General features: G+C 40.5%; 3 protein-coding genes across 4 annotated transcripts in view; 1 reads left to right on the top strand and 2 right to left on the bottom strand.

Annotated features, from left to right (window-relative positions):
• LOC128704411 (mucin-22) overlaps positions 1 to 11458 on the bottom strand; it is a 22383-nt gene extending 10925 nt beyond the window's left edge. Inside the window, exons 1-2 of the mRNA XM_053799562.2 lie at positions 11179 to 11458; positions 1 to 84 (exon numbers count right to left, since the gene is read on the bottom strand). The exon at positions 1 to 84 is cut by the window's left edge and continues 800 nt beyond it. Of these exons, the coding sequence (XP_053655537.2) occupies positions 1 to 54 (54 nt within the window). The 5' untranslated portion in view covers positions 55 to 84; positions 11179 to 11458. The remainder of the gene's footprint in view (positions 85 to 11178) is intronic.
• Positions 11459 to 22061: 10603 nt separating this feature from the next.
• GlnRS (Glutaminyl-tRNA synthetase) lies at positions 22062 to 64781 on the bottom strand. Its single transcript, XM_070103049.1, has 13 exons — positions 64541 to 64781; positions 62947 to 63114; positions 62580 to 62716; positions 59799 to 60007; positions 54402 to 54544; positions 51412 to 51598; positions 50623 to 50810; positions 49455 to 49678; positions 45271 to 45410; positions 39577 to 39748; positions 32446 to 32608; positions 31322 to 31542; positions 22062 to 22692 (listed from the first exon to the last, which is right to left on the bottom strand). Exons 1-13 carry the CDS (start codon positions 64673 to 64675, stop codon positions 22452 to 22454), a joined length of 2328 nt encoding a protein of 775 aa, XP_069959150.1. The 5' UTR covers positions 64676 to 64781; the 3' UTR covers positions 22062 to 22451.
• An 8208-nt stretch (positions 64782 to 72989) lies between these two features.
• Positions 72990 to 89147, top strand: LOC128704414 (histone-lysine N-methyltransferase, H3 lysine-79 specific). 2 transcript variants are annotated; one of them, XM_070103048.1, is made up of 4 exons: positions 73018 to 73089; positions 78018 to 78127; positions 78372 to 78456; positions 81797 to 89147. In XM_070103048.1, the coding sequence occupies exon 4, from the start codon at positions 82458 to 82460 to the stop codon at positions 88449 to 88451; it is 5994 nt and encodes a 1997-aa protein (XP_069959149.1). In that variant the 5' UTR covers positions 73018 to 73089; positions 78018 to 78127; positions 78372 to 78456; positions 81797 to 82457; the 3' UTR covers positions 88452 to 89147. The 2 variants fall into 2 exon arrangements, with proteins under 2 accessions (XP_053655539.2, XP_069959149.1); XM_053799564.2 differs by lacking the exon at positions 78018 to 78127 and having other exon boundaries at positions 72990 to 73089.
• The last annotated feature ends 30853 nt before the right edge of the window (positions 89148 to 120000 follow it).

Below are 120000 nucleotides of genomic sequence, written 5' to 3'. Positions count from 1 at the left end.
ACGTTGAACTTCGAGATCAGGGTCAGGGCCCTCTAGAGTAGAGGAGAACCCCATTTTGGCTCCACTGCAGCCTATCTTCCAGATCTGGTAAAAAAAAAAATTATGTATAAACAGCTATGATACATATTTTAGCTGAAACGTTCATGTATGTGAAGTATCACTGTATGACCATTGCAAGTGTAGTTTTAAATACTACTACTACTACTACTACTACTACACTACTACTACACTACTACTACTACTACTACTACTAACAACAACATACTGGAAACATGATGTACTAAGAGCTTCTGAACAAATGCTTTACATTGTATTGCAAATTATTAGTATAAATGACGAAAATATACTAATAAAAATATTCTGAAAATTTATATATATCTATATATATATATATATATATATATATATATATATATATATATATATATATATTTATATACATATAGAGGTTGGGTACCACCTCTGGAACTGTGCTGGGGACCTAATCTTCAGAGAAAATAATAAACTTACTACAGGGAAAAATCAAGGTTCTCCCAGGAGCTGTTTGAATATTGTCTTCTATCATCCCTTATATTCTATATTCTATGTAGACTTTATTTAAATACAAAATACATCGACAAAAATACAATAGGGAGTAGAACAACATAGATAACATCTCAGAGCTATATCTCTAATACTTCGTCCAGCTCCTCGGCAGTGGGCCGCGTGACCAGAATGCTGCAGGCATTTCCCCTCTGGATCGCAACACCGAGTCTTTGAAAGAGGAAGCTGGCCGCCTGTGATTCTTGGTTTCTATGACGAGTTTTTCACCCAACTCTTTGAGGAACTTTAGAGCACACTTGCCCCATGATCCAAGGGTCTGCGACCCTACTGGGATGAAGTTATAGCAAGGGGGAAGGCCTTCATATTTGCGGGTCTTCTGGGTTTTCCTGTAGCTGGCAACTCCATCCACTTCAGCTTCAGAGTATGGCGAGTAGGTGTGTGCCAATGTGGCAGCACAGGTGTAGTCCCAGGCAATCGGCAATCTGCTTACCATCCTTCCAGGGTAGCATAGTGGCTCCATCAGGACGCTTTTGACTTCCGTCAGACCTCTGTACTTGGGGTTCCCGTTCAGCTGGGCAACAGGCTGTGGCGAGGCTTCTCTTTATGATGTCATTGACCTCCTCATATCTAGCATACTTCCCTTCTGATGTGTGACACACGAGACCATGAAGTCCGAATTGATCAGTCGTCGCCCTGCATCAAATACACCTGTGTTCGGTAAGTACCGGGGCGGCTAGGCGAAGAGCAACACCAATCGTGAATTTTCGTACACCATGAGGAGGGCTAAAACAACACGGGTTCGATCCCCGGTTAGTCGTAGTATTGTTATTGCTTTAAAACCACTTGTTTCATGGATTTAATATATATATATATATATATATATATATATATATATATATATATATATATATATATATATATATATATATATATATATATATATATATATATATATATGCAAAACAACCAATGTGAAAGAGTAGTGAAATTCCAAGCGCTTTCGTGACTACTCACATTGTCAAGGAACTATGAAAGTAATACATCAAAGGAAGGCAATAAAATGGAATTTTTTGAAACAAGATTGCTTAACACAATCCTCCCTAATAGAGCAAAATGGTTCAGATATGTCGATATTGTATGTCTTATGCCCAAGAATGTAGATATACACCATTTCCTTGGCAAATTAAATAGCTTAGCCCATTCTATAAACTTTACTGTTGATTTTGAGGAAAATAACTCATTGCCTTTTCTAGATGTTTTAATTATTAAGGGTAATAATGAATTCAAATTTAAAATTTACAGAAAACTTACAAATAACTGTTCCTATGTCCACTATTATTCTTCCCAACAAGATAAAGTTAAACTCTGTTTTCTCATCAATGTTTTTGAGCTTTACGTATTTGTAGTCCTGAGTTCATAGATGAAGAAATATCCAAAATTTATGAAATAGCCAATGATCTGAAATACCCGAGGAATGTAATTGATGAATCATTTAAAATTGCTAGAAATACTTTTTACAACCCAAAAAGGGACAACCAGCCTTATTCAACTAAAAATATGTTGGTTCTCCCTTACCATGAAAACTTGGTTGATATGCCTTCTCTTCTTAAGACTTTTAATATTAAAGTTGTATTTAAAAATCTTGATACAGTAAAAAAAACTTTTGATAAAGAATTCCCCCCAAAATGCTGACGGATGTGTCTATAAGATTCCTTGTAAAATTTGCGATAAAGTTTATTACGGTCAAACTGGTAAAAGTCTCGAACTTAGATTAAAACAACATAAATATGGCATTAGAACTGGACAAGATTCCAATGCTCTATTTATTCATCACATCTATTTATTCATGTGAGAGACTTTAACCATCCAACTGATTTTCAAAAAGTTGAGAAAGTAGTATCAAGCAAGTCCATGGTCGACAGGAATATAATTGAATCTTGTTTCATAAAAAGCAGTTTTGACAATAATATGAATATTTCCTTAGGTTTGTATAAATTAGATTGTTAAAATAGACACATGTGCAACTCTTGGGTATCTTTATTGAGGAAACATTTCGCCACACAGTGGCTTCATCAGTCCATACAAAGGATAAACTTGAAGAACAGGAGGAGAACGAGGTAATCAGTCCCTCAGCCTTGAGTCGATGTGGTCAGTCCATCAATCTTGAATAGAATCAAGATTGATGGACTGACCACATCGACTTGGTGGGTTGTCTTTGTATGGTGAGATACCCAAGAGTTGCACATGTGTCTATTTTAACAACGTGTCGGTTCTTTGAACCATTCATCTACAATAAATTAGATTCATTTATAATTAACAAAATTTGGTTAGAGTTTAATAATACATTGGACAAATAATAAACCTTATTTCTTGGGTTGAATGATTTGTTGGTGGGTTGTCGTGAGGACCTGTCTAGTTGGACCAACGGACCTACTGCAGTGTTCCTCTTTTCTTATGAGTCCGGTATTATCTCGCGTCAGGTGTTTCTTTGTTGTGGGAGTTGACTGTGAGGTGTGTTCTAAGCCATTTTATTGCCTTCCTTTGATGTATTACTTTCATAGTTCCTTGACAATGTGAGTAGTCAAGAAAGTGCTTGGAATTTCACTACTCTTTCACAGTGGTTGTTTTGCATAATTTAAAATCACCTGTTTACTGTGATCTTATTGCATATATATATGCATATATATATATATATATATATATATATATATATATATATATATATATATATATATATATATATATATATATATATCAATAGTACATTAAAAAATGAACTACAAATGGTTATAACTATAACCATAATTTTTAAAGGGGTGGACCGGTAAGCCAGAGGAAGGCATCGGTCAGATGACCATAAGTTCCAACAGCGGATCATCATCTGATTAAAACCTGTTCCCTGATGAACCTTACCGAACCCTAACCTAGTAAAAATTGTTCGCAGCTAGTTTCTTTATACGCCTCTTAATCTTGCCTTTTCTCAAATTTGCTTTTAGGATCATCAGAAGCACTTCAATACTTCTAGCAGACACCTCTTGCACGCGACAATCATGACAAATGATGGTGCAGCAATGTGGCAGCACCCTAGCACACATGATCAGCACTCCTCTATTGATCATTTCCTGCCGGCACACTTCAAATGATAATTGCAACTGTCATGTGGGCGTGGCAGACACTGGGAAGCAGCAGGGACGCGAGTCCAACATTGCACAGCACAATACTGGTGATGACAAACACTGTTCCAGGAGGAAGCTGCTTAGAAAATGGTGAAGGGCTCGTGACCTAAGTATAGAAAATGGTGAAGGGCTCGTGACCTAAGTATAGAAAATGGTGAAGAGCTCGTGACCTAAGTAACTGTAAATCACTTTCCTTCTTCGAATCAAACCTGATTGCCTCCCCTTCCCCAGATGCTATGAATTTTACTGGTTTAAGAGCTTACCTATGAATACTACTACTTTCTATTAATAATAATAATTATAAAAAAATACAAGACTAGAGCGTATATTATATGTACTGTATGTTATGTGGGTGAAATATGAAATTAACCGCTACTCAAAATACTTGACAATGGGCACAAACCTTATTCAGATAAAAGGTGAAGATTAAGAGTCAGGACATGATTGCAATATTAATTTGTTTTACACATCAGTTTTACAAGGTAAGAGATGTTATCCATCCTACCTCAGCTCATTTCCAAGCCCAGCCATAGGATGCCACCTACAACAACCGACTAACACCCAGGTACCTACTTACTGCTAGGTGAAGAGGCAACAACTGTAGGGAAACATACCCAACTAACATTACCACCCGTGATGGATACAAGCGCTTTCTTGTAGTGTGTGTGTGTGTGTATTCACCTAGCTGTGGTTGCTAGGGTCGTGTCACAGCTCCTGGAGGTTACCTGGCCCCACCTCTTCACTGGCAGCCACTACGTCACTCTTCCTGCTCCATGAGCTTTATCATACCTCTTCTTAAAGCTATGTATGGATCCTGCCTCCACTACATCACCTCCCAGTTTGTGTGTCTAACTTGCATCTATCAAAAGCACTGCCTAGCAGCGTAAATGGCCGTGGAAAGAGGCAAATGTAGTCCCTGTTCACAAAAAGAGCAGAACAGAAATCAGCAACTACCATACCAATGTCACCCCTGTCAATCACTATAATCTCACGGGAAATGATAACATTTTACGACTACCAGTCGCTGCTTGTAACCGTCAATATGGCTCCAGCAAAGATCACTCTGCTGATGATCCCCTCAAGGAAGGTTCCTTGATGCTGGTGAGGGGCTCTTGATCTAGGGAATTGGATCTGTGCTCCGGTTCCCCGAATTAAGCCTGAAAACCTTCCACATTCCCTCCCCCACAGGCGCTGTATAAACTTACGGGTTTAGCGCTTCCCCTTGATTATAATCTGCTGATGATCTAAACCTCTCCGTAACGTTGCAATGGTCACTGGATGAATCCAAGATCAGCCGGACATTGCTGGCGCTTTCGATAGCAAAATTGAAGCACTATGCGTCTCTGGTTCTACACTATGCCTCCTTAATGATAACGTTTAAATTAGATCTCTAAATGTAGAAATCAATGGGACAACAAGGCATTCAATCTGTGCCAGCGTTCCACAGGAAAATGTGCTTGGGCCATTGTTATGGAATGTTTATTTCAACACCTTCAACTCTTCCCAGAATCTAATGCCTAAGCAGATGACTACTCTATCATTTATTTATACAAGGTAGGAAATGTCAGTTGCTCTGTTACATCATTCACGAGCTTACGACTATATCAAATGCCTGGAAACAACGATGGCAGATTACAATTGTTTCTGTGAAAACACAAATGATGATCTTCTTTAGGCACCACGATGGTAATGCTGGAGCTTTGGTAAGAATAAATAGGCGAATGTTGGAACCACAGGCCCCTCAAGGAAGGTTCCTTGATGTTGGTGAGGGGCTCTTGATTTAGGGAATTGGATCTGTGCTCCAGTTCCCCGAATTAAGCCTGAATGCCTTCCACATCCCCCCCCCCAGGCGCTGTATAATCCTCCGGGTTTAGCGCTTCCCCCTTGATTATAATAATATAATAATAATAATGGAACCACAGGATGAGGTGGATATCGTAGGGGTGAAATTTGATTTCAAACTGACGGCCAAGAGTTAACGGCATTAAGCGTAACTTGTACCTGCTAGACAGTAGAGGCTGCAAGACTTAACAAGGCAGTAGTACACTCACACCTTGAGTACGCTCCACTTTCTTGGACTTCCTGCCCCCCGTCTCGTCTGCGGCTTCTTAATAGAATAGAGAACAGAGCTAGACGACTCATCTCTCGCCTGGACGCGGCCTGGATACTTCTGTATTTTCAGTAGAGCCTCTAACACCGGAGATATGCGTGGTCTTACTGTTATGTACAAAGCCAATGTTGTGAAGGTACCACACTCGAGCCCCACTTCGCTAGTAGAGTTTCTACACAACGAGAGAGAGTGAGATTGCATACCTAGGGTGAATGCCATGACACTTGGCCAGCACATGAACAGGACAACATACACACACGAGGCTGGCCACCAGCAGCTACCACACCCACACGTGAGGCAGCACAACACATGCATAACATAACCCACCTCTAGTCTACTTCCGCCTCCAAAATTAAAAAAAAAATGCTAATTTAGAAAATATATACAAGCCACTTTGTAGTTAGAATATATATATATATATATATATATATATATATATATATATATATATATATATATATATATATATATATATATATATATATATATATATATATATATATATATATATATATATATATATATATATATATATATATATATATATATATATATATATATATATATATATATATATAATATATATATATATATATAGGGGATCACACAATGCCTAGTGAATAGGAGAAAAATGGGTTTGATCTAAGAGCAGCTCCAATTGCTTGGATTATGAGCCCTTCACGAGTACGAAGGGGCTCCCCCTTGAAGGGTGTAATCAGAGTGAATTACTCAAGTATAAAGTGTTGACGATCACAGAGTATCGATTCTGGCGAGGCACCCGTCACGTGACTTGCAACGTCATATATTTGCAAGTCTGGACCTTATGGTGACTCACACTTTTTTATTTATTTTATTCGCAGGGAAGCGCTAAAACCGTATAGGGCCATACAATGCCTAGAGAGTGGAAGGTACTAAGGTTTGATTTAAAAATGGGTGAATAGCTGCAGTTCCCAGGATCAAGAATCCTTCACGTGCATCAAATGCAGCCAGTCATGGTAATGTCGGTCAATAATAACTCATTTTTTATGGCATTTTTACAAGCAAAATTATGAGGTAAACAGTGAAAAACAAGTGAACCACTTCAAGCAAACTAGATGTGTTCCAGTCGCTGCGCGATCCTAGAAAGGTTCCGTCTACCTTAGTGATCCGAGAAAGGTTCCGTCTACCTAAGTGATCCTAGAAAGGTTCCGTCTACCTTAGTGAACCTAGAAAGGTTCCGTCTACCTAAGTGATCCTAGAAAGGTTCCGTCTACCTTAGTGATCCGAGAAAGGTTCCCTCTATCTTAGTGATCCGAGAAAGGTTCCCTCTATCTTAGTGATCCGAGAAAGGTTCCCTCTACCTCTGTGATCCGAGAAAGGTTCCCTCTATCTTAGTGATCCGAGAAAGGTTCCCTCTACCTCGGTGATCCAAGAAAGGTATCCCAGTACCACATAAGCCCAACCCTCTCAACATCAGTGATCCGAGAATGGTATCCCTGTATCTCATATGCCCAGCCCCCTCTACTTCAGTGTAGGCAACAGGAACAGTGCAGAGTGCGTCATGTTTCGAGTGCAATTAAATATCAATGTTGAAAATTTGAAGCCACTCAAAAAAAGGCACTGAAAAGTAATCACATGGAAACCCGTATCCCAATTTCTTCATTAAATGGAGAAGTGACAATTATTCAACCCAAGAGTAATTCGAACCTTTTATTACGAAAACGAGACTTTAAGTATAAAAGCCACTCAGAAGAGACAATCTCTAGTTATCTCACAGATAATAATATTACAAAATATGATAAATTAGACACATGTGCAACACTTGGGTATCTTCATCGTGGACACGTTTCGCCACACAGTGGCTTTATCAGTCCATATAGGAGAATGGTATATCAGAAAGATATTGCACCATTCTTCTCTGTATTGGACTGATGAAGCCACTGTGTGGTGAAACGTTTCCTCAATAAAGATACCCAAGTGTTGCACATGTGTTTAATTTATCAACTTGTCGGTTCTCTGAACTATTCATCTACATTCTAAAATATATTAGCACATGAAGACTCTCAGTTGATTGTCAGGTTATCGGAACTCAGAAATTATCGCACGAACACCAGTATTTTAACTTCACCAATTTCTCCAATAAAAATAGTAAAGTGGCGAGCACAAAGCCCAGTTGCAAATACTCGTAAACAGGCGATCTTAATGTAGTACAAGCCAAATTAGGTTGGAAATCTTTAGCTCTAGATCTTTCGTACTCTCGTGCGTCGCCAGCAGCTATGCAATGTTGCAAGACAGCAACAGATAAGGGGAAATTCTCTGAGGCAAGGCAGAATGTATCAGTGGCAGCCCATGTCACAGAATGACTCCGTGTCATGGCCTGCCATTGATACCTTTTATCTGTTCTGTCTTGCAACATTGCACAGCTCCTGATGACGCACGAGTGCGAAAGATCTAGAGCTAAAGAGTTCCATCCCAATGTGGGTTGTTCTACAAAACCCAAAATAAATTCAAACCTATGTCAAAGATACACCAGTATTCAAGGTTTGAGTCGACCCGAAGAGGCAAGTGTAGAGTCTTCAAGAGGAAATTGGACAAGTATCTTCACCAGGTGCCAGATTAACCAGGCTGTGATGGATATGTGGGTCAGTGGGCCACCAGCAGCAACAGCTTGGTTGACCAGGCAAACACCATACGAGCCCGGCCCATGGCTGGACTCCGGGAGTAGAAAAACTCGAAACTCATCAAAAGTATATCAAAGGTAAATATTCCTCAGTTTTTGCATGAAAACCAGTTTAATAAACTGAGCAAATTAAAATTTACACAAATCAAAATCTTGGCAACACTTTAAGAAAAGCACAACACTGAAAGTTTTAAGTCAATCACACTCGAACAACTTCACTTTTCTTCTTAACTGTTTACCTGGAGAAAGTGTTTGTGTAAGACAATGACAAATTTGAGGCTACACAGTCTAAAACCAAAAGAAAAAATATCTTTTTCATAAGATGCATCAACCATTAAATATAGATGCTCTTTAAAAGATACTCTAGTTATTTCTTGGAATAATAATAATAGTGAAAAAACCTATACCATTTTAAAAATAAAACTGGCATCTACATATTCCTATAACAACCCAAGTTTTCTTCTAAGCAGGATACACCAGTGTTGAAAGTTTGAAGGCGAGCAGAAGAGGCTTACTCAGGATATCGCACGGAAGACAAACCGGGAATAATTATATAAAACTGAGCAGAGAGCTCCTGCACATGCCAACAGGCACAGGAACCTTTCTCTACTCATAGTATACCAGAGTGCAAAATTTCAAGACTATCGGATAAGGCGTTCTTAAGTTATAAACGAAAACCCTAGAATTTGATTATTATTATTATTATTATTATTATTATTAAGAAACAAACAGGAAACACTTAGGGTATCCCTTCAGGTATACCTAAACAAACAGGAAACACTTAGGGTATCCCTTCAGGTATACCTAAACAAACAGGAAACACAGGGTATCCTTTCAGGTATACCTAAACAAACAGGTAACACTTAGGGTATCTCTTCAGGTATACCTAATTATATAACAGAGCTAAAGGAGGAAGATATAATGGGAGAGCTCTAACCCAGTAGGGATCATATAGTATATGGGAAATGAAAGGCAATCAGATCTGATCAGAGGAAGAGGGTAGATGAAATTCCTTGGATCAAGAGCACTTCAGTAGCATCAAGGTACACCTTTAAATGAAAATGCATGAACGTAAGAGTACGCAGAACAAATCCTAAAGAAATAGGTACAACATTCTCTTATCTTAAGGTTAATTAATGGTTGTAATCGTAATCATAATTTTTCAAGGGGTGGAGGGGTAAGCCAGTGGAAGGTCTCGGTCAGATGATCAAAACCTCCATCTGTGGATCAAATGACTAAAACCCGAGTCAGGAAAAATTTGTCCCGTTTCCTGACAAAACCCAAGCCTTACCTAACCTCTTATTTTGACCCTCGAATGTCACATTAGTGCTCTGCAAGCTAATAGCTGAGCTGCTCTCCTGCCTCAGCTCACTTCAAGCAAAACTCGCTCTATTCCTTTTTATTAGACATTATCCTAGCACACTATTGTAAGCTTAAATTATCACATTTCCTGCCCCATCTTGTTTCCCTTACTTTATACTACAAGTTCCAACATCCTCATGTAAGACTTCAGTTTTCCTCCGTTATTCTATAGTGCTAAACCCGTAGGGGTTATACAGCCCCTGGTAAATAGGAGATAATCAGGGTTGATCTATGAAGAGGGTAATTCTAATTACTCGGATCAAGAGCCCTTCACCAGTATCTATAATTGTGGCATACCTGTGACCTGTTTTGAGAGGTCGTTCAAGGAAAGGGACAACAGTTCCAATTCCTTGAATCAAGAGCACTAGCCTCAAGGCACCTTAGTAAGTTTATTTAGGTACAGGTACACATAAGTACAATATCATAGTGTAAATTACCTAGGATAACTCAAAGAAGTCTAAGTGACATAGTATTTCCCTTGGAGTTCTTAGAGAAAGAAACTGATGACAACACATACATATACAGTTTTATGCAATATACATATAATACTCTCACTCCCGGACCATTATTAATATTCATTGTGAAGCGCTAAACCAGCAAGGGTGATATAGGCGGGGCCAGGAGGCCCATCCTAGACCCCCACAAACAGACCAGTGACCACCATGGGAGGCATCCCTCTGTGTCGTCACAGTAAGTAGCGTTTTTCTAATTCCTTGGATCAAGACGTCTTTCACAATAATGTTGTCTGAATGAATTACACAGCATGCCAGTGGCTTTTGTTTGTTTTTTTGGTCCTAGGAATATTTTATTATATGCAAATATTACCTGTATATTGCTGAAAGGAAATAAATGTATTATCAAAGTCCTCCCTCGAAGCGACTCATCCCAGGAAAAAATGTACATAGTTCAGCATATACCATAAAAACTATTTCAATGTATGTTGTAAAAATTAAGATAGTGTAAATGAGAGCTTCTGGCACAATACAAGACCAAATATTCTCATGAGGTGAAGAAAATGATATTGCAAGGTAAACTAGACATATATACCGTTATGCAAGCTTTGATATATTACATTCCTGGATTCTTTTATCCTTCTTGGAGTCCATGAATTATATTTAGAGTTGTCATATACATAATAACGTACATGTGGAGATATATCATTGAACATTATGATTCACTAACTACGCATTCTATATTTTAAAATATTCATTGTTTAGCGCCATACATAGTGACATTCCAATAATTTACTCAAATCTTACTAGATCTGATCTGTGTATATAATGGAGTAATGCATATAATGTAATTAGGAAAGTTTGTATAGAACTTACCACATTGTGGAGTCGATGCTACGCTGCCATGCATAAAATATGCGTCTTACTGCGGCTATTTTTCGCCATGGTGGTTATTATGGTGGCGTTGGTGAGGGTACGAGAAGACTGACGTTGCTAACACATTCACAAGGTGTTTATAACACCGTAACACTGTGTTGTAACACCAGTGGGAGGTGGTGGAGGTGTTAAGAAGTGGGAGAGAGCGGGTGTGGCGGTGATGGTGGCTGGCAGACTGTGAGAGCAGCAGCAGCAGCAGCGGTGACATAGCTAACCTTCCTGCACCTCTGACGTACAGTGGTGCAATGCTTCATGTACTTACCCTACACCCTCTCTTTCTCTCTCTCTCATTCTAGGAAACTTAAACTACTTAGTGTCTGACCTACTATGATGCAATGGTCCATGTATATTATTTTTTATCCTCTCTACATCCAGGGTACTCAAACTCCACGTCTGACTTACAGTGGAACAATGGTACCTCTCTTACTTCCTCGCTCTACCTTCATCCAAGGCACTCAACCTAATCCATATCTGACGTACCGTGGTGTAATGGACCATGTACCTCACCTACACGTCTTTCCCATCATCCAAGGCACTGAACCTAATCCATATCTGACGTACCATGGTGTAATGATCTATGTACCTCACCTACACCTTTTCTATCTCCCCTCACGAGAAGTTCCTTGACGGTGGTGAGGGGCTCTTGATCAAGGGAATTGATTCTGTGCTCCGGTTCCCTGAACTGAGCCTAAATAATCTTCCATCCCCCCCACATGCGCTCTATAATCCCTATGAGGTTAGCTCTCTCCCATTATAATAATAATAATAATAATCTTACTTACGCAAGGCACTAAAACTCCTCTGGCCCGGGGTGACGCAGTTGCATATGTACCTACCTACTTTCCCTACTTCCTCTCAGAATATAACGTACTGATATTGATCTTCACAAAGCAGAACTGTGACAAAAATATTTACTGACCTTTTACTACTTACAACACAATTATAAACGTTTTTCAACATGTATTGAGACGCTAAATTACTAATTTTATGGAAATGTCTACAATGATAGTTTAGCTCAACACTTGTGTATCTACCATGATGACTGATAACAGTTATCTTGGTTATTACTGCAGTATCATATGTACAAACCCGCCAAACCCATAGGGGTCATACAGTGCCTGGACAATGGGAGCACCAGTTCCTAGGATCAAGAGCCCTTCAGTATCGACATACTTGTGAAGGGTAATTGGACTTGATCCAAGGAAAGCGAGTGCTGCTCGAATTCTTATACCTTGTACGTATATTGTAGTAATAAAGATTATTATTATCAAGAGCCCTTCACCAGTATCAAGGGAATAGACAATAAAAAAGTCTTTTGGGAAAAAATATTTGTATATACTCCAGGTATTTCTTCCTGAGGCTGCTTGAATGTTCCACTTGTCCTACCATCCCCGACTTTTATAAATGCACAAAATGTTATATTCACAAGAAATCATTAACCTCAAATGGGCCATAATCTTAATAGCATCTACATCATCGTTAAATACCTTGAACTCCTTGAGGCACGTTTGTAATTTTGTTTGAGGCCAGGCATATGTGTATTATTATATTCATAAGGAAACTCTAAGCCCATAGGATTATTATTATAATCAAAACCAAGCACTAAACCCACCAGGGTCATATAGCTCTGGCTAAGCTCATAGGAGCCATGGTTGACAATGGCAAGAAGTCCAGCCTAATTAGGCAAAACATATACAGTACTAAAATTATTTTCTGCTACCAGTATCTTAATTTCTATAGGGGCCATACAGTGCCTGGGGAATGAGAGGTGCATAATCAAGTTTGATCTAAGGAAGGAGAGGGTGGCTCATATTCCTTGGGTCAATAGCCCCTCAATGGCATCAAGGCACCTTCCTACCTTCATTAATAAAGAAGAGAGAAATTTTTTTCCTTTCTACTAACAATTTTCCCACCTCTTACACTCATTCTTATCCATATTATTATATTCCTGCTAAACCAGCAGGAGTCATCCAATTCCTGGGGTAATGAAAGGCATTCAGGTCCGATTCAGTGAGATGGAACATAAATCCAGTTCCTTAAATTAAGAGCCCTTGTCAGCATCAAGGACCTCTCTTGAAGAGAGGGATAATATAGCATCTGGGAATGAGATATGTGGTGGGTAATCAGGTTTAATTTGGGAAAGGAGAGCTCCAGGTTACTGAATCAAGATCCCTTCATCAATACCAAGGCACTCTTCAGGAGATAGGGAACTTTGAGATGACCAACTTCTTTTGGCAACTTCAGGAACAAGAGGACCTAAGCTACTAATCACACTTATTTACAACATTATGCTAAACACAAGACTATGAAATATACAAGGAGAGTAACAGCAGTAGCACAAATACTGGAAGCAACAACACAAAGCAAAGAAAAACGACTAATTATGGATTAATTGAACCACAACCACAATTATAATCAAAACTAACTGCTAAACCCAGAAGGGTGAAATGGCAATAAACTGATGGAGGTATTAATGTGAAGTTTCCTGAGTCAACATGTGAATGAAACCACATGGATGAGAGGGCAGGAACCAGCAAGATTAGATTGGGTCTTCAACCACAATGAAACAGATCTAGCTATCAAGTATCACATGGTCCCATGTTTCAGTTACCTAGTGGAGGCTGAGAATAGGAAGAAGAGGGTAGAGAAAAGCATAAAAATTAAAATACATAAGAGTAATTACACAAGAATAGCTTTCTGGATATGGCATTGTGGGAGGAATAGTAGTACAGCATATGAACTAAATGAGGAATTGCTCAAGATATACAGGAAAACCATAAATTTATAACAGAGAGGAAATTTTTTTTTTTTTTTTCAACAAGTTGGTCGTCTCCCACCGAGGCAGGGTGACCCAAAAAAGAAAGAAAATCCCCAAAAAGAAAATACTTTCATCATCATTCAACACTTTCACCACACTCACACATTATCACTGCTTTTGCAGAGGTGTTCAGAATACAACAGTTTAGAAGCATATACGTATAAAGATACACAACATATCCCTCCAAACTGCCAAATTATTATTATTATTATTACTTTATTTTCTCAATGAACCAGCTGTATTCCACCAAGGCAGGGTGACCTAAAAAGAAAAACTAAAGTTACTAGCCCCTTGCTCCCAATTATTATTATTAGGAGTGAATGGAAACAAGTGGTTTCTGGGACCTGACAAGATGTTGGAGTGTGAACAGGGTAATGTTTTGTGAAGGGATTCAGGGAAACTGGTTACCCGGACTCGAGTCCTGGAAATGGGAAGTACATTGCCTGCACTTTAAAAGAGGGGTTTGGGATATTGGCAGTTTGGAGAGACTATCCAAACTGTCGTACCTGGGCACCTCTACAAAGATAGTGATTATGTATGAGTGATGGTGAAAGTGTTGAATGATAATGAAAGTTTTTTTCTTTTTGAATTTTTCTTTCTTTAGGGTCACCCTGCCTCGGTGGGAAACAGCCAACGTGTTAAAAAAAATGTTTATATTCACAAAAAGCGCTAAAGCCTGTATAGGTCATTTTCAGTACTGAGTAAAGAGAAGAGAGAATACCAAACAGAGAGGGAACCATTGGTTCACAAGGGGTGTAGAGGGACAAAGGCTATTCATAAAATGGCATGAAAACCAGAATAAGGATAATGGAATAGAAAACTAAGGCAGAAGAGCTAAAGCAAGGGTCAATACCAGTTCTGCATAACACAGCCACTAAGACAAATCAAAGCAGCATACTGGAAGCTAATATTAATTTTTTTTTACCACAAAACTTTAAAATTACTACATGAAAAATATAACCCCTTTGCACAGTACATGTACCTCATGCTAGGTGCATAAATCAGTACATTAAAAAATTAACCACCCATCAGTCTTTTATAGGACAAACAAGTAGTAACCATTGCATCACTTTAATAAATGAGCATAAGAGGTTTGTTAGAAATGCGCAGCAAAGTCCTGCAGTTTTTCATTATATTAAGAATCATAGCCATAGTATTAAGTTCAAAGTTGTTTCCATTATGTCAAGAAGGTATCATAAATTGTGACATCACCACACTTCTGGTAAGACAATAATAGTGATCTTTAGCACATCCTACCCACCAGTGCTGTATCACCCTTGTGAGTTTAGTGCACAGTTTTTATTGTAGTAATAATAATAATAATAATTCAGTGAATGATGGTGAATTTTTTTTGTGTAATCTTACCTTGGGGGATAATAGCTGACAAGGTTAAAAAACATTAGGTATAAAATCACCTAATTTTGCTACAATTAATGTAGTAAAACTTGAGGCCAGTATTCTAACTCCACCTGTACCATGGTTTGTGCACAAGTGTGTTATTATGATTTTGAGAGTCATTAATGTAATATAATTTAAATTACTGCAGTCCCACTAAACCTATTTTACTTCAGCCTAATATTCAGACTGATTTTCTCAGTTATTTTAACAATTACCATAATTTACATTTTTATCAAAATGATCACTGTTTTATTAGCATGCAGAATCTGCCACATAAAAAGTGCTTTTTATGTGTAAACCCACAGGAAAAGTGTATTTCATTGGCCATGATATATTATTATAATCAAAACTAAGCACTAAAGCACCAGGGTCATACTACGCTGCTGGCCATGACATAAACCTGCGGAAAGATAAACTGATGAAATGATTAGCTTGATTGTATTGTTGCATGAATAAAGTTATCTAATCCATAATGCATTCCTAGGTGTGTGTGACTTTCTCTTCCTCTAATATAATTATTTTGAAACAGTTTCTGCTTATTATATTATAAAACCCACTATCTCAATATCTGAAATTACAGTATATTAGGTTCTTATATATGAAAAAAATGTGCTGAACTGTAAGCATAGAGCACTTACAGTAAATTAGGTACATATTAATTTTTCTAACATGTTACTCAAGAGGAAATCCTCACCATAAGAATCACCACAATTTAATTTCTGTATATTATTTTTAAGTTCAAAAAAAATTGTGAATTTAACCAAAAATTAATTTGATATTTCTTGCAAATTGTACAACGTCTGTTGCAAAAATATTTCTGCACCAAATGGCAAAAAGTTTTGTCCTGATGATGAGGTTCTCACAGGTTCAAATCAAAGACTGTGTTCATGCAGAAATAATTTAATGGATAATTGAAATACAAATGCAATAATTGTGACTGCTATCCTTGAAACGTGTTTGCACCTTGGAAAATACCACTATGTACAGCACAATACTAAAACATTCAAGTACTGGACGGCACCAACACAACCTGCTTCATCTCAACCAGTTTCTCCCAAAAGCCTACTAGTCAATCTATTTACCGAAATATATGCCAGTAATTTAATATAAAACCAATGAATAAGCTAGGAAAGTGTAATGAATACTTGTCAGTGCTCAATAACAACCCACATGGGTTGTGTGTAAGGAGCCTGGACATGCAGCAGGCATGTGTGAATGTGTTAGATAGGAGTGAATGAAGACAAATGGTTTTTTGGGACCTGATGAGCTCATGGAGTGTGAGCAGGGTAATATTTTGTGAAGGGATTCAGGAAAATCGGTTAGTTTGATTTGAGTCCTGGAGGGGTGAAGGAGGGTTTTGGGATATTGACTGTTTGGAGTGATATCTAAACTGTCATATCTGGGCACCTTTACAAAGACAGTAATTATGTGTGAATGATGGTAAAAAGTGTTGAATGATGGTAAAAGTTTTTCTTTATTTTTTGTGTCACCCTGCCTCAGTGGGAGACGGCCGACGTGTTAAAAAAAAAAATTTAGATCCTCTACTGGGATCCTCTTCTGCTACAGAGGGCAAAATATACAGATCAATTAATTTTCCGAGTTTCTGTCTCCATTTGGGTTATTATTGAGTATAAATTTAATGTTTAGAACTTAGGTTATTCCATTACCAATTAATTCAAAGAATATACATATGTATATATTGCACTTATTACTGATACTGTAGGAACAACGGTAATGTTTTTCATAATATAAACCCAGGGTATGACTGGCTAAGAGCAGCCCCTTACCCCAGAATTTGTTTTAAATACTAAATACTTGGAGAATGAACTAGAGAACATTTTTAAAAGTGAATTACCATGTTTGTTAAATTTTCTCTGTGGAGAAGCAAAACAAGCATTCAACAGAATATTGAAAAAAAAAAAGCTCATAGATCATGAAATTTAACACAGTTCATTAGCTCTGACTACAGTATATAATATGGTATACTTTTTTTTTTTAGCTCGGCAGATGCAGTACACAAATAGCCCACACATAGGAGAGAGGAGCTCACGACGACATTGCGGTCCAACTTGGACCACAATGTCGTCGTAAGCTCCTCTCTTCTATGTGGGTGTTATTTGTATAGAGTTCCAATCACGGTATTGTGCCTTTTTGTTCTATCAACAAGTGCAGTAATACTGTATATTATATACGGTGGGAAGTGCTAAACCCAATGAGGGTCATGCAGCTGCGATAATATAGCATTCTTAAATAATACAGATATAGATAAACCATCTAAAAATAAAGATTTATAGCATAGAATGCTCTGTAACATACACCCAAATTTGTCTTACTTTATCTTTTGTATTGATCAAATTATATTATACAATTTATGTGGAATATGAAAAAATTCTCTTTGGGCATCCTAAAATATTACACACAAAAAAAACACACCCATGATAAACTTACTATCAATGTGTAATTATGTGTTGCTAATACACTGATAAGGTCAGAATCAGACACCCTGTGATAAAGATCAATGTTAACACACTATGGGTCTTCAACTTGCCCTACGTAAGACACATATGCGACAGTTAGGTATCTTTATTTCGAAACGTTTCACCTACACAGTAGGCTTCTTCAGTTGAGTACAGAAAAGTACTTTTCTGTACTCGACTGAAGAAGCCTACTGTGTAGGCGAAACGTTTCGAAATAAAGATACCTAACTGTTGCATATGTGTCTTACCTAACAACCTGTCGGTATTTTATACCATTTTAATGTTCAACTTGCCCTACCACAAAAAAAAAATTATTACATATATATATATATATATATATATATATATATATATATATTTTTTTTTTTTTTTATTATCACACTGGCCGATTCCCACCAAGGCAGGGTGGCCCGAAAAAGAAAAACTTTCACCATCATTCACTCCATCACTGTCTTGCCAGAAGGGTGCTTTACACTACAGTTTTTAAACTGCAACATTAACACCCCTCCTTCAGAGTGCAGGCACTGTACTTCCCATCTCCAGGACTCAAGTCCGGCCTGCCGGTTTCCCTGAATCCCTTCATAAATGTTACTTTGCTCACACTCCAACAGCACGTCAAGTATTAAAAACCATTTGTCTCCATTCACTCCTATCAAACACGCTCACGCATGCCTGCTGGAAGTCCAAGCCCCTCGCACACAAAACCTCCTTTACCCCCTCCCTCCAACCCTTCCTAGGCCGACCCCTACCCCGCCTTCCTTCCACTACAGACTGATACACTCTTGAAGTCATTCTGTTTCGCTCCATTCTCTCTACATGTCCGAACCACCTCAACAACCCTTCCTCAGCCCTCTGGACAACAGTTTTGGTAATCCCGCACCTCCTCCTAACTTCCAAACTACGAATTCTCTGCATTATATTCACACCACACATTGCCCTCAGACATGACATCTCCACTGCCTCCAGCTTTAAAGGAGGGGTTTGGGATATTGGCAGTTTGGAAGAATATGTTGTGTATCTTTATATGTGTATGCTTCTAGACTGTTGTATTCTGAGCACCTCTGCAAAAACAGTGATAATGTGCGAGTGTGGTGAAAGTGTTGAATGATGATGAAAGTATTTTCTTTTTGGGGATTTTCTTTCTTTTTTGGGTCACCCTGCCTCGGTGGGAGACGGCCGACTTGTTTAAAAAAAAAAAAAAAAAAAAATATATATATATAATGAACTAGACATAAGGGACTGAAAAGTATTGTATAAACATGTTTACATACAGTGGACCCCCGGTTAACGATATTTTTTCACTCCAGAAGTATGATCAGGTGCCAGTACTGACCGAATTTGTTCCCATAAGAAATATTGTGAAGTAGATTAGTCCATTTCAGACCCCCAAACATACACGTACAAACGCACTTACATAAATACACTTACATAATTGGTCACATTTGGAGGTAATCGTTATGCGGGGGTCCACTGTATTTTCATTTTGTTCAGCTGCACAGGTATTTTAAAGTTGTTTACAATATTTTGTTATTTTTAACACTAGCCTTACCCCATCAAAGAGGGGGGACCAAGTAAGTAAAAAAAGAAAAAACATTGATTCACTTGCTGTCTTGCTAAGTATGTGCCAACATTACAGGTATATGTTATCAACTTTGTTAATATTTATTTTTTTTAAGTTATTGGGATGTGGGGTAAATCCTAAGACTGTTGGGCTGGGGAATGGAAGGCAATCAGGTCTGATTCAGAAAGGGTTGGGTAGCTCCAATTCCTTGCCTCAAGAGCCCTTCACCAGTATTAAGACACTTCCCTTGAAGTGGATATGGTTAAAGACTGCTTAATTTTACATTTTGTCAGTAATGATGACACTGTTTGGTTGATCACCCTTTGAAGTCAGTAATTTTTTAACATAGCAGCTCTCTCCAAGGGAAGCAGTGACAAGAAAATACCACAAAGATGAAACATTCACCATCACTCAGTCATAAACTGTCTTGCCAGGAGTGTGCAGACATCACAGTTCTGAACTGCAAAATCTGCACCTCTCCTTCAGAGTGCAGGCACTTTACTTCTCACCTACAGGAATCAGGTCCAGCTAACTGTTTTCCCTGAAGTCTTTCATGTAACCTTGTTGTACAGAGTATAGAGGTCTTGCTGCATTTACACTTAAATCTTTGTATAGATTTGCTTTACTACAATGCCAGCCACATTAATGCCTGGTGGGATGTGTAAATGCAAATTACACATTTTCCAAGCAGTCAAATGCTGCTTCACAATTAATTTTTGCTTTATGTACCACAGACTGAGAACCTAGCTTTTTTTTTTTTGTAATAGACAATATTCATTAAAAACCTTCAACATGATACCATTAGTCTTCTTCATTGATGCTACTGCTGTTGCATTTATTACAGTGTGGGAATGCTTGTGAATTTCTTGAGACGATTATTATTATTTTAACACACTGGCTGTTTCCCACCAAGACAGGGTGACTCGAAAAAGAGGAATCAAAAGTGTTTCTTCTTTTTACATTTAGTAATTCATGCAGGAGTAGGGGTTACTAGCTACTTGCTCCCAACATTTTAGTTGCCTCTTATGACAAGCATGACTTATGGAGGAAGAATTCTTCTCCACTTCCCCGTGGAGACATTATTATTATTATTATTATTATTATTATTATTATTATTTGCAATGAACTGGCCATATCCCACCAAGGCAGGGTGACCTAAAAAAGAAAAACGAAAGTTTTTCTTTTTAAATTTTGTAATTTATGCAGAAGAGGGTTACTAGCTCCTTGCTCCCGCCATGTTAGTTACCTCTTATGACATGCAAGGCTTACAGAGGAAGAATTCTTTTCCATGGAGATATTATTATAAGATTATGTGTACCAAGAAAAAACTCAACATAGGTGGGATAGACAATATATGCAATCATGCTCTTATGTCTTTAGTACAGTACTATTAGTCATGGGAAGCACTAAACCTGTAGGGGGCACAGTAACTAGGAAACAGAAGGTAATAAGGTTTAATACAAGGCAGGAGAGCTTAGTTTCAACTTAATAAAGTTTAGTCTATAAACCATTACATGCTATTTATAACACACTGGCCATTTACCGAGGTAGGGTGAGCCCCCCCACAAAAAGAGAGTAAACACATTCACCATCATTCATTCAGTCACTGTTTTGCCAATAATGGGCTGACAACACAGCTCAGACGGCCCTCCAAACTAGAACAGCCCCGTCCCTCCTTCAGAGTGAAGGCACTGTGCTTCACACCTCCAGGATTCAAGTCCAGCTCCTGGTTTCCCTGAATCCCTTCATAAATATTACCTTTCTCATTGCAGTCTGTGTGAAAGTTGCCTTTTTTTTTTTTTTTAGGGGAAAGGGCAGGGGGGTACCACTTTGAGGAAATACTAGAACCCACGAGTTAAAATTACATGTATTGTTTTAAAGATCAGAAATAGTTTGGATATTCTGTAAATAAAAATATATACAGCTTTAACCTGAAAAAAATTGCAAATGAAACCCATAAGTTAACCATGCAGGAACCCAAAAATAACATACCATATCAGTTTTATATAATAGTTTAATTTAATTTATATTGGTATAAATAGCTTATTTAACAAGTTTTCTAGTTCATCTGAATATCAATAAATATTTCCTGACAATATTGTAACTTATTTTAATATCTTATTAAAAATAATGTGTTGGCCTTGTTAACTGCATAAAGTACTGTATGTGCTGAAATAAAACTTTGATTTTCACTGGGCTGCTCTAACTTGGTAGGAAACTAAATACTGTTGCTCCAGATAACTGATGAACATTAGTGACAAAATTCTTAATAAAGGAGGGCCCTCCGTACACAGCACCTTTTTGTCGGTGTTCCATGTTTTCCTTGGCCTCAAAGTGAGCCATTGTTCATTATGTTTCACCCGCTGGCAAAATCACCAGCAGGTAGAACAATGGTTCAGTTGATAGCCAACGAAAATGTGGAACACTGAAAAAAGGTGCTCATATGAAGAAAAAAAAAAAAAAAAAAAATAGATATATGTATATATCTTTCTGCAGCTCCCCTAAATTATTATTTAGCCAATGGCATTCATATATAGTAGCTTGTATGTGAATGTCACTGAGGAGCATATCTTGTACATTCTCAATTTATTATTACAGCTCTCTATGTCAAAATATTTAATTTTATCCATAAAATTATCAATAACAATATGGTATCTAATAAAAGGTAAAAGATTCATTATCAACATCTTTAAGTGTATTAAGTAGTGTCATATTAAACACTAGATTGTTTACACAACTTTAGCATTGGAAGATCAGAATAATTTTATGAATCACTTGTATAAAACACACACAATGCTCTGATATATAATTTTCCTTTTTTTTTTATAAACACACAATGCCCTTCAACATCACTTTTCTCCTAATTTTCCTAAGAAATTACATTACCATGGGACAATGGACAGTACTCTTAAAAATTAATAATAAATAAACCAGAATTTACTGTACAATACAGAAAATGTTAATTTTTCCCCTTATCTTCTTTAAGACCAACAGTCTTATTAAAAACAATGAAATCTGGAGTGGAGTCTGGATCAACCGAGAAGAAGCCTAAACGTTCAAACTGGAACTTGGTGTACACCTTGGCCCCTCTGACAGAGACATCAGCGAGTCCCACAGAGATGGTGAGGGAGTTGGGGTTGATATCAGTGAGGAATCCACCAGGTACCACTGATGGATCCTCTGGGCACTCGTGTTGAAATCTGTGAAAAATGGAATGAATTAGGACTGGGTACTGAGTATTCACCTCCAATATAATGCATCTCAAGACATGGTACACAGCGTAATCTCTTCATATCTTGGTACTTGTGTACCTCGGGGAAATGTACAACAGATGAGGGCTGGATACTGGCTATTCACTTCTTTTCCAAGATGTTTCAAAGTACATTACAGTAAGTCCTTGACTTACAAATACATTGAGAATCTTTTGTATTGTGTTTAATATTCATAATACAGAAAGTCTTCAACTTAAGAACACATTGGGGACCTTCTGTATTATGTATAGTAACGATATAACAGCCTAAAAACACGCAACAGAGCCATGCTTAAAAAACAATGCAAAAGTAAAAATAAATAAAAAATGCTACAGTGTACTTACTGTATTCCTAACATTAAAATATTTTCATCTGAAAATAATAAACATGAATATAATTGAAAATCACCTTCTTAGCAAAGAGCCTTAAAGCAAGGTACGCCTGTACACTGACTGACTGATGAATACACAATTATCATGATGCTTTAGGCTGTTTATATGAATTTCAGTACCGTACATGAAATGCTTTAACCCTTTCAGGGTCCGTCCCGTAGATCTACGGCTTTACGGTGAGTGTCCAAACCGTAGATCTACGCCATGAGCTCAGCTCACTCTGATAAACTGTGAGTGGTACATTTGGGCCTAGATATGAGAGAATACATCTATGTGGTATGTGTGCACCACATAAAACAGATCCTGCAGCACACTGTGTATAATGAGAGAAAAAAACTGAAATCATGATTTTTCGATTAAAACAGCGACTTTGCAGTGTTTTTTCGTATGTTTTTTATAGTTGTATTTGCGATTTCTTGGTCTCATTTGATAGAATGGAAGACATATTACAGAAATAGAGATGATTTTGATTGGTTTTAGCACTGGAAATGGCTTGAAACTGAGCTCAAAGTAGCGGAAATGTTAAATTTTTGCCGATATTCAAGAGTAAACAAATGACCTCACACATCTAATACACGTCAGCTGGTGGGTCTAATATACATTCACAAATATGGTGATGATATTTATACAATTATTACAGTATTGCATAACAGTAAATCTTCTATTTTTTGGTGTGAATAAAAATTCATTATGTGAATAAAAAATCAAAATGGAATTTATTTGTAAAGCCTCAAAATGTAACTAATGAACAGAGGAAATGTTAGTTTAGTTCCAGGAATACCTACATTGTTTATTCTGGACCCTATTTTGAAATTGGAATATTTTGAACTTTGTGTTAAATTGGCCAAATTAACAATTTCCGATCACTTTATTTTGTAGTTGAAACAGTTGACTTGGCGATTTCTTGTGCTCAATCGATAGAATAGAAGTAATACTAGTGAAATAGCTAAGAATTTGGTTGATTGGAATAATGTAATTGGCCTAAAATGGGAGTCAAAGTCGGCAAAATCGCCGATTCGTAAATATCGCTGACACATCAAAATTCGCGAGAGCATAATTTCGTCAATTTTCCACCAAATTTCGTACTTTTTGTTTTATTACCTTCACAAAAAGATTCTCTACGATTTCATAAGAAAAAATAAAAATTTTTTTTTTTTTTAAATTCTTGGACACTGGTGCGTGACTTCAGATTTTGGCCTTGGACCCTGAAAGGGTTAAATACCAAAGAAATTTAGATCAAAAATTAACCTGTAGTTACCAGCGGTCGCAATATACACAACGAGAAGCAATTATTACTACAGAAAAAGCGTCCTTCCTCCAAAATTTGCACCAGTCAACTATAGTGATAATATAGCATTTATTGTGGTGGAGACGGAAAAAACAAAAATAGAAAAACCAGATACAGCGATTGATAAACAAAGAGGTCGACTGTACGTCATTGTAGGAGCTGCCAGATATCACTGGCTCTTCAACACGCAAGTTATACTTTTGTATCAGTCAAATCACATATTACTCGGGTAGATAATTTCCAGTAGATCCTTCATGTGTTAGCTCAAATCACCGACCAGTATGTTTTAAATAAGTGACCCACTGATCAGAGCAGATCGACTGGTCCGAACCCTTGACTGGTCCGAACCCTTGACTGGTCCGAACCCGGGACTGGTTTCAAACAGTTTCGTTGGACAATAAAGCAGACTGTAAACGGATGGGTTTGTAGGCGCCCTTATAAACACAAACATTAAAAATCAGTAACGTGACGGTAAGCTGTCCAATATTCAAAAAGAGTTAGAAACAGAAATACAAATAGCTAGAGCTTCATTTAAGGTTATTAATATAATATTCAAGAGGTTGCTAGTAGAATTGCAGTAAATCAACCATTCACATCATTATGAAGCTGTGTGTAGTCTGTGGTCAGTCAAACAAACGGGCTTCCACATGGATAAATTGTCATTTTTGTGGAAATTGGTGTCACGCTCCTTGTGCAGATATCCCAGAACTAGCTACAAGCAGTATTAAAACAGAGAAGTGTTTTTGGGTATGCCCAAATGAGGAAAATCTGTGGACTAAAATCACAAGGGTATTAAAAGAGGACAACATCAAAGCTGCTTTCATAGAAAACCTGGAAGCTTTCTACAACAGATGGGAACATAAAAAGTCTGGGCTGAATGGTACTGCCCTTGATACTGGCCATGTAGTCAGAAACTGTAAGGCTGGAGGTGATGTCCTGGTAGTCAGTAAATGTGGGGCTGATAGTGCTGTCCTGGGAGACAGTAATGGTGAAGCTGGAGGTGCTGTCCTGGGAGACAGTAATGGTGAAGCTGGAGGTGCTGTCCTGGGAGACAGTAATGGTGAAGCTGGAGGTGCTGTCCTGGGAGACAGTAATGGTGAAGCTGGAGGTGCTGTCCTGGGAGACAGTAATGGTGAAGCTGGAGGTGCTGTCCTGGGAGACAGTAATGGTGAAGCTGGAGATGCTGTCCTGGGAGACAGTAATGGTGAAGCTGGAGGTGCTGTCCTGGGAGACAGAAATGGTGAAGCTGGAGATACTGTCCTGGGAGACAGTAATGGTGAAGCTGGAGATTTTGTCCAGGTAGTCGGGAATTATACGCAGGAAGGAATACATATAAATGACCTCATAGAGGACAGGAGCCATAGTAGGGAAACAAGTGTAGTCAAAGATAAGATAAAACCAATATTGCAAACTAGAAATACCGCAGGAAATAGCAAACAAGAGGACTCCAATAGCAATAGTGAGGATAAATTACCAAAAACAACTGGTGGGAGCTCCATTGTTGGTGCTAGGGAGGATAGGAATAAGACAGGGAAACATGCACCAACAGGGAATACAGTCACAGAAACCCAAGGCAAACGGAAACCAAGCCTGTGCACATACTATGCACTTGGTATCTGCTGGCATGGGAAATCTGGAAAAACAGATGGGACATGCAACTATGACCACCCTAGAAAATGTCATGTCCATATGACAACAGGAAAATGCAAACTCCCTTCCTGTAAGCTTTTTCACCCTGAAATGTGTACCTCTTCAGTACAGGAAAGACTGTGCTATAACTTAAATTGCCAGGCATACCATCTAAAGGGGACAAAAAGATACAAAACATCCAGGCCATGGGAAAACCTGGGTAGCCACAGCCACTCAAGAGGGAGAGGTTTTTTAGTGCCAGGAAGGAAAAAAAACTGGCAGGAAATGGCAGAAATCGTACACCAAATCCAGTCATTCCTGGAGTGGAACCACAGTCGATGGCCTCCACTCCAAACCAACAGATACAGATACTAATGCCGGAAAAAAAATCCCCCCCCAGTACCAACAATACCACCAGTCCGATAACATTCTTCTTTGCAAATATACAGGGTCTAAAGCCAGCAACAAACAACAAAATACCTTTCATCCGTGGACTGCTTGCAGAGGCAAAGGCAATGTTCGCGGCTTTCACTGAGACCCACATAAAGGATCACTTGGACAACGAAATATGGATCCCAGGTTACAACCTATACAGATGTGACAGAGTGAACAGGCAAAAGGGGGGGGTTGGCCTGTACATTGCAGAGTCACTTGTTTGCACAGAACTGCTTAATGCCTCAAATGACGTAGTGGAAGTTTTAGCAGTAAAGGTCGAGAACCAAAACCTAGTCATTGTGGTAGTCTACAAGCCTCCGGATGCAACTTCCCAGCAATTCCAGGAACAGCTGTTAAAAATTGACCACTGTCTGGAAAATCTTCCAGCTCCTGCACCCAACATCTTGCTCCTGGGGGATTTCAACTTAAGGCACCTAAAATGGAGGAATATAGCAAATAATATTGTTGCAGAAATAACACCAGGAGGCAGCTCTGATGAAAACTCACACTCACACGAGCTTTTAAATCTCTGCACAAAATTCAATTTAAACCAGCAAATAATAGAGCCTACTAGACTGGAGAATACACTAGACCTCATATTCACTAACAATGATGATCTGATAAGAAATGTCACCATATCAAAAACAATATACTCAGATCACAACATAATTGAGGTTCAGACATGTATGCGTGGAGCCCCAGACCGACAAAATGAGACTAGTCACGAGGGAGCATTCACCAAATTCAACTTCAATAACAAAAACATAAAGTGGGACCAAGTAAACCAAGTCCTAACCGATATAAGCTGGGAAGATATACTAAGCAACACAGACCCAAACTTATGCCTAGAACAGATTAACTCGGTGGCACTCGATGTATGCACAAGGCTTATTCCTCTAAGAAAAAGGAGGAGTAGATGTAAAATAGAAAGAGACAGGCGCTCCCTTTACAGGCGACGGAAAAGAATAACAGAGCGGCTAAAAGAGGTCAATATATCTGAAATGCGCAGGGAGACACTGGTCAGAGAAATAGCAAGCATCGAACTTAAGCTAAAAGAATCCTTTAGGAGTCAGGAATCGCGGGAAGAACTAAAAGCCATAAATGAAATCAAAAGAAACCCAAAGTATTTCTTCTCCTATGCCAAATCAAAATCGAGAACAACGTCCAGTATTGGGCCCCTACTTAAACAAGATGGGTCCTACACAGATGACAGCAAGGAAATGAGTGAGCTACTCAAGTCCCAATATGACTCAGTTTTTAGCAAGCCGCTAACCAGACTGAGAGTCGAAGATCAAAATGAATTTTTTATGAGAGAGCCACAAAATTTGATTAACACAAGCCTATCCGATGTTATCCTGACGCCAAATGACTTCGAACAGGCGATAAATGACATGCCCATGCACTCTGCCCCAGGGCCAGACTCATGGAACTCTGTGTTCATCAAGAACTGCAAGAAGCCCCTATCACGAGCCTTTTCCATCCTATGGAGAGGGAGCATGGACACGGGGGTCGTCCCACAGTTACTAAAAACAACAGACATAGCCCCACTCCACAAAGGGGGCAGTAAAGCAACAGCAAAGAACTACAGACCAATAGCACTAACATCCCATATCATAAAAATCTTTGAAAGGGTCCTAAGAAGCAAGATCACCACGCATCTAGAAACCCATCAGTTACACAACCCAGGGCAACATGGGTTTAGAACAGGTCGCTCCTGTCTGTCTCAACTATTGGACCACTACGACAAGGTCCTAAATGCACTAGAAGACAAAAAGAATGCAGATGTAATATATACAGACTTTGCAAAAGCCTTCGACAAGTGTGACCATGGCGTAATAGCGCACAAAATGCGTGCTAAAGGAATAACAGGAAAAGTCGGTCGATGGATCTATAATTTCCTCACTAACAGAACACAGAGAGTAGTCGTCAACAGAGTAAAGTCCGAGGCAGCTACGGTGAAAAGCTCTGTTCCACAAGGCACAGTACTCGCTCCCATCTTGTTCCTCATCCTTATATCCGACATAGACAAGGATGTCAGCCACAGCACCGTGTCTTCCTTTGCAGATGACACCCGAATCTGCATGACAGTGTCTTCCATTGCAGACACTGCAAAGCTCCAGGCAGACATCAACCAAATCTTTCAGTGGGCTGCAGAAAACAATATGAAGTTCAACGATGAGAAATTTCAATTACTCAGATATGGTAAACATGAGGAAATTAAATCGTCATCAGAGTACAAAACAAATTCGGGCCACAAAATAGAGCGAAACACCAACGTCAAAGACCTGGGAGTGATCATGTCGGAGGATCTCACCTTCAAGGACCATAACATTGTATCAATCGCATCTGCTAGAAAAATGACAGGATGGATAATGAGAACCTTCAAAACTAGGGAGGCCAAGCCCATGATGACACTCTTCAGGTCACTTGTTCTATCTAGGCTGGAATATTGCTGCACACTAACAGCACCTTTCAAGGCAGGTGAAATTGCCGACCTAGAAAATGTACAGAGAACTTTCACGGCGCGCATAACGGAGATAAAACACCTCAATTATTGGGAGCGCTTGAGGTTCCTAAACCTGTATTCCCTGGAACGCAGGAGGGAGAGATACATGATTATATACACCTGGAAAATCCTAGAGGGACTAGTACCGAACTTGCACACGAAAATCACTCATTACGAAAGCAAAAGACTTGGCAGACGATGCACCATCCCCCCAATGAAAAGCAGGGGTGTCACTAGCACGTTAAGAGACCATACAATAAGTGTCAGGGGCCCGAGACTGTTCAACTGCCTCCCAGCACACATAAGGGGGATTACCAACAGACCCCTGGCAGTCTTCAAGCTGGCACTGGACAAGCACCTAAAGTCAGTTCCGGATCAGCCGGGCTGTAGCTCGTATGTTGGTTTGCGTGCAGCCAGCAGCAACAGCCTGGTTGATCAGGCTGTGATCCACCAGGAGGCCTGGTCTCAGACCGGGCCGCGGGGGCGTTGACCCCCGGAACTCTCTCCAGGTAAACATAAATTTAGATGAAGGAGCATGACAATTTTGTGTAGTCTTAATAGTTTTGAGTCAAATGTGTTCTAGTTCTCTATTATCTGCCAAATGATCAAGATCTTTATTTCTGTTTGCTTAACCCTTTCAGGGTCCGTCCCGTAGATCTACGGCTTTATGTTCAGGGTCCAAACCGTAGATCTACGCCATGAGCTCAGCTCACTCTGATAAACTGTGAGTGGTACATTTGGGCCTAGATATGAGAGAATACATCTATGTGGTATGTGTGCACCACATAAAACAGATCCTGCAGCACACTGTGTATAATGAGAGAAAAAAAATGAAATCGTGATTTTTCGATTAAAACAGCAACTTTGCAGTGTTTTTTCGTATGTTTTTTATAGTTGTATTTGCGTTTTCTTGGTCTCAATTGATAGAATGGAAGACATATTACAGAAATAGAGATGATTTTGATTGGTTTTAGCATTGGAAATGGCTTGAAACTGAGCTCAAAGTAGCGGAAATGTTAAATTTTTGCCGATATTCAAGAGTAAACAAACGACCTCACACGTCTAATACACATCAGCTGGTGGGTCTAATATACATTCACAAATATGGTGATGATATTTATACAATTATTACAGTATTGCATAAGAGTAAATCTTCTATTTTTTGGTATGAATAAAAATTCATTATGTGAATAAAAAATCAAAATGGAATTTATTTGTAAAGACTCAAAACATAACTAATGAACAGAGGAAATGTTAGTTTAGTGCCAGGAATGCCTACATTGTTCATTCTGGACCCTATTTTGAAATTGGGATATTTTGAACTTTGTGTTAAATTGGCCAAATTAACAATTTCCGATCACTTTATTTTGTAGTTGAAACAGTTGACTTGGCGATTTCTTGTGCTCAATCGATAGAATAGAAGTAATACTAGTGAAATAGCTAAGAATTTGGTTGATTGGAATAATGTAATTGGCCTAAAATGGGAGTCAAAGTCGGCAAAATCGCCGATTTGTAAATATCGCTGACACATCAAAATTCGCGAGAGCATAATTTCGTCAATTTTCCACCAAATTTCGTACTTTTTGTTTTATTACCTTCACAAAAAGATTCTCTACGATTTCATAAGAAAAAATAACAAATTTTTTTTTTGAAAATTCTTGGACACTGGTGCGTGACTCCAGATTTGGGCCTTGGACCCTGAAAGGGTTAATGTGTGTTGTATTCATTTTCCATTAAAGATTACTTTATTAATAAAGAGGTATTGTTACCTACCTTAACTAGAGCTTACACACCTTAACATTCATTGATATTTTTATGTGTTATCAGTTGAAATCATTTTACATTAAATTTCTTTGACCAATATTTTTTTAATGCACTGGCCATCTCCCACCGAGGCAAGGGATCCCAAAAAAGAAACACTTTCACCATCGTAAATACTATCACTGTCCTGCCACAGACAACAGTTTAGCCATCCTCTAAACAGCAAATATCCCCAACCCCTCCTTTAAAGTGAAGGCATTGTACCTCCTATCTCCAGGACTCAAGTCCAGCTAATTTGTTTCCCTGAATCTCTTCACAAAATATTACCCTGTTCACACTGCAACAGCTCGTCAAGTCTCAAAAACCATTTGTCTCCACTCACTCCTATCTAACATGCTCACACATGCCTGCTGTATGTCCAAGGCCCCTTGCACACAAATTCTCCTTTACCCCCTCCCTTCAGAATGTTTGTCATCTAAATAATGCTGGAATTTTTAGTAACATGGTAGGATGATATAATGGGAGACAAATCAAAATGAGTTATTAGGCCAATACTTCAGTACTTACAAACGTTCATACTGACGAACTTCACATTTGAGTGGATGAGCAACCCAGTGGATAAATGCCTTAGGCTTGTTAGAGTCTGTGGCCGGTTGACATGTAACTTTGAGGTAATCTACTTCCCCAGATGAAGTCTTGACCACTTCCTGAACATTGATTATCATGCCACAATGCCTTAGACCAACAGTCTGTTGTGGGGTCAATCTTCTGTAGCCATTTTCTTCTTTCTAAAGAGGTGAAATAATCTTGATTACTCATAAGATAAATATTTATCCTATGCACTATACACCCTTTCCTCACTTAGCGACATACTTGTTTACCGACTCCTTGGACTTACGACATGCTCTCTGACCAGTATTCATACCTAAATAATGTATATTAGAGCTGATTTCCTCTATTCTGTTTATTTCAATATACAGTACACTATTGTATAAACATTCAATTTTTTTTTGTTGAACACATCGGCCATTTCCCACCGAAGCAGGGTAACCCAAAAAGAAAGAAATATTATAAATGGTGCAAAGGTGACATTAAAACAATATCAAAGATGGTTGACACAAACTCACTACCATTATAGTATGCTCCTTACTTAGCAATGAATTCGTTTAATGACGTGGTCTTAGGAATGGAACTCCGCCGTTAAGTGAGGAGAGGCTGTATTTACAAATGTACAGTAGGCAACATAACTATGCATGTGCATAAACAAATCACAGAAAAAGAGACAACTCACTAACCTATTGTTTTAAATAGTATCTCACTTCAGCATGCATATGGTGAGACCTAGTCTAAAGCCTTTGCAAGCTGATAAATTAGACACATGTGCAACACTTTGGTATCTTTACTGTGAAAATGTTTTGCCACACAGTGGCTTCATCAGTCGAATGCAAAGAAGAATGGTGAAGATCAGAAGGAGTTGGAGGTAATCCGTCCCTCAGCCCGGAATCGATGCAATAAAACTATCAAGATTGACAGTCTGATTATGTCAATTCCAGGCTGAGGGACTGATAATAGTGTACATATATGGTTCTCTGAATCATTTATGTACACTATTCAAGCTGTTCTCAATCAATAACTGCACACAGTCCACAAATTCTATCAAGTACCATATTCTTCCTGAATGAATCACCCACCTCTCTAAAATCAGAAAGCTCAATCCAAAGTTCCCTGTCAAAAATGACAGTGTGAGCACCCTTGGCATCATTGCCAGGGATATTAGGTACAGTTACAGAAACAGGACCTTCATTAGGGTAGTTGGTGATGACCACTCTCAAGGGCTCCAAAACAACCATGGCTCTGTCAAGAAAACACAAGAAAATTTACTGAGCAGAATTACAATAAACGCAACAATAAATAAATTAAAATGTAACCAATACACAAAAATAATTATCATAAACACAATGAAAGTTTTTTTGGGTCACCCTGCCTCACCACGAGACAGCCAATGTGTTAAAATAAAATTATTAATTATTAATATTATAATTCTCCATGGGGAAGTGGAACAGAATTCTTCCTCCGTAAGCCGTGTGTGTTGTAAGAGGCGACTAAAATGCTGGGAGCAAGGGGTTAATAACCCCTTCTCCTGTACAAATTACTAAATTTAAAAAGAGAAACTTTCGTTTTTCTTTTTCGGCCACCCTGCCTTGGTTGGATACAGCCAGTTTATTGAAAGATGATTTTTATAATGTTCACAAGGACCAATATAGAAGTCACTGACTTTTTTGGGGGTTATCCTAGGTAATGAACACATATACTGCTATTTACGATAATTTTTGTAACTGTATTTATGTATATCTGTACCTGAATAACTTATTTACTTAGAAGAAAGTGTCATGAAAGTATCATCGGTAAATGTGAAATTAACAGAAAGGCAGAGGTAATATATTTTTCTATAAATACACGGGCATGATTTCCCTCCCAGGTGATTACTGTCTATCCTTCCAGCTGACTACTGCCTATCCTCCCAGCTGACTACTGCCTATCCTCCCAGCTGACTACTGCCTAACCTTCCAGCTGACTACTGCCTATCCTTCCAGCTAACTACTGCCTAAATAACAAAAAAAGGCACAATATCGTGACTGGAACGATACACAAATAACCCGCACATAGAAGAGAGGAGCTTACGACGACGTTTCAGTCCGACTTGGACCATTTACAAAGTCACACTAACGAGAAGTGGAGCAGGACGGGTATATATAGGCAGGAAGAGGTAGTGGTGGTAGTAGCAGTAGTAGTAGTGGTGGTAGTAGTAGTTCACTACTGCCTATCTTCCCAGCTGACTACTGCCTATCATCCCAGCTGACTACTGCCTATCCTTCCAGTTGACTACTGCCTATCCTTCCAGCTGACTACTGCCTATCCTTCCAGCTGACTACTGCATATCCTCCCAGATGACTACTGCCTATCCTCCCAAATGACTACTGCCTATCCTCCCAGCTGACTACTGCCTATCCTCCCAGCTGACTACTGCCAATCCTCCCAGCTGACTACTGCCAATCCTCCCAGCTGACTACTGCCAATCCTCCCAGCTGACTACTGCCAATCCTCCCAGCTGACTACTGCCTATCTTCACAGCTGACTACTGCCTATCCTTCCAGTTGACTACTGCCTATCCTCCCAGCTGACTACTGCCTATCTTCCCAGCTGACTACTGCCTATCTTCGCAGCTGACTACTGCCTATCCTCCCAGTTGACTACTGCCTATCTTCCCAGCTGACTACTGCCTATCCTTCAAGCTAACTACTGCCTATCCTCCCGGCTGACTACCGCCTATCCTCCCAGCTGACTACCGCCTGACTACTGCCTATCCTTCCAGCTAACTACTGCCTATCCTCCCAGCTGACTACTGCCTATCTTCCCAGCTGACTACTGCCTATCCTTCCAGCTTACTACTGCCTATCCTCCCAGCTTACTACTGCCTATATTCCCAGCTGACTACTGCCTATCCTTCCAGTTGACTACTGCTTATCCTTCCAGCTGACTACCGCCTATCCTCCCAGCTGACTACCGCCTATCCTCCCAGCTGACTACCGCCTATCCTCCCAGCTGACTACCGCCTATCCTCCCAGCTGACTACTGCCTATCCTCCCAGCTGACTATTGCCTATCCTCCCAGCTGACTACTGCCAATCCTCCCAGCTGACTACTGCCTGTCTTCCCAGCTGACTACTGCCTATCCTTCCAGTTGACTACTGCCTATCCTCCCAGCTGACTACTGCCTATCTTCCCAGCTGACTACTGCCTATCTTCCCAGCTGACTACTGCCTATCTTCCCAGCTGACTACTGCCTATCTTCCCAGCTGACTACTGCCTATCCTTCCAGCTAACTACTGCCTATCCTCCCAGCTGACTACTGCCTATCCTCCCAGCTGACTACTGCCTATATTCCCAGCTGACTACTGCCTATCCTTCCAGCTGACTACTGCTTATCCTTCCAGCTGACTACTGCCTGTCCTCCCAGCTGACTACTGCCTATCCTCCCAGCTGACTACTGCCTATCTTCCCAGCTGACTACTGCCTATCCTCCCAGCTGACTACCGCCTATCCTCCCAGCTGACTACTGCCTATCCTCCCAGCTGACTACTGCCTATCCTCCCAGCTGACTACTGCCTATCCTCCCGGCTGACTACCGCCTATCCTCCCGGCTGACTACCGCCTATCCTCCCGGCTGACTACCACCTATCTTCCCAGCTGACTACTGCCTATCCTCCCAGTTGACTACTGCCTATCTTCCCAGCTGACTACTGCCTATCTTCCCAGCTGACTACTGCCTATCTTCCCAGCTGACTACTGCCTATCCTTCCAGCTAACTACTGCCTATCCTCCCAGCTAACTACTGCCTATCCTCCCAGCTGACTACTGCCTATCCTCCCAGCTGACTACTGCCTATCCTCCCAGCTGACTACTGCCTATCCTCCCAGCTGACTACTGCCTATCCTCCCGGCTGACTACCGCCTATCCTCCCGGCTGACTACCGCCTATCCTCCCGGCTGACTACCGCCAATCCTCCCGGCTGACTACTGCCTATCCTCCCAGCTGACTACTGCCTATCTTCCCAGCTGACTACTGCCTATCTTCCCAGCTGACTACTGCCTATCTTCCCAGCTGACTACTGCCTATCTTCCCAGCTGACTACTGCCTATCCTCCCAGCTAACTACTGCCTATATTCCCAGCTGACTACTGCCTATCCTTCCAGTTGACTACTGCCTATCCTTCCAGCTGACTACTGCCTATCCTCCCAGCTGACTACTGCCTATCCTCCCAGCTGACTACTGCCTATCCTCCCAGCTGACTACTGCCTATCCTCCCAGCTGACTACTGCCTATCCTCCCAGCTGACTACTGCCTATCCTCCCAGCTGACTACTGCCTATCCTCCCAGCTGACTACTGCCTATCCTCCCAGCTGACTACTGCCTATCCTCCCAGCTGACTACTGCCTATCCTCCCAGCTGACTACTGCCTATCCTCCCAGCTGACTACTGCCAATCCTCCCAGCTGACTACTGCCAATCTTTCCAGCTGACTACTGCCAATCCTCCCAGATGACTACTGCCAATCCTCCCAGCTGACTACTGCCTATCCTCCCAGCTGACTACTGCCTATCCTCCCAGCTGACTACTGCCAATCCTCCCAGCTGACTACGGCCTATCTTCCCAGCTGACTACTGCCTATCCTTCCAGTTGACTACTGCGTATCCTCCCAGCTGACTACTGCCTATCCTCCCAGCTGACTACTGCCTATCCTCCCAGCTGACTACTGCCTATCCTCCCAGCTGACTACTGCCTACTGCCTATCCTCCCAGCTGACTACTGCCTATCCTCCCAGCTGACTACCGCCTATCCTCCCGGCTGACTACCGCCTATCCTCCCGGCTGACTACTGCCTATCCTCCCAGCTGACTACTGCCAATCCTCCCAGCTGACTACTGCCTATCCTCCCAGCTGACTACTGCCTATCCTCCCAGCTGACTACTGCCTATCCTCCCAGCTGACTACTGCCTATCCTCCCAGCTGACTACTGCCTATCCTCCCAGCTGACTACTGCCTATCCTCCCAGCTTACTACTGCCTATCTTGATTTTGAAGGCAACATTTTCTAGCCCCATGTTTACATAAACATAATCCATATCTGCCCATACTGTTTAAATATTTAAAAAGGATACACCAATAGGACAATAGGACTAATATTACTATTAGTGCCTCCCTAGGGATAAAGTCCACTTTTTCTTTTTCAATGAACCAGTTGTATCCCACTGAGGTAGGGTGACCTAAATAGAAAAATTAAATTTATTTTTTTAAATTTAGTAATTTATACAGGAGAAGTGGTTACTAGCCCCTTGCTCCCAGCAATAAAGTCCATATCTACACAAATAACCTGCACATAGGAGAAAGAAGCTTATGACGACGTTTTGGTCTTTGTCCCGTGCCGTCCCTGCCCTCCTCCTGTATATATATTGGCATCCTTACCTTCTTGTGTCAGTGTGTAACTAGTCAACAGTCCAAGTCAGACTGAAATGTTGTCATAAGTTTCCTTCTCCTGTGTGTGGGTTATCCGTGTATTGTTGCAATCATGACATTGTGCCTTTTGTTCTTCAAAGTCAATATTTGGCCACAAACTGCCTAAACTTGCCACAGTGTTAAGGTGACCCAGTTTTGGGAAAGGATCTGCAGAAGAGTGAACCTGAGTAGAATCATCAGCGTGCTAATGCAATGACTAGTGATTGAGGAATCTCAGCCTTCTGGTTATCCATGACAGGATGGCTTCAGCTTGGCCCCAGTCCATCGCATGTAACATATGCACTGTTCCGAGTCTCACTTTTCCCAAATATGAATATCCACCCTGCTCCTCCATAGGTAACTATCACTTGCAATATTTTTGTGCTATCCTTGGATGTTACTTGACTATCATATTTCATAAGTGCAGGAACTGTGGGAAAAAAAGTGAGCTTGGTATAAGAATTTTAATTTATTTTGTGGCAATGTTTTGCTCTCCAGAAATTTGGCAAAGTTTATGGAGAGAAATGTTGCCACAGTAAAACATCACATTAGTTGCATCTGTGCCCATTTTTCCTAACATTTTGTCAGAAATTTTAGTCATTACTAATATTCCCCGACCCACACTGGACCTAAGGGTCGAGAATTTGGAAAAGCGCAGTTCTCCTCCTTCCTCACTACTACACACACTGCTTGCAGCTGCTTCTGGTAGTGTCACGTGCATTACTAACTGTTTGTCAAACACTTTTGGGTATTTTCTCTTTGGTTTTTTCTCAGTAAGTTGTCAGGTTTGAGAAAATGTGGCCCTGGCAAGGAATGAGTCGTGAGATATTTGAAGATATGCACGAAAACATAAATGAATTGTTTGAAAAAGGATGACTAAGAACCAACTGCAAAAGAAATGCTGAAGGAGCTCAGTTCCCAGTTAGAAGCAAGGTGGATAACAGATGATGAAGCAGAACCTGTAGATAAACAGTTAATAGTGCAACAGTAACTGCTGCATGCAAGCAACTCTATTTTATTGGTAGAGTTAGACTTTTCACTGAAGAGGACACTGATACTTCTTGAAACACTGCTCTTAAGTTTGGGTTTGGAGCAACTCATGATGCCTTATTATCAGCTGTATAAAGTTCTGCAAACATGGCACACATTACAGAATACTAGAGCACCCCAGTACAACCCTCAACTGATGACAACTCTGCCTCCACATAAACACAAGAACCACAGTCATCCACCTCAGCCCAGTAGGGTAACATTGACCCTATCTATATACTCATGTCGACAAATAACATTAACTAGAAAGTAAGGTAAGATAAACATTATTAAATAGCAAGTGGAATGTTTGAAAAAATTATTTAGTAAATTTTAAAGTCTCTGAATGTAACCCTATTTTTTCCATGTTCTTCATTTCCCAAAAAGCTAATTTCCACAAAGCACCAATTTTCAGGAACACATCTCCCAAGTTATTTGTGGGTTTACTGCAATTTTGTGGGTTATTTCATAATCATGGGTTCTCTGAGAAAGTCAGCACTGTGAATATGCATTATTACATTCATGGGGAAGTGCTAAATCCAGGAAGATCACATACAGAGCCTGGAAAGCAGAAGCTAATCAGGGGAAGGTTTGCTCCAGTTCCTTAGATCATGAGCCCTTTGATCCTTCTTCCCTTTAAACAGTTGTGGATACGTCACAGCATATATTAGTGATTACACCAGGCACAGCCATAGGCAAACAAAGCAGAACCCAAAATTCTTTTAAATTATGTCTGAAATTTTACAATCATATGCAGTGCCTACACAAATGTATGCTCTCTTATTCATTCTTCATTCTCTCTGAAGATATCTTTAGGAACATAAACACTGTACTACTTTTTTTTACACTATGGTTAAATTAAATACTGGAGATCTATTTTTCAGTCATTCTACGGTATATGTACATATTTTCCCCTCAGGTAGTGTGGACCAAATTGTGAATATCTTTCTGCAGCATTATCAGGGGATGAGCTGGTGTTCTGTTCTTAGTTCGTATGTCCATGGACAAATTATAACCTGAAAATGCTTTCAATAAAAACTAGAGATGAATCTGAAATAAAATTTATATTGCATAATTATCCAAAAGCAATGTAAAACAGTGAGAAATTATCAGTAAAATTGTAAGATTATCATAATTTGGGGCACCATCGTTTGAGTGCCATTTCCGATTTTTTCTTTATGAAAATTACAGGAAACTTCAACCACTCTAGCAGCACCTTTCAAGCACCAGCACCGAGATGTATCTCATCAGAGACTCATTAGTCATTGTAAGGAATCCTGTTCCTGGGCTGGTGATGAAGACCATTTCCTGGTAGATTCAATGGTACATCTTTGGAACATACCCGGCTGGTGTCACCTTTTTTTCAAATTACACATAGTGGACTGCACAAGCTGCCCTTGGTGCCCTATATAGTAGTATAATACAGTAGAATGCTTTCTATTCTATTGTTCAAAGATTTATTCTGCTTGTACCAGACATCCTTCAGTTTCAGTCCTCCTTAACAGCTCTGGCTTTTAAGCAGACAGGTTTCTATATTCTAGGTGGTAAGTGTTCTTTTCTCCATACCATAAGCAGGTTGGGCAATATCTAAGCACTAAAAGAATGTCTAGACACCAGACTTGTGGGATCAGGGTTCATATGGCATAAGCCATCATAGGCTTCAAAAAGCAACAACAAACACATAAGTACCAAGAACTGTGAGAACATCCCACACACAAGCCTCATGCATACTTATCAACTTACCTATGAGCAGTAACATTGAGAACATCACGCACACAAGCCTCTAAGGCATCGGGATGAATGGATATTTGAGCGCCGGTTAATCCAAGCGTAGCACAGAAGTTATTGATGGCCTCTGGAGGGAATCCTCTACGCTGAAGTGCTGTTAAGGTGAAGAGTCTAGGATCATCCCAATCTGTAAATGGGTGTGTTACAAGTTAGTACAGAATTAATTCATTCATTACAAATACAAAATCAAATTGAATCTGCCCATTAAAAAAACATTTTTGAGGATTAAAATAAATAATAAAAAAAAAAGGCAGAAAATGCATTTATAAATCCAAGGAATTACAAAAATGATTATGGCAGTCTATATCATTGTATGTAAACACCATGATGTAAGACTGGAAGGATAACAGAGGGCATAAGGCTGAGTGCGGACTTGTGATAGGAAAATTAAAACAATGATATGAAAGCAATGCCAATACTCAGGCTGCTAATAAATACTATACAGTAGGGCCCCACTTATACGGCAAGTTAGGTTCCAGGCTACTGCTGGAAAGCAGACATTGCCAGAAAGCAGAACACTTTTTTCCACTGATAAATGCATATAAATACCAGACAACAAGTTTACACAGTTTTGCATGATGGTAGGATAATACATATTTTAAGAAAAAGAGGATAAATAAGTATACACGATATGATGTAGGGCGAAATGACAGTAGTTTGTTGGATTATGTATTGGTAGATAAAAGACTGTTGAGTAGACTTCAGGATGTACATGTTTATAGAGGGGCCACAGATATATCAGATCACTTTCTAGTTGTAGCTACACTGAGAGTAAAAAGTAGATGGGATACAAGGAGAATAGAAGCATCAGGGAAGAGAGAGGTGAAGGTTTATAAACTAAAAGAGGAGGCAGTTAGGGAAAGATATAAACAGCTATTGGAGGATAGATGGGCTAATGAGAGCATAGGCAATGGGGTCGAAGAGGTATGGGGTAGGTTTAAAAATGTAGTGTTAGAGTGTTCAGCAGAAGTTTGTGGTTACAGGAAAGTGGGTGCAGGAGGGAAGAGGAGCGATTGGTGGAATGATGATGTAAAGAGAGTAGTAAGGGAGAAAAAGTTAGCATATGAGAAGTTTTTACAAAGTAGAAGTGATGCAAGGAGGGAAGAGTATATGGAGAAAAAGAGAGAGGTTAAGAGAGTGGTGAAGCAATGTAAAAAGAGAGCAAATGAGAGAGTGGGTGAGATGTTATCAACAAATTTTGTTGAAAATAAGAAAAAGTTTTGGAGTGAGATTAACAAGTTAAGAAAGCCTAGAGAACAAATGGATTTGTCAGTTAAAAATAGGAGAGGAGAGTTATTAAATGGAGAGTTAGAGGTATTGGGAAGATGGAGGGAATATTTCGAGGAATTGTTAAATGTTGATGAAGATAGGGAAGCTGTGATTTCGTGTATAGGGCAAGGAGGAATAACATCTTGTAGGAGTGAGGAAGAGCCAGTTGTGAGTGTGGGGGAAGTTCGTGAGGCAGTAGGTAAAATGAAAGGGGGTAAGGCAGCCGGGATTGATGGGATAAAGATAGAAATGTTAAAAGCAGGTGGGGATATAGTTTTGGAGTGGTTGGTGCAATTATTTAATAAATGTATGGAAGAGGGTAAGGTACCTAGGGATTGGCAGAGAGCATGCATAGTTCCTTTGTATAAAGGCAAAGGGGACAAAAGAGAGTGCAAAAATTATAGGGGGATAAGTCTGTTGAGTGTACCTGGTAAAGTGTATGGTAGAGTTATAATTGAAAGAATTAAGAGTAAGACGGAGAATAGGATAGCAGATGAACAAGGAGGCTTTAGGAAAGGTAGGGGGTGTGTGGACCAGGTGTTTACAGTGAAACATATAAGTGAACAGTATTTAGATAAGGCTAAAGAGGTCTTTGTGGCATTTATGGATTTGGAAAAGGCGTATGACAGGGTGGATAGGGGGGCAATGTGGCAGATGTTGCAAGTGTATGGTGTAGGAGGTAGGTTACTGAAAGCAGTGAAGAGTTTTTACGAGGATAGTGAGGCTCAAGTTAGAGTATGTAGGAAAGAGGGAAATTTTTTCCCAGTAAAAGTAGGCCTTAGACAAGGATGTGTGATGTCACCGTGGTTGTTTAATATATTTATAGATGGGGTTGTAAGAGAAGTAAATGCGAGGGTCTTGGCAAGAGGCGTGGAGTTAAAAGATAAAGAATCACACACAAAGTGGGAGTTGTCACAGCTGCTCTTTGCTGATGACACTGTGCTCTTGGGAGATTCTGAAGAGAAGCTGCAGAGATTGGTGGATGAATTTGGTAGGGTGTGCAAAAGAAGAAAATTAAAGGTGAATACAGGAAAGAGTAAGGTTATGAGGATAACAAAAAGATTAGGTGATGAAAGATTGAATATCAGATTGGAGGGAGAGAGTATGGAGGAGGTGAACGTATTCAGATATTTGGGAGTGGACGTGTCAGCGGATGGGTCTATGAAAGATGAGGTGAATCATAGAATTGATGAGGGAAAAAGAGTGAGTGGTGCACTTAGGAGTCTGTGGAGACAAAGAACTTTGTCCTTGGAGGCAAAGAGGGGAATGTATGAGAGTATAGTTTTACCAACGCTCTTATATGGGTGTGAAGCGTGGGTGATGAATGTTGCAGCGAGGAGAAGGCTGGAGGCAGTGGAGATGTCATGTCTGAGGGCAATGTGTGGTGTGAATATAATGCAGAGAATTCGTAGTTTGGAAGTTAGGAGGAGGTGCGGGATTACCAAAACTGTTGTCCAGAGGGCTGAGGAAGGGTTGTTGAGGTGGTTCGGACATGTAGAGAGAATGGAGCGAAACAGAATGACTTCAAGAGTGTATCAGTCTGTAGTGGAAGGAAGGCGGGGTAGGGGTCGGCCTAGGAAGGGTTGGAGGGAGGGGGTAAAGGAGGTTTTGTGTGCGAGGGGCTTGGACTTCCAGCAGGCATGCGTGAGCGTGTTTGATAGGAGTGAATGGAGACAAATGGTTTTTAATACTTGACGTGCTGTTGGAGTGTGAGCAAAGTAACATTTATGAAGGGATTCAGGGAAACCGGCAGGCCGGACTTGAGTCTTGGAGATGGGAAGTACAGTGCCTGCACTCTGAAGGAGGGGTGTTAATGTTGCAGTTTAAAAACTGTAGTGTAAAGCACCCTTCTGGCAAGACAGTGATGGAGTGAATGATGGTGAAAGTTTTTCTTTTTCGGGCCACCCTGCCTTGGTGGGAATCGGCCAGTGTGATAATAAAAAAAAAATAATAATAATAAGTTTACACTAACTTATATTAAGTTAGTAATAGAACTAGGCATTAAAAACACAATAAAAAGTAAAATACAGTACATACACAGTACATTCGTTACTTACCTTAAAATTTTTGTAGTCTTAACGTAGGGCGAGAGGCGAGTAGTATTTCTCTGTAGGAAGTCACGTGTAGGTAGCCCTGGTTCCCCATCCCAGTCTTAATATACAATATTTAAAGCAGCCCAGAGCAATAAAGTACACATACAGTACACTCATTATTTACCTTAAAATGTGTAGTCTTAATGTAGGATGAGAGGCGAGTAGTATTTATTTGTAGGAAGTGAAATGTAGGTAGCTGGTAGATGTAGCTATGTAGTCCACCTGGCTACATAGCTACACCTACCTGCCTACATGATATTTAATGTGGCCCAGAGCCATATTATTACCATCAACATACCTCGTTTCACCAAGTTTAATCATTTCTAACAACTACCTTTAGATGCCATCATAAACAAAGGGAGAAGTAATGAATAATTCATGTTGAGAATTGTAAACAAAAGCAGAGTGTTAAGGGGAGTGACTAGGCCAAATGCAGATTCATACACGTTTTCTCTGGTGCTGGACCAGAAAAAACGTAATGTTTTCCCTTCGCCTGGCTATCACACCTCCATAGCATATAAACATAGCATGTTTATATGCTATGGAATGTGTTTCTTGTATAATTTTGAAGAAAATATCATAGATGAATTAATGAAAAAGTCTATTAACATAAAATAAGACATTTAATGTGACCAAGAATGATTATTATTATGTATTAGTATTATTGTTTGACAGTGATTATGTATGAGTGAGGTGAAAGTGTTGAATGATGATGAAAGTATTTTCTTTTTGGGGATTTTCTTTCTTTTTGGGTCACCCTGCCTCGATGGGAGACGGCTGACTTGTTGAAAAAAAAAAAAAATTAGTATTATTACTATGGTGTTAAGACTAGAGGAACACTCTTAGTGATTTTAATGTGTACCTGCATGCGAGCACAGTGTGCAAGTATATTTAGGTACAAGTACACATAAGTATAATTAGCAGAGTACATATAAAATATGCAATAACTAAAAAACACCTGAAATTTTGGAAAATTTCCAAACATAATAGGGAGATGTGCTCATGGAGAATGTAAACAAACCGGGTGGGGCACGCCGTATTAGAAAGACTGGGAACCGTATAGAAAGTTTTGATCATAATTTGAAATTGCCGTATTAGCGGAACACCCCGAGGCAAAACGCAGTAAGGCAGGGCCCTACTGTACTATTAAGTATATATGTAAAATTAAAAATATGATAACAGAATTAGAGAGACGCATACAATACACAAATTTTTAACACGACAACCGTCTCCCGCCAAGGCAGGGTGACCAGAAAAATAAGAAACATAAAATTTTCTTCTTTATACATTTAGTAATTTATACAAGAGAAGGGGTTCTAGCCCCTTGCTCCCAACATTTTAGTTATCTCTTACAATATGCATGGCTTACAGAGGAAGGATTCTTCTCCACTTGCTCACAGAGTGGAGAATTTTTATCAGTATAATCTAGTATAGTAATATACTGCAAATCTTATTGACAGAAATCTTGTACTTTTAATAATGGTCCCTGCTTTATCTTTGTTGGTATTCCTTACATGACATGTCACTATTTGCTGAAACCATCTTGTTCCTTCACTTAAGAGGTGCATGGCATGAAATGAACATGCACTGCATTGGTGTCAATATTTTCTCAGCAGTTACAACATCAACCATGAGGATGAATTCCCTTACCCCATTTTACATTGTTGGGTAGTAGAATACTACTTCCAGTAGGATCAAATTTACTCTGTCTCTGGCCTATTATGACTTGGCAAATTAGAAATGGTTATAATGTACTGAATTAATAATAGAGTAATCATTCATAATTATCAAAACTTAAGTACCTAACTAACAAACAAGTTAGATTTCTGGTTTATAACTCAGAGCCTCTTTGATGATAAAAGAAAAGTCAATAGTGCAAATGAGTCACGAGTATCACATTTGCAAGTGCGCACCAGAATTCAGACATTAGTTTCTTTGATTTTTTCTTATGGACCTTGCTCATTGTGTGGCTGGTTGTAACTCTTGTCATTCCTAATTTGACTCGGTTGTTGTGCACTCAGCTCACATACTGAGGGTTTGTGGTTCGATTCCTGGCATGGAAGGAAACACTGGGCATGTTTCCTTACACCTGCTGCCCCTGTTCACCTAGCAGTACCTGGGTGTTAGTAGACTATATTAGGATGCATCCAGGAGGTGGCAGATGAGGTAGGATAACTGCTCTTAGCCTGTAAAATTGATGTGTTAAAAAAGAATGCTGATCATTAAGTACAATACAAAATTCCTTTCCCCACAATGTATACAAGGTATTACTGCACCTTTTACTCACCTCGAACATGGCCTTCTGAAATGAGTTTACCAATTTTACGCTTGGAGACAACAGTATAGTGCATGTTGAGGCGACCATACTCCCACTGGACTGGACAATATATATCCAGGGCATTACATAACCAGTAATAAGATGATCGTCTGAAAGAATAGCTTTGCTTCAGTAGACAAAACTGGAGAGGATTAGGAGAGCAGATAGATACAAAGTTTGAGGAAGTAGAGTGATGTATGGATGATGGAATTTAAGGTGGGTTAGTATCATGGAATAGAAATGGGACAAAACAAAAACATGCCAAACAAATGAACAGATTGCTTAATAAAACAAAAAAAGCATCAGACAAAGATAGACCTAACATTCTTAATTGACAAAAGATTGTCACTTGACTATCTCATGAATGAAACACTGTGGTACAAAACTGCCTGGTCATGGACTGCACCGCAGGGGCACTGACCCCTGGAACTCCCTCCAGGTATGCAAATACTGTTCCACTTCAAAATAGTCTTTAGAAATAGGGATGGGGAGATGCTGAGAAATCTGCTCACAATATACATTTGACCAAAACTGGAGTATACATCAGTTGTATGGTGTCCCCACTAGAAAGAACATGTGAACAAAATGGAAAAAGTTCAAAGATGAGCTACAAAATTGCTACCATAACAAAAAAAAAAAATACAAGTTACGAAGAAAGGTCAGTCCCTATTAGACAGTCCCTCACTGGCTGATTGGAAGAAAAGAGGAAATATGATGCACTGTAAGAGCACACAAGATTATAAAGGGATAAAATAAACAGGTAAGGAAAATTTCCAGGTATTACCAGAAAAGGAAACAAGAAGCCACAGTTCTGAACTATGAAGTACCAAAGGAATACAACATGGAAATATAAACACTTAAGCAGTATAATGTGATCCTTTATTGACACGAGTATCAAACAGGTAGATCTGTTTGTGACTTGATAAAGCCCACTGCGTGGGCGAAATGTTTTCAATAAAGGATCACATTATACTGTTTAAGTGTTTATATTTCCATTGTGTCGGTATTTTATACCATTTATTTCCATCCAGAACGCAACATAAAAGGAATACTTAGTAACTTCTGCTACACTGGCACACTTCCAATACTGCAGCTTTTACATAGGGAGAAATATTGAAAAATAAAAAATCACAATTCAAGTTAGGCCAGAACTGGAATATGCAGCGGTTGTGTGGTGTCCGCATCTAAAAAAAGTAAAAACAGTAAAAGCGGATAGTAATAACCCCCCAAAATAAAAAATGCCTTTTTAGCTAATAATGCACTTGCAAAGCAAAGGCACAAAGACAGACTGGATACTTTATTTAGCCAACTTTTGCTTGCTGATTAAGTTCTTTTTTCAAGTCTTAATAAAACATTCATTTGGCTTTTGTGTCTGTCTTACAACTTTGTTGGTATTTTATATCTATGTGCAAAAATACCTTTGTTGGCCGATAGAAAAAGAGAAAGATAACACATCAGACAATAAAATTATACAGAAAGGAAGTTAAAAACATTCTTGATACAAACATGAAAAACAATTAGCCTAAGTATAAACCAAAAAATACTTGTGATGAAAGAATACTAGAAAGATTTTCTTCAAAAAGTGGTAGAATACTAGGACGGGATACAAGGGGAGTAATATCATAAGTGCTTCAACTATTGGGATGTTTAAAAAATTATAGGAGGGGTAGGGATATTTGCTGTTTGGAGGGATGTCGAAACTGTTGTATCTGCGTGAACTGGCAAGACAGTGATAGTGTGAATGATGGCGAGTGTTTCTTTCTTGGGTCACCCTGCCTAAGTGGAAGACAGCCAGTGTGTTACCAAAAATTTAAACAGTGAAAAATACTTTAATTCATCCTGCAATATCTTCCTGCAGAGTACAGTACCCTGTCATATAATCATTGAAACATCCACAAAGTATTCTGGTCTTTGTTTAAAAGAAATCTTTTTACGAGTTTCAGATAATTTTTCAGTTCTTATGAGCTCCGGGAAATGGATCACGCCACTTTTATAATGAGGCCGTATTTTCAAATTTACTTTCAAATTAATCTCTATTTTTCAGGAAGCTATTTCTCCAATATGACCATCCCTTAACAGTTTCATTCAGTATTCAATCCCTTGTTTTCACAGTAATACAGTGGACCCCCACATAACGATATTAATCCATTCCCGAGAGCTCATTGTTATGCGAAATTATCGTTATGCGAATGAATTTTCCCCATAAGAAATAATGGAAATCAAATTAATCCGTGCAAGACACCCAAAAGTATAAAAAAAAAAATTTTACCACATGAAATATACATTTTCCTACACACAAAGAGAAGGATACATGCACAATAGTAGAGTAGTACATGCACAATATATATTGTGCATGTACTTCTCTACTAAATGAAGAATAAATGACACTTACCTTTATTGAAGATGCAGCAATGACTGATGAGACACTGTGTCCTGGGAGTGCCTTTTCCTCCTGAGTACTGTAGGTCCTCTTTGGCATTTTCTTCCAGAACAGGCCTTATCACACTGTGTATGCCACTACGATTCTTAAATCTCTCAAACCAACCTTTGCTGGCTTTAAATTCACCAATATGAGCACTAATTCCAGGCATTTTTCCCTGTTCACCTGGGTGTTAGTCGACTGGTGTGGGTTGCATTCTGGGAGACAAGATTAAGGACACCAATGGAAATAAGTTAGACAGTCTTCGATGACATTGACTTTTTTGGGTTATCCTGGGTGGCTAACCCTCTGGGGTTAATTCTTCCTTGGTATTCTCAATAAGCCACACCAACAATGGTGCTACAGCAGCAGCAGCAGCAGCAGCTGACAGTGCTACAGCAGCAGCTGACAGTGCTACAGCAGCAGCAGACGGTGCTACATCAGCAGCAGATGGTGCTACAGCAGCAGCTGACGGTGGTACAGCAGCAGCAGCAGCAGCTGACAGTGCTACAGCAGCAGCTGACAGTGCAGCAGCAGCAGCTGACAGTGCTACAGCAGCAGCAGCTGACAGTGCTACAGCAGCAGCAGCTGACAGTGCTACAGCAGCAGCAGCTGACAGTGCTACAGCAGCAGCAGCTGACAGTGCTACAGCAGCAGCAGCTGACAGTGCTACAGCAGCAGCAGCTGACAGTGCTACAGCAGCAGCAGCTGACAGTGCTACAGCAGCAGCAGCTGACAGTGCTACAGCAGCAGCAGCTGACAGTGCTACAGCAGCAGCAGACGGTGCTACAGCAGCAGCAGATGGTACTACAGCAGCAGCAGATGGTACTACAGCAGCAGCAGATGGTACTACAGCAGCAGCAGCAGCAGCAGCAGCTGATGGTGGTACAGCAGCAGCAGCAGCTGATGGTGGTACAGCAGCAGCAGCAGCTGACAGTGCTACAGCAGCAGCAGCAGCAGCATCAGCAGTTGACCATGGTACCACAGTATTTCGATAATATTTCTCACCCTTTTTACCACAGGGTTGGCACTAGAAGCTTTCTTGGGGCCCATGGTCACTTATTTTGCAGATAAAATCACCAAAAACACTGTAATAATACGAAATGTTCCGATTGTACGCTTGGATGTTACCGCGGAGGCTGGCTGGTAAACAATGCCACCGACAAAACATGTGAGGCTGGCTCAGGCCGCACATTAGACGCGTCTCGGACGAATAGCGTTGAGCAGGTTTTTTAGCGGTATGCGAGGCAAAATCTTAGCGATAAAATGTATCGGTATGCGGATTTAACATTATGTGATGCCAATGGTATGAGGGGTCCACTGTACTTAACCTTCATACATTAACCCTTAAACTGTCCAAACGTCGATCTACGTTTACGTGCATAGCACTCCGACCTTGATTTTCTCCATTTGAAAACATGTAAAAAAACATAGATCTACGTTCGGAGCGATACGCGAGCGAACATAGATCTACGTTTGGACAGTTTAAGGGTTAAGCTACATATTCTGAAATCATCTTTCATTTCATTTATACAGCTATATAGAGGCTTCCTATTTCCCTTTTCTAATTCTGATGAATTAAGTTTTGTTAATTACACCAGCTGTCTCCTGCTGAGGTATATTGATTTAATTCACTTTCTGTGTATATCCAACAGAAAGAGAACAGAAACTGTACAATATAACAAATAAACCATGTACTACTATATATACAGTGATCTTGCATAATACAACATACCTTGCCTGGAACTCTTTTGTACACAGAGAGTGAGTAATATGTTCAATGGAGTCACAAAGACAATGAGTGTAGTCGTAGGTGGGATAGATGCACCATTCATCACCTGTACAGTGGTGAGGTACAAATTTAATCCGGTAAGCAACGGGATCAGCTTTCCCTTCCTCCAAGATTGTTTTGAGTCGTAATGTTGCTTCTCCTTCATCAAATTTACCATGCTTCATGTCCTAGTAAATGAAGAAAACAATTAGTATGCATTGATTTTCTTACTTGTATAATTTAAGCTATAAATTGTTGATTAGCACCCCCCCCCCAAAATTTTTTTTTTAACACACTGGCTATCTCCCACCGAGGCAGCGTTAACCAAAAGAGAAAAACACTTTCACCATCAATCACACAATCACTGTCTGTGCAGAGATGCCCATATACGACAGTTCAGATGTCACTCCAAACATCCAAGAATGATGAGAAAGTCACAATACTGTGGCTAGAACAATTTACAATTAACCAACAATACAAAAAGGAACTTTTATACAATACTTAGTATAAAAGACCATAATAAAGACAAGAATAATTTTTTTAACACGTTGGACATCTCCCACCAAGGCAGGGTGACCTGAAAAAGAAACACTATCACTGTCTTGCCAGAAGCATGCAGATACAACAGTTCAGATGTCCCTGAAAATAACAAATATCCCAAACCCTTCCTTTAGAGTGCAGGCACTGTACTTTCCACCTAAAAGAAAAACTGAAAACCTGTTTGAGGTTCTCTCTCCAAATTAAAGAATAAATAAATTGTGGAACAGGTGGGGTTCGAACCAATGTCAAACAAGTCCTAAAACTCTCAGGCCAGTGCGTTAACCACTGGGCCAACTGACTCTAATAAGGACTCACTTGCCATGAGTTCAAACCCCACCCATTCCTTGATTTGTTTGCAATCATGTTTTACAATTTCACGAGTCAGTTTAATGAAAGGATCACTGTAAACAGCCGAGTCTGAGTGAGCTCTTTCCAAGTCTTGGCATAACAAATTTATGCTTTGTTATGTGGTCATCTCTTTTTTTGGGTCACCTTGCCTTTGTGGGACACAGCCAGTGTGAAAAAAATGTGTACAGTAACAAGAAGACAGTACAAACTTAAACTACTCAAGGCTGCATAACTAATATAATACCTCAAACAATTGGAGAGATTCATGAACAGGTCTATCCCTCCAGGGAGAAGGTGGAGCATCATATCCCCGTACTTCTTCTGGCTTCTGATGACAAACATATGCCAAACCTTTCTTGATAAGCACAATCGCCCACTCATACAATTGTTGGAAGTAATCTGACGAATGTGTTATCTTGTATGGTTTGTAACCTGGAAAAAAAAAGTCCACAACCCTCATAATAATAATAATAATAATAATAATAATAATAATAGTAAATTTTTATTTCAACAAGTACATGGTACAACTAGTTGACATCAATAACACACTATATAGAAAGTCCCTAGATATGCAGAACATTATGAGCAACTTAGTTTAATTTTGTCCCCAGGAGGCAACCTACACCAGTTGGCTAACACCCAGGTACCTACTAGGTGAGCAGGGATAGTAGGTGTCTTAAGGGAACATGCCTGACATTTCCACCCATACCGGGGATTGAACCATGGACACTCAATATGCGAGTTGAGTGCACTACCAACCGAGCTACGGGACACCTAACCTTGCTCGACAAAACAATGTAGCTCTTGCTACAACAAACCATGGTGAGCCATATCTAATTTCAACATTATTATTGTTATACAAAATGTAGCTTTCATTGGGCAACAAAATACTGTCATTCATTCAATAAAACAACAGATTAAATTACAATAATTCATAATAAGTGTGCAAATAAATCTTGCTTACTCTTCTATCTGCTTTCCTGAACATTTGCCACTGACATACACATTAGTATAAATTATATTCTAGACTCACCGAGCCACTCAACCATCTTCCTAATTCCCACAAAAAATTTCTCCTCTTCCTTCTCCGGGTTGGTGTCATCGTAACGGAGAAAGCAAACTCCACTGTTGGCTGCTGCATACCCAAAGTTGATGTTGATAGCTTTTGCATGGCCAATATGCAGAATACCATTGGGCTCTGGAGGAAAGCGGGTGCGTACCTGGAAGATAACACCTGAACTGTCTTAAAAGAAACAATTTAATGTCTCAATTTGCATCAATTGTACACAGGAGGCCCCTGTTTATATGGCTCTAGGGTTTGTGACCCCAATGATAAGTGAAAATTACTGGTAGATGGAAAAGAGCAGTTCTGTAAATTACTGATGTTAAACTAACAAAATCTGATGACAAATGGTGTCTCACATACTTATATCAAGCAATATTGGCATAATAGAAATGCAATATATACATATGATCAGCGAGATGATTGAAGAGGACAAATGGAAAACACACATACACATATACATAAGTAGAGAATATCAGTAAAGTGCAAGCAAGGGGCTAATAACCCTTTCTCCTGCTTAGATTGCTAAATTTAAAAAGAAAAACTTTTGTTTTTTCTCTTCATGTCACCCTGCCTTCAGCCTTGATGAGATATGGCCAGTGCATTAGAAAAAAAATCAGTGAAGTACTAAAAAATCGAACCAAAAGAGGACTCACAGCGGGCATGAGCATGTTAGATAGGAGTGAATGGAGACGAATTGTGTTTGGGACCTGACGAGCTGTTGGAGTGTGAGCAGGGTAATATTTTGTGAAAGGATTCAGGAAAACCGGTTAGCTGGACTCGAGTCCTAGAAATGGGAAGTACAATGCCTGTACTTTAAAGAAGGGGTTTAGACCATCTGAGTGCCTCTGTGAAGACAGTGATTATGTATGAGGGATGGTGAAAGTGTTGAATGATGAAATTTTTTCTTTCTTTTTGGGGTTTTCTTTCTTTTTGGGTCACCCTGCCTCGGTGGAAAATGGCCGACATGTTAAAAAAAAATATATTTAGAAAGATTAGAGGAAGCACTGGTGTGGCAGGGCAGTTATAGAAAAGTGGAAAAATTGTCTAGTGGTGGCACTTAAGTGAATTCCTTAATTAGCTTTAAAAATATGCTCAATAGGTGCACGAGTAATAGTGGACGGATGACAGCAGGATCTACCTATCATAGGCCAATAGGCCCACTGCAGAGGTATACTTTATTTCTTACTAGTATGTTCTTATTTTGAGTACGGAATAAAGTTTAAAGGCATCTGCACATTATGCTGACTGAAAATTAAATTACTCTTAACCCTTAAACTGTCCAAACGTAGATCTAAGTTTCTTCAACATTTGAATCTAAAAAAACGTAGATCTTTTTTTTTTTTTTACATTTGAAGACGTGTAAAAAAAACTTTGATAAATGTTTTTTGTTTTTTTTGTTATATTTTAAAGATTGGATATCAGATTGGAGGGAGAGAGTATGGAGGAGGTGAATGTATTCAGATATTTGGGAGTGGACGTGTCAGCAGATGGGTCTATGAAAGATGAGATGAATCATAGAATTGATGAGGGGAAAAGAGAGAGTGGTACACTTAGGAGTCTGTGGAGACACAGAACTTTGTCCTTGGAGGCAAAGAGGGGAATGTATGAGAGTATAGTTTTACCAACGCTCTTATATGGGTGTGAAGCATGGGTGATGAATGTTGCAGCGAGGAGAAGGCTGGAGGCAGTGGAGATGTCATGTCTGAGGGCAATGTGTGGTGTGAATATAATGCAGAGAATTCGTAGTTTGGAAGTTAGGAGGAGGTGCAGGATTACCAAAACTGTTGTCCAGAGGGCTGAGGAAGGGTTGTTGAGGTGGTTCGGACATGTAGAGAGAATGGAGCAAAACAGAGTGACTTCAAGAGTGTATCAGTCTGTAGTGGAAGGAAGGCGGGGTAGAGGTCGGCCTAGGAAAGGCTGGAGGGAGGGGGTAAAGGAGGTTTTGTGTGCGAGGGGCTTGGACTTCCAGCAGGCATGCGTGAGCGTGTTTGATAGGAGTGAATGGAGACACATGTTTTTAATACTTGACGTGCTGTTGGAATGTGAGCAAAGTAACATTTATGAAGGGGGTTCAGGGAAACCGGCAGGCTGGACTTGAGTCCTGGAGATGGGAAGTACAGTGCCTGCACTCTGAAGGAGGGGTGTTAATGTTGCAGTTTAAAAACTGTAGTGTAAAGCACCCTTCTGGCAAGACAGTGATGGAGTGAATGATGGTGAAAGTTTTTCTTTTTCGGGCCACCCTGCCTTGGTGGGAATCGGCCAGTGTGATAAAAAAAAAAATGAAAATATGTAAAAAAACGTAGATCTACTTTTGGAGCACTACGCATGTGAACGTAAATTTGTTTGGACAGTTTGAGGGTTAAACAGTAAAAAATCTGCTACTTCAATGTCTAACTAGGACAAAATTTTACAAACTTTGAAAAGAAAATACACAAGCTGAATATAACTAATGCTGGAGGATTAGGGCTGAGGAGAAGAGTGGTGGGTCTTTTAACAAATTTTATGTCAAGACTGACTGACTTAAATTCATGTCCTTTGAGAGAAAAAAAGACTGGAACCATTTTAAAAGCAGCATCTAGAGTGGTGGCATTTAACCTGGGGTATTTACCTTCCCTAGGAAGGGGAAGGAGTAATTACAGTTTGTTATAAAAGGAATTTCACTGAACTTTTCAAATAAGCTTTTAAAAATACTGAAATATATTATAAATCTAAGTAAAAATTTGTTTTTTTCTTTAAACTTATCAGCCATTTCTCAGTGAGGCAGGATGACCTGAAAAAGAAGAAACACTAAAATGTAATAAAATGTAATTAGTTTTGTTAAGTAGCTCTGAAGGTAAACCAAAACCAAAATGGTTAAATACAACCTCAGCACTAATTCTGAGTGTGAAACACCAATGAAAAATAATATAAAGATAACAGAAAATCATCTGGCAGTGAGGAGACATAGACATTGATACCTGTCCACCAGTGATCTCAAGATGTTCCTTTAACAGTCGATGGGTGTTCTCGGTTATAACATATCCTTCAGTCTTATGATTGTCCCCAGGAGCATGAAACGTGACTGTCTTCAGGAACTCCGTCATGGTCACACACTGCTTCTCTGTGAATCACAAAAGAAACAAACTCAGAACATCACCTTTTTTTAGAACTATGAATCTACATTTCAAGTGTTACAAATCGGACTTGGTGAAGTCCAATCATGGACAAGATATATTGATACTAATAAAAATTTCAATACAAGTATATAGAGAAAAAGTATAAAGAGAAAGACTATATAGTATACTACAGTCTTTCTCACCAAGTGTCACCTATGCCTGATTTTATATAACAAAGTCTAAGATCATTACCTCTTAACATTGCAGAGTGGACTATCAAAAGAAACAGCAATATATATTTTAATACAGTATTTAAACATTTACTTATATGGATAACTAAAGTGTAATGAACACTTGGCAATGCTCAATAATAACCCACGTGGAGATAGAAACTCGGAAGATTACTTGATCTGTATATTTCGACCCCTTTCATCTTCAGCAGATGAAGTGGATCCCAGAAGCGGACTGAAATATACTATCTTATCACTGTCTTACCAGAAGCCCATAAATGCTTCAGTTTAGATGCCTTCCTAATTTTTTTTAACACATCGGCCATTTCCCACCAAGGCAGCGTGACTCAAAGAAATAAACTTCCATCATCATTCAACACTTTCACCATCACTCATACATAATCACAGTCTTTGCAGAGGCCCTCAGATATGACAGTTTACATGTCCTTCCAAACTGCCAATAACACATACTCCTCCTTTAAAGTGCAGGCATTGTACTTCTCACTTCCAGGACTCAAGTCTGGCTAACCAGTTTCCCTGTATCCCTTCTGTTTGTCTTATTGTTATCTCTTACTGTATACTGGACCATATAGCAGTAATATGAAAGCTCCTAATGAACAAACAAGTATATAATACAACAGTGAATGAATCTCAAAGATTCATTCAACACGCAAGTGCATCTAAGTAATTCAAGAAAGTCACTATGTACAACATATTCCCCTCAATAACTAAAAAAAAAAAAAAAGAGGAGGGATATCAATCTAAGATATCCCAAGAAAGCCAATTAGTGTGCATATTTCCATTGTAGTAGGTTGGTAGACAGCAACCACCCAGGGAGGTACTACCGTCCTGCCAAGTGAGTGTAAAACGAAGCCTGTGATTGTTTTACATGATGGTAGGATTGCTGATGTCTTTTGTCTGTCTCATAAATATGCAAGATTACAGGCATGTCTTGCTACTTCTACTTACACTTAGGTCACACTACACATACATGTACACATTTATTTATACACACTCATCTGAGTTTTCTTTGATTTTATCTTAATAGTTCTTGGTCTTATTAATTTTCCTTTTATATCCATGGGGAAGTGGAATAAGAATCTTTCCTCCGTAAGCCATGCGTGTTGTAAAAGTCAACTAAAATGCCGGGAACAATGGGCTAGTAACCCCTTTTCCTGTAAAGATTACTAAAAAGAATAAGAAGAAGAAAATTGTCAAAGTGGGAAGTCTGAATGTGCGTGGATGTTGTGCAGATGATAAGAAAGAGATGATTGTGGATGTTATGAATGAGAAGAAGCTGGATGTCCTGGCTTTAAGTGAAACAAAGCTGAAGGGGGTGGGAGAGTTTCAGTGGAGAGGAATAAATGGGATTAGGTCAGGGGTTTCAAATAGAGTTAGAGCTAAAGAAGGAGTAGCAATAATGTTGAAGGATAAGCTATGGCAGGAAAAGAGGGACTATAAATGTATTAATTCAAGGATTATGTGGAGTAAAATAAAGATTGGATGTGAAAAGTGGGTTATAATAAGCGTGTATGCACCTGGAGAAGAGAGAAGTGTAGAGGAGAGAGAGAGATTTTGGGAAATGTTGAGTGAATGCGTGGGGAGTTTTGAATCAAGTGTGAGAGTAATGGTGGTTGGGGATTTTAATGCTAAAGTGGGTAAAAATGTTATGGAGGGAGTAGTAGGTAAATTTGGGGTGCCAGGGGTAAATGTAAATGGGGAGCCTTTAATTGAGCTATGTGTAGAAAGAAATTTGGTAATAAGTAATACATATTTTATGAAAAAGAGGATAAATAAATATACAAGGTATGATGTAGCACGTAATGAAAGTAGTTTATTAGATTATGTATTGGTGGATAAAAGGTTGATGGGTAGGCTCCAGGATGTACATGTTTATAGAGGGGCAACTGATATATCGGATCATTATTTAGTTGTAGCTACAGTTAGAGTAAGAGGTAGATGGGAAAAGAGGAAGGTGGCAACAACAAGTAAGAGGGAAGTGAAAGTGTATAAACTAAGGGAGGAGGAAGTTCGGGTGAGATATAAGCGACTATTGGCAGAAAGGTGGGCTAGTGCAAAGATGAGTAGTGGGGGGGTTGAAGAGGGTTGGAATAGTTTTAAAAATGCAGTATTAGAATGTGGGGCAGAAGTTTGTGGTTATAGGAGGGTGGGGGCAGGAGGAAAGAGGAGTGATTGGTGGAATGATGAAGTAAAGGGTGTGATAAAAGAGAAAAAGGTAGCTTATGAGAGGTTTTTACAAAGCAGAAGTGTTATAAGAAGAGCAGAGTATATGGAGAGTAAAAGAAAGGTAAAGAGAGTGGTGAGAGAGTGCAAAAGGAGAGCAGATGATAGAGTGGGAGAGGCACTGTCAAGAAATTTTAATGAAAATAAGAAAAAATTTTGGAGTGAGTTAAACAAGTTAAGAAAGCCTAGGGAAAATATGGATTTGTCAGTTAAAAACAGAGTAGGGGAGTTAGTAGATGGGGAGATGGAGGTATTGGGTAGATGGCGAGAATATTTTGAGGAACTTTTAAATGTTAAGGAAGAAACAGAGGCAGTAATTTCATGCACTGGTCAGGGAGGTATACCATCTTTTAGGAGTGAAGAAGAGCAGAATGTAAGTGTGGGGGAGGTACGTGAGGCATTACGTAAAATGAAAGGGGGTAAAGCAGCTGGAACTGATGGGATCATGACAGAAATGTTAAAAGCAGGGGGGGATATAGTGTTGGAGTGGTTGGTACTTTTGTTTAATAAATGTATGAAAGAGGGGAAGGTACCTAGGGATTGGCAGAGAGCATGTATAGTCCCTTTATATAAAGGGAAAGGGGACAAAAGAGACTGTAAAAATTATAGAGGAATAAGCTTACTGAGTATACCAGGAAAAGTGTACGGTAGGGTTATAATTGAAAGAATTAGAGGTAAGACAGAATGTAGGATTGCGGATGAGCAAGGAGGTTTTAGAGTGGGTAGGGGATGTGTAGATCAGGTGTTTACATTGAAGCATATATGTGAACAGTATTTAGATAAAGATAGGGAAGTTTTTATTGCATTTATGGATTTAGAAAAGGCATATGATAGAGTGGATAGAGGAGCAATGTGGCAGATGTTGCAAGTATATGGAATAGGTGGTAAGTTATTAAATGCTGTAAAGAGTTTTTATGAGGATAGTGAGGCTCAGGTTAGGGTGTGTAGAAGAGAGGGAGACTACTTCCCGGTAAAAGTAGGTCTTAGACAGGGATGTGTAATGTCACCATGGTTGTTTAATATATTTATAGATGGGGTTGTAAAGGAAGTAAATGCTAGGGTGTTTGGGAGAGGGGTGGGATTAAATTATGGGGAATCAAATTCAAAATGGGAATTGACACAGTTACTTTTTGCTGATGATACTGTGCTTATGGGAGATTCTAAAGAAAAATTGCAAAGGTTAGTGGATGAGTTTGGGAATGTGTGTAAAGGTAGAAAGTTGAAAGTGAACATAGAAAAGAGTAAGGTGATGAGGGTGTCAAATGATTTAGATAAAGAAAAATTGGATATCAAATTGGGGAGGAGGAGTATGGAAGAAGTGAATGTTTTCAGATACTTGGGAGTTGACGTGTCGGCGGATGGATTTATGAAGGATGAGGTTAATCATAGAATTGATGAGGGAAAAAAGGTGAGTGGTGCGTTGAGGTATATGTGGAGTCAAAAAACGTTATCTATGGAGGCAAAGAAGGGAATGTATGAAAGTATAGTAGTACCAACACTCTTATATGGGTGTGAAGCTTGGGTGGTAAATGCAGCAGCGAGGAGACGGTTGGAGGCAGCGGAGATGTCCTGTTTAAGGGCAATGTGTGGTGTAAATATTATGCAGAAAATTCGGAGTGTGGAAATTAGGAGAAGGTGTGGAGTTAATAAAAGTATTAGTCAGAGGGCAGAAGAGGGGTTGTTGAGGTGGTTTGGTCATTTAGAGAGAATGGATCACAGTAGAATGACATGGAAAGCATATAAATCTATAGGGGAAGGAAGGCGGGGTAGGGGTCGTCCTCGAAAGGGTTGGAGAGAGGGGGTAAAGGAGGTTTTGTGGGTAAGGGGCTTGGACTTCCAGCAAGTGTGCGTGAGCGTGTTAGATAGGAGTGAATGGAGACGAATGGTACTTGGGACCTGACGATCTGTTGGAGTGTGAGCAGGGTAATATTTAGTGAAGGGATTCAGGGAAACCGGTTATTTTCATATAGTCGGACTTGAGTCCTGGAAATGGGAAGTACAATGCCTGCACTTTAAAGGAGGGGTTTGGGATATTGGCAGTTTGGAGGGATATGTTGTGTATCTTTATATGTTTATGCTTCTAGACTGTTGTATTCTGAGCACCTCTGCAAAAACAGTGATAATGTGCGAGTGTGGTGAAAGTGTTGAATGATGATGAAAGTATTTTCTTTTTGGGGATTTTCTTTCTTTTTTGGGTCACCCTGCCTCGGTGGGAGACGGCCGACTTGTTGAAAAAAAAAAAAAAAAAAAAAAAAAAATTTCCATTGGAATACCTACTTACTACTAGGTGAACAGGGGCAACAGATGTAAGGATACATGCCTAACATTTCCACTCATCTCAGGATCAATCCTAGATTCTTTAATTCTGAGTCGGAGGAGCTATCATACATATAACTCAAACACATACTCTAAATAACAATCCTCTGGAAAAAATACCAAACCCATCATGGACAGTAATGATAAAACAAATAATTATACAGTATACTTTATATATCCCCATATGCTTAAGCTTACCCGAAATGCTCTGGGCTTTCAACATGTTCTCAAGTGTCACCCATTTCTATAAAAACAATGCATCATTTGAAATAAATTTGTATTGTATTGTAATGTGTATGGCCAGTTACTAGAGAGAATCTATGATGTGCACTATATATACTGGCTCCCTCACTCTTAATGTGACTTGTAAATGGTCCAAGTCAGACCAAAACATCATAAGCTTCTCTCTTCTATGTGCGGGTTATTTGTGTATGAATCAAATGTACAGTGTTACAATATTATGGCTCACCTGGCTGCTGCACTGGCAACACTGCACACACTTCTCCCTTCTCTCTCTTGTCTGATTTTGTTTTGACTGGCTTAACTAAATCTTCTTCTCTCTTTGGGCCCAAGAGTGTCAAAAGTTGCAGATCTATCTCCTCTTTGACTTTACGACTGTCAGCCCACTGAAGGGATGCCCGGACCTGGCCCATGAGTGGCCCTGTGTTGTATCGATACCTGAGAACAGAACAAAATGCATTATGTCACTTCAATGGAATTGTCTGGATTCAAATGCACAAAAAGAGAATTATCATCCCTGCCCTTTAATCCACTGCACTAAGGGCTGGTAATCCCAGACCATGGGTTAAAATTCCAATCACTCAACTGAATTGTTACATTAGTTAATTATGAATTTCAAACACACACTGTACTGCATTCACTGAAGGCTACTGTTATCTAATGAACCATCTGTAACAGACAGTTTTTACCCAAAATGCACTGAAGAATCTCTGAAAAATTTCTCACATTCTAAACCATTACTGCATAAAATAAAATATATCATTCTTTTATATAAATTAAGCTCTGGATGTGGGAAATACAATGCATACACTCTGAGGGATGAGTTGAAACATAGATTTGAAGAGCACTTTGACCTAGTAGATCACCATATTCTTCACACTAAAACAAATACAGTACAACCCAAATAAGAACACCCAAGGTAAGACTAACAAAATTACAAATTATTAACATAAAGAAAACACACAATATGAGCGATGGCAGGATGAGGGAGGATTTTGCAGTTCAGAGGGTCAGCTGAATTACCCAACTGAATTAATTGTAATATCTGTGAACTTCTGTTAAGAGAGCTACAGAATGATTAATGGTGAAAACAATTTCTTTTATTGGGTCACCCTATCCTGATTTCCCATTTTCATTGTAGTTTATGCATAGTATATAGTACTACAGATTTTTGGGGGGAGGTCTTCTAGGAACCCAGTAAATACAAAAAACTCCAAGTCCTAAAAAGTTTAGACTGATGATACAAAATTAAATTTGTTTTAGATAAAGATATAAAAAAAATCCCATTCTGTGATTTGACTGCAATTGTGTTATTACAATTTCATGAGTCATGAAGGTAAGGCTGGACACACATTGCAGATAGGGAAAACACAATGCCTGCACTATGAAGGATAGACAGGGATGTTGCAATTCAGTGGAACACTGGAATTATGTCTGTGCTCTACCGGAAAGAAAGCTTAGGAGTGAGTATTTAACCCTTTGAGGGTAGACAGGCCCTCTCCGAGACTCGTTCTCAGGGTCGGCCAAATTAAAAAAAAAAAAAAAAAAAATTCTTATGAAAAGATACGAGAATCTTTTCCAGATCATAATGACACCAAAAATATGAAATTTGATGGAAAACTTACGGAATTATGCTCTTGCGAAGTTAGCGGTCTCGGCGATGTTTACGCATCTGCGATTTTGCCCGCTTTGAGCCCCATTTTCAGCCAGTTCCACTGTACTAGTCGAAAAAACATGAATATTTCGCTAGAACTCCATATTTTCTATCGAAGGAGTGCAAGAAACCACCCATTTACCAATTTCAACTATCCAGTACAGTGGTCAGAATTTAGCAATTTTGCCAATTTCACACATATTTCAAAAGATGCCAATTTCCGAATAGGGTCCAGAACAAACAAGAAATACATTCCTGGTACTAAAATGACATTTCCTCTGTTCATTAGTCACGTCTCAAGGCCCCTCTTACATTCTTTGCTTTCCACTTTGAATTTTTATTCTCACAAAAAATGGAAGATTTACTGTTATGCAGACTACTGCATTAGTGTAAAAAATGGTATGAATCATATTGGCGCACTTGCAAAAGAATATTAGACTCACCAGTTGACGTGTATTGGACGCTTGGCATGATTTGTTTACTTTTGAACTTTGGTAAAAATCGAACATTTCTGCTACTTTGAGCTCAATTTCAAGGTACTTTTCATTGTAAAACCAGTCAAAATCATCTCAATTTCTATGATATGCCTTCCATTCTACAAAATGAGACCAAGAAAACTAGAATACAACAATAAATACCATACGAAAATACAGTGCAAAGTCGCTGTTTTATTCCAAAAAAACGGTCAAAGTTTTTTTTTCTCATTATGCACTGTGTGCTGCAGGATTTTTTTTATACCGTGCACACTGACCACATAGACCCATTCTTTCATATGGAGGCCTACCAGCTTTCTCCCACTAGATTTGAGGGCGCTAGAATTTAGGCGTACTAGTACGTCAAAAACCCTGGGTCGGAAGCCGTACTAGTACGTCCGAAACCCTCAAAGGGTTAACATATAAATAATACAAAATGAAATATTTATTTCCCAAGAAGATACATTTATGTTACTGAGACTCTTACATCTGAAGTTAGTGAACTTACAAGGAAGAGCCCAGTCTTGCAAAGCATTAAGGGTAGACTAAAACAAGAACTCACAATTACTTGACACCGATTAGTTGAAGGTAGACTGGGTGAACAATGAGTTTAATATAACCAGGTTGTCAGCAGATTAACAAATAAAAGAATTGTTTTAAGTAACACAACACTATCTATTTAAAACAACAATGTTAATATGAAAGAACAGTTACACAATGCATTAACAATTTGAGCAGTAAAAATTCTTTCGAGGATGGAGAATTTGACTTAAGTTTTTAGAGATGGAAATTTAGCAAAGACAAAAAGTGCCTAGATACAAGTATTAATAAGAATATGAAGGAAGTACATAGGTGGAATATATTTTACTACAACATTTCTCACCTTTGTTTTAGAATGGCTTCCTTCTGTTTGCTGATGACAAGTGCCACTCCAGCTTCTATTTCATCCTGAGACACCTCTATCCCCACACCGCATGCTTTTCCAAATGCAGCTGTGTCAATATCACCCATGGCATGGTCCTATGAAAAGTGGGATACATAATATTTCTCACTGAAAGCTGATATTTAGACTAATCAAGCAATTAGCACACAATGTTAGCACCACAGTTCCCTTGATCATGCACCGACACCAAACCCATTTCTGAATATCACAAAAATTTATGAATAGAGCCTTATCCATTCTTTTATCTGCTCTTCTTCTGACTATTACTTCTTAACCATGTCAAAAAAAAATACTAATAATTAATTACCTGGATAAACTTAATTGCTGCTGTAAGTTTGGCTTCTTGATTTATACGACCATCTGCCACGTAATCCACTAAAAATGGAAGACAACTGTGAAACTGCCGTGGAAGCTTGGTACCGAGGTTATAGAGCAAATTACCAACACTTTTGGTCAGCTCACCTTTTGCACGAGCCTGCATGATCGTATAAAAAAATTAAGAACAACATTATATACATGTAAATGAACTTTATACACATCAGAGAAGTATGCAAAATAAGAATACAGTGGATGGTGCCTCAATAGATCACAGTAATCAAATTTTTCAATAACTCAATAAAAAAAGAAGGACCTCATAAACGCTGCCATAGAGAGAATAAAAAAAAAAGAGTGCACATGCATGCGCATGCACGCACGCACACACATATGCACATGCACACACACAAGTGCTAAACAAAAAATAATTCCACAACTTGCTGCAACACAAGTGCTAATTAAATCTACATAATCAGTTATATGTTAAGGATGGCAAAACTGTAGCTAAAACCCCAAGTTTGCATAACAGGAATATACAGTATGAAAGAGCTAACTGAACATATTTAAATAATTCAACAAATTCAATTCAACCCAATCTTTCACACCAATTGCATTATTCCACTTATAAACAACAATAGTGTACCTTGCAAAAACTCCAAATGCATTCTTAACCTGTACATTGCATAAAGCAGCGTCCAGGTTTTATTAACAACTCAATAAAACCTGGACATCTGTTTGAGTATCATTGTTTGATATAAATACACTACTCTTAATCTATTCAATACTCAACTTTCTTCACACTAGCCTGTTATTATATTACCGTGTATTATATATTATCCTCTTTAATATATAGATGAGGTTCAGCTCTGGTTGCAACTGAGTGAACTTAAACCCTCAAAGAAGTAAATAAAATGGTTACAGGGAGAGATATTGAGATATTTACTCAAGGTTAAGTAAGTTTATTCAGGTACAGGTACACAAATACAATTACATAAATTATCATACATAGCAACATATGTGTAGATTACCTAGGAAAACCCATCAAGGAACCTTCCTTAAGGGGGATTACAAGATGAAATTCCTTGGGATCAAGAACCCATCATTGGCATCAAGGCACCATTCTTGAAGATTTTTATGGGGAAGAGCTAAACCCACAGGGATTATGCAGCACCTGTGGGGTGGATGGAAGGCATTGAGGCTCAATTCAGGGAACTGGAGGATAGATCCAATTCCTTAGATCAAGAGCCCCTCACCAGTATCAAGGAACCTCCCTTGAGGGGTCTATTCTTGAAGATCAAAACTTCTTGGATTAAGAGCCCATAATCAAAAATCACCTATTAAGGGACTAACAATATGAAACTCCTAGGATCAAGAGCCTTTCACTGGCACCAAAGCACCTTTCTGGAGGAAACATGAAATCCTGGGATCAAGAACCCCTCACCATCAAGGCACCTCCCAGAAAATACACGAGATGAGCTGCCCTGGATCAAAAGCCCTTCACCATCAACTCACCTTCCCTTAAAACATAAAAAAAAAAACCCTGGATCAAGAACCCTTCCCCCCCCACTGACCGGCGTCAGCCTCACCTGGTCAGCAATGGAGGTCAGGAGGGCCGTCAGCGCCTCATTCTTCAGCGTCTCCTTCACCTTCTGCTCTGAGAGACCCAGCAAACTCAACTTCTCAGCTGTCTCCATCATATGTGTCACCATGTGTATCACCATATGTGTCAGGAAGCGTGTTGCATCAGCTGACACATGGACCTCACTGAGGTAAATAACTAGATGGAAGACACACTGTGTGTTATATATCCCTCTGTCATGTATCTGCTGCCATCTAGCGTGTGGATACTCAAGCCAGGATCCACCTACCTGTATCCCTGGCAGGTTACATCAGCAGTTAAGATAAGATAAGATTTCGTTCGGATTTTTAACCCCGGAGGGTTAGCCACCCAGGATAACCCAAGAAAGTCAGTGCGTCATCGAGGACTGTCTAACTTATTTCCATTGGGGTCCTTAATCTTGTCCCCCAGGATGCGACCCACACCAGTCGACTAACACCCAGGTACCTATTTGCTGCTAGGTGAACAGGACAACAGGTGTAAGGAAATGTGTCGAAATGTTTCCACCCGCCGGGAATCGAACCCGGGCCCTCCGTGTGTGAAGCGGGAGCTTTAGCCACCAGGCCACACAGTTACGTAGATTATCATACATAGCAACATATGTGTAGAGAACCTAGGATAACAAAACAAAAAGTCAAAGTGACTTATTTCCATTGGGGTCATATAGGACCCCAATGTCACTACTACCAGACTTTGGCTGGAGTACAAGTATCTCTGGGAAGTCACATCAGCAGTCAATGTAGACCAGATGTCACTACTACCAGGCTCTGTCTGGACTACAAGTATCTCTAGGAGGTTACATCAGCAGTCAATGTAGACCAGATGTCACTACTACCAGGCTCTGTCTGGACTACAAGTATCTCTAGGAGGTTACATCAGCAGTCAATGTAGACCAGATGTCACTACTACCAGGCTCTGTCTGGACTACAAGTATCTCTGGGAGGTTACATCAGCAGTCAATGTAGACCAGATGTCACTACTACCAGGCTCTGTCTGGACTACAAGTATCTCTAGGAGGTTACATCAGCAGTTAATGTAGACCAGATGTCACTACTACCAGGCTCTGTCTGGACTACAAGTATCTCTAGGAGGTTACATCAGCAGTCAATGTAGACCAGATGTCACTACTACCAGGCTCTGTCTGGACTACAAGTATCTCTAGGAGGTTACATCAGCAGTTAATGTAGAATAATACACGTGTATCAGTCTGCATTATAATATCAGTACTACCAGGCTTCAGCTGGACTACAAGTATCTCTAGGAGGTTACATCAGCAGTCAATGTAGACTGGATGCCACTACTATCAGACTTCAGCTGAGCTACAAGTATCTCTGAGAGGTTACAACACCAGGTGATGTAGAATGGATGTCACCACTATCAGGCTCTGGCTTTATTATAAATATCTCTGAGAAGTTGCATCAGGTTTACCAGCTGTTGTAGATATGACAAAGTGTAAATTCTTGCGTTATTATGTGCTGAAATGCGATAAAATTAATGAATTCAGAGACAATTCATTCGCAGATATCCAGGATATGTTAAAATATTTTATCAGCAGTGACCTTACCAACCAGTAATGAAAAAAAAATACCTTGACAATGCACTGATTGGGAAGTTGCAAGTATCTCACCCCTCAAGGAAGGTTCCTTGATGTTGGTGAGGGGCTCTTGATTTAGGGAATTGGATCTGTGCTCCAGTTCCCCGAATTAAGCCTGAATGCCTTCCACATCCCCCCCAGGCGCTGTATAATCCTCCGGGTTTAGCGCTTCCCCTTGATTATAATAATAATGCAAGTATCTCAGGGAGGAGGTTGTGTCATCATCAGGGAACCCAACGTAACTCAACCTCAAGCCCAATGTAGCCCAACCTTAGAAAACCTAATGTAACCCAACCTCAGGAAACCCAACCTCTGGAAACCCAACCTCTGGAAACCCAACCTCTGGAAACCCAACCTCAGGAAACCCAACCTCTGGAAACCCAACCTCTGGAAACCCAACCTCAGGAAACCCAACCTCTGGAAACCCAACCTCAGGAAACCCAACTTCTGGAAACGGAAACCCAACCTTTAGAAGCTCAATGTAACCCAACCTCTGGAAATCCAACCTTAGAAAACCCAGCGTAACCCAACCTTAAGAAACCCAGCGTAACCCAACCTCAGAATACCCAACGTACTCCACCCCCAGGTACAGGTCCACATAAATACAGTTACATATATTATTTATTTATTTATTTATTTATTTACAATTTGAGCACACATACAGAGGTACAAAAAAATACAGATAAGAAATCAAATTTTTCATCCAGAGTACAAGAAAACAAATTTCTGCCACAAAATAGAAATGAAACACCTAACGTCAAGACTGAGGAGTGATTATGACCAGGAGGATCTCACCTTGAGGACCCACCTTCAACACTTGTATACAATTCATTCTCGCTATTCAGGATGACAGGATGGACGCATGAGACAAGCCTCAAAACTTAGGGAGGCCAAGCCCTGATGATGAGCCTTCTTTCCAGGTTCACTTGTTCTAGCTCATTTGGCTGGTTAATTATTGCTTGCACTCTGGAACAGCACCTTTGCAGGCAGGTGAAAGTAAAGCCGACCTTAGCAGGTCGTACAGCAGAACATTACGCGCATAATCCGGATGACAGAAATTACTGGGTTAGCTGGAGGTGCTGAGAGCCTGGTCCGTAGGTTCCTGGAACTAGCAGGAGGGAGAGACATGATTATATTGGACTACCCTGGATCCTAGAGGGGACCAGGTACCAACTTACTTTTCAACGATCTACACCACTCACGAAAGCAGGGACTTGGCAGACGATGCACCATCCCCCAACACAGCAAGGGGTGGGTTACTAGCACCGCGTTAGAGCCATACAACAAGTGTCAGGGTCCCGAGACTGTTCAACTGGTCCTGCCCCAGCCAACACACATAAGGGGGCCACCAAGCAGACCCTCGGCAGTCCTTCCAAGCTGGCACTGGACAGAGCAACTGAAGTCAGTTTCCTGATCAGGCCAGGGCTGTGAGCCCAACATGCGTTGGTTTTGCGAGCCAGCCAGCAACAAACAGCCTACAGTTGATCGAGGCGCCTGAATCCACCAGGAGGAGGCCCTGGTCACCCAGACCGGGCCGCGGGGCGATTGACCCCGAAACTCTCTCCAGGTAAACTCCCAGGTAAACACATCGGAGGGCCCTGGGTTCTGATTCCCAGGCGGGTGGAGGCTATTTCGACACGCTTTCCCTTTACCACCGTTGGTCCTGTTCACCTAGCAGCAAATAGGTACCTGGGCGTTAGGTCGGCTATTGCTGCGTGCGATCCTGGGGGACAAGATTAAGGGACCCCTAATGGAAATAAGTTACACAGTCCTCGGAGAGCGCACTGACTTTCTCTTGGGTTATCCTGGGTGGACTAACCCTCCTAAAGTTAAAAATCCGAAACAAGTACCTCTTATCTGGCTTGCATACATTGTTGTAACCATTCAGTACGTATGAAGTATTCTGTTAGGTTTTACCTGAGGGTTTACCTTGGAGAGGAGGGGGTCTGGGGTCAACCTGGCCCCGACCCTGCCCGGTTCGTGACCAGGGCCTCCTGGATGGATCAGGCGCCTGATCAATTCAGGCTGTTGCTTGATGGAATGCACGCAAACCGTCGATAACTGAGCCACGAGGCCCGACTGATCAGGGAACTGACGAGGAAATTAACGACCAGGTGCCAGCTGGAAGACTGCCGAAGGGGTCTGCTTGGTAATCCCCACGCTAGTTGGCTGGGAAGGCGAGTTGAACAGTCTCGGAACCCTGACACCTAGTTAATATGGTCAACTTAACGACCGCAGGTGACACCCCTGCTCGACCTTTTCAGAGGGGATGGTGCATCGTCTGCCTAAGTCTTTTGCTTTTCGTAGTGAAGGCACTCGTGACCTCGCAAGATTCGGTACGCTAGGTCCTCCCCTAGGATTTCCAGGTAATATACTAATCATGTATCTGCTCCCTCGTGCAGATTCCAGGGAATACGGGAGGCCCAGAAACCAGCACTCCCAGTAATTGAGGTGTTTTATCTCCGTTATGCATGCCATGCCAGTTCCGCAGCACATTCTAGGTCGGCAATTTCACCTGCCTTGAAAGGCAGTGCTGACCAGAGTGCAGGCAATATTCCAGCCTCAAAGCCTAAGATGACAACAAAGGACCAAAGTAGTGGTCATCATGGGCTTATTCCTAGTTTTGAAGGTTCTCATTATCCCATCCTGTCATTTTTCTAAAGGCAGGATGAGATTGGATACAATGGTTATGGTCCGCGGGAAGGTGGATCCTCGACATAATCACCCCAGGGTCTTCTTTGACGTTGGTATGATTTCGCCTATTTTGTGAGCCTAAGAATTTTGTGCAGACTCTGATGAAGATTTAATTTCTCATGTTTACCATGCATATCTGGTAATTGAAGAAGGGCCTTGAAATCATCGTTGAACTTCTTACATTGTCAGCAGCCTCACTGGAAAGATGGAACATGGTCCATTGTTTCTGCAGGTGTCTAATGGAACATACCTCTATCATGCAGAATTCCGGTGTCATCTGGAAAGGAAAGACAATGCAGGTGGGCTAGAGCCATCCTTTGTCTATGTCTGGGATATGAGATGAGGAAATAAGAATGGAAGCTAGTACTCAGCCTTGTGGGAACAGAGCTTTTTCACCGTAGGGGCTGCCCTTGACTAACTCTGTTGACGTTTACTACTTCTATGTTCTGACAGTGAGAAATTATAGATCCCATCGAACCGACTTTTCCTGTTCGTCAGGATAACATCGGATAGGCTTGTGTTAATCAAATTTTGTGCCTCTCTCATAAAAAATTCATTTTGATCTTCGACTCTCAGTCTGGTTAGCGGCTTGCTAAAAACTGAGTCATATTGGGACTTGAGTAGCTCACTCATTTCCTTGCTGTCATCTGTGTAGGACCCATCTTGTTTAAGTAGGGGCCCAATACTGGACGTTGTTCTCGATTTTGATTTGGCATAGGAGAAGAAATACTTTGGGTTTCTTTCGATTTCATTTATGGCTTTTAGTTCTTCCCGCGATTCCTGACTCCTAAAGGATTCTTTTAGCTTAAGTTCGATGCTTGCTATTTCTCTGACCAGTGTCTCCCTGCGCATTTCAGATATATTGACCTCTTTTAGCCGCTCTGTTATTCTTTTCCGTCGCCTGTAAAGGGAGCGCCTGTCTCTTTCTATTTTACATCTACTCCTCCTTTTTCTTAGAGGAATAAGCCTTGCGCATACATCGAGTGCCACCGAGTTAATCTGTTCTAGGCATAAGTTTGGGTATGTGTTGCTTAGTATATCTTCCCAGCTTATATCGGTTAGGACTTGGTTTACTTGGTCCCACTTTATGTTTTTGTTATTGAAGTTGAATTTGGTGAATGCTCCCTCGTGACTAGTCTCATTTTGTCGGTCTGGGGCTCCACGCATACATGTCTGAACCTCAATTATGTTGTGATCTGAGTATATTGTTTTTGATATGGTGACATTTCTTATCAGATCATCATTGTTAGTGAAGATGAGGTCTTGTGTATTCTCCAGTCTAGTAGGCTCTATTATTTGCTGGTTTAAATTGAATTTTGTGCAGAGATTTAAAAGCTCGTGTGAGTGTGAGTTTTCATCAGAGCTGCCTCCTGGTGTTATTACTGCAACAATATTATTTGCTATATTCCTCCATTTTAGGTGCCTTAAGTTGAAATCCCCCAGGAGCAAGATGTTGGGTGCAGGAGCTGGAAGATTTTCCAGACAGTGGTCAATTTTTAACAGCTGTTCCTGGAATTGCTGGGATGTTGCATCCGGAGGCTTGTAGACTACCACAATGACTAGGTTTTGGTTCTCGACCTTTACTGCTAAAACTTCCACTACGTCATTTGAGGCATTAAGCAGTTCTGTGCAAACAAGTGACTCTGCAATGTACAGGCCAACCCCCCCCCTTTTGCCTGTTCACTCTGTCACATCTGTATAGGTTGTAACCTGGGATCCATATTTCGTTGTCCAAGTGATCCTTTATGTGGGTCTCAGTGAAAGCCGCGAACATTGCCTTTGCCTCTGCAAGCAGTCCACGGATGAAAGGTATTTTGTTGTTTGTTGCTGGCTTTAGACCCTGTATATTTGCAAAGAAGAATGTTATCGGACTGGTGGTATTGTTGGTACTGGGGGGGGGGATTTTTTTTCCGGCATTAGTATCTGTATCTGTTGGTTTGGAGTGGAGGCCATCGACTGTGGTTCCACTCCAGGAATGACTGGATTTGGTGTACGATTTCTGCCATTTCCTGCCAGTTTTTTTTCCTTCCTGGCACTAAAAAACCTCTCCCTCTTGAGTGGCTGTGGCTACCCAGGTTTTCCCATGGCCTGGATGTTTTGTATCTTTTTGTCCCCTTTAGATGGTATGCCTGGCAATTTAAGCTATAGCACAGTCTTTCCTGTACTGAAGAGGTACACATTTCAGGGTGAAAAAGCTTACAGGAAGGGAGTTTGCATTTTCCTGTTGTCATATGGGCATGACATTTTCTAGGGTGGTCATAGTTGCATGTCCCATCTGTTTTTCCAGATTTCCCATGCCAGCAGATACCAAGTGCATAGTATGTGCACAGGCTTGGTTTCCGTTTGCCTTGGGTTTCTGTGACTGTATTCCCTGTTGGTGCATGTTTCCCTGTCTTATTCCTATCCTCCCTAGCACCAACAATGGAGCTCCCACCAGTTGTTTTTGGTAATTTATCCTCACTATTGCTATTGGAGTCCTCTTGTTTGCTATTTCCTGCGGTATTTCTAGTTTGCAATATTGGTTTTATCTTATCTTTGACTACACTTGTTTCCCTACTATGGCTCCTGTCCTCTATGAGGTCATTTATATGTATTCCTTCCTGCGTATAATTCCCGACTACCTGGACAAAATCTCCAGCTTCACCATTACTGTCTCCCAGGACAGTATCTCCAGCTTCACCATTTCTGTCTCCCAGGACAGCACCTCCAGCTTCACCATTACTGTCTCCCAGGACAGCACCTCTAGCTTCACCATTACTGTCTCCCAGGACAGCACCTCCAGCTTTACTATTACTGTCTCCCAGGACATCACCTCCAGCCTTACAGTTTGTGACTACATGGCCAGTATCAAGGGCAGTACCATTCAGCCCAGACTTTTTATGTTCCCATCTGTTGTAGAAAGCTTCCAGGTTTTCTATGAAAGCAGCTTTGATGTTATCCTCTTTTAATACCCTTGTGATTTTAGTCCACAGATTTTCCTCATTTGGGCATACCCAAAAACACTTCTCTGTTTTAATACTGCTTGTAGCTAGTTCTGGGATATCTGCACAAGGAGCGTGACACCAATTTCCACAAAAATGACAATTTATCCATGTGGAAGCCCGTTTGTTTGACTGACCACAGACTACACACAGCTTCATAATGATTTGAATGGTTGATTTACTGCAATTCTACTAGCAACCTCTTGAATATTATATTAATAACCTTAAATGAAGCTCTAGCTATTTGTATTTCTGTTTCTAACTCTTTTTGTATATTGGACAGCTTACCGTCACGTTCCTGATTTTTAATGTTTGTGTTTATAAGGTAGTGTATTTAAAAAAATAATAAAGTTAGATTGGGTTTTAGGTATAAGGTTCGGTTATTCAGTATTCAGCATATGTGTAGAGAACCTGGGATAACACAAAAAAGTCAGTGACTTATTTCCACTGGGGTCCTTGAGGACCACATGTAACTGTATTTGTGTATACCTGAATAAAGTTACTTACATACCCATGGTGTGGGCAGTAGTCAAAATAATGCATAGGTACATAATGGGTCCAGGCCCCAGGGACTGGGCCACAAAGTTTTGATAGTTGAACAAGTTACAGTGGTAATGATCTATTTACATGTTTATATCTAGTTACAGTAGTAATGAGTTATTTATGCAGACATTAATTAGGTCACACACACACAAGGTGGGGATGAGTGAGCTGGAAGACTTAAGTGTAAATTTAGATTCAGGTACACATAAGTACATTTTATACAATTATAGGCGATTAAAATTATCATACATGGTAACATATGTGTAAATTACCTAGGATAATACAAAAACAATGTCAAAGTGACTTCTTCCATTGGTTTTCTTGAGCATATCATCAATTATTCTAGTACTGTAGCCGTAGCAGTTTTTAAATGTTTCCTTCCAGTAGGCCTTGAATTATTTTTACATATAATTAACATTATGGATGATATTTCTCAATGATTTAGAGGAATGGATGATAACTTTGTGCCAAAAAATCATACCACAGACCAAAACAAGGCAATATTTGTAATTTATCTGGTAAAATATAAAGGTAGGACGATATAGGTAAAAAAAAGGAATGTAATATCTCACTTTAGGTTCATATAACTTAAAAAATAGTTTTTAATAAGCATTAATGAATGCAAGTGCCAGGGAACAGAGGTCTTTGTTTACCTTCCATTTGCAGTTACAATTCTTTCTCATTTTTCTATTTTATCATGGTTCTGTGAGTAATATATATTTCTCTATCTTTATTTTTTGTACAAGAGGTATATATGTTGCTGCTGACATGTGTCAAAAGAAAAATCATCGTGTAAGAAGAGTAAATGTGTGTGTTAGCGTGTGACTTAGGTATAATATTTTTTGGATGCTTACAGTAGGCTTACTTACAAATATATAGTATCCCCTCAAGGAAGGTTCCTTGATGTTGGTGAGGGGCTCTTGATTTAGGGAATTGGATCTGTGCTCCAGTTCCCCGAATTAAGCCTGAATGCCTTCCACCCCCCCCCCCAGGCGCTGTATAATCCTCCGGGTTTAGCGCTTCCCCCTTAAGATAAGATAAGATAAGATTTCGTTCGGATTTTTAACCCCGGAGGGTTAGCCACCCAGGATAACCCAAGAAAGTCAGTGCTTCATCGAGGACTGTAACTTATTTCCATTGGGGTCCTTAATCTTGTCCCCCAGGATGCGACCCACACCAGTCGACTAACACCCAGGTACCTATTTGCTGCTAGGTGAACAGGACAACAGGTGTAAGGAAACGTGTCGAATGTTTCCACCCGCCGGGAATCGAACCTGGGCCCTCCGTGTGTGAAGCGGGAGCTTTAGCCCCCAGGCCACCGGGCCACCATGATTATAATAATAATAATAATAATAATAATAATAATACAAATATATATGTAAATTACCTAGAATAACCCAAATAAAAGCGCAGTCACAAATTTTCACAACGATTACAATAGACTTACTTACTAATATGTCACTTCCCTAGAATAAACCTTAAAAAATGTACAATCATATTTTTTTTTGATGATTGCAATAAGCTTACAAACGTGTAAATTACCTAGAATAGCCTCAGAAAAGTCAGTCAAAATGACTTATTTCCATTAAGGTCCTTGATAATATCTGTTAGCAACCTAACATTAGGACGTGTTCTCTTAAGACACCTGCTGTCCCTGTTCACATAAAGGGGTTTACCAATAAACCCCTGGCTGCCTTCAACACCCCTGGCTGTGCCTTCAACTCCCCTGGCTGCCTTCAACACCCCTGACTGCCTTCAACACCCCTGACTGCCTTCAACACCCCTGGCTGCCTTCAACACCCCTGACTGCCTTCAACATCCCTGACTGCCTTCAACACCCCTGGCTGCCTTCAACACCCCTGGCTGCCTTCAACACCCCTGGCTGCCTTCAACACCCCTGGCTGCCTTCAACACCCCTGACTGCCTTCAACACCCCTGACTGCCTTCAACACCCCTGGCTGCCTTCAACTCCCCTGACTGCCTTCAACACCCCTGGCTGCCTTCAACACTCCTGGCTGCCTTCAACACCCCTGACTGCCTTCAACACCCCTGGCTGCCTTCAACACCCCTGACTGCCTTCAACACCCCTGGCTGCCTTCAACACCCCTGGCTGCCTTCAACACCCCTGGCTGCCTTCAACACCCCTGGCTGCCTTCAACACCCCTGACTGCCTTCAACACCCCTGGCTGCCTTCAACACTCCTGGCTGCCTTCAACACCCCTGACTGCCTTCAACACCCCTGGCTGCCTTCAACACCCCTGGCTGCCTTCAACACCCCTGGCTGCCTTCAACACCCCTGGCTGTCTTCAACACCCCTCGCTCCAAACAACCTTCAAGAAATGATGGAAGTGCAGCTAGTCCTGATGCCTTAGATGAACTCTCTTTAAGAGATAAGTTTAGGGTAAAATCCTTTATTCCTGTACTAGATGCACTTAAAGCCAGTTTAAGAAGAGCTACTGTTTACCTGGAGTTTACCTGGAGAGAGTTCCGGGGGTCAACGCCCCCGCGGCCCGGTCTGAGACCAGTGATGATGCACAAATGTTTTCCTTTCTTACTAATCTGACAGCATCTAAGCAAGAAATTCAGCAAGGTGTTGAACTGTTGATGGAAGCAAACCCAGATGTTGACCTGAGACTTACTGATGAACTTTTGCACTTTCACTTGTGCGTGAGACAAAACCATAGGCCTACAGAAGAACAGTCACTGTTTCATACACACCTTTATCAAATTATATAAAAGGAAAAATTAAGAGAGTCTTCCTAATGTGGAAACAATCTTGCCACTATTTCTTAGCTTAATGGTCATTAACTGATCGGAAGAGAGGTCTTTTTCAAGCCTCAAAATAATTAAAAATGAATTAAGGGCCATACTGTCTCAAGAGGGGTTGGCCACACTGAACATTCTGTACATTGAAAGTGACAAACTTGGATAAACAAATTTTGGTGAACTTTTGGATGATTTTTGCTATGAGGAAGGCTATAAAAGAACTTTTTTTTAGTCTTAGTGTATTTGATGATTATAGTTTATTTTTTAATATATATTTTACAAGAATATTCATATATATTTTAAAGAATATAACAGTAAACTTATAATTTCATTTTCCTAAAAAACTCCTGCTCATTCCACAATGTGTTTACAAAGTTCAGTTGTTGCAAGAGTTTTCATTGTTAATTTTAACATTTATGCTTTTTTTTTCAATCAGTATGCTATTTAACAATAACATAGAGGAGGAATTGTGAATTGTGTCATTGACCTCGGCTTCACTGAATTTTGTGTAAAACACACTTTAATCTTCCTTTAGTCATACGGATGGGGGATTGGGAGGAGCCCCTCACAAGTAGCCTAGGACCTCTCTTCATCTAAATCTGGCACTAGTTACATTCATTGGTAGGTGGAACATAATGAACAATGTCTCAGTTTGAAGCCAATGAAAATGTGGAACACTGAAAAGGTGTTGTATATGTGAGTCCCTGCTGTAGTATGTCATTGATGTCAGCTAGGTCTGTATAAGTCACATCATATACATATATTATTATTAACCAGTTTGCTAAAAGTTATTCACATGTTAGTTGGGTATTCCCCAATAGAAATAGGTCACTTTGACTTATTTGGGTTATCTGAGGTAATTTACACTATGCATGATAATTGTACAGTGGACCCCCGGTTAACGATATTTTTTCACTCCAGAAGTATGTTCAGGTGCCAGTACTGACCGAATTTGTTCCCATAAGGAATATTGTGAAGTAGATTAGTCCATTTCAGACCCCCAAACATACACGTACAAACGCACTTACATAAATACACTTACATAATTGGTCGCATTCGGAGGTGATCGTTATGCGGGGGTCCACTGTACTTGTGTGTACCTGTCCTTAATAAACTTACTTAGGAAATCTATTGCCCAGATAGTCAGTGTTTGTTTTTGTTTATGGTTCTATATGATGCATGAAAGATTGCATGATAGTGAAGACTTTTAATGATGATGCTGTGTTGGAGTTAAGGTCAGGTATACAGTGTGGCTTGCAGAGGTAGTTTTCGTGCTTAGTATGTACCAGTAGTACCTACTGGTACATACTACATAGATCCTACTGTTTAGTAGGTCAGTATCCATTTCCAAGTGCTCGTTGAGTGGTTTCTGGTACAATATCTTTTAACTTTTATTTTTTTAGTATGTTGGCCATCTCCCAGTGAGGCAGGGTGACCCAGTAAAGAAAGAAGCACTTTTGCCATCATTCACGCATAATCACTGTCTTTACAAGGTTCCCAAATATGACAGTTTAGATATCAGTCCAAACAGCCAGTATCCAAAACTCCTCCTTTAAAGTGCAGGCATTGTACTTTTCACCTCCAGGACTCGGGTCCAGCTAACCAGTTTCCCTATATCCCTTCACAAAATATTACCCTGCTCACACTCCAAAAGCTCATCAGGCCCTGAAAAAAATTCGTCTCCATTCATTCCTATCTAACACACTCACACATGCCTGCTGCATGTCCAAGCATGTCCTAGGTAATTTACACATACGTACATTACTGTGTATGATAATTTGTGTAACTGTATTTGTGTGCACCTGTACCTAAATAAGCTTAATTAACCAGCTGTCGTGTTACATAGTTTGTTAAAGACTGTTGACATGACAGTCAGGTAGTGACATATTGAGTTACTTAAAGTTGTGAAACATATACAGTACTGAATTTATCCACTAAGTAAATTGAAAAAATAGCTGTAATATGTATGTAAATGCAGTGTGCCTCCAATGGCTGTTGACTCAGTTACTCTTTACATTTGGGCAACCCTCTGTTGGTCCAATGTCCTTGGTCTCCTTGTACTGCTAACACATTCATGAACTGATAAAGTCAGTAATAGTGACCAGGTACATACTTTTTGCTTTGCTGTCCTTGTGTATAATTTTGCTTATAATGAATATAATATAGTATATTCATACAGTATGTGCCTAACTATAAGAAATAATAAGAACCCCAATGGAAATACATAGGATATAGGAAAGTACTGGTTTGGTAATAGAGTTGTGGATGAGTGGAACAAGCTCCCGAGTACAGTTATTGGGGCTAAAACTTTGTGTAGTTTTAAAAATAGGTTAGATAAATACATGAGTGGGTGTGGGTGGGTGTAAGTTGGACCTTACTAGCTTGTGCTGCTGGGTCTGGTACAGTGCTCCATCCTTGAGTGGGGATGACCAGACTGGGTGGGTCATTGGTCTAATCCGGGGGGGGGGGGGCCATGGACCTGCTCCGCATGGGTCAGTAGGCCTGTTGCAGTGTTCCTTCTTTCTTATGTTCTTATGTTAAATCACATTGCTTGACTTTTTGGTTGTCATAGATTAAATCTACTATATGTCTACATCATTTATGTTCCCTTGGAATCATTTTACAAATTTATGATGCTGTCTGTAAAATTATTTGTAGGTTTCTTAAATAAAACTTGGCTGTGTTTATAGCACCACCTTCAAATTTCATCACACCTTGTCAATATTAGTGTTATTGTTTATCAGTCTTCTTAAGCAGTTTGAGCTTGCAATAAGTATTTGGAAGTGATTCATTGCTTTCCAATGAGTATATCATGATATAAGAATATTGTAACGTATGTGAAAACATCTCTGCTGGGACAAGTGTAGAAGTCTTCAAGAGGAAACTGGACAAGTATCTTCACCAAGTGCCAGACCAACCAAACTGTGATAGATATGTGGGTCAGCAGGCCACCACCAGCAACAGCTTGGTTGACCAGGCAAGTACCAGATGAGCTTGGACCATGACCATGCTCTGAGAGTAGAGAAACTCTCAGGATTCATCAAAAGTGTCTGAGGGAAAACATGTCTTATTTTCATGCCTTAACTTTAAAACCAACTATGTATCATGACTTATTATGAACTTTGTATAAGAGGATACAAATATAGTTTACTGAAGTGAGCAGTATACATATACACATTTAGGTTCCAATTATATTTAACAATTGTCTTTTATTATTGCAGTTCTTAGATGTGACCGTGATCTGGCAGACTGTCAATGTTAGTTTAAGAATGTGGTGGTTTTGACCTGTCTTTTTATCTGGATTTGGTAAGTTTAATTTACCTGTAGTGTACAGTTATTTGTTTACATACAGTAAAAAAATTTACAAAAACTTTGCAGAGATTTCAGATAATAAACTCCAGTAATATAAGCTTTTCATTCTATTTTATTTTCCTGTAAGTCCTTCAGAGTCCTACTTATTTCCTGGGTATTGAGAATGCAGAATAGAAGGAAGCAGTTTTGTTATTAGGAATTGAAGAATTTTAAATATGATTTTGGAAACTCATTGTTTATAAAATATTATGAACTCAAAATATAAAACTAAATTGTGAAAATATAATTTAAACTTTGAGGTATATACAATATCATTTTTATTGATGTCACAGTGTTGCCAAATATATGTTATGTTGTAAACAATTTTGATAATCATGATGTTTGCTTGGAATTCATGGCACTGGGAAGCTTCAGGCAGCGGCCGAGTTGTGTAGAGAATTCAGACTTTCAACTGAGGTGTGATAGAGCAAGGGCCATTCACCCATTAAAGACATACATGTATAGTGTATCTTTACCAAGTATTTGACTTAAAAAACATGTAGTACACTGTAATGAATATTAACTGTTATATATTTGCTTTACATATTTACAGTATGACATGTGAAACATCTGGGTATATTTATTGAGAGACATTTTTGCTTACCCGGGGCTTTATGAATCTAATATAAAGCTGTGACAATGGAGACTTATAGTGGAGCTAGTGGAAGAAGTCGAGTGACTCAGCAGTTATAGATGTGGTCATAAGGGTGGGGGCCCACTAGTACAACTGGATCTTTTCTAACTTATCTACATCTGTATTTTTTAGGTGTGGGCACCACACAACCATTGTGTGTTCCCATTTTGGTGTAAAATATATTGTAAATTACTTTTTAAGCATTACTTCATCCATATACAGTGGATCCCCGCCTTACGATATTATTTCATTCCAGAAGTATGTTCAGGTGCCAGTACTGAACGAATTTGCTCCCATAAGGAATATTGTGAATTAGATTAGTCCATTTCAAACCCCCAAACATACACGTACAAACGCACTTACATAAATACACTTACATAATTGGTCGCATTGGGAGCTGATCGTAAAGCGGGGGTCCACTGTATTTGATAGTTTTTATATAATTAGGCAGTGTAATATATGAGTCTCTCCTAATTTTATTTACCATACATAATCATCTAATAAAAAAATTCTTAATATTTCTTGGTCCCTCTGTCTGTCTGATACTTCCAGTGTTTTGTCACAGTCTAGATTCTTCATGTGGCCTGATTTCTCTATCTCCCTTTTCTGTTACACGACAGCTATCTGCATTAATTTTCATTATCTATCATTATATTTGCTCAGTTTGTAAGTCATCCTGTAGAGATTCAGTTTACTTAGATATCTTACTACACCTTTTTTGTGACATATTCTTGTAAGGATATTTTTTCTCTTATAATTTTTTGCATTTTTCCTTTCAGACAGAAAATTTCTATTTTAAGAGTTTACCTTTGTTTTGAAGTTGTCTAGATTAATGTCTTACTGAAAACTCTTATCAAAACTTTCTTAAAATTTACCCTCTGCCCATCTATTTTTTTCTTGAATAATTTCTGTGACTGTCAAAATAATACATGATACAGTAGAACCCCCATATCAATGGATTTAGTATCAGTGATTTCAGTTATCCACAGTTTACTGTAACCCAGAAATAACCTTTAATTTTGCTTAATAATGGCCACACAAAAGTAGTGATGATGGCTGTTCTTCAAAGCCTAAGAGAAGCCATGAAGTGCTTCCTGTCAGTGAAAAGTGATAATTCTAAACATTTTTTTTTTTTTTTTTTTTTTTTTTCTCTCAACAAGTCGGTCGTCTCCCACCGAGGCAGGGTGACTCAAAAAAGAAAGAAAATCCCCAAAAAGAAAATACTTTCATCATCATTCAACACTTTCACCACACTCACACATTATCACTGTTTTTGCAGAGGTGCTCAGAATACAACAGTTTAGAAGCATATATGTATAAAGATACACAACATATCCCTCCAAACTGCCAATATCCCAAACCCCTCCTTTAAAGTGCAGGCATTGTACTTCCCATTTCCAGGACTCAAGTCCGACTATATGAAAATAACCGGTTTCCCTGAATCCCTTCACTAAATATTACCCTGCTCACACTCCAACAGATCGTCAGGTCCCAAGTATCATTCGTCTCAGTTCACTCCTATCTAACACGCTCATTTATCAGTTAAACTTTATCATAGGTATGTATGTAAGTGAAAAATGACTTACATACAGGGTTCGCTACTATCCACGGTTGGTCTTGGAATGTATTCCCTATGGATACGGGGGACTACTGTACAGCACTATTAAAATTATTATAATAAAAAAGAAGCACTAAGCCACAAGGGCTATACAGCAGCACTATTAAAAAAAAAAAAAAAAAATACTGTACTACACAAAGTAATTTTCCCCCCTTTCTGCAGCTTAAATAGGTAGAGGGGAACACTTGATTTATGCCTTGGTCCACGTCAGTCATCACTAATCTGGCAGTCACTAATCCAGTTCCATTACTAATCTGGCACAAATTTCGGCTAGCATAATTTCAAATTTCCCAGGTCGCCACACCAACCTGCCGCTACTGTTTGATGGTGCTGCTTGCTGCATAAACAGTATTGGCATCACTTGCAAACACAGGCAAGCCATTCCAATTTGTTTTTCTCTACGGTATTTATTGTTATAACCTGTTCACTTTTAGCCCCAGCCATGGTTCCAGTGAATAAAGGATATGCTTCTGTTATAATAATGAGTTCCTGAAGTTTTACTCAAATCAAGTGGCTTATAGTTGAGAATGTGTGTTTATCCATTTGGCTGCCTCGTTCACCAGCACTTAAGATGACATCTTACTCTCACATTTCTTTTTATACTAACTGAGCATTTTGTTACTTTCCTTTGTTTCTTGGTAACTTTTAACTATTATTTTTTATGATACTCTGGCTGTCTCCCACTAAGGTAAGGGGACATCCCCCTAAAAAAAAAAGATAAACACATTCCCCATCATTCATTCAGTAGCTGTCTTGCTTGAAGTGTGAAGTCATCACACTTCAAATGACTCTCTGAACTGCTACATCTCCATCTGCCTCTCAGAGTGCAGGCACCATAATTCCCACCTCCAGGACTCAAGTTCATCTGCCAGGTTCCCTTGAATTCCTTCATTAGTTACCTTGCTCAAACTCCAACAGCACATCAAGTCTCCACTCCAGTGTAATGCACTCATACAAACCTGTTCCATGTTTTTTTTGGAATGTTGTTCTATAAATTCTCACAACTTAATTTTTTGTTATGTAATTATATTCTTCTTTTTCAGACTTCTTTTTCTGCAAGAGAGACTGTTGGCCAGCACGATCCTGATACTGCATTCTGGATGCCAGGTGACTTCATGCTGCACTCTGGATGCCAGGTGACTTCATGCTGCACTCTGGATGCCAGGTGACTTCATGCTGCAGTCTGGATGCCAGGTGACTTCATGCTGCACTCTGGATGCCAGGTGACTTCATGCTGCACTCTGGATGCCAGGTGACTTCATGCTGCACTCTGGATGCCAGGTGACTTCATGCTGCACTCTGGATGCCAGGTGACTTCATCATGTTGAAGAAAGTCACTTTTTTTTCATTATAAACTTCAGAGATTGAAGTTCAGCATTAAATTACATTTCTGTGAAGGTACATATCTGAGGCTGGTTTTGAGGGGTTTTCTCTCCTTACAGTCTGGCCTGAGGCCAGGCTGCCCTGTTGAATGTTTGACCAGCTACGTTGTTTCTACTAGTGGCCTGCAGACCTACATAGCTGGGCGATCTGTATATTTGTGTTATAGATGTAAAACTTTGTTGAATATATTTTAGGGGTCTTTTTTTCCAGTGTGCCAAAGAGTAGTTTGTGAGTGTATATAATTGTTGTCATTCAAAAGAAACTGGCTGTTGTCATAGACAAAAGTGAAATTTTAAATCACACAAATAACTTGGAAGCACAATGGAGGAATCTGAGGATAGTGAGGCCCAAGTGCAATTAAAAGCTAAGTCATTAACTATGTCAAATATAGCAGATAATGCACAAAAAGATGATGAAAAAAACAAAGAGAAAGAAAATGATGAAGAATGCAAAGAGAGATCAATGCTCAATGCAGAAAAGGAGAAAGGAAAGGATAAAAAAAGGAATATTGTAAAGGAGGTAGGAAAAGGAATAAAACAAACAAGAGGAAAGCATGAAAACAACACTCATAATCTAAAGTACAGAGAGAAAAGTGCTTATGATGAAGAGAATGATGCTGAGGGAGATACAGGGAAGGAGAAAGATCTTAATATTGAAGAGGAAGGAGGGAGAGGAGACCCTGGAACTGCTAATGAAAAAAATAATGCTACTAATCAGTGTGAAGAGAAATGTCAGGTTAAAGTCAATCAACTGAGTGAAGAAGAGAAGTGGGTGAATAAAGAAAAAATAATATGTGATATTCAGTATATTAAGAAAGACAAGGAAGACAAAAAGCAAAATATCATATTAATTACCTGTATGTCTGGGGAATCACAAATTATTCACCAAGACTGCAAGGAAATGTCAGGGAAGCAAAGAGTGTTGAATAAGAATGAGGGTCCAAAACATGCAGATCAGGAGACAAAGAAAGATATAAAAAACACAGATGAAGCTGAAGAAGAGGAGAAAGTCAGAGAAGAAGTGGAAGAAAAGAATTTTGGAGAAGAAGAATCTATTAACCAAGAGGGTGTGGAAGGCAGTAAGACAAACAAGAAAGACCTGAGTCAGAAAATAAAACAGCAGAAAGATATAGAAGTTGTACAAACTCAGGCAGACATTGAAACAGATAATGCAGGAAAGAAGTTGGGGATTCCTAAAACGAAAATGGATAGAGAGAGGCATAAATATGTTAAAGAGGAATTGGGAAATGAAGAGAGCATGGAAAATGGTATGGACAACCAAGTCAATTTACAAGAATCAGAGACCAAGAAAGGCATTGAAAGGAATGCAGCAAATCCAAAAAATTTTCAAAGTTTGGAAAGTCAAGAAAATGTGAAAAATACTGTAGAAAGTGAGATAAATAAGGAAAAGAGTATAGAGAATAAAGTAAATATGGGAAAGGTAGAGAATGAGGTAAATATGGAAAAGGTAGGGAATGAGGTAAATATGAAAAAGAATGTGGAGAATGAGAAAGAGACTGTTGAAAACGAAGTAAGTAGTGAAGGTAATATAGTTAATGATAAAAATATTGAAACAAATGTGGAACATGAAATAAATATGGAAAAGGAGTTAGAGATGCAGAAGAATATTGAAAAGAATGTGGTTCACGAAACAAATATAGAAAAGTATTTAGAAGAAGAAAAAATTAACAAAACAGCAGAAAATGGAATAAATATGGAAAAGGAGTTAGTGACACAGAGAAATATTGAAAAGAATGGAGAAAAGAAGAAAAATATAGTAAAGGAGATTGGGAGTACTGACAACATTGAAGTTAATACAGGAAAACAGGAAAATGCAGAGGAGTTAATAGGTCAGGAATCCCTAGAAATGTGTGTGGAGAAACATGAAGCTGCAGAACTTGAAAATCGCAACATTTTAAGCAAGGCTTTGGGGATCCTGGAAAATAAAGAAAAAAAGAACCACAAGAACATAGAAGAATTGGAAAGTCAGGAAAGTACAAAAAAACTGGAAAATCAGAAAAATATAGATGATATCATAGAGAATTGGAATGAATCAGGGGAGAAAATGGAGCAACAGAAAGGGCAAGAGATACCAAATAAACAGAAAAATAATAATGTTGAATGCCAAGTGAATGTCATAAACAAGACAGTATACAAGAAATGCCAGGAACAGAATTTGCGGCTCCAAACAGATGCATCTAAATGCTTTAAATGTATGGAAGAGGGTACTAAATTCTGTAAACATACAGTTGAATATAGCAAAGATACAACACTGGAGGTGGGTAACACGAAAGATGAAATGTTGCAAGATCAGCCTAAGGTCAGAGAGGAGAAACAAAAGGAGGAGTCCACTAAAAGTGTCTTAGAGAGGCCTGTTAGTGAAGAAAAACCAGACGAACCAAACAAAAGCTCACATATAGATCATGATCCAGTGGAAATCAAAGGTGTTAAGAAGTTTTTTGGCCAAAAAAAGAAGTCCCAAATTCTTCAAAGAAAGTGCATTAAGAGACTCTTAACTTCTGAGAAAGAAGAGTATATGGAATCTGTTTGTCAGAGCAGCTTAAGGGATGAGAAATCAGCTGCTGTTATCAGTGAAGATGAAAGGCAAAGTAGAGTTTGGGGCGAAGATGAGAGAGGTGTTACTCCAAATAGCACAGCGGACCAGAATATCTTGGAGTCTACTAGCAGTTCCAACAGTCAAGAGAATGAATACCAGCCTTGTCATAGTACTGATATGAGTAGTGGATCCCAAAGTTCAGGCAGCAAAAGTAAGGTGCACACAGTTGCTAATGAAGCAAACAGAGGTCATCAGGACAGTATTACCAATGTTGATAACTTCACTGATGTTCATTCTGAAAATGATCAGCTATCAAAAGATACAGATAAGAATTATCAGTCTCCAAAGAAACAGAAAGGTGTTGAAGGTAATCAGTCTGCATGTCCATTACACAAAAAGCTGCAAGATCCTGAAAGTTCGCAAGCCAAAACTGAATCAAAGAGTAAAATGGTGGAATGCATAGATTTACTTAGTGATGATGATGGTGGTGATGATGCTAGTACTGCCTACACAAGCACAACTGCATCAAAGACATTACATCATGTTCGAGAAAAAATTGTCCCTACTGTTTGTGAAAAATGTCGGAGTATATGGAATAATCAAGTATTGAGTACAATTTTCTTGGGCGTTGAGTCTGTTACTGTCAACTCAAAGATAACATATGGTGCCATCATATGCATCAACCACTGGGCTGAGTCCCATTATTTAAGTGGAAAGGAGTCTGCAGTAAGAAGCTTACTTGATAGAGCAGATTTATGCAAAAATATTGGCTCTTTAAGGATAAGTGAGGTTAATCATTGGCTTGGCAGCCTCATGAAAGCTGGTAAGGTAAAATGTTGTGATGTTTTTGAAGCTTTTTACCAGCCAGATGTCCAAAATAAATTGCTTTCATCCCTACCTCATACAGATGTGTCTACAGATAAAGCTACGGGAATTAAAATAAGGGTTGACTCTGTAGATGGTGAGAATCAGCCACCTAAAAAGAATATTAGTCAGTCTCCAAAGGACTGCCCATCTTCCTTAAAGAATCAGTCACTGACAAGTCCAGGGTATATTTTACCTTTACAAAAAGGCTCTGATTCTGCAAAAAATGTCCTATCAGGAGTATGGAATACTCCTGTGTTTGACAGAAAGGTAGTATTGCCAGGCATTGGACAAGAAAAGTCAGCAACATGCTTAGATAAACAAGGGAAGTCTACCTCAGGGTATGCTCAAGAGTGTGCTACAAGGAATTGTCAAATAGATTCAGGAAAGACCACATCAACAGAAGCTGTTTATTCTTCATCTGACATGGGTAAAGCAGTTAGCCCAAAGCAGTCTTTGCAATCTTCATCTGAGAAAGCTGAATTAGTTCTGACAGAGGTCACACCACCTGCTACTAAGGCAGGAAGTTCATCTGAAATGGTGTCACCTGTTTCTAGAAAAAGAACAGCAGATATGTTAATAGAAGATACCCCACATACCCTCAGAGATGAAAACTCACAAAACCTAGAGTCAGTTGATTCAAAGATCACTACTACTGCAACTTTGTGTGAGAAACCCACTACAGATTTAGAGAAAGATGTAGCCTCTCACTCTGAGACAAATGAGACACCACCAAGTATGAGTTACAATGTATTACAAACTGATGATACAGTTGCAGAAAAAATCTTAGACACATCTGTATCCTCTACTTCACATTCCAACTCCACAGTGATAACAAGTTTAACTTTACCTCCTGATGCAAGTACATCTGATTGTCTTAATGAAAGTTTGCACTCAGTTTCAGTTGAACAAGAGATTGACACACCAAAGAGGAAGAGGAAGAGGAAGAGGAAAAGTCTAGCACCACCCACTAGATCTGCAAGGCCCATAATTCATCCTTCACAATCACCAACTTCTCAGGATGCTACTGTCACTTCTTCAGCCATGTCTCCACAACATAGTACACTTGTTGCCACAAATTTAACACTAACTTCTCATAACGAGGAGGCAGGCAAAACAACAGTAAGTTCTACACAGGAAGCAGCTTCATCTATTGAACAATGGCCAACACTTCAGCAAGAACATGATCCACCATTACAGCCACTTCAGCTTCAAGCAGTACTTAATAAAGAAGAGCAGTGTTCACAGGAGCAACATGATATAAACAGCACAAGTACATTGCAAAATGCACAAAATTCTTCCAAGGTATACATGCATCAAATTGATGAAAATTCCATACCCTCCGATTCTGACAGTGGTGGGGGCGAGGACAATCTTCATGTCAATAGTGAAGAAAGTTCTTCTGATAATTTATGTTCAGTTCTGGGATTGAATGTGAGCACTTTAGATACTTATTGTTCTAGCACAGATATGAAAACCATCACCAATGGAGTTATGGCCAGAAATCCTTCAAAAAGATACAAGTTTAGTTTTTGTCATTATGCTATGCTCAAGGAACAATCAGCATTGAGTGGGTTAGCCAGGGAAGCTTTTGATCTCATGCCATTTGAATCTGACAATTGCCGTCCACTAGCTCAAGGTACTAATGGTCGGGAGCGCTTCTTGACAAACAGGGAACTGTTAACATTGCAGAGCATATGCATATTGCATCCCGAAAACCCAGATGTTGACTTGTTTTTCCGGATATTAGTTCAGATACTTATGACAAGAAGTAGAGTATTGTTAGTGCCCAATAGTCTCACTCTTCTCCTTGTGGCAGAGAATTTACGTCGAGAATGTAATCGTGCCAAAACTAAGGGAACGTATTCTATGTTCTTATCTCAGGACTGGGATACAAGTAATGTTTATACGGCCAAAGATTTGTTGCACTCTAAACTTGAGAAAGTTAAAGAACCTACAGTTCGCAGTGTTCTCTCTGTGTTCTGCTTGTGGAAGAATCTTGGCAAACAGGTCACAAATATTTCTCTGCCTGAAGCCCTGGAAGATCTCTGTAAAAACATTGATCTAACTACTAGTGACAAGACTAAATTGTGCATAAAACTGTATGCAAGATTTTGTGAATACCTTTATGAAGAGAAAAATAGCAGTTTGGCTGAATTCTTCCTGAACCAACCCTTTACTGGTTGTAACACTCCTATGGCAAGGAAAGTATTGATTAACACAATGGTCACTAAATTGTCTTTGGATATAACACATTTATCATCTGCAGGAAGTTTGAATATTGCAGAAAAAGAGGTCCAAGGAGCATTACAAAAATGTTTAGCATTAGAGAAGGCAGTTCTCCAGTCTCGTAATGCCCAAAAAGAGGAAGAGTTTCGTCTTAATGTTGTAACATTTAGAGACAAGCTTGACAGGTACAAACAAGTTAATGATCTCTTGTCGAAGAGAATGAAAATTGCTGAAAAGGAAAAGCAAGAAGTTCTGACCAAAATTGTGGACTCAAAATCAAGAAAACTAGTTCGAGAATTAGGTCAAACATTGACGGCAATCCATCAATCACTTGCTAAACGTAAAGGGGTCACTGGTATGGATGAGAGAGAAAACAGTAGAAAGGCTCTAAAAGTGGATTATTCCACAGATATTCATTCTTCTGTAGATATCTGTTCAAGGGATAGGTTTAGTAATACAGCTGCTAGTGTAGACTTGGGAGAGGATGTTTCCCAGACAATCAGGGAAGGGATCTATGAACTTTTAGCCAGTGAAGTTGATGTGGATCAAGTGAGGCCAGTGATCTATCTTATCATGAATAAAGTGGCCGGTGAAGAGGCTCCAAGATTACCCAGTGTTTCATGGATTAGGAATTTTGCACGTCTTAATGGTTTTAAAATAAAATGAAGAAATGTTTCAGTACAAGTAACCATAAGATGCCCTAAACATTAGTTAGTTTATAAGACTTTTTTTTTTTTTCAACACACCAGCTGCATCTCACTGAGGCAGGGTGACCTAAAAATGAAAACCAAAGTTTTTCATTTTAACCCTTAAACGGTCCAAACGTATATATACATTCACGCGCGTAGCGCCCCAAACGTATATATACGTTTTCTTTGTCATTCATTCAACATTGCCACAATAAGCTTGAGTCACCTAGACATGAGAGAATGGGTGTGCGCACTCACTGTGCGCCATATTAAAATAATTGGGGATGCCTGGGTACCATATGCTCTTTTTTCCTTTTAAAAAAACAGATTTTTTTTTTTTCTCAAAAAATTTGGGGCGCTATGCGAGTGAACGTATACTATATACATTTGTACCGTTTAAGGGTTAAATTTAGTAATTTATGCAGATGGGGTTACTAGTCCCTTCCCTTTGACATTTTAGTCACCACTTATGACATGCTTCACTTTATTAGACATGTTACCATAAATGGTAAAAATTATTTCTTATGAGCAAGATAATAATATAGAATTCAGCAGCTTTTTTTTTTTTTTTACAGCAGGTCAGGTTCTGGGCTACTGCTGTAAAGTTAAACATATCCTTTTTTTACTTTCAAATTCATATAAAAGCCTGATAACATGTTTATATTATCATTAAGTAGGTTAAGCCTGTAATTGTTTTACATGATGGTAGGATTGCTGGTGTCCTTTTTTCTGTCTCATAAACATGAGTCACACTACACATACATGTACAAGCACATATATACACACCCCTCTGGGTTTTCTTCTATTTTCTTTCTAGTTCCTATTCTTGTTTAATCTCCATATGGAACAGAATTCTTCCTCCGTAAGCCATGCGTGTTGTAAGAGGCAACTAAAATATGTATATTTACTATGTAAAAGGAGAAACTTTCGTTTTTCCTTTTCACCCCGCCTCGGTATATTGAAAGAAAGAAAGAAGTGAGTAATAGAGCTAGGCCTTAAAAATGCATATATATTACGCACATCACTTATCTTACAATATTTTTATTCTTATAGTGAGTGGTGAATATATTTAATGTAGGACGTCTGGATGAATGAAGAATGGGTATGACTAAAAACCACTGTATTAGTGAAACACTGTAAAGCGAAGCGTTATAAAGTGGGGCCTTCCTGTACTTTTAATGTTCACTTTCATTTATTGTTTATTATACCCAAATTTAATTCTTGTTAATTTTTTATTTTAGTAATTCCAGTGTAATTTTTGGCTACATACAAGCATGTTTGTAAGTAGGGAGTTGGTCTTAATTTTTTTTGTTAGTTTGCATATCTGGTGATGAGAATTGGAGTATAGTTGTTCACTTCCTATGTGTTTAAAGAATTGAACGAGAGGAAGCAAAAATGACTTATAAGCGTAGTATAGGACTGACACAGCAGATGGCTGGTATACACAAGTGCTGGTCCAGTCTTGTGGATAACTAACATTTCTTCTACTAATTTCCTTTTCATCCTCATTCACCCTTCTCCACCTCACCTTTCTTCTCAATTTTCCTTTTTCTCTGTTTTTCTTCTCTATCATTCATTACTCCATCTTCTTGCCCATTTTTCTTCTCCATCTTCCTCCTTGGTGAGCATTGACCCATACAAGTTTAGTGTTTTTTTTGTGAATATAAGTACAGCCTCTCCTCACTTAACAATGGAGTTCCATTCCTAAGACCACATAGGTAAACGAATTCGTTGCTAAGTGAGGAGCATGCTGTAATGGTAGTGGGTTTGTGTCAACTATATTTGATATTATTTTAATGTCACCTTTTCATCATTTATAACATTTGTGGTATATTTTTAAATGTTTATAGAGTAGTGTACTGTATATTGTAATAAACAGAATAGAGGAAATCAGCTTTAACACATTATTTAGGTGTGCATACTGGTCACAGAACCCGTCGTAAGTTGGAGGCATTGGTAAATAAGAACATCACTAAGTGAGGAGAGGCTGTAATTGGAGCTTGGGTAATAGCCACTGACTATATTTTGAGGTAAAATACATGTAGGTACCATTAGCTAATCTCCAAGCCTAGTAAAGGCTGAGATAAATATGCTGTAATTGTATGAGATGATTTAAATGAAACTAATTTGGTTTTTCTTTACAATTTAAAGTAAATAAACATTGGTGGGTCATTTGAATTATGCCCATACACTCCTGGAAAGACAGTTTGGGAATGAGCAATGGTGAACTTTTTTTTTTTTTTCACCCTACCTGGGTGGGAAATGGTGGGTGTATTTAAAAAAAATCTTACTCTATATCTTCACCTGTTTGTGGTTATAGAGGCTGAGTCTCAGTTTCTGGCATTGACTAGTAATTGTATTATTAATTACATGTTGATTCCTCTTATTTTTTTTAGTCCCAGTCACAACAATATTCCATTGCTGTATTATTATTATTATTATTATTATTATTATTATTATTATTATTATTATTATTATTATTATAATGGGGGAGTGCTAAACCCGTAGGATTGTACAGCGCATGTGGGGGGTGATGAAAGATATTCAGGCTAAATTCCGGGAACTGGAGCACAGATCCAATTCCCTAGATCAAGAGCCCCTCACCAGCTTCAAGGAACCTCCCTTGAGGGGTCCATTGCTGTAGCTTTCATAATAAATTGATAGTTAAACAAGAGGTCAACAACATGCAAATGACCTGAGTTACAAACATCTCTACTTAAAAACTGAGGACTTAGGAATTATCTAAAGTTTTATTTATCATTGAGCTGCACTACAACCAGGTGAAATAGCCATCCTTTGTAGTACATACTATTATTTTCTATATAAACATATTTGCAGGTTGAAAAGTCAGGAATGCAGCTCATTGTAAGTTGAGGACCTGCTGCAGTACACTTACAGTGCTGTATTGTATTAAGATATTTGTACACTAATTTAGATTTTTTTGTACTTTAATAGCATTTATATGACTGTATATCTTAATGTCCTATAGAAATTCAGCTAATATTTGATTTTTTTGGGTATTGAAAGTAGCTATATGTGCTGAACTTCAACTTTTTTTATATTTGTATGGTATAGTAATTAATAGATTTACTGTTAACACAGTTTTAATTATTGACTCATAATCTTAACTTATGAGTACAACCCATTTTGTATTGATGAATAAATTAAATTTCATAATGTTTCTTTTTATGTCCCACTGACACTGGTTCACCTAGGTATGTCACATTCTCCTTCCTCCCTCTCAAACCTGGGTATATCACACTCTCCTCCCTCCCTCCCAAACCTGCGTGTGTCACACCCTCAGCCTGCCCTCCCTCCCCCCCAAACCTGGGAGTGTCACACTCTCCTTCCTCCCTCCCAAACCTGGGTGTCACACTCCTCCCTCCTTCCTTCCTCCCAAACCTGGGTGTCACATTCTTCTCCCTCCTTCCCTCCCAAACCTGGGTGTGTCACACTCTTCTCCTTCCCTCCCTCCCTCCCTCCTAAACCTGGGACACTGTACCATGGTGGCATGGTTTGTGCCCCCCTCCTTTACCCAAAGCTGGGACACTTTACCATGGTTGCATGGTTTGTGCCTCCCCCTATCCTTCCCCAAATCAGGGACACCCTACCATGGTGGCATGGTTTGTGCTCTCTCCTTAACCCCAAGCTGGGACACCTTACCATAGTGGCATGCTTTGTGCCTTCCAGTGCTGAGCGATCTTGCAGTAGTGGCAGGGCTTATGCTCCCAGACACTGGTTTACCATACTGTGTGGCAAGGTTTCAGCCTAATAACAAAGCAGTCCATTTTTTTTTTTCAGCTTTCACAAAGAGCTGTATGACCCTAGTGGGTTTAGCACTTTGTTTTGATTATAATAATTCTGGGACATACGACTATGGATATGCTATTGTTTTTATTATATGATTATACCTTTTTTTTTTTTTTTATCACACTGGCCAATTCCCACCAAGGCAGGGTGGCCCGAAAAAGAAAAACTTTCACCATCATTCACTCCATCACTGTCTTGCCAGAAGGGTGCTTTACACTACAGTTTTTAAACTGCAACATTAACACCCCTCCTTCAGAGTGCAGGCACTGTACTTCCCATCTCCAGGACTCAAGTCCGGCCTGCCGGTTTCCCTGAACCCCTTCATAAATGTTACTTTGCTCACACTCCAACAGCACGTCAAATATTAAAAACCATTTGTCTCCATTCACTCCTATCAAACACGCTCACGTATGCCTGCTGGAAGTCCAAGCCCCTCGCACACAAAACCTCCTTTACCCCCTCCCTCCAACCTTTCCTAGGCCGACCCCTACCCCGCCTTCCTTCCACTACAGACTGATACACTCTTGAAGTCACTCTGTTTCGCTCCATTCTCTCTACATGTCCAAACCACCTCAACAACCCTTCCTCAGCCCTCTGGACAACAGTTTTGGTAATCCTGCACCTCCTCCTAACTTCCAAACTATGAATTCTCTGCATTATATTCACGCCACACATTGCCCTCAGACATGACATCTCCACTGCCTCCAGCCTTCTCCTCGCTGCAACATTCATCACCCATGCTTCACACCCATATAAGAGCGTTGGTAAAACTATACTCTCATACATTCCCCCTCTTTGCCTCCAAGGACAAAGTTCTTTGTCTCCACAGACTCCTAAGCACACCACTCGCCCTTTTCCCCTCATCAATTCTATGATTCACCTCATCTTTCACAGACCCATCCGCTGACATGTCCACTCCCAAATATCTGAATACATTCACCTCCTCCATACTCTCTCCCTCCAATCTGATATCCAATCTTTCACCACATAATCTTTTTGTTATCCTCATAACCTTACTCTTTCCTGTATTCACTTTTAATTTTCTTCTTTTGCACACCCTACCAAATTCATCCACCAATCTCTGCAACTTCTCTTCAGAATCTCCCAAGAGCACAGTGTCATCAGCAAAGAGCAACTGTGACAACTCCCACTTTATGTGTGATTCTTTATCTTTTAACTCCACGCCTCTTGCCAAGACCCTCGCATTTACTTCTCTTACAACCCCATCTATAAATATATTAAACAACCACGGTGACATCACACATCCTTGTCTAAGGCCTACTTTTACTGGGAAATAATTTCCCTCTTTCCTACATACTCTAACTTGAGCCTCACTATCCTCGTAAAAACTCTTCAATGCTTTCAGTAACCTCCCTCCTACACCATACACCTGCAACATCTGCCACATTGCCCCCCTATCCACCCTGTCATGCGCCTTTTCCAAATCCATAAATGCCACAAAGACCTCTTTAGCCTTATCTAAATACTGTTCACTTATATGTTTCACTGTAAACACCTGGTCCACACACCCCCTACCTTTCCTAAAGCCTCCTTGTTCATCTGCTATCCTATTCTCAGTCTTACTTTTAATTCTTTCAATAATAACTCTACCATACACTTTACCAGGTATACTCAACAGACTTATCCCCCTATAATTTTTGCACTCTCTTTTGTCCCCTTTGCCTTTATACAAAGGAACTATGCATGCTCTCTGCCAATCCCTAGGTACCTTACCCTCTTCCATACGTTTATTAAATAATTGCACCAACCACTCCAAAACTATATCCCCACCTGCTTTTAACATTTCTATCTTTATCCCATCAATCCCGGCTGCCTTACCCCCTTTCATTTTACCTACTGCCTCACGAACTTCCCCCACACTCACAACTGGCTCTTCCTCACTCCTACAAGATGTTATTCCTCCTTGCCCTATACACAAAATCACAGCTTCCCTATCTTCATCAACATTTAACAATTCCTCAAAATATTCCCTCCATCTTCCCAATACCTCTAACTCTCCATTTAATAACTCTCCTCTCCTATTTTTAACTGACAAATCCATTTGTTCTCTAGGCTTCCTTAACTTGTTAATCTCACTCCAAAACTTTTTCTTATTTTCAACAAAATTTGTTGATAACATCTCACCCACTCTCATTTGCTCTCTTTTTACATTGCTTCACCACTCTCTTAACCTCTTTCTTTTTCTCCATATACTCTTCCCTCCTTGCATCACTTCTACTTTGTAAAAACTTCTCATATGATTATACCTATAATATGATATTATTATTACATTCATGGGGAAGCACTAAGACTGTATGGGGTGATACAATACCTGCGGTGATTGGCGGTAATCATGTTTCATCCAAGGAAGGGGAAGTCAGGTTCAATTCCTTTTCTCAAGAGCCCCTCTCGAGCAACGACTTGAGGGGCAAAATATGGCAGTAAATTAATTGTAATAGCATCAAGATGATAGTGTTAACAGTGAATTGTTAAGACAGCTGAAAATTGGTGCTGATAACAGTGAACTCTTAAGTGAGCAGTGCAGAGTGTCACAGACTTTGGCACTCAACGGTGTGTCTAGGCCTGCAGAAGGTTACAGCACTGGAGGTGCAGCAGGAGTAGCGAAAGGCTGGCATTACAAGACTATGATACACTTAACTATGCTATATAATACAATACTTTACTGTCTAATGCACCAGACTACATTAGACAAAACTATACGACACTAGAGAAAACTATGCTACAAAAGACTACACTAGACAAAACTACACAGGACTATACTAGACAAAACTATACTACAAAGGCTACACTAGACAAAACTATATTACACAAGACTACACTCAGCCTTGGATTACCCATATAGCAATACATATAAGCAATTGCTTAGGGCACCATAGGGTACCAGTACCATAGCTGTAGCTTACACAACATTACACAAGCCTACACTATGCAGGACTACACTACACAAGACTACACTACATGTGACTACACTACACAAGACTACACTAAACATGACTATGCTACACATGACTACACTACACAAGACTACACTTATGGAGATAAATGGTTCAGAGAACCACTGACAAGTTGAAAAGTTAGATACATGTGCAACATTTACGTAGTACAGTACCAGTAGTAGTATAGTAGCAGTAGTAGTAAAGTAGCAGTAGCACCTACCTACCTGGGGTCTACCTAGAGGGTATTCCTGGGATCAACGTCCCTGTGGCCTGGTCCACGACCAGGCCTGGTGGATCAGGATCTGATCAACCAGGTTGTTACTGCTGGCCACATGTATTCCAACATACGAGCCACAGCCTGGCTGATCTGGCACCAAATTTAAGTATCTGTCCAGTTGCCTCTTGAAGGCAGCCAGGGGTCTATTGGTAATTGCCCTTATGCATGGTGGGAGGCTGTTGAATAGTCTTGGGCCCCGGACACTTACTGTGTTTTCTCTTATTGTACCAACGGTGCTCCAGTCTTTTACTTTCATAGGGAGTGATTTGTGTGTGCAGATTAAGGACATTCCTTCTAGGACTTTCCAAGTGTAGATTATGATATATCTCTCTCGCCTGTGCTCCAGTGCTGTAGTATAATAGTAGTAGCAGTAGTGTAGTAGAATAGTAGCAGTAGTGTAGTAGAATAGTAGCAGTAGTATTGTAGTAGTAATATATAGCAGTAGTAATAGTATTATTATAGTAGTAGTACTGTAGCAGTAGTAGCATAGTAGTAACAACAGCTGGTGCACAGAAGTGGTTCAAGCATCACTGTAGCGAATAGTATTTCCAGCTGTACTCTCACTTGCTCATTATGGTGTGTAAATTGTAGGGATGGAACAATACCAGATTTGTTGCCGATGTTGATATCAAAATTAGTCGATACCCATCAATACTGGCACTGATACTGTTACCATAAAGTGGCTGGTACCCACTGATACTCAGTTGTATGCCAATCCCATCAAAATTAAGTAATACTGATACAGATACTGATACTTTGACACTGCCCTAGTAAATTGTTATATAATTTTGTTACCTATCCTAAATTATTTATGACAAATATAATAAAAAATTAAGAATTACATGTATTTAAGTCACTGCATGATCCGAGAAAGGGATCCCCATATTTCATAAGCCCAGCCTCCTATACCACAATGCATCCAAAAATACAGTGGACCCCTGGTTAACGATATTTTTTCACTCCAGAAGTATGTTCAGGTGCCAGTACTGACCGAATTTGTTCCCATAAGGAATATTGTGAAGTAGGTTAGTCCATTTCAGACCCCCAAACATACAAATACAAACGCACTTACATAAATACACTTACATAATTGGTCGCATTGGGAGGTGATCGTTAAGCGGGGGTCCACTGTATATAGGATTGTCATAAAATTCCAATATAAAAATATGTATGCATGTGTGTGTATGTGAATTTCTGTACATATGTGCACTTTCATATGTATACAGTATGTGTGTTTGTCTCAAAAATTTGTAATGACATGATTGCAGACAAATAATAAATACGTATAATAATAATAGTATATTTACTACATGTACAAAGTATACAGGCCTAGCTGACATCAATGACACTACTACTATATAGTAAGTCGCTTGTTATGCATTGCATTTCGGGCAAATTAAGCCTCAGGATGCGACCCACACCAGTCCACTAACACTCAGGTACCCATTTCACTGATGGATGAACATAGACAACCGGTGTAAAGAAACACGTCCAATGTTTCTACCCTCACTGGGAATCGAACCCAGATTCTTGCTGCGTGAAGCGAGAGCTTAAGCCACCAGGCCACGGAAGGTAATTCCCCACCCAGAGGTGGACGGAACGCTCAGCCTGACTATGCTACCAGAACACAACCTTAAATCAGAAGTTCATAAAGCTGCCATGTCCATCGCACCTTTTACCAGGCCCTCTCTCTGGATAAAGACCTCAGCACAGCACCTAGGTGAGACCACCTCAGCACAGCACCTAGGTGAGACCACCTCAGCACAGCACCTAGGTGAGACCACCTCAGCACAGCACCTAGGTGAGACCACCTCAGCACAGCACCTAGGTGAGACCACCTCAGCACATAACCTAGGTGAGACCACCTCAGCACAGCACCTAGGTGAGACCACCTCAACACATCACCCAGATGAGACCACCTCAGCACAGCACCTAGGTGAGACCACCTCAGCACAGCACCTAGGTGAGACCACCTCAACACATCATCTAGGTAAGACCACCTCAGCACATCACCCAGGTGAGACCACTTCAGCACATCACCTAGGTGAGACCACCTCAGCATATCACCCAGGTGAGACCACTTCAGCACATCACCTAGGTGAGACCACCTCAGCATATCACCCAGGTGAGACCACCTCAGCATATCACCTAGGTGAGACCTCAGCACAGCACCTAGGTGAGACCACCTCAGCACATAACCTAGGTGAGACCACCTGAGCACATCACCTAGGTGAGACCACCTCAGCACATTACCTAGGTGAGACCACCTCAGCACATCACCTAGGTGAGACCACCTCAGCACATCACCTAGGTGAGACCACCTCAGCACAGCACCTTGGTGAGACCACCTCAGCACAGCACCTAGGTGAGACCACCTCAGCACATCACCTAGGTGAGACCACCTCAGCACAGCACCTAGGTGAGACCACCTCAGCACAGCACCTAGGTGAGACCACCTCAGCACATCACCTAGGTGAGACCACCTCAGCACATCACCTAGGTGAGACCACCTCAGCACATCACCTAGGTGAGACCACCTCAGCACATCACCTAGGCGAGACCACCTCAGCACATCACCTAGGTGAGACCACCTCAGCACATTACCTAGGTGAGACCACCTCAGCACATTACCTAGGTGAGACCACCTCAGCACATCACCTAGGTGAGACCACCTCAGCACATCACCTAGGCGAGACCGTCTACTGGTACTAGCAGATCGTCTCTCAGAATTAAGACTTCAGTACATCACACAGAAAGTTCATCCAGTACTCAGTGGTGATTTGTGTAGGTGTTGGTTTGTTGGTTAATACGATTTAAAGCCTATCGACTACACTAGTGTTAGTAAGACTGCACACAACTTTTCTCATCGCTAAGATGTGAATACCTTAAGACGTGTTTCCTTAAGGCAACTGCTGTCCCTGATCACCCATCAATAAAATGGATACCTGGGTGTTAGTGGACTGGTGTGGGTCGCATCCTGGGACAAAATTTACATAATTTGCGGGAAATGCTCAGCATAACAAGCGGCTTTCTATGTAGTAGTAGGTCATTGATGTCAGCTATGGTCTGTATATCTTGTACATGTACTGGTAGAAATGAAGATATTATTATTATTAAAATAGGGATTAAACTCAGCATATATACACCAAGGGAAATACACCTCTTGTTGTATATTTCCTGTCTTAGAGGCGACGTTCCTCAGGTTAGAAAGAGTGAATGTACGCGCCTATATATGGTCACAGCTGTTGGCCCCACCTCTTCCCTGACCGTTCTGTATAGCCCTTGTGGCTTAGCGCTTCTTTTTGATTATAATAATAATAATAATAATTCCCTGACCGTTGCTAGGTTAGGTTAGGTAAGATTTGTCCCTCTCTCCAGGTAAACAGGACAAGTGTTTCCTGACGCGGGTCTTAGATATGTAATGACCCGCGGCTGGAGCTTTTGGTCATCTGACCGAGGACTTCCGCTGGCTTGCTAGTTCACCCCTTTTAAAATTAGGGTTATGATTATGACCATTAAAGTATTATGGCTACTAGGCGTGCGTGTGTAGCTTTCAAACATACATTTGCATCAAATCATTATTGTACCATAACTTTATAAAACCTAGCCCCTCGAGGGAGGTTCCTTGACGCTGGTGAGGGGCTCTTGAACTGGGGAATTGGATCTGTGCTCCAGTTCCTTGAATTGAGTCTGAGTGCCTTCCATCCCCCCACATGCGCTGTATAATCCTATGGGTTTAGCGCTCCCCCTGATTATAATAATTATAAAACCTATAACTATAATGAATCTCTAAGTCACTGAAACGTCTTTGAGTTCTTAAAATATTAAAATATATTTGATTTTTGAGTTAGCTGCTGTGTCCCTTATATAACTCATTTACAATATCGTAGTCGCAACTGCAGGTGTCTTCACTACTCTCATAAAATACGTAAATAAAAAAGTTTCTCTTTTCGCCCGGCATTGTCGCTTCCAGTCCCCTCAAAAAACATTTTGGAGGCTAAATATTTCCCCCGATTCCCCATTAGCTTGAGGGAATGGGTTATGGGGGAGAGACGCGGGAGTAAGGCGGATCAGATCACAAAAGTAAAGTTTTGTCTGGCGAAGAAAAGAGAATCAGATCCTGAGAAAATAGTTTATTCAACATTTGTAAAATAAAAGCAATGTTTTGGCTCCGTCTTCCACAAGCAGCAGGAAAAAAAGTCTTCATTTTCCTCTTAGTCCTTGGAAGAGAAGAGAGATGAAAGGAGGACTGGAAGGAGAGAATGAAAGTGGAAGATGATGACAGGAGTGGAAGATGATGACAGGAGTGGAAGATGATGATGACAGGAGTGGAAGATGATGACGAGTGGAAGATGACGACAGAAGTGGAAGATGATGATGACAGGAGTGGAAGATGATGACAGGAGTGGAAGATGATGACAAGTGGAAGATGACAGGAGTGGAAGATGATGATGACAGGAGTGGAAGATGATGACAGGAGTGGAAGATGACGACAGGAGTGGAAGATGATGATGACAGGAGTGGAAGATGATGACAGGAGTGGAAGATGATGACAGGAGTGGAAGATGATGGCAGGAGTGGAAGATGATGACAGGAGTGGAAGATGACGACAGGAGTGGAAGATGATGATGACAGGAGTGGAAGATGATGACGAGTGGAAGATGACGACAGAAGTGGAAGATGATGATGACAGGAGTGGAAGATGATGACAGAAGTGGAAGATGATGACAGAAGTGGAAGATGATGACAGGAGTGGAAGATGACGACAGGAGTGGAAGATGATGATGACAGGAGTGGAAGATGATGACAGGAGTGGAAGATGATGACAGAAGTGGAAGATGACAGGAGTGGAAGATGATGATGACAGGAGTGGAAGATGATGACAGGAGTGGAAGATGACGACAGGAGTGGAAGATGATGATGACAGGAGTGGAAGATGATGACAGGAGTGGAAGATGATGATGACAGGAGTGGAAGATGATGACAGGAGTGGAAGATGATGATGACAGGAGTGGAAGATGATGATGACAGGAGTGGAAGATGATGATGACAGGAGTGGAAGATGATGACAGGAGTGGAAGATGATGATGACAGGAGTGGAAGATGATGACAGGAGTGGAAGATGATGAGAGGAGTGGAAGACGACGACAGGAGTGGAAGATGATGACAGGAGTGGAAGATGATGACAGGAGTGGAAGATGATGACAGGAGTGGAAGATGATGACGAGTGGAAGACGACGACAGGAGTGGAAGATGATGACAGGAGTTGAAGATGATGACAGGAGTGGAAGATGACAGGAGTGGAAGATGACAGGAGTGGAAGATGATGACAGGAGTGGAAGATGATGACATTAGTGGAAAATGATGACAGGAGTGGAAGACGACGACAGGAGTGGAAGATGACAGGAGTGGAAGATGACAGGAGTGGAAGATGATGACAGGAGTGGAAGATGATGACAGGAGTGGAAGATGATGACAGGAGTGGAAGATGATGACAGGAGTGGAAGATGACAGGAGTGGAAGATGATGACAGGAGTGGAAGATGATGACAGGAGTGGAAGAAGATGACAGGAGTGGAAGATGATGACAGGAGTGGAAGAAGATGATGACAGGAGTGGAAGAAGATGACAGGAGTGGAAGGAGGTGAAAGGAATGGAAGAAGGTAGTGTGGAAAATACTGTAAATATTTTCCAGAAATTCAGTATTTATATGTAAATAGATGGCCATACTGTATTTAATAATATTTATGTCAGAAAACGGAAAGCCTGCGTCTGCGCAGACGAGACTCGCCATCTTGGTTTTGAATTTTGTATTAAAACGTTGGTGTAATGGGAAGAATTTTTCGTGCTCTAGAGGTTAAAATTGGTTGACACCTCTCAAATAGGAGGCGAACTTGTTGGATGTGCATTCCTGCATAACTTGAGATATCAGGCGACTGGATAAGACCTCTCCAGGAACCTCAGATAAGCTCTCTAGATTTGTGTATAATTCTGGCCAGCATTATTTTCATAGATTTAGTTAGAGTGAGGTTTTCTGAGTATGATACTCCTTGATCTCCAGTCAAATTGGTGAGTGATATTAAGATATTCTCTTTCTGTTATGTAATTGTGTATATCTATAATTATTTTTTAATTTTAATATACAATCCACAAATTTATATATTTACCAGCATTCCTGGTGATATATTTTTCATTTGATAATTAATAGGTCCAGAGCAACTTGTGGATATGACAGTGGTAGGTATCGAAGGGGAACATTTTTGCGACCTATGTGTCCCAAATTTCTACTTGTCTTTGTGACTGATGAATAATAATTATCTTTGTTATCATTTACTGTTATGTACATAATGAGTTACATTCAGATAAATGTAATTTTCCACAGGTAGGCTGGTGGCCTGGTGGCTAAAGCTCTCGCTTCACACACGGAGGGCCCGGGTTCGATTCCCGGCGGGTAGAAACATTTCGACACGTTTCCTTACACCTGTTGTCCTGTTCACCTAGCAGCAAATAGGTACCTGGGTGTTAGTCGACTGGTGTGGGTCGCATCCTGGGGGGACAAGATTAAGGACCCCAATGGAAATAAGTTAGACAGTCCTCGATGACGCACTGACTTTCTTGGATTATCCTGGGTGGATAACCCCCCGGGGTTAAAAATCCGAACGAAATCTTATCTTATCTTATCGGTGAAGAGGTCATTTCGCTGCCGGGGAGTGCACGAACTGATGGAGAAGGGAGAGTGGACCTAGCAGCGACCAGCGAAGAGGCAGGACCAGGAGCTGTAACTCAACCACTGCAGCCACATATACGCAAGATACACGCAATATAATTCCTCGAAGCTAACCACCCTCTACGAAATCTTTTTATTTTCACTTGTTTCGGCTATATAATCAACCATTACTTGGCTGGCTGCACATAAATAAGTTTATTGAGACACAGGTACAATTATCATGCATAAACATGTGTAAATTACCTAGAATAACCCAAAAAAAGTCAATGACTTATGTCCATCTTGGTCCTTACAGCCTAATTGTAAGATACACCAGAACTCGCAGTTATTATGACCTTAAATATTAAAACAATTGAGTAACTCAACTGTGTGAAGATCAATTACAGTTGTGGAATTTTTTTTATCAGTTTTCTTGTAATTTGTGTGTAAGAATTAATGGGGATAATAATGTTTATGTGAAATTGTGTAGGTGTATATCTACAGTGATTTAAATGATGTTCTGTAATATGAGGACTAATATTCTCTATTATTTCCTTATATTCTCTAAGGGAAATTAATATTTTAGCAAGGAAAATGTAGTACACATCTGGAAGTGTTATTAAATTAATTGAAAAGATGTATTGGTCAACAAAAACATTGGCGGAGGAACGATAATGGCGGGAAGTATGTATTGACGGGGTGTTGCAGTATTTAATCGTGGGTAATCGAAGCCGATGAAGAGTGTATCGGCAATAATTAGCGACCATGAAATGAGTGACTATAATAGGTATCTGGAAGGATTCAGATACATAGTAATCGGGCCATACTAACGCTGATAATGAAGATAATATTCGGACGGTATGTTGACGTCATTTCGCCTCATATGGTATCGACCCATCAAATAGGTAAGATATCTGATATTGATCAGTATTTTGCACCTACCTACTGGGGAGGCGTTAGAATATATCACCACGATAATAACTTTGTAATTCTTAGGGTCTGCATTTATGTACACTCGTTTAATTTTGTGAAAATCATATGAAATATAACAATAGTGTGTATAATTAATTTAAACCGTGGATCAACAAATTACATAGAGTTGTCAAGCAAAGTAATATTTCAGTGATATAGTCCACACCGCTGTATGACCCTTGTAGGTTTAGCTCTTCGTTTTGATAATATACAGTTCACGACCAAATTTAATACAGCCAGTGTTACTGGCTGGAAATATTTGTTTAATAATTTCAGGAACTACACGTTCAGATAATTTAAGGTCCAGATGTGTGGGTTTGTGGGAGCTGAGGTGGGTATTGTAGGGGGGACTGTGTGGGAGCTGAGGTGGGTATTGTAGGGGGGACTGTGTGGGAGCTGAGGTGGGTATTGTAGGGTGGGTATTGTAGGGGGGACTGTGTGGGAGCTGAGGTGGGTATTGAAGGGGGGACTGTGTGGGAGCTGAGGTGGGTATTGTAGGGGGGACTGTGTGGGAGCTGAGGTGGGTATTGAAGGTGGGACTGTGGGAGCTGAGGTGGGTATTGAAGGGGGGACTGAGTTTGTGGGAGCTGAGGTGGGTATTGAAGGTGGGACTGTGTGGGAGCTGAGGTGGGTATTGAAGGGGGGACTGAGTTTGTGGGAGCTGAGGTGGGTATTGAAGGGGGGACTGAGTTTGTGGGAGCTGAGGTGGGTATTGAAGGGGGGACTGAGGTTGTGGGAGCTGAGGTGGGTATTGAAGGTGGGACTGAGTTTGTGGGAGCTGAGGTGGGTATTGAAGGTGGGACTGAGTTTTTGGAAGCTGAGGTGGGTATTGAAGGTGGGACTGAGTTTTTGGAAGCTGAGGTGGGTATTGAAGGTGGGACTGAGTTTGTGGAAGCTGAGGTGGGTATTGAAGGTGGGACTGAGTTTGTGGGAGCTGAGCTGGGTATTGAAGGTGGGACTGAGTTTGTGGAAGCTGAGGTGGGTATTGAAGGGGGGACTGAGTTTGTGGGAGCTGAGGTGGGTATTGAAGGTGGGACTGAGTTTGTGGAAGCTGAGGTGGGTATTGAAGGGGGGACTGAGTTTGTGGGAGCTGAGGTGGGTATTGAAGGTGGGACTGAGTTTGTGGAAGCTGAGGTGGGTATTGAAGGGGGGACTGAGTTTGTGGAAGCTGAGGTGGGTATTGAAGGTGGGACTGAGTTTGTGGGAGCTGAGGTGGCTATTGAAGGTGGGACTGAGTTTGAGGAGCTGTGAAGGTGGGCATCGAAGGAGGCACTGTTGTGACCCACTGTTACTCAAGTCCCACATGTCTTCAAGGTGCAATTATATTATCAGTGTAATCTGTTTTAGATGTACCAGATTTCTCCCCAGTTATGTGTGTGAAATGTTAATTCAGGATTGTACCTGTGAAATTCACCCACATAATTTGTCACAACAGTTAAATGAGATTCCATAGGAACAAAGTGAACAGAGTTATTTACATGAACATTAAATAGAGAGCATCAGCTGTTACTAATAATGGAAGTCGTGTAAATCAGGAGTCGAATTCATTTTGATGTCACTTTGATCAAACCCAGAGAGTTGCTTCCATACTACTGTCTGTTCAAAGTAAGTCAGATCTTCTCTACTTGGCGAGGCTATAAACAACTAACCCGGACAATATTTGTGTATTGATCCACTCAAGGTATTGTATTGTGCCTTTTTTGTTCTCTGTGGCCAAGCTACCCCTCAAGGAAGGTTCCTTGATGTTGATGAGGGGCTCTTGATTTAGGGAATTGGATCTGTGCTCCAGTTCCCCGAATTAAGCCTGAATGCCTTCCACATCCCCCCCCCCCCTAGGTGCTGTATAATCCTCCGGGTTTAGCGCTTCCCCCTTGATTATAATAATAATGTGGCCAAGCTAGTTTGATTTGTCCTATTGAGGGAGGTACCTTGATGTCTGTGATGGGGCTCTTGATCTACGGAGCTGTACCTGCCCTCCCTTTCCACGGATTGAATCTCGATACCTTTTCTTCCCCCCCCCCCACACTAAATAACCCCTATGGGTTTAGCGTTTCTCCATGATTAAAAAAATAGGATGGTTTGTGCATCATTATGTACATGTAAGAATCATAGCACTGGTCAAAATACTCGCGATAACACACAAAATCTGATATAAAACTCAATATTCTTACCGAATTCAGTTTTTGAGAATTTAAAGAAACGCTAAGAATGTGCCACAATTGAGTGATTTTTAAAGATTTCTTTTCAACTATTTCCTGTTTATATTGTTCAAACATTTAGCTGCGTTCTTTCTTCACTATATTTTGTTAGTGATAAAAGATCATGCAAAAAAAATTATTTATTCCTCGTTTGATTTTTAGGATGAAAAGTAAAAATTCCGCATGGGATTCACCACATGTATATTTTCCATCTCTCAAATTATGTTAAAAAGTTTATTTCGTGACTTTTTTAAAAATGCTTCAACAAGTCTGATTATTTAAAAAAAAGGAGGTTTATATAGATACAGGTACACATAAGTACAATTATCATACATAGTAACATATGTGGATGTTGCAGTAGTTAGAGTCACTGCAATGTGCAAGAAGGAAGTCAGTACCCTGGCTCTAATTGTAGTGGATAAATGTGCCGTATTAATTCTGTTAAGTTCGTCGTAACCTTGTGTTTTAGTATGTAATTAAAATTAAGTTTAGGTACAGGCACACATGAAGTACTGTTATCATACATAGTAACATATATGTAAATTATCTAAAATAACCCAAAAAAGTCAGATACATCTTTTGAGGTCCTGGTGATATCTTATTATTTAAAGCCTAGTCTGCCAATCGATTAAGACGAAGTTTGAATAAAGAGAATAGTGATTACCATATGAAACAGCGACCATGTAAACCACATCCACACATCTGAAAGTGGATATATGGATCAGCACGGGAAAGCACTAGTAAAAAAATATTGCCAGGGGATGGATGGTGATATAGATACAGGATGGATAGTGATGAAGATACAGGATGGATGATGATATAGATACAGGATGGATGGTGATAAAGATACAGGATGGATGGTGATCTAGATACAGGATGGATGGTGATAAAGATGCATAATAATGGTGATAAAGCTACAAGTTCAGCTCTCTTCAGTTTCTACCAACTTGTCTTTGAAACTGGTTGAGCTTTCAAATTTATTGTACATTGTGCTGCCCTGGCGGGCCCGTCTAGTGCGTTACAAGGCAAGCAACAACATGCCAATGATACTATCTTCTGTTTCCATAACTGCTTGTCATTCCTCTCTATCATTACCATTCACAAGACGTAACGTTCAAATATGTGCGAGTATCATTTAGTGGAAGAAAGAGAACTGAAGTTTGTCTAGGGAAGGTAATGTATGTGAAACAAGATACGTGTTGCTGTAGACGAAGTTGAGTGATAAAGGTGGGGGGTGAATGTGTCATAGTTTGGAAGGGTAGGGGATGAATGGGTCATAGTTTGGAAAGGTAGGGGATGAATGGGTCATAGTTTGGAAGGGTAGGGGATGAATGGGTCATAGTTTGGAAGGGTAGGGGATGAATGGGTCATAGTTTGAAGGGTAGGGGATGAATGGGTCATAGTTTGGAAAGGTAGGGGATGAATGGGTCATAGTTTGGAAGGGTAGGGGATGAATGGGTCATAGTTTGAAGGGTAGGGGATGAATGTGTCATAGTTTGGAAGGGTAGGGGATGAATGTGTCATAGTTTGGAAGGGTAGGGGATGAATGGGTCATAGTTTGGAAAGGTAGGGGATGAATGGGTCATAGTTTGGAAGGGTGGGGGATGAATGGGTCACAGTTTGAAGGGTAGGGGATGAATGGGTCGTAGTTTGAAGGGTAGGGGATGAATGGGTCATAGTTTGGAAGGGTAGGGGATGAATGGGTCATAGTTTGGAAAGGTAGGGGATGAATGGGTCATAGTTTGGAAGGGTAGGGGATGAATGGGTCGTAGTTTGGAAGGGTAGGGGATGAATGGGTCATAGTTTGGAAGGGTAGGGGATGAATGGGTCATAGTTTGGAAGGGTAGGGGATGAATGGGTCATAGTTTGGAAGGATAGGGGATGAATGGGTCATAGTTTGAAGGGTAGGGGATGAATGGGTCATAGTTTGGAAGGGAAGGGGATGAATGGGTCATAGTTTGAAGGGTAGGGGATGAATGGGTCATAGTTTGGAAGGGTAGGGGGTAATGGACCATATTTAGGAAGGGTAGGAGGTGAATAGATCATGGTTTGGAAGGGTAGGGGGTAATGAGCCATAGTTTAGAAGGGGGAATTGGCCATAGTTTGTAAAGGGAGGGGTACATGGAATAAAAAGTTTTGAACTACTAGTGTAGAGGAACTCTCTGTTGTAGTGTTGATAGTTGAAGTGTTGATAGTTGCAGTGTTGATAGTTGAAGTGTTGATAGTTGAAGTGTTGATAGTTGCAGTGTTGATAGTTGAAGTGTTGATAGTTGAAGTGCTGATAGTTGTAGTGTTGATAGTTGTAGTGTTGATAGTTGTAGTGTTGATAGTTGAAGTGTTGATAGTTGAAGTGTTGATAGTTGTAGTGTTGATAGTTGTAGTGTTGATAGTTGTAGTGTTGATAGTTGAAGTGTTGATAGTTGAAGTGTTGATAGTTGAAGTGTTGATAGTTGAAGTGTTGATAGTTGCAGTGTTGATAGTTGCAGTGTTGATAGTTGAAGTGTTGATAGTTGTAGTGTTGATAGTTGAAGTGTTGATAGTTGTAGTGTTGATAGTTGTAGTGTTGATAGTTGTAGTGTTGATAGTTGAAGTGTTGATAGTTGAAGTGTTGATAGTTGAAGTGTTGATAGTTGTAGTGTTGATAGTTGAAGTGATGATAGTTGTAGTGTTGATAGTTGTAGTGTTGATAGTTGTAGTGTTGATAGTTGAAGTGTTGATAGTTGAAGTGTTGATAGTTGTAGTGTTGATAGTGTTGATAATTGTAGTGTTGATATAGTGTTGATAGTTGAAGTGTTGATAGTTGTAGTGTTGATAGTTGTAGTGTTGATAGTTGTAGTGTTGATAGTTGTAGTGTTGATAGTTGTAGTGTTGATAGTTGAAGTGTTGATAGTTGTAGCGTTGACAGTTGGAGTGTTGATAGTTGCAGTGTTGATAGTTGCAGTGTTGATAGTTGCAGTGTTGATAGTTGCAGTGTTGATAGTTGCAGTGTTGATAGTTGAAGTGTTGATAGTTGCAGTGTTGATAGTTGCAGTGTTGATAGTTGAAGTGTTGATAGTTGTAGCGTTGACAGTTGTAGCGTTGACAGTTGGAGTGTTGATAGTTGAAGTGTTGATAGTTGTAGTGTTGATAGTTGCAGTGTTGATAGTTGAAGTGTTGATAGTTGTAGCGTTGACAGTTGTAGCGTTGACAGTTGGAGTGTTGATAGTTGCAGTGTTGATAGTTGCAGTGTTAATAGTTGAAGTGTTGATAGTTGTAGCGTTGACAGTTGGAGTGTTGATAGTTGTAGTGTTGATAGTTGTAGTGTTGATAGTTGTAGTGTTGATAGTTGAAGTGTTGATAGTTGTAGTGTTGATAGTTGTAGTGTTGATAGTTGTAGTGTTGATAGTTGTAGTGTTGATAGTTGTAGTGTTGATAGTTGCAGTGTTGATAGTTGTAGTGTTGATAGTTGCAGTGTTGATAGTTGCAGTGTTGATAGTTGCAGTGTTGATAGTTGAAGTGTTGATAGTTGAAGTGTTGATAGTTGCAGTGTTGATAGTTGTAGTGTTGATAGTTGTAGTGTTGATAGTTGCAGTGTTGATAGTTGCAGTGTTGACAGTTGCAGTGTTGATAGTTGTAGTGTTGATAGTTGTAGTGTTGATAGTTGCAGTGTTGATAGTTGCAGTGTTGATAGTTGCAGTGTTGATAGTTGTAGTGTTGATAGTTGAAGTGTTGATAGTTGTAGTGTTGATAGTTGAATTGTTGATAGTTGAAGTGTTGATAGTTGCAGTGTTGATAGTTGCAGTGTTGATAGTTGCAGTGTTGATAGTTGCAGTGTTGATAGTTGTAGTGTTGATAGTTGTAGTGTTGATAGTTGTAGTGTTGATAGTTGAAGTGTTGATAGTTGCAGTGTTGATAGTTGTAGTGTTGATAGTTGCAGTGTTGATAGTTGCAGTGTTGATAGTTGTAGTGTTGATAGTTGCAGTGTTGATAGTTGAAGTGTTGATAGTTGCAGTGTTGATAGTTGAAGTGTTGATAGTTGTAGCGTTGACAGTTGGAGTGTTGATAGTTGCAGTGTTGATAGTTGCAGTGTTAATAGTTGAAGTGTTGATAGTTGCAGTGTTGATAGTTGCAGTGTTGATAGTTGCAGTGTTGATAGTTGAAGTGTTGATAGTTGCAGTGTTGATAGTTGAAGTGTTGATAGTTGCAGTGTTGATAGTTGCAGTGTTGATAGTTGCAGTGTTGATAGTTGAAGTGTTGATAGTTGCAGTGTTGATAGTTGTAGTGTTGACAGTTGCGGTGCTGATAGTTGAAGTGTTGATAGTTGTAGTGTTGACAGTTGCGGTGCTGATAGTTGAAGTGTTGACAGTTGAAGTGTTGACATTTGCGGTGTTGATAGTTGCAGTGTTGACAGTTACAATGTTGATAGTTGCAATATTTATAGTTGCAGTGTTGACAATTGCAGTGCAGTAAATCACACCTCAGCCACACCAACAGTGACAGTCGTATTAGTTAGGTTAGGTTAGGTAAGGTTCGTCAGGAAAAAGGACAAATGTTTCCTGACGCGGGTCTTAGTCAGATGATGACCCGCCTTTGGAGCTTTTTGTTATCTGACCGAGGCCTTCCGCTGGCTTACCGGTCCACCCCTTTAAAAATTATGGTCATGTAGAACCATTTTTGTAGTAATAGTCGTTTTAGTTTCAACGTTGCCGGGGTTTACCCAGACGCGGCGCTGCCAGGCGTATCGCCTTGTCTCCCTAAACTGGTTTATTCGTGGTTTAAAAAAAAATACGTTTTTCATATCTTTACTTTATCAACCTTGATACTGGTGATGGGCTTTTGATCCAGAGAACTTTATACACCTCCCTTTCCTCGAATCAAACCTGATTACTTCCCTTCCCCCCCGACCCCTATGTGCTGTGACCCAGATGTTTTTTTTATTATTTTACCAGAAGGTTAACGACACTTACTGGTTTAGCGCTCCCCCATGGAAGACAATAGCATGCAGGAATGGGGCAAAACGTTACCTTTAATAAATGGCCTGAACTGTAAACAAATTTCCTTTATTAACAGTGGGTTTCCTTTTTTGTTAATAAATTCTCGCAGCTGCTCGTTGACTGGTTGTCGTTGTTGGTAGGTTACCATGGTGCAGTGGTGGTTGTTGCTAGGTTACCATGGTGCAGTGGTGGTTGTTGCTAGGTTACCATGGTGCAGTGGTGGTTGTTGCTAGGTTACCATGGTGCAGTGGTGGTTGTTGCTAGGTTACCATGGTGCAGTGGTGGTTGTTGCTAGGTTACCATGGTGCAGTGGTGGTTGTTGCTAGGTTACCATGGTGCAGTGGTGGTTGTTGCTAGGTTACCATGGTGCAGTGGTGGTTGTTGCTAGGTTACCATGGTGCAGTGGTGGTTGTTGCTAGGTTACCATGGTGCAGTGGTGGTTGTTGCTAGGTTACCATGGTGCAGTGGTGGTTGTTGGTAGGTTACCATGGTGCAGTGGTGGTTGTTGCTAGGTTACCATGGTGCAGTGGTGGTTGTTGCTAGGTTACCATGGTGCAGTGGTGGTTGTTGCTAGGTTACCATGGTGCAGTGGTGGTTGTTGCTAGGTTACCATGGTGCAGTGGTGGTTGTTGCTAGGTTACCATGGTGCAGTGGTGGTTGTTGCTAGGTTACCATGGTGCAGTGGTGGTTGTTGCTAGGTTACCATGGTGCAGTGGTGGTTGTTGCTAGGTTACCATGGTGCAGTGGTGGTTGTTGCTAGGTTACCATGGTGCAGTGGTGGTTGTTGCTAGGTTACCATGGTGCAGTGGTGGTTGTTGCTAGGTTACCATGGTGCAGTGGTGGTTGTTGCTAGGTTACCATGGTGCAGTGGTGGTTGTTGGTAGGTTACCATGGTGCAGTGGTGGTTGTTGCTAGGTTACCATGGTGCAGTGGTGGTTGTTGCTAGGTTACCATGGTGCAGTGGTGGTTGTTGCTAGGTTACCATGGTGCAGTGGTGGTTGTTGGTAGGTTACCATGGTGCAGTGGTGGTTGTTGCTAGGTTACCATGGTGCAGTGGTGGTTGTTGCTAGGTTACCATGGTGCAGTGGTGGTTGTTGCTAGGTTACCATGGTGCAGTGGTGGTTGTTGGTAGGTTACCATGGTGCAGTGGTGGTTGTTGCTAGGTTACCATGGTGCAGTGGTGGTTGTTGGTAGGTTACCATGGTGCAGTGGTGGTTGTTGCTAGGTTACCATGGTGCAGTGGTGGTTGTTGCTAGGTTACCATGGTGCAGTGGTGGTTGTTGCTAGGTTACCATGGTGCAGTGGTGGTTGTTGCTAGGTTACCATGGTGCAGTGGTGGTTGTTGGTAGGTTACCATGGTGCAGTGGTGGTTGTTGCTAGGTTACCATGGTGCAGTGGTGGTTGTTGCTAGGTTACCATGGTGCAGTGGTGGTTGTTGCTAGGTTACCATGGTGCAGTGGTGGTTGTTGCTAGGTTACCATGGTGCAGTGGTGGTTGTTGGTAGGTTACCATGGTGCAGTGGTGGTTGTTGCTAGGTTACCATGGTGCAGTGGTGGTTGTTGGTAGGTTACCATGGTGCAGTGGTGGTTGTTGCTAGGTTACCATGGTGCAGTGGTGGTTGTTGCTAGGTTACCATGGTGCAGTGGTGGTTGTTGCTAGGTTACCATGGTGCAGTGGTGGTTGTTGCTAGGTTACCATGGTGCAGTGGTGGTTGTTGCTAGGTTACCATGGTGCAGTGGTGGTTGTTGCTAGGTTACCATGGTGCAGTGGTGGTTGTTGGTAGGTTACCATGGTGCAGTGGTGGTTGTTGGTAGGTTACCATGGTGCAGTGGTGGTTGTTGCTAGGTTACCATGGTGCAGTGGTGGTTGTTGCTAGGTTACCATGGTGCAGTGGTGGTTGTTGCTAGGTTACCATGGTGCAGTGGTGGTTGTTGGTAGGTTACCATGGTGCAGTGGTGGTTGTTGCTAGGTTACCATGGTGCAGTGGTGGTTGTTGGTAGGTTACCATGGTGCAGTGGTGGTTGTTGCTAGGTTACCATGGTGCAGTGGTGGTTGTTGCTAGGTTACCATGGTGCAGTGGTGGTTGTTGCTAGGTTACCATGGTGCAGTGGTGGTTGTTGCTAGGTTACCATGGTGCAGTGGTGGTTGTTGCTAGGTTACCATGGTGCAGTGGTGGTTGTTGCTAGGTTACCATGGTGCAGTGGTGGTTGTTGGTAGGTTACCATGGTGCAGTGGTGGTTGTTGGTAGGTTACCATTGTGCAGTGGTGGTTGTTGCTAGGTTACCATGGTGCAGTGGTGGTTGTTGCTAGGTTACCATGGTGCAGTGGTGGTTGTTGCTAGGTTACCATGGTGCAGTGGTGGTTGTTGGTAGGTTACCATGGTGCAGTGGTGGTTGTTGCTAGGTTACCATGGTGCAGTGGTGGTTGTTGGTAGGTTACCATGGTGCAGTGGTGGTTGTTGCTAGGTTACCATGGTGCAGTGGTGGTTGTTGCTAGGTTACCATGGTGCAGTGGTGGTTGTTGCTAAGTTACCATGGTGCAGTGGTGGTTGTTGCTAGGTTACCATGGTGCAGTGGTGGTTGTTGCTAGGTTACCATGGTGCAGTGGTGGTTGTTGCTAAGTTACCATGGTGCAGTGGTGGTTGTTGCTAGGTTACCATGGTGCAGTGGTGGTTGTTGGTAGGTTACCATGGTGCAGTGGTGGTTGTTGCTAGGTTACCATGGTGCAGTGGTGGTTGTTGCTAGGTTACCATGGTGCAGTGGTGGTTGTTGCTAGGTTACCATGGTGCAGTGGTGGTTGTTGCTAGGTTACCATGGTGCAGTGGTGGTTGTTGCTAGGTTACCATGGTGCAGTGGTGGTTGTTGCTAGGTTACCATGGTGCAGTGGTGGTTGTTGCTAGGTTACCATGGTGCAGTGGTGGTTGTTGCTAGGTTACCATGGTGCAGTGGTGGTTGTTGGTAGGTTACCATGGTGCAGTGGTGGTTGTTGCTAGGTTACCATGGTGCAGTGGTGGTTGTTGCTAGGTTACCATGGTGCAGTGGTGGTTGTTGGTAGGTTACCATGGTGCAGTGGTGGTTGTTGCTAGGTTACCATGGTGCAGTGGTGGTTGTTGGTAGGTTACCATGGTGCAGTGGTGGTTGTTGCTAGGTTACCATGGTGCAGTGGTGGTTGTTGGTAGGTTACCATGGTGCAGTGGTGGTTGTTGCTAGGTTACCATGGTGCAGTGGTGGTTGTTGCTAGGTTACCATGGTGCAGTGGTGGTTGTTGCTAAGTTACCATGGTGCAGTGGTGGTTGTTGCTAGGTTACCATGGTGCAGTGGTGGTTGTTGCAGTTACCATGGTGCAGTGGTGGTTGTTGCTAGGTTACCATGGTGCAGTGGTGGTTGTTGTTGATAGGTTAGCATGGTGCAGTGGTGGTTGTTGCTAGGTTACCATGGTGCAGTGGTGGTTGTTGCTAGGTTACCATGGTGCAGTGGTGGTTGTTGCTAGGTTACCATGGTGCAGTGGTGGTTGTTGCTAGGTTACCATGGTGCAGTGGTGGTTGTTGCTAGGTTACCATGGTGCAGTGGTGGTTGTTGCTAGGTTACCATGGTGCAGTGGTGGTTGTTGCTAGGTTACCATGGTGCAGTGGTGGTTGTTGCTAAGTTACCATGGTGCAGTGGTGGTTGTTGCTAGGTTACCATGGTGCAGTGGTGGTTGTTGCTAGGTTACCATGGTGCAGTGGTGGTTGTTGCTTAAATAGTTAAATACTGTCGGAAGGAGAGGTGCAGGGTAGTAGTAGTAGTAGTAGTAGTAGTAGTAGTAGTAGTAGTAGTAGTAGTAGTAGAAGTGAGAGGCCACTGAGAGGTCATGTCCCTCTCAGATCCAACACTTCTCACTTGAAAAGCTTGTCCAAGGTGTTTTCTGTACCAAGATGCCACGTGTTGCAGTGTCTGACAAGATGAACATCAAAATGGTATACAATACCGACAGGTTGTTAGGTAAGACACATATGCAACAGTTAGACAACTTTATTCCGAAACGTTTCGCCTACACAGTAGGCGACTGAAGAAGCCTACTGTGTAGGCGAAACGTTTCGGAATAAAGTTGTCTAACTGTTGCATATGTGTCTTACCTAACAACCTGTCGGTATTGTATACCATTTTGATGTTCAGGTTACCATGGTGCAGTGGTGGTTGTTGCTAGGTTACCATGGTGCAGTGGTGGTTGTTGCTAGGTTACCTTGGTGCAGTGGTGGTTGTTGCTAAGCTGTCATGATGCAGTTGTAAGAGCTTCACTTTAGAAATATATTTGGATGTCTTGTCATGGATGACATTCTGTCTATTAAAACTGGAGGTGTTACTGCTACTTTGTAAGTAAGTATACTTCTGTTTGTCCCTGTGTCTGTCTCTCTCTCCAGTAATCCTTCCGAAAATAGTTCCTCCCTTCCTTCAGTTTCTCGTCTTTTTTAATTCCTGAGTGGTTACCAAGACAGTGTGATGGCAGCCTTCCATTTGCCGTGTGGTCAGCCACTCTCGCAGCCTATATTTGCTCAAGCATTATTCCATCTCTCGTGTTTGTCTTGCTGCTCCAGGTTTTTTTGGGAAGCGATGAAAGATAACGGGCAAGACCCGCTCACTCACTGTTACGTTACTTGTTATCATGAGGTAACTAGACTCTAGTGCTGTGGTATTTAAATTAACCTAGCAGATAACTACTGTATCTTAAATAAAAGTTTACTCACTAGCTTGAAATTTCGGTTTATCGACAGGGCATTAAAGACCAAATTTCCATTAGCCAGTTCTGTGTTCAAGGAACTTTTTTCCATCACCACTCTTGCCAAACCGCGTCAGGAAACACTATTCCTGTTTCCTGACATTATACATACCATCATGTGTTTAGACTCTTGAGGATCACAGGTGGAGATCGCTGTATGTAGTCTTAATTTACACTCCAGTATTATTGCCTACGCGTGATATATATATTTTTTCAACACATTGGTCGTCTCCCACCAAGGCAGGGTGACCCGAAAAAAAAGAAACAAAAGTTTTTCTCTTTTCTGCATTTAGTAATTTATACAGGAGAAGTGGTTACTATTCCCTTGCTCCCGGCGTCATTTTAGTCACCTCTTACAACACGCCTGGCTTACAGAGGAAGGATTCTTCTCCACTTCCCCATTGAGGATTATTTACACACACACACACACACACACACACACGTGGAGGCAGGAACCATACACAGTTTTAAGACGAGGTTTGATAAAGCTCATGGAGCGGGGAGAGAGAGGGCCCAGTAGCAACCGGTGAAGAGGCGGGGCCAGGAGCTAGGACTCGACCCCTGCAACCACAAATAGGTGAGCAAATAGGTGAGTACACACACACACACACACACACACACACACACACACACACATCGAGTGTAGTGGGTCACAAGCGCCAGGCTCCGAGGATCTTAGTGATTTTAGGGCGTGTTTTAGCAGCTAGAAGCAACCAGTGTTAGTGACAACGTCAGTGAACAACCCTACAAGTGATAACCAATGTATTAGAAAAAATAAATAAAGTAAAGGCGAGAGAAAGCCTGAAATTATACAACAAAATTTCAAAGTGCCAGTTCGTTGAGGCCTAGTTGGCACCTGTTGCCACATTGTTACATATATACAAAGTACAAAGCGAGTTTACCTGGAGTTTACCTGGAGAGAGTTTCGGGGGTCAACGCCCCCGCGGCCCGGTCTGTGACCAGGCCTCCTGGTGGATCAGCGCCTGATCAACCAGGCTGTTGCTGCTGGCTGCACGCAAACCAACGTACGAGCCACAGCCCGGCTGATCAGGAACTGCCTTTAGGTGCTTGTCCAGTGCCAGCTTGAAGACTGCCAGGGGTCTGTTGGTAATCCCCCTTATGTGTGCTGGGAGGCAGTTGAACAGTCTCGGTCCCCTGACACTTATTGTATGGTCTCTTAACGTGCTAGTGACACCCCTGCTTTTCATTGGGGGGATGGTGCATCGTCTGCCAAGTCTTTTGCTTTCGTAGTGAGTGATTTTCGTGTGCAAGTTCGGTACTAGTCCCTCTAGGATTTTCCAGGTGTATATAATCATGTATCTCTCCCTCCTGCGTTCCAGGGAATACAGGTTTAGAAACCTCAAGCGCTCCCAGTAATTGAGGTGTTTTATCTCCGTTATGCGCGCCGTGAAAGTTCTCTGTACATTTTCTAGGTCGGCAATTTCACCTGCCTTGAAAGGTGCTGTTAGAGTGCAGCAATATTCCAGCCTAGATAGAACAAGTGACCTGAAGAGTGTCATCATGGGCTTGGCCTCCCTAGTTTTGAAGGTTCTCATTATCCATCCTGTCATTTTTCTAGCAGATGCGATTGATACAATGTTATGGTCCTTGAAGGTGAGATCCTCCGACATAATCACTCCCAGGTCTTTGACGTTGGTGTTTCGCTCTATTTTGTGGCCAGAATTTGTTTTGTACTCTGATGAAGATTTAATTTCCTCATGTTTACCATATCTGAGTAATTGAAATTTCTCATCGTTGAACTTCATATTGTTTTCTGCAGCCCACTGAAAGATTTGGTTGATGTCCGCCTGGAGCCTTGCAGTGTCTGCAATGGAAGACACTGTCATGCAGATTCGGGTGTCATCTGCAAAGGAAGACACGGTGCTGTGGCTGACATCCTTGTCTATGTCGGATATGAGGATGAGGAAACAAGATGGGAGCTAGTACTGTGCCTTGTGGAACAGAGCTTTTCACCGTAGCTGCCTCGGACTTTACTCTGTTGACGACTACTCTCTGTGTTCTGTTAGTGAGGAAATTATAGATCCATCGACCAACTTTTCCTGTTATTCCTTTAGCTCGCATTTTGTGCGCTATTACGCCATGGTCACACTTGTCGAAGGCTTTTGCAAAGTCTGTATATATTACATCTGCATTCTTTTTGTCTTCTAGTGCATTTAGGACCTTGTCGTAGTGATCCAGTAGTTGAGACAGACAGGAGCGACCTGTTCTAAACCCATGTTGCCCTGGGTTGTGTAACTGATGGGTTTCTAGATGGGTGGTGATCTTGCTTCTTAGGACCCTTTCAAAGATTTTTATGATATGGGATGTTAGTGCTATTGGTCTGTAGTTCTTTGCTGTTGCTTTACTGCCCCCTTTGTGGAGTGGGGCTATGTCTGTTGTTTTTAGTAACTGAGGGACGACCCCCGTGTCCATGCTCCCTCTCCATAGGATGGAAAAAGGCTCGTGATAGGGGCTTCTTGCAGTTCTTGATGAACACAGAGTTCCATGAGTCTGGCCCTGGGGCAGAGTGCATGGGCATGTCATTTATCGCCTGTTCGAAGTCATTTGGCGTCAGGATAACATCGGATAGGCTTGTGTTAATCAAATTTTGTGGCTCTCTCATAAAAAATTCATTTTGATCTTCGACTCTCAGTCTGGTTAGCGGCTTGCTAAAAACTGAGTCATATTGGGACTTGAGTAGCTCACTCATTTCCTTGCTGTCATCTGTGTAGGACCCATCTTGTTTAAGTAGGGGCCCAATACTGGACGTTGTTCTCGATTTTGATTTGGCATAGGAGAAGAAAATACTTTGGGTTTCTTTCGATTTCATTTATGGCTTTTAGTTCTTCCCGCGATTCCTGACTCCTAAAGGATTCTTTTAGCTTAAGTTCGATGCTTGCTATTTCTCTGACCAGTGTCTCCCTGCGCATTTCTGATATATTGACCTCTTTTAGCCGCTCTGTTATTCTTTTCCGTCGCCTGTAAAGGGAGCGCCTGTCTCTTTCTATTTTACATCTACTCCTCCTTTTTCTTAGAGGAATAAGCCTTGTGCATACATCGAGTGCCACCGAGTTAATCTGTTCTAGGCATAAGTTTGGGTCTGTGTTGCTTAGTATATCTTCCCAGCTTATATCGGTTAGGACTTGGTTTACTTGGTCCCACTTTATGTTTTTGTTATTGAAGTTGAATTTGGTGAATGCTCCCTCGTGACTAGTCTCATTTTGTCGGTCTGAGGCTCCACGCATACATGTCTGAACCTCAATTATGTTGTGATCTGAGTATATTGTTTTTTGATATGGTGACATTTCTTATCAGATCATCATTGTTAGTGAAGATGAGGTCTAGTGTATTCTCCAGTCTAGTAGGCTCTATTATTTGCTGGTTTAAATTGAATTTTGTGCAGAGATTTAAAAGCTCGTGTGAGTGTGAGTTTTCATCAGAGCTGCCTCCTGGTGTTATTACTGCAACAATATTATTTGCTATATTCCTCCATTTTAGGTTCCTTAAGTTGAAATCCCCCAGGAGCAAGATGTTGGGTGCAGGAGCTGGAAGATTTTCCAGACAGTGGTCAATTTTTAACAGCTGTTCCTGGAATTGCTGGGATGTTGCATCCGGAGGCTTGTAGACTACCACAATGACTAGGTTTTGGTTCTCGACCTTTACTGCTAAAACTTCCACTACGTCATTTGAGGCATTAAGCAGTTCTGTGCAAACAAGTGACTCTGCAATGTACAGGCCAACCCCCCCCTTTTGCCTGTTCACTCTGTCACATCTGTATAGGTTGTAACCTGGGATCCATATTTCGTTGTCCAAGTGATCCTTTATGTGGGTCTCAGTGAAAGCCGCGAACATTGCCTTTGCCTCTGCAAGCAGTCCACGGATGAAAGGTATTTTGTTGTTTATTGCTGGCTTTAGACCCTGTATATTTGCAAAGAAGAATGTTATCGGACTGGTGGTATTGTTGGTACTGGGGGGGGATTTTTTTTCCGGCATTAGTATCTGTATCTGTTGGTTTGGAGTGGAGGCCATCGACTGTGGTTCCACTCCAGGAATGACTGGATTTGGTGTACGATTTCTGCCATTTCCTGCCAGTTTTTTTTCCTTCCTGGCACTAAAAAACCTCTCCCTCTTGAGTGGCTGTGGCTACCCAGGTTTTCCCATGGCCTGGATGTTTTGTATCTTTTTGTCCCCTTTAGATGGTATGCCTGGCAATTTAAGTTATAGCACAGTCTTTCCTGTACTGAAGAGGTACACATTTCAGGGTGAAAAAGCTTACAGGAAGGGAGTTTGCATTTTCCTGTTGTCATATGGGCATGACATTTTCTAGGGTGGTCATAGTTGCATGTCCCATCTGTTTTTCCAGATTTCCCATGCCAGCAGATACCAAGTGCATAGTATGTGCACAGGCTTGGTTTCCGTTTGCCTTGGGTTTCTGTGACTGTATTCCCTGTTGGTGCATGTTTCCCTGTCTTATTCCTATCCTCCTTAGCACCAACAATGGAGCTCCCACCAGTTGTTTTTGGTAATTTATCCTCACTATTGCTATTGGAGTCCTCTTGTTTGCTATTTCCTGCGGTATTTCTGGTTTGCAATATTGGTTTTATCTTATCTTTGACTACACTTGTTTCCCTACTATGGCTCCTGTCCTCTATGAGGTCATTTATATGTATTCCTTCCTGCGTATAATTCCCGACTACCTGGACAAAATCTCCAGCTTCACCATTACTGTCTACCAGGACAGTATCTCCAGCTTCACCATTTCTGTCTCCCAGGACAGCACCTCCAGCTTCACCATTACTGTCTCCCAGGACAGTATCTCCAGCTTCACCATTACTGTCTCCCAGGACAGCACCTCCAGCTTCACCATTACTGTCTCCCA

This window comes from Cherax quadricarinatus, chromosome 84, assembly GCF_038502225.1.
Source record: "Cherax quadricarinatus isolate ZL_2023a chromosome 84, ASM3850222v1, whole genome shotgun sequence".
In the NCBI taxonomy this organism is placed as follows: domain Eukaryota; kingdom Metazoa; phylum Arthropoda; class Malacostraca; order Decapoda; family Parastacidae; genus Cherax; species Cherax quadricarinatus.
The sequence above is the reverse complement of the archived record's forward strand: the minus strand, read 5'-3'. Positions and strand labels throughout refer to the sequence as shown.

Bases quoted from the DNA above. Each gene is read 5' to 3' on its own strand.
- GlnRS (XM_070103049.1), bottom strand. From the start codon at position 64,675: ATGGTGATACACATGGTGACACATATGATGGAGACAGCTGAGAAGTTG. The intron at 62,717-62,946 runs GTAATTAATTAT...CACTTTTCATAG, and splicing joins CAGCAATTAAGTTTATCCAG to GACCATGCCATGGGTGATAT. The intron at 22,693-31,321 runs GTAAGTACTGAA...CATTTTTCACAG, and splicing joins GTTCGTCAGTATGAACGTTT to ATTTCAACACGAGTGCCCAG.
- LOC128704414 (XM_053799564.2), top strand. From the start codon at position 82,458: ATGGAGGAATCTGAGGATAGTGAGGCCCAAGTGCAATTAAAAGCTAAG.